The sequence below is a fragment of the Balaenoptera ricei genome, chromosome 16 (genome assembly GCF_028023285.1).
Source record: "Balaenoptera ricei isolate mBalRic1 chromosome 16, mBalRic1.hap2, whole genome shotgun sequence".
Lineage (NCBI taxonomy): Eukaryota > Metazoa > Chordata > Mammalia > Artiodactyla > Balaenopteridae > Balaenoptera > Balaenoptera ricei.
In genome coordinates this window covers 47,970,564-48,114,742 of record NC_082654.1, presented here as the reverse complement: position 1 = coordinate 48,114,742, position 144,179 = coordinate 47,970,564, and the positions used below count along the sequence as shown (strand labels likewise).

The 144,179-nt window shown below is 43.8% G+C and overlaps 2 protein-coding genes across 5 annotated transcripts in view; both read right to left on the bottom strand.

The window, feature by feature from the left end:
- DRGX (dorsal root ganglia homeobox) overlaps positions 1 to 23,010 on the bottom strand; it is a 30,479-nt gene extending 7,469 nt beyond the window's left edge. Inside the window, exons 1-5 of the mRNA XM_059900555.1 lie at positions 22,977 to 23,010; positions 18,370 to 18,467; positions 17,399 to 17,500; positions 14,270 to 14,448; positions 14,073 to 14,185 (exon numbers count right to left, since the gene is read on the bottom strand). Of these exons, the coding sequence (XP_059756538.1) occupies positions 14,073 to 14,185; positions 14,270 to 14,448; positions 17,399 to 17,500; positions 18,370 to 18,467; positions 22,977 to 23,010 (526 nt within the window). The remainder of the gene's footprint in view (positions 1 to 14,072; positions 14,186 to 14,269; positions 14,449 to 17,398; positions 17,501 to 18,369; positions 18,468 to 22,976) is intronic.
- Positions 23,011 to 47,732: 24,722 nt separating this feature from the next.
- On the bottom strand, positions 47,733 to 120,256 carry ERCC6 (ERCC excision repair 6, chromatin remodeling factor). 4 transcript variants are annotated; one of them, XM_059899793.1, is made up of 22 exons: positions 120,138 to 120,256; positions 114,293 to 114,728; positions 112,280 to 112,400; positions 110,252 to 110,363; positions 104,794 to 105,514; positions 98,092 to 98,136; positions 89,855 to 89,983; positions 84,770 to 84,928; positions 77,745 to 77,880; positions 67,159 to 67,329; positions 66,498 to 66,674; positions 62,021 to 62,137; positions 60,209 to 60,304; positions 57,739 to 57,954; positions 57,159 to 57,269; positions 56,653 to 56,772; positions 56,159 to 56,253; positions 55,394 to 55,539; positions 54,607 to 55,308; positions 52,842 to 53,046; positions 52,109 to 52,187; positions 47,733 to 50,956 (listed from the first exon to the last, which is right to left on the bottom strand). In XM_059899793.1, exons 2-22 carry the CDS (start codon positions 114,712 to 114,714, stop codon positions 50,534 to 50,536), a joined length of 4,503 nt encoding a protein of 1,500 aa, XP_059755776.1. In that variant the 5' UTR covers positions 114,715 to 114,728; positions 120,138 to 120,256; the 3' UTR covers positions 47,733 to 50,533. The 4 variants fall into 4 exon arrangements, with proteins under 4 accessions (XP_059755776.1, XP_059755777.1, XP_059755779.1 ...); XM_059899794.1 differs by having other exon boundaries at positions 114,293 to 114,724; XM_059899796.1 differs by lacking the exon at positions 56,653 to 56,772.
- Positions 120,257 to 144,179: the final 23,923 nt, after the last annotated feature.

Genomic DNA, 144,179 nt, shown 5'->3' with positions numbered 1-144,179 from the left:
AACTCACTTGCTCTGAACATCCCCGGGAGGACGCGAAGAATGAACAGTGCCTCAAGATGCGTGACTGTGCTGTGAGCGTCCTTCACCCTGCGTATCCCTACACTGTTTTCACAGCTGTGTGGGTTCATTGGTGAAGCCTTTTCCATGAGACCAGAAAGTAGAAAAATTTATTCTGCCAATAGAACCTTGAGGAGTAAGCCAAACAAACTTTAAAAGTCTCATCTTTTAATGACCAGATTTCCAGACTTGAGGCTCTAGTTCTCTCTTCTTTTCTTTTCTTTTCTTTTTTTAATCTATCAAAAAGCTACAATCACCAATGGGCTAAAAATTAAATTAGCTACAAAGGAAGTCATCCCCATGTGGCACATAGCACCAAAAAACTATGAATAACCTAGCCGCCCAATACTAGAGAGTTGACTGAATAAGTTATAATCGCCATATTGAATGCACTGAAGCTATGACAAAATTATGTTGTAGGAGGATATTTGGTGCCATAAAAAATAATAATAATAAAACATTAGGTTTAAAAAGTAGGTTAAGAAACAGTAAGTCAAAATGATCCCATTTTGGTGTATGTATATATATTTATATACATACATATACATGTATACATAATACATACATATATTTGCATAGTACATATGTATATATGCATACGTGCAGCCATATACCATATCCATATGTGGTCATAAGTATGTATAATATATAATTTTATTTAGTAACAGAAAATATTTATAAATTTAAACTTTTTAATTAAAATCTTAAAATTCTAAATAATTTCTAAAATAAATAAATTTTTTTTTTCTTTTGGCTGCGTGGGTTGCAGGATCTTAGTTCCCCGACCAGGGATTGAACCCAGGCCCCTGGCAGCGGAAGCACCGAGTCCTAACCACTGGACCACCAGGGAATTCCCTAAAAGACATAAATTTATTGGCAATATATATTTATAAATGGGAAGAAAGCAAACGTACTAGTAGCAGATATTCATAGTTGATTCTGGATTCTGGATTCTAAGATTCTGATTCTTAGCCAGCTTTCTGGCTAAGATTACAAATGATTTTTATATTTTTCTTTGGGTTTTGCTGTACTTTCCACCTTTTCTAAACTGACCAAGTATTACTCTCACAATAAGAGTGTCTTTTTTGTGACTCATGATTTCCCATCTCCTTTCATTCAAATGATGGGATAGACACTCCCCTTTAGGACAGAGTTCCACTGAGGTTTCTAAGGAATAAGAACTGTACCCTCAGCACCCAGCTGAGACTCCACGACTGCTAATGACCTCAGTCTGCACTAGAGTTACTGACTCTGAACATGGAGCTGAGGGTTGACCATGGAAGACCCACCAGGAACATTCTGTCTATCTCCCATTCGGCCGGAATCAAAGTCAGTGATCCCTGGCATGGGATGCGACCAACCATCAGCCAGCAAAGCCCCTAAAAGGCCACAATTTCTTCCCTCTCACCCTACCATGTGTGCCATCACCAAAGCCTGTACAAGAGCCTCCAAGCCCCCAAATGCAGCCTGAAAATTATTTTGTTTGAAGAACTTGCTACCTCTTGGACACTAAATTAAAACACACAGTTAGATTTCCATTAAGTTACAGCAAATTCTGCTGAATTGGTCGAATCGGCCTACATTCCTATATGACATCATGCTTTAAAGGCTTGGCCTGAACATAAATACTTAATGTAATAAATACAGTCTGAAATATTTGATCTCCTTGGCAATTTAATTGATCTACTACAGAGACTGACAGGAAAAATTAAGTCCGTTCTGTCTCCTCTCTGCCGAAAGCACATTTTCACCATAGAAAGGCACATGAATGATAATTTTGGTTACAAGTAGAGCTCTCACACATCGATTTCTTGTTGAACGTTCAGGTTAAAGGTAAGAGTATGGAGCAAGGAAATGAGTAAGTGGATTTATGAGACCTTTCACATAAATACTACAGTTCATTTCTTTTTTTTTTTTTTGCTTTATAGCAAAGTAAATAAATGAATAAACATATTCTGTGATTCCTAATACCAGTTCCTAACAGTTTACAAGGAATATTTGGGTGGCAGTGTTAGTAGACGCCTACAGTATTTAGGCAGAGATTTTTAGATGCAGTGGCTAAGTGTATTCACCAGTAATCAAATACACAACAGGGTCCAATTCACTCCTGGGTGACTACTACCACAGAACCCCCAAAGTGCTTTCTCCTGTACCTGTGTTATGGTTTTTATTGCCTCTTTACCATGAGTTGTGTTTATTTTTGTACCCACCACACCTCCCAAACATGCAGAGTAAGAGCTTTCACCTACCCTCACCCACACAGCCCTGATTCCAGAGCTAAACTTTCCAATTTGGGTACAAAGTAAGCACTTGAATATTTGGGGGAGGGAGAAAAGGAGGGAGAGTCTATCTTTCCTGACTGAGGGGGCATATTTTAATTCCTCAAAGGTTGCCAACTCCCAGGTTCTAAGCTTCCTCAATACCCCATGGAAAGAAAAACTATGGTCATCACAGAGTTACCCAATCTGATTAATGCCAAAATCCCCAGGTTAATTCAGCAGGTTACGCAGGAGGAGTGGACTCTAAATCCCTCCCTGTCTTAATTCCACGTGTGCACGCACTGTCCCAACATCTGCTTATTCACTCAGCAAATGCTCCCTGACAGGAGTCGGCTCATTCGACCGTCCCTCATGCTGTGACCCAGTCTCGGGGCCAGCGCCAATGTCCCATTTCTGCTTGGATACCTCTGAAGGGGCAAGCAAATGATGACAGCACCCAGATTCAAGGACCCTGGCACAGCCAGAGGAGCAGCAGGGACACGCGTTCTAGGTGATCCGATGCCAGTGAGCGTCACCCTCCCTCCTTCCGGCGGCTGCCAGAACTCGGGACGGGCAGCTTGCTTCCCCGCTGCCTCTGGGCACAAGCCAGGAGCCCTCCGCTCAGCTCCCTGCACTCCAGGGCCCCATTGATTAGCAGGAAGGGCAAACCCATCAGCACCCATAGGAAATGGCTTCTGGAAAGTGAGTTGCAGTTTTTAAAGCCAGAGAATGACAGCAGGGGCCTGTAAAAGGAACGGAATCAATACAGGGTGTGGGGAGCTGGCAGGTGGGACGCTTGGGTGTCTGGCTTGTCTTACCTCTGGCAGAGGCACCGTGTGACCTTGGGCAGTCCTAGCCCCTCTCTGAGCCTCAGTTTCCCCCACTGTATCCTGGAGAAGTGCTGGTAGCATATACTCATCAAGGAGATTCCTTCCAAATGTTAAGTGCTGGGGTTCTCCACCCCTGCCTTCCTGACATCGGCTAGGCACTGAGAGGCTAGGGCTGACCAAACCACCTCCCCCATGAGGACAGACCATGTCCTGGCCCTCAGGTGCCCTGTTCCCCAAACCCCTGCACCTTCAGAAACAAGCCGGGAGCCCCTGCAAGGCTGTGCTGCTTTCCTAAAGCTGCACACACTGTGGACCTCAGGCTGAGAGCCTCTCCCATTGAGGAGTGAACGCCTGCAGGAAGTGGGATCCTCTGCCCCAGAAACCCAAACGCAAACCCTAATCAGATCCCAAGTGTCCCCTTGGCCTCATCCTCATAACCCTAACAACAATCACCAGCGCCTACCGGGCACTTGGATGTGCCAGGCACAGATACACTCCCGACAGACCACAGGCAATATTGGGTATGGCCATGACGACCCTCATTTTACAGATGAGGAGACTGGGGTCTCCCCTAAGTTGGCCTTATAAAGGGAAGGAGGCAGTAAAGGGCCATGGCTGGTCTGACCCCAGAGCCTGGGCTCATCTTGAGGCCACACCATCCTCTCCAAGGACCGTGGCTCCATCCAACCTCACACTTTGCCCTTTCCTCAACCAGCCAGCCTCAGTGCCTTTGCTCATGCTCTTCTGTCAGATGCCTGGAGTGCCCACACCCACTGGTCAGCTCCTACAGCTCCTTCAAGCCCAACTCAAGCATTTCCTCTGGAAAACCTTCTTCATTCCTACAGAGAAAGAGTTCCTCCCTCCTCTGGGCTTCCCCCACACATTGCATGCCCTTGTTGGCCTGTATGAGGGCACGTGACAGTGTCACAAGTGTCTCTCTCTCCAAGCCCACGCCCAGCCTTGAGCCCCTTAGGGTAGGGTTGTATCTAATTCATCAAAGGATGCTCAGCCCCCCATTCAGAGACTGGCAAACTAGGGTGCTCAGTGGGTATTGAATGAAGAACAGAAGGGCCCAGCAGTTTCTGGGGCCCAGCAAGTGGCCCACAGTACAGGGCCAAGGCCAGTAGACTGGGGTCTCCTAAGTGAGGCCGGTCTCCCAGGCCCAGAGCAGCACGACTTTCTTTCCTTCTTTCCCCAAACATCACTACCTTTTACTCAGCACCAGACCAGACCCTGTGTAAGGGGCAGAGGTAAGGGGCTTGGAAAGATCTAGAGGTGAGTCAGATAAGGCCAGTGCCCTTAAAGTGCTTACAGTCAGGATTGGGAAGTTGGGTGGGTTCAAAAATAAACATCCCAACTCATGTCACGAGGCCAGAGTATCCTCATTACCTATAGAGTCAGTCTCTACAGAGGGCCTTCAATGAACCACCCTCCCAGTATTCACACCGGTGCGCAGTTCCCTCCACCTAAGTCTGGGCTGGCTCTGTGAGCAGCTTTAATCAATAGAATACAGCAGAAGTGACACTGTGCCTGTTCTAAGTGTAACTCTTAACAAGACCTGGCATCTTCTGCTTTTACATTCTCAGGATCCAACTGCCATCCAACTCCCACCATGGGGAGAGAGAGAGAAAGAGAGAGAGTGCTCCCAGCCTCCCAGCATCCCTGCCAAGGCACCAGGCACAGAAGTGATGCCATCTTGTATGTATCAGCCCCAGCTGCCATCTGACTGCAACCTCATGAGACGCCCCAGGCAAAAGCAGCAGCAGAACTGCCCGGCTGAGCCCAGCCAGTCCTTGGAATCAGGAGAGATAATAAAACAGCTGGGCAGTTCTGCTGCTGCTTTTATTATACTAAGTTGGGAGGTAAAGTAAAACAATACTGAAGCCTGGAATGGAGATTATAAGAAAAAAAAAATCATGAGCCAATTTCTTCATGATCGTAGATGAAAAAACCCTAAACAAAATAGCAGCCAATCCAGCTATATATAGAAAGGATAACATGTCACATCTAATTTGGGTTTATTCCAGGAATGCCCAGTTGGTTTAACATTAAACAATCAATCAGTGTAATTTACTGTATTAATATATTGAGAAAGAAAAATCATGTGATTGTCTCAACAGCAGCAGAAAAAGTATTCGATGAAATTCAACATCTACTTATATTCATGATTTTTTAAAATAATAATTAAAATACAACTCTTAGAAAACTAGGGCAAGAGAAAAATATCTTTACTTGATAAAGGGTATCTTAAAAATAAAAAGGCAGACAACAAACATGATTGTAAAACTGTGAGAGCTTCCCCCTGAGATCAAGAATAAGGGCATAAGCCAAGGATCAGTCACAAAGACCAGATATTGTAGGATTCCATTCAATGAGATATCCACAATGGCAATAGCAGAATGTCCACAATCTATAGAGACAGAAATATTAGTGGTAACCTGGGGCAGGGAGGGTTGGAGGAAATGGGGACTGACTGCTAATAGGTCTGGGGTGATGAAAATTTTCTAAGGTCGATTGTAGTGATGGTTTCCCAACTCCTGACTATACTAAAAATCACTGAGTTGTACATTTTAATGGATGAATGGTATGGTATGTGAATTGTATTTCAATAAATCTGTTATTGACAGAAAAAAAGAACAAGGCAAGGATGCCTATTATCACCACTTCTATTCAATACTGTACTAGAGGTTATGGCCAGCACAGCCAGACAAAAATAAAGAGAAATAAAAACTATAGTCTGCCCTTCTGTATCCGCAGGTTTCGCATCCCCAGATTCAACCGACCAGTTGAAATGAATCCGCCAGTTGGTTGAATCCAGGGATATGAAACCCACGGATATGGAGGGCCAACTGCATTCATTATACTACAACATTTTATATAAAGGACTCAAGGATGGGTGGGTTTTGGTATGGGGGGTCGGGGTGGTTGTCCTGGAACCAATCCCCCACGGATACCCAGGGATGACTGTATAAGGATTGGAAAGGGAGAGACAAACCGTCTTTATCTGCAGATGATCTGAGCATGTACACAGAATATCATTAAGAATTGACAGCTAAATCTAATTACATGGATAAATCTCCCAAACATAATGCCGAGTCAAAGTAGCCAGGCACGAAAAATACAACGTGTATGATTCCATTTATATGTATATACATGTACAGTTCAAAAAAGTTCAGGGCTTCCCTCGTGGCGCAGTGGTTGAGAATCTGCCTGCCAATGCAGGGGACACGGGTTCGAGCCCTGGTCTGGGAAGATCCCACATGCCGCGGAGCAACTAGGCCCGTGAGCCACAACTACTGAGCCTGCGCGTCTGGAGCCTGTGCTCCGCAACAAGAGAGACCGCGATGGTGAGAGGCCCGCGCACCGCGATGAAGAGTGGCCCCCGCTCGCCACAACTAGAGAAAGCCCTCGCACAGAAACGAAGACCCAACACAGCCAAAAATAAATAAATAAATAAATAAATAAATAAATAAATAAATAAATAAATAAAAAAGTTCAGACTAGACAGTAGCGTTTCTGAATGCCTACGCAGGTGGTCGGCAAAGCTGCATTACCATAAAAGTCAGCACAGTGGTTTCCTCTAGGGGGAAGAAAAGTGACATTAGTAGAAAGGGGCACAGGGATTCGGGGGCTTCTGGGGTGCAGGCATAGTTCCAAAGGAAGGGTAGCACATGGGTGCTTAAAATCATTCATTAAGTTCTAGATGCATGTTTTCTGAGTTTTTGATTATCATATTTCATAATAAAACAGTTTTAATAGTTTATTAAGATTGTGATTTTTTTTCTTTAATCACAGCACAGGAAAAAGTGATTAAGAGAATTAGGGGGAAAATGTTTTCAGGGGACTTGAAGGAGGAAGAGGCTGCCTCCGGCTCTGAGTTTAGCCCTGGTGGGCAAACGTTCATTGGCCAATAAAGCCCTTCCAGTCTCAGACTCTGGACACTTTACCCTGTCCTGGAAGCCCAAGGGCCCATGCCAGCGTGAAGCAGGGAAGGCACATTCTTGGGTAACTAAGGGGCCCTGCTCTCAAGAAGGACATGGCCAGACCCCTTCCCAGCACTGGACACCCTGCCCCTCGCCTGCCTGCTCGTCCTCACACACATGATGCAGGCCCAGGACTGCTACTCTGATCGCTAGCATTGACTGAGCACCCACTGCGTGTCAGGACATCTCCGTCAGTCCTCACGGCTTCCGAGGCCTGGATGGATGGAGCTCAGCTACGGAGGTGGGACCAGGTCTGTCTGCCTCCAGACTCCTCCCTGCCCGGGCCGCATGTGGGACCACAGGAGCCATCTGGCCTCGCCAGGAGCCGATGAAAGGTCAGCCGTGATGCCCCGCCCAGCCGGGGAGAGTGGCTGTGACTCCCGGGCACGAGCGCGGACTGAGTTATGAAAGCTCTCCCTTGGCAGCCGTAACGAGTTTCCACCTCACACCCAGCTCTCCGAATCACAGGTTAGAGGCAGCCGGGCTAAGTGCACCAGGGAGAAGGCCTCCACTGACTGTGGCCCGTTCTGTGGCCAGCACTTCCCCGGAACAAACCCAAGCGCTTCCCTCGGCCATTAATAACCTCCTCTGCATTAATGAATTGTGAACAGGAGGCTGGCCATTAAGACAGTGCAGGAAAGCTCTTTGTGTTGCAAAGGCTTTTTCTCTGGACACCCATTATTGTTATGCAAACCCTGACTTCACGGGGTAGGGTCCTGCTGCCTTTTTATTTTTAAGTGTCCGTGGAACACTCAATCCGGAAACACACTGACTGCGTGCCTGGCCAGGATGGGCCCTCTCTGACCACCCCAGAGTACAAAGCACATCACTGGCTGCATGAAGCCCCAGGGAGGGAATGGGTGCCCTGACCAGCAAATCCCACCAGGGACGGGAAGGAGCTCCCATCACAGCCAAAAATCAGAACAACGAGGGGTTACGAGGAAAAGGTGAATGTCAGCAGCGATACAGTTCAGAAAAATGGGAGAAGTGTGGGAGAAAAGACATTGCAGTTGGTCTTTTAAAGATGAGTGGGACCCAGTGACTTGAAGATGAGAATGGAGGAATCTGATTAATAATAACGGTGTTAACTCACACCTCCCACTGGTCCAACTCACACTCTCCCCATTTGGTCCTATAAATCCAGTCCTGTGATGGTCAAGATCCCCAATTTACAGATGAAGAAGCAGAGGTAGAGATTCCCAGTACTTAACTCAAGACTTACATGGCCAGAGAATGGAAGAATGAGGCTTCACACCAGGCAGGCCGTCCAGAGCCCTTGCTCAACGCTGCTGTGTTCGTTGACTGCTTGATAATTAAAGGATAATTAACGGAGGAAACTTCCACAAGTGCCTGGTTTTCAGTTACCTGGCTCTGTCGCTGGTGGGCAGTTTTCTGGCCCCCTCTGATGGGCACAGCCCAATGCCCATCCACATCTCCCTGCCCAGCAGAGCGTGGAGGCAAGTCTGCCACACCTTTACATAGAGACACTCTGCTTATCCAGCCACCCCGAAGGGTCCATAACCTCCTGTCCTTCAAGGGCGCCGGCCCCACCTCCCACCCTTCCCAGGCTCCCGATCGCTTGAGCAGCCTTGCTGACCTAGCCAGACCCATCCCTCTGTGAACACCCCCATCCACACGCCGCAACACTGAACCTGCTGAATAGGTGTCCCCAGGGCTCCAGCCCCAGAGCTGCATCTCAGCTACCTGCCCAAGCCTGGGGACCTGGCAGCAGAGCACAGTCCCCCAGCACAGGATGTGGCAGAGGGCGAAGCTCCGGAAGGTCTCTGCCCTCACCCCTTGGCCCGAGGCAGAACCGCCAAGCCAGCTCAGTGTGCGCTGTGGCAGCTCTGAGCTGTGCAGATTTTCCAAAGCCAGGGGTCATTTCCAGCCTCATCTTGGTTTCCCTAGCTCTCGAGCTTCTTCCGAACCCCAGGCCCCTGCCTTCAACAGGTGTCTCCAGTGAATGAAAATTAGGGCCTCTAATTTCCTAAGAAAACCATAATCTTCCACTGACTTCTCAGTCTGGGTGCTAAAGCTCAGCAAAGCGGCTGAGTGACCTGTTCCTCGTCACCTTTTCTGGGCCACTTCCCGCATAATCTAAAAATAAAAAAGCAGAGTCTAGATCCACCAGCATGTTCTGGGCCACAGTCATGGAGCTGCCAGGGCCCAGCCCACCCAGCCATTCACATTGGAGGCAAGGGCTTGACGACACCCCAGAGCTCTGTGCTCTGGGAGTCAGTTTCTTGGGCATCCCCCCTCCAGCACATTCCCTCTATAGCCAGCACCCCCATCTGCCCCTGCTTGCCCTTTTCCTCCCCCCAGTGCCACCTGCTCCAGGAGCTGATAGCCAATATTCCAAGAAGGCCCTTGTTTTCAGAGCATATTCAAAGCCAAAGTGTTTCCAGGGAAGTGAATTCAACAACTACTTAAAGGACCTAAGGACTTCAAGGACCGGTACTTAAAGGAATTCAGCAACCCCCAGGCTCCCCTACAATCATACCTGAAGGCTCTCTCAATGTTTCCCCGGAAGAGACTTCACATCTGTCACAACAACACCTAGAACCGAAAGACCAGGACCCCCAACTCAGAGTCCTTTGACTTGTAACTCTATAGAATGCTCTGCAGGCAGTTAGCTCTGGGACCACTCGCTGGGGTGCTCCATGTGTCCCCAGGGAGAACGGATCCTGCCTGGGCACTGGGAGCCCGGATTCCCCTCACACCCAGGCCGGGTGCTGGCGTAGCACAGCTCAGCCTTGGCTTGGATCGTCAAGCCCTGGTCTGGAGTCTCAGGTCTGGAGTCGGGATCGACACCGAGAGTGCTGTCTGGGGCAGGGCCAGAATAGTGGTGGCCTCTCCAGGACACCTGCTGTCTTTAGCCCAGGGCCATATGATCCCACTAGGACCACAAAGCCTGGGGAAGGAAACCTGAACACTGGTTTGAGTCCAGAAGCTGAAATTCACTTTGTTTCTTTCTTGGGGATGATTTGCAAGTCGCCTCAGGCCTGGAGAAGTGGGTTGGGATCTCTGGGCTGGAAGGGGCTGTGGTGCTCAGCTCACAATGGTTCTGGTCTCTGGGTGAGTCCAGATTCTTCCCCCAGGGCTCATGCCCAGTGGACTGCCAGCTGTCCTCACTTGCCAGGCAGAAGCAGGGTGGGGGTCATAAGCCCCTACCAACAGGTGCCCACCCAGAGGAATGAATGAATAAATCATGCCTGGAGGAAAGAGCACACCAGGATCCTGTGGAGATCAGCCTAGATCTCAAAGGGGAGACCTCGCTGATATGAGTGACCTGTAAGCAAGTGGCTTTCCCTCCAGGAACCTCAGTTTCTCGTTTGTAAAAAGAGGGATGGGCATGGAATCCCAGGTGTGTGCCTTCTAGCACACACGTGCATGAAGCTCCTCGCAGCTTGCTGAGGGGGCCCCCTTGTTGGCCAGAGGCCCCTGGAAGCAGAGCTCAGGCCACCAGCTCTGCCAGCACCTGGCCGCCCAGCCACCTCTGGGGGTGAACTCAAGAAAGGGAGGCCAGGTCACAGCCCAGAGGTCCGGGCACTGAGCCAGGCCTAGAAAATTGGGATTGCTCCTCTCTTGGGCCTAAACTGGGCCATGCACTTAACTTCTGTGGCTGGGGAACCCTGGGAGAAGAAGACATAGTCTGCAAGAGTCTGGAAGACGTAGGCCTCAAAGAACTTAACAAATGTTCCGGGAAACAATCGAGAGTTGAATCCCGGGGCATCCAGAACCTGACTTGCAGGTACACGCTTGTTACCCCAGGTTCTGAGGCAGAGGCAGGTCCCCCAAGCACATCTCCAAGGACGGCCGAGCCCACCTGGGCTGGAGCGAGGCTGTGCTGCCACCTCACAGGGTCAGGCACTCTTAGAATGCAAAGATACCCCAACCAATGCCAGCTGTTATCTCAGAGCCATCCCAGCTCCACTGACCCGCTGTGCAGCCCTGGAGCCTCCCTGATACATCGTTTGCTACGCTCCTCTACCGTGAGAATTAAACGGGACTACACGTGAGACCACCGCGCAGAGGACAGAAAAGGTTTTCAGTTATCACTCATTTCCCTCCCTTTCCAACACCACTTAGCTTGCCAGAGACTAAAAAGCCAGCTGCTCAGAGGGGCCAGAGAGCAAGGGCCTTGGTGGGTAAAGGGGTCAGGATGAGCTACAGGAGGGGACCTTTGCCGGGGGCAGGCCTGAGGAGGAGCTACGAATGCAGGGAGAAGAACACAGAAAGCAGAGATGGGAGGGGTGGAGGAGAAGTGCCCCCCACAGAAAGGCAGTTCGCAGGCTGGTCTGACCAATGATGCGCCCATTTGGCCCAAAGACTTGGAGGTCACATTTAAAAGATGGGACTATTTCAAATAAAAATCCAGATTTCCAGCTTCTCCTGAAATTTCAATAGTTCTAGCAATGTTGGGTCCACAGACCCACTTGGCCACCATCGGCTGACGTGAGCAGTAGCTGACCCTTGAGTGGGCGAATGCTCCCCAGCCCACCTCTGCCAAATCTCAGGGAGCCCCTTAGCGTTCTCCTCGCATAACTGCTTCTGATGTAGAGAAACGTGCCTTTTCCCCACGCCTTTCTCACAAGTGGGAGAATGACGTATAGACCAAGACGGCTGCGTGTCCCAGATGAGCAAGAGCTCATTTGTATCCGGGGGAGCAAAGACAAAGTCTACACATACTCGCTTCGCTCATCGCCTGCCTGGCGCTGGAACTATCAGAGTGTGTCACCTGCCCCAGCACACCTCGTGTCCCTGATCGTAGCCAGGAAGACCTTCCAGTGGGGATGTGCAAGCTTCCCGAGCAAGTGCCACCACAAGGCACAAAGATGTGCCCTGGTTTGGTGAGCACACTGTGATTTCCATCACTTCTGCCGAATCCTGACACCCCAACGCCCCATCCCTCCATCAAAGGAAAGTCTGTTTCCAGCGAAGCAGGCACAGGTCAGGCCCCAAGGGAAGTGCTGGGGTTGGGGGAGTACATAGGAGTAAAGGAAGAAGAGGAGAATGACAGATTTACCTGCCCCTCCCACCAGCCCTGCTTCGTTCTGCTCTGTCCTCTGTCTCCCTCTTATCAGTGCCTTCAGCCTCTCAGTGGCAGGCAGGCACTCCCACCCTCCCTGCCAGCAGCCTGGCCCTCTCTCCACTCTTTCAGCCACCTCAGGCCTCCACCAGGGCCTGGGCTTTGCCCCAGACCCCTCCCAGCTGCCCCAGCGAAGAGACGTGGGATTCACCTTCAACTGGTGAGGCTGGAATGGGGCAAGCAGAGAACATTGATAAAAGAGATGGTTACTCTCAGGAGCTGAGCTGGGCCTCACCGAAGCAGAGAGGATTTCATAGATGGACACAGGATTGCTCTTCTGCCCAGAGCAGCTCCTTGAATGATACCCAAGTCCCATTGGTAATCTCCTTCTGGAAGCCCCTTCCAGTTGGGACCCCATCTTCACAGTGCCCTATCAGCCTATTGTGTCTGTGAATATGTCCCAAGGCCACTCTGCGGCAGGGGGCTCTACTTGGCCCCTGGAGCACACAGACCCTGGAGCTGAAGGAAGCACTAGGAGGGCACGGGGTCCAGAGCTGGATGGAGCTGAACCTCGTCAACCCATGCCGGCCACCTGAGCACGGTGACTTGCCCAGCTGCCCGGACCGCTCAGAAGTGGCTCCAGGCCTCAGGGGCCCACCTCCTACAGCGGAAAATCCAAATGCAGGAGTGCGGCATCCAAGGCCTGCAAGCTCTGGCCCCTCCACCTTATCTCTGGGCACTCTCCTGTGGGCACCCAACATACCAGCCGTTCTCCAGACAAGCCTGGTTCTTCTCCCTGCTCCTGGCACTCTGCACGTGTTTTTCCCTGTGCGTAGAACACCCTTCTCTCCCTTCGGAGATCCCCTAGAGAGGCTCCATCATGCCCTTATTCAGGCTCCAGAAACTACATTTGCAATGCAGATTGCCCGTGTGCGTGCGCGCGTGTGTGTGTGTGTGTGTGTGTGTGTGTGCGCACGTCCGTGTGTACACGCACATGCAAGACCAACCTGCAGGAGGGGGAACCTCTTGAGGGCAGGAGACCCCAGACCCTAAAACAGAGCACACAGGAAACATCCTAGGGGGGCCTCTCCCTCTGCTTATTATGGGGAAAAAGCCTACAGCCCGCACCTGCACCCCCATCTCCCAGACCCGCTGTGACAGACAAACCCCAACACTAACACTCACTGCCCCAGACAAACTCTGGGGCCCAGCCCTGCTCCCGGCCAGCACAGCTGCTTGGTTTCCTCACAGGAAGAGTGAGTTTGGGGCCAAGAATTGAAAGACACTGGATGGACCCATTCATCCAGTGGGGTTGACCCAGAAACCCCCAAAGGACAGCCCCACCAGAGTCCTTCTCTCTGGGCCTGACAAAAATGCCCCAAATGGTTTCCATCCTTCAGACAACCACAGCCTTTGAGAAGACAGCAAATCTTAGAAAACCACAAATCCTAACCCCTGACATCAGGAGGCCCCAGGGAAGGCAGGTGGGGAGGCTGCACGTATGGGGAGGGTCCTCACGAGCTGGGACAACGGTCCATCGCAGGCCTCACCCACGAGCTGCAAGCTAGCACCTAAAACTGGTACCGACAGGAGGCAGCCGTCTGTGAACATGCAGTGGCCCCTTCTGAAATAGCCACCTCTCAACCAATTCCGCAGCTGGTGCAGTGATACGACATTCACCTACGTTCTCAGGCCATGTAGAAATCAAACAAGATAGCATGTGTGGAAACAGATGCTGTTCATGACCCTGGCTGTGATTGACAGAAGGAGAAAAGGAGCTACACCAGCCCCCGGTGCAAGGATGGGCCCGCCCAAGAAAACAGAAGAGGCCAACCATCTCCATGATGCCCTTGGAGGTGGCACAGGCAGGCAGAGCCCCTGCCCCGCACCAGCAGGCAGCAGAGCCCAAACTCACCTTTCAGGGAAGCAACGTGTGACAGGGCCTGGGCGTACGTGGCTGTATTCAGGAGGGTCCCCGGCAAGCAAGAGGGGAAGAAAGGCCCTGTGGGACCGACAGTTCGCCCCAGGCTGGCAGAGAAGGAAAATGACACACTGAGTTCCCAATCCTGGGTGCCCGCCAGCCCTCCAGGCCCTGGGTTCAGCCAGCCTCACCTCTGCTGGGCCTCCAGGACCTCCTTCTTGCTCCGGGCCTGGTCCCCAGGGGGCGGGGAGTTCATATTTCTCACAGGCGGTGGCGTCACCTCTGCCATGGGCTCCTTGGCTCCTGGCTCCTGGTCCGAGGCCCCTCTCTCCGTTTTCCTCCATTTGGCTCTTCGGTTCTGGAACCAAACCTGAGTCCCCGAAGGAAGCACACACCCAACAGTGGCAGAAAATCAGACAGAAGGAGGCAACCAGAACCTAAACCCAAGTGCCTGGTCCCCATGCCCCCGGCTCACGGTTCCCCTGCAGCAGGTGTGCGGGAGCACAGCCTCCTCTCTCTAAAGATCTAGCCAAGCAGTGCCCTCCGAACTGCAGCTTCAGACTCACGGGTGGCTCAGAAAATCAGACTCGAAGGTGTGACAGGCATTTTTTAATGAGTGTGAAATCATAGAAAGTATCCAAATGCACTGCCCACAGTAAGGGTAAAAGCACTATCTTGTGGAAATTCTCAGTGTATGCAAGTACACTTATTTGATGTGAAATGTGTTTCCTAGGGGGAGAGGGGGGATTCATCATCAAAGCAGTTTGTGAAACACTGCCCTGGGGTTTCCTCATCAAAAAATACTCATTCTCTCATCCAGCAGGTTTGGCCGGAGTGTGTCTGGCCTCATACGTGTGATTTAACACTGACACATCACGGCAAGTTCGTGACCATCAGCCTAGTGCATCCACTAGAAACACTGACTCTGGAGTGAGTCCTGGTTGAGAATTCTGGACCCCGGTGAATCTGGTTTAGAATCCACTGCAATCCTTTAAGGCAGATAGTTCTACTACCCCCACTTTACAGATGAGAAAACTAAGCACAGACAGTTTAATTAACTTGCCTGAGGTCATCCAAGTGCTAAGTGGCAGATCCACAATTTGAAGCCCAGTGGCTTGGCTGGGTACCATGATCCAAATTGTTTGAGAGTAATAATAACAGCCACCCCCAAGCATTGTTAGGAAATTTAATGGAGATGCATGCAAAATACTAAGCACAGTGCCTGGCACACAGCAATCAATCACTCGGTGAACATTAGCTAGTGTTATTATCTCCACCATCCTCAGGTTAGGAGGCGGCTTGTGATCCACCTGCTCTGAGTGCCTTCTTAGAGGCGGGTGTGGAATTCTTTAAGCCTTAGAAACCAAGATTGCATTTGCAGGACAGCCTCAGGGCAATCAGGCAGCCTGGGCCCAAGGTGTTCCCAGAGGTCAGTGAAATCCTGCTGCCCTTTACTCTGTGTGCAGCTAAACCTCTTCCCCCTCTCTCCTGGAAGATAATTCCTGGCTTTTGAAAAAAAAAAAGGGGGGGGGGGCTTGGCTAGACCTCCCTCCTATTCCCCTGGGCATCCTCTCCGCCTTGCCTGTCAGCAGACTGGCCCAGGAGAGAGCCTCGGTCTCCAGGCTCACCCCACCTCCGAATTTTCATTCTCCTTTAACTGGGTTTCTTTCTTTCTTTTTAATCTAGTTGATTTTTAATTGCACATATCAGCAACCACTGAATAATGATTTTATCTATATTCTAAATTTAGGGCAGTTAAATGCAAAGCAAAATGCAGACACTTTCTGGCGTCTTAATTGAATGAAGGTCACAGCTATAACAACATTTAATTGAGCTATTTTTCATTATCATATTTTAATGACTTTGCACTGACAGTTCGCCTGCTTCTGAGGAAAGAGCATGATGGAGTCGTTTATTTCCCTATTTAGTTATTGTTTGACAACATCAGCTTCGATTAAGATCCTGCTTTATAGAACATTAATCATATTTGAATGAGCAAGGGGTATAAATGTAAACACATCTCCCTTCCCGCCACCAAAGCCGTGTCCCCACATGGAGTCTCACTAAACAAATGCTTCACAGCCATTGTCTGTTTGCATAATAGCCAACAATAGCCCAAACAACAATTCCCAGCTTTAATTGTCACCACCCCTATCTCACCCTTGCACCTTTCAGGGAGAAGTTATGATCTTCCACTTCTGAATGCTCAATAATTGTGCCATTTATCTCAATTTGCAGTTCAGTCTTTAGGCAGCTATTGGCAAGCTGGCATTAAAAAAAGAAAGGATAAACGGCATCCTGGCCAAAGGAGATTTTCATTTCCAAATAATAATCAGTTTAATTTGCCCGCATATGACCAATGATTCATGTTCAGATTTAATAATCAGGATCACATAATCTGATTATAGGGGAAATAATTTGTTTACAACCCCCAATTTACTGTTCAGAATTCCATTATCTCTCTTCAGCCATAGGTTTTTAAGAGATACTAACATGACCCAGGGGAACCGAAAGCAAACTATTATATTTCCTACAATTAGATCTTTGCATAGTCTTAACCCCAAGCCCCTACATAAAAAAGAACAGAAACAGCATGGAGGAAACCCCATAAATAAAATGAATATATAATTGTGCTCAAAGAATAGCTCGCCCGGAGAGGCGCTGCTGCGAATCTGTTCCTCCTGCGTTCGGGCACATCTGCTGGGCTCGACGGGTTTGTGCACTTAAACGTAATCACCGTGTAGCTTCTAAAAAGAAATCCTGCTTAGAGGCAGTCATCACGGGCCACACTCGGCTCTGAGGCAGCCCTTTTGCTGCTGCCGTTTAAAGATTTTTAAATTGCCCATGTTCTTCGGACCACTTCGCTGAAAGAGTCCGCGTGCTGGGGAAAAGTTGGACATGATGCAATTTCTGGAAAGCAGATCCTACTCTGTTCCCATATGAAAACACAGTTCTCTGCAATTGACCGGCCTTACCCCAGAGCGGTCAGAGCTGCTTTGAGAATAGCATCTCAGCTCTTTTTTTTTTTTTTTTTTCCAAAGCAAGGAAATGGATGTGCATTGATGTAATTTAGTACCTTAGAGACGCGGACAAATTAGTGTAGAACATTATCACTAGTTAATTATGAATGACCGATTAATCAACCTAATCTAATATTCCACATTATGTTGATGTTATTAAAGTGCATCATGAAAATGACAGATAGTCTTCATTTGCTTTCTTTGGCCAAATGTGCACTCTGCAGTCATGATGTCAAGAAAAAAAAAAAAAGTTTGCCAGTTTTAATATTAGAGAGTTAAATAATTAAAAAGAAGGTTTACCTGCACTCTGGCTTCTGTGAGGTTGATTTTCATGGCTAGCTCTTCTCTGGTGAAGACATCAGGGTAGTGTGTTTGGGCAAAAACTGCCTCCAGAGCTTCCAGCTGGTAAAAGGAAAAAAAATATTTACTGGTGAGAGGATGTGGCTAGGTGAGAGGAAGCAGATGCATATTTCAAATTTGCTATGTGTGGTGAGGAAGTAGTTTCACAGATCAAGTAGGGGAAGAAGAGGGAGAAAAATGCTCTTTGAAAAGATCCCACAGTATTAAAATTTCAACCGCGGAAGACTTGGGAGCTAAGACTTACTAACAACCTCAGTGCTACCCCAAGAGGTAGAAATAAGAGAGGCACAAACATCTGAGTGCATTTACATTTAAAGTGCAACCCACACAGTTTTCATTATAGGGCTTGGAAGAACAGAATCAACTTGCAGAAGCCCTCACTGGGTCAGTCCTACAGAAACCTCCTAGGGTTTCTGCTCCAGCATGCTCTGGGAGACAAACGGATCTAAGGGAAGGAGACCCAACCCTGGAAACACAATATCTAGGTTCCAGTTGTAGCCCTTCCACTTATGGACGACAATACCTTCTACAAATCAGTCAACCTCTTGGGCCCCGGTTTTCTCATTTATCTACTGGGGATGAGAATACCTGACCTGCCTTCCTCAAAAGGTTATTTCAAAGTTGAAATGATGTTGCTGTATTGCTGATGTGGAAATGTTCCCCAAACTCTCAACTTGAGACAAAAGGGAGCCATCATCTTTGCCTCTTCACTGACTATCTGGGATCATAACGTCACAGTCCTCTGCCCTCTCCCCAGACAGATTCCTTGACACATAAATTGTTCAAGAAAACAGAAAGATCCAGTTAACATGATCAGTTGGCTTTATTTTAAAAGACAAAGAATTGCTGCTCAATCTCTGATTATTTTGGAGGCAGGAAGTGACTGGCTCTCAGAAGGGGAGCATCATTACCTGCTGAAGAGTGAACGTGGTCCGGTTCCGGCGCTGTTTTCTCCTCAGAAACCCATCGTCGAAATCTCCTGTAGAGTGGTTGCCAAAGGGCGCAGTGCCTGCAGGGAGCAAACTGGATCAGCCTGAGCACAGGGCCCCCCAGTCTTCACACTGAGCCCCTGCCATGCACACTCACTCAGTGACCCATCCCACCCAGACGGAGCCCTGGCTGTCCTAAAGCATCTTTCTCTGCTCCTGTAATTAAGGCTCCCTCTTTTTCACTCTCTCACGTTCTCTCTCTCTCCCAGTATCCTCTGACTTTAGGCCTAGCTATGCCTATTTCACAGGGTGAGTGGAGACCTTACTCCCCTAGACAGCCAAGTCCACCTGTGAAATTCTAGACTCTGAGCCAGGAAGGGTCACTAACTTGAGATGGAGCCTTCATCGGCCCTCTGGCTCCCAGCTGCCTGCACCTCTGTCCAATGTGCCTTCAGCTCATCCCTTCTACCTCTGATCCTTTAATAAAAGCCTCTACGTTTCCCTTTTGCTCACTTGTTATTTTACTTTCCTTTGTTTCTACAACAATAAGAATTAAAGGCTGGGGATAGGGGAGGAAAGAAATCACCAAGAGCTTTTCCCAGCACTTTTCTTCTAGAACTTCAGGACACGAGGAGGTAAGAAGTTTATAAATGAATATTAATACCATTGGTCACAGCTCATCAGCACTCTAGTGGATCTGTTATATAGATGTCAATTAACAAGAAATCTGCACCAATAGCGACTGTCCTGAATTCCAAGCAGACTTAAACAGGAGCCTCTGGCCAGGCTCATAAAAGACCCACTACTCCCACTTCTGTGCAAAGAAAGCCATCCTTTCCACAGTCCTCCCTGCCAGCCTCCAAAGCTCGGATTAAGCCACAACAGAGTTTGGCCCCAAATGTGCATTCAGATCATTTTCCAAATGTGCACCATTAACTTGACAGTCCACCATTTACTTGGCTTCTTAGGAAAACAAGTGAGCAAGTTCCCATTAGCCAGTGAACGCTGTACCTGCCATGGGCTCCGGTCTCAGAATCACTGCATGTTCGCCATTAGGAGCTGGCAAGCGACACTGCCCAGGCGTCATCCCTCCGAAGGACCTCAGTCCCAAAGAAGCAAGGTCCTTCGGCTTTTTAAAATTCTATCTACTAAAGGGAGTCCCTCCTACTTATTATTCAACTCCCCAGTGCACATCCTTTGTCACAAGACCTCCACTCTCTGGTAAAGACTTCTCCCTCCACCATCCCATCCAAATTGCTTTCTTCCTCAAAATCCTAGTTACAAATATTTCTCTCCAGCTCATTGGGAACTTCAAAGGGACAGCCTCAAAGCGGTCTTATTTCCATTATTTTGTGGGAAACCAAACAGTTTCCTTTTAAAACAAAGCACTTGACTGGTGAGGATGAAATGCAATCTCTGAGGCTCTCAAATCACAATCAGCCTCACAAACTTCTACCTGCTTGTCCCAAATTGTTTCACAAAGTGTACATATAATATCTTTAAGTGAAACACTGCATGTCAAACTGGATCCTAAAAAAAAGCTGACAGTTCATCAAATTAATAAGAACAACGATTGACAACGTAATAGAAAAGAGGAAATTTTGAGAACAGCCTTCTTACTTAAAAATAAATAGAATGGTTGATTATGTTATAAAAATGTTAAACCTTGCAATAATTAAACAAAACATTTTTGCCAAAAAAATAAGCTGCACAATTATACCCAGTACAATTAAAAGCATAATGAATTGTACACACTATTCACCATTTGTAGGAGCATGAATTTGTGCAGCCTTATTAGAAGGTAATTTGACAATATCCATCAAAAATTTTAAGTGCACATACAGGTATGTAGTCTATGAATATACTTTAAAAGTGTGCCAAAATGGAGTGAGAATATTGTTCCTGGTAACATGGTAACAGAAAAAAAAAAAAAAATGGAAACAACCAAAGTGCACAATTGTAGGCACCCTCTGAACAATATATAATGGAATACTACACAGCTATTTAAAAGAAGCCAGTCAGGCTTCCCTGGTGGCGCAGTGGTCAAGAATCCGCCTGCCAGTGCAGGGGACACGGGTTCGATCCCTGGCCCGAGGAAGATCCCACATGCCACGGAGCAACTAAGCCCACGTGTCACAACTACTGAGCCCGTGCACCAGGCTCTGCAACAAGAGAAGCCACCACAAGGAGAAGCCCGCGCACCACAACGAAGAGTAGTCCCCACTCGCCGCAACTAGAGAAAGCCCGCGCGCAGCAACAAAGACCCAACACAGCCAAAAATAAAAACAAATAAGTAAATAAATTTATTTTAAAAATAAATTTAAAAAAATAATAAAAGAAGCCAGTAGATCTGCATACATTGACATGGAAAAATCGCCAAAATCTGTATTATAAAGTGAAAAAAGGAAAGTCCTGATGTGGCACTATGATCTCAGCACAAATAAGGCATAACATATAGAGGAAAAATACACAAATGAGGGTAAACGCAGGTGATAGCATGTTTTTCTTGAAGGAATCACAAGAAACCAACAATAGGGAATATCTTTAGAAAAAGAGGTAGAGAAGGAGGATTTCACTTTTCAATATATAAGTTTCTGTTCTATTTGAATTTCCTAAGCAGGTAGATGTAATACTTTTTAATTTAATATCAGCAAAATTATCTGAGAAGTGAGATTATGAGCCATGCTTTGCTTTCTCCTATATGCCTCTCTAGATTCATAAAAAATTACAACTAAAAAGCTGGTAGGCAACAATGAGAAGTCATATTCCAAGGGTCTGTCCTCAGCCTTTCCATCGGCAGCAGGTCACCTCCCCCCCAGCTATATTAAACTAAAATAAAACACCCGATTCTGTAAAACTGCCTTTGAAACACATCTGCAGAGGAATAAAAAAGTTCTTAAAGACCCATCTCCTTTTCTTCTGGTCACAGCAATCAGAATAAGCGTTGAGGTGGGATGTGCCCCAGGTGTGGGAAGGAAAGGTGAGCTAAGCTGAGCTGAGGGCAGCAAGCAGCTCAGTGTGCTGGGGCCACGACAGGCTGGCCAGGGCTCTCCCCAGGTGACTTCTGCAGCCCACCCTGCAGACAGAGCTTTCCCCTTCAGTCACCCAGGCAGCCCACCATCTGCTAAATGCCCAAACCTCAACCTTCCCACTTTAACTGGAAGGGTGGGCTGCCGAGTATCAGTCAGTCCAAACCTGAGGTTCAGAGATGCAGAAAAGGTGTGTCCACTGCACAAGGAGAGGATCTCCCTGCAGTCCTAGGTGTCAGGGGATGAACCTCTCAGACCTTTATAAAGCCCATCCACATGGGTCATTGGAAGTAAAAGGAGGTGAAATGCAGCCAAGTGCCTGGCCTTTCCTTCTTAGGAATGCTGACCGGGCTGGCAGGGCTTGAACCCTGGTGCTCATTAGCCTCCTTTAGAAAATCCTACTGAACTCTTAAAAGCTTCCATGGGAAAAACAAAACAAACTTTCTGAAATCCCTGTGCACACTGGCCAGCTGAGGCCAGCTACTGCTCAAGGTAACCAGGGCAAGGTGAAGGAGCATGCTCTGAGGTTTCAGGTCCCCCCCAGCGTCTCACCACTTTTTGCCCTGCCCCGTGCCTTTCTCGACTTCTCCCCCTCCAAAATTCACTCACTGCCCACCCTCCCCCCAGAGGAGTAGGTCGCCAAAGCCAAGTCCCGGTACTGCTCCCAGTTATATAAGTCCCAGTAGCCCATGGCTGAGACTACTGGTCTGAGGAAGGCGCTGTTAAAGGACCAGAGTGTGTGGCTTTGCATTTGCCTGATACATAGTAATCCCCTTCTTGAGTGGAGGGCCCACCCCTGGGGAGCCCCCAAGACCAGAAATCCAAGCTATTTCCTTCTCACCAACCTACCCCCGCCTAACAACCCAGTGCAGAGACCATACCAAGGATCCTGAAGCGAAATTTCTCCTAAGAACTGGAGACCCTCAAAGACCCAAACCCTGGTCGTGGGCTGGCCCTGGGAGTGGGAAGTGGTTAGCATCTGAGGTCAGAAACCCAGTGAGTCACTGAGGAGGAGCCATGTCAGGGCCCTTCTGGCAGTGGTGAGCAGGGCCACCCTGCTCCTGAGGGCCACATTGGCCTGGCCGAGCAAGATCGCCTTGGGCAGGGAGTGAGAGCAGCCTGGCAGCGGGGGTTCCTGCTCACGTCCGGGCCAGGACCATGCGGGCTACCTAGTCCACCTCCGCTTATCGGGATGTTTGCAAAACACCGTGAAAGATTGATGCGGCCCCCTGGGCAGGGGAGCCCGGATTAGAGGCGTGACACCAGCATCTGTGCTGGGAGGATCCGCCGGTCCTGGCAGCGCTCATAGCCTGGGGGCCAACCCGCCCAGGCCCGGTCGGGGGGCGGGGGGGGGGGGGTGCGAGGTAGGAGGCAGGTGGCGACGGGGTGGAAGGCTGGAGCCGGATGTGGGGAGAGGGCCACGGGCGCCTCTACCCACCTCCGGCGGCTGCGCCCCTCGCTGAGCAGGGACCCAACCACCAACCAGCCCCAGCTGCTGCTATGGCCCTTTCTGGCCGGCGCCGGCCTTTTGGAGCAGCTCCTGGCTCGGCGCTTACTCACCCTCTAGCTGTGGCGGACAGTGGAAATAAAACATCGCCGACGGCCGGATCGACCGGACGGCCAGGACTCGGGAGGGTGACTGCGGGACCGACAAGGCACGCGTAGATCTGGCCTGGCTGCAAAGCAAACAGCGACAGAGCCTCAGTCTCCCTCTGCCTTCGCCCCCTGCCCGGCCCTGGAGCGCCTCGGGCGCTCCTTTCTTGGAAAGACCCCTCCCAACGCCTTCAGCCCACTCTGGGGACTGGAGGGGAGGTGGCAGCGCCGTCGCAAGCCGGAGACCCCGTGGGACAGCCCTTCCATTCGGGTCCACCACCCGGACAGACGTCCCCCCCACCTCGGCCCCAACACCAAGCCCACGCAGTCTGGTTCCCGGCTCTCAGGGGTCCCTGCCACAATCCTGCACCCAAGCCAACGCAGCCGAGTCCGGCGAGCGCGCCAGGCCATCTGCGCGAAAGGCAGCCCCCGCTAGGAAGGCAGCCGAGCCCCAAGGCCAGGCGCGCAGGGCTCGGTGTGTGGGTCGGGAGCCGCGCGTACCTCGGCGGGCGGCGGGCGAGGAAGGCCGGAGCGTGACCGCCTCTGGTCCGCTCGCCCGGCTCGACTGGATACGGGCGGGGCTCCGTGCGGCTGGCGCCCGCAGGACCAGAAAAGTGACTCGGGAAGTGGCCAGATGTCTTGCTGTCTGTCTACAGCGCGCGCCGCCGCTCAGCACTCGCCTTTATAATCTCACGCGTAATTGGCCTTAATCTGATTATTTCCAGCGCTGTCTACAGCGAGTAACTTGGATAGGTCTACTGGGCCTTACAAATGGCCCACGTGGTGTAAAAAAAAAAAAAAAAAAAAAAAAAAATCCGTCATTTCTCAGCAAACATCAGGAATGTTTTTCCTCTTTTCTTTTAAAAGAAGGTTGAAACAATCACCACCACCACCATCCCCCAAAAAGCATTATTTTCTGAACACTCCACCCCACCCCCACCCCAAGTTCCCTCTGACTCAAACCTTCTTTCTCGGGGAGAGCTTGGTTTTAAGCTCCCCTTGTCAGGCCTGGTGACTCCTGGGCTGCAAACTGACAAAGCGCTGCTAATTGTCACCACCGGATGGGTTTTGGGGGGACCCTTTGCACACGGCTTTCCTTTCCAAGCGACCGTACAAAAGGAAAGTTTGATTTTGTTCTCAGCAAGGGGTCCCAGAATTTATGTTCGCTTCTCCATGCAAATGATATGCAGTGGGACCCTTCGCAATTACTTTTAAAATGCATCCGAGGCAGACACTCAGCGGAGAGAGACCGCCCTTCCCTCTGCCTGGGTGAAAATTAAACTCTGAAGTACTGGGCTGAAATTTTCAAGTCAGGGGCGCGGGATTGGATCAAATCACATAAACTGCAAAAAAAGCAAGTCTAATGGCACATAATTGGTTCTGTAATAGCATTACACCAGGATAATAGCCCGTTACGGCCCCCTGCACTATTAAGTGCTTCCCTGGCGGAAAGCCTTTATGATATTAAAGGGGGAATATAATGATATTTTGGTTATTAAATGCGTGTAATTAATTTATGCACCACTGAAAATAAAGTTGGTATTATGACCCACTCAAGATGCATCAGAAGATGCAAGTCAGACAACTGTTGATAAGTTCTGGTGTCTGTGTTCCGTCTAGACTGCTGATTTTATTTTGGGACGATGGCTTCTTGGACAGACTGCATAAATTGAATATTTTATAAACATTCTAATGCTGCGTTCAGGAGCCCTGGAGAGGCGGTGGGTCGGGTCCCTGCACTGCCTGGGATCCAGCCTTGATCTTAAAGATACAGTGAGTTGGAAACAAAAGGCCTGGCGGGGCCACACGTGGACACCCGCCCCGAGCGAGGCGCATAGAGCCGGAGGGCAGATTACTGAGGCCCTGACCGGCCCGCGGACGCCCCTCCGAAAACCGCCAGGAGGAAGATGCAGCACGGCTCCTGCAGAGGCAAGTCGGGGCCGGTGCACTTCAGCGGCCCCTCCTGGGCTCAGCCCGCCCAGGCGCGGAAAGTCGACCCAGTCACGCGGAAGAAACCGCTGGAAACGCCGGCTGGGTTCAGAGCGGAGAGAGCCCGCTGCGCCAGCTCCGCCAGGGCCACCGACTCCGCGAGTCCAGGTGACCCGCCGGCGGGGAGCACGCATGCATGTCTGGGCGGCGGGCGCGGTAACAGGCAGGGCCGGCGGGCCATTTCCACTTCATCCAGAAAGGGATGGAGCCCTGAGAACCGACCCTATTTCAACCCAGGCCAGGAAGCTCGGCGCGCTCTCTCTCCCTGTCTCCCTCAGAGCACCCTTGCTCTCTGGATCTCTTTTCAAGAGCCCGAGTCTCCCCTTGCGCGCTTGGGTTTGCCAAAAGCCCCCTCAAACTCCCACCTGCCCTAGGCTGCATCCCCTCTCCTGCAAGAGCCCCGCGCGCTCCGGAGCCTAGTGCCTGTGAAGCAGGGTGAGGAAGACATCCGGGCGGGCCCGGCCAAGATGCTCCAAGGAGCACCTGAGTATCTGTACGGGAACTCAAGGCACCAGGCGCCCAGCGCCGCGTTGGCCCCAGAAACCAACGAGGTCCAAACCCCAGTTTCAGCTCCCCATCCCTGACATCCGCCGAAGCAGTTTCCTGGCAAGGCCCAGAGATGTCCCGGGGGCTGGACAGGCTTGTTCTGGGTCTGCGGGCAACGCGCTCCCAGAGCCTCCCAGTCAGTCAGGACCCTGGACAGCGGCACCTGTTCCTCCTGGGCTGCAAGGGAAGCGACCAGTCACAAGGGCCGCTCTGTGGCCCTGCGCTGCGCCGCGGCCGGACGCACCCCGCCGGATTCTGGGTGTTGGGGGCCCGATCCCAATCCTCTCCTGGTCCAAACCTGAGAAAGTTACTTGGGACGCGCGCTCAGTGCTCGCAGCAAGGACCAAACTCTCTGCTCCGCAGACCCACGCCCCGCTCCTGCCCCGCGGCTACGGCCGGGAAACTTCCCGCTGCCGGTCGCCGCCTGGTCCCGGCTTTCCCAGCGTCCCCGACGCGAGCCTGGGTGTCTCCCTGATGGGACACTTAGCCAGGCTCCCGCAAAACACCCACCTGGCGCGGGGCTCAGAGCCAGCGGGACCCTCGGCCTCGTCTCCCCCGAAGTTCCTCTCCCCCAGCAGCGAGGCCGGGCTCGTTCCTGTTGGCAAAACAGCGAATAAACAACCAACCAAGCAATCGCAGAGAGGAAAGGCTACAGCAAACTTTGATGACAACGCGGGCCCCTTTTTTTCCTCGGATTGTCTCTGACCCTCGGGGCCGGAGAGAGGCGACTAACATGTATGTATTCGCTACCATCTCCCTCCCCTCTAAAAAAGAGTGTTGGCAACGAAAAGGTTGTTTTTCCTTAATTCTTGTGCGGTAAAATGTATTTTCCAATTAACCAAATTCACCGATCTGTCCTGCTTGGACACTCTGATAATTTACAACCTAAAAATGTACTTTCTTTATCTAAAGACCAAGGTGACTGCTTTTAATTTTCTCTAACCTCTTTACACTTGATGTTCACCAGACTCATAATGTTAATTGGCTTCATATACGGATCATCAGTTTAATGAAGAAATAAATCCTGTGTTGCTTTATGTTTTAACAGTGATTGCTTTAATGAGGAATGTGACGTGTTCCAAAATCAAAGCTGCAGGAGACATTAGAGGGGGCTTCTATTAGGACGGAAATGCTTATTTAAAGTTAAAACCACGGGTCATATTTCAACAGATTCTCACACCCACCGCTGCCCTCCCTACCCCCACCTGGGTTGCTTCCAGCCTCTGGAAGGAGACAATTCTGTGGTTGGTCCTCAAAGGCTCCTTCTCTCCGTATTTAATGCAGAGCAGTCACAGTCTCCATTCCCTCTAACAATCACTTTCTGGTTACTAAACAGGCATGCTACGTTACCTCCTGTCCAGCAGAGCAGAGAGAAGCCGGAACAGAGTGGGGAGTTCAACTTTCAAGGTTGTTCACTTTAAAAGAATAATAAAACCAAGTGGGAAGAGAGTAACACACACCCTAAGATTTGTGTGTGGATGTTGCAGAGAGGCTCCCCCGTGCAGCTCATCCCTACCCCTGAAAACCCAAGCCTCCGCTTTTAGACAGACAGCTCCGGCTTGAGCCAAGTGGGCTGCTGCTGACCCAGGCTCTGGCCCCTGCGAATGTCTGCAGGGGATGCACTGGGCTCCCATCTGGGTGATGGTAGCTTTCCATCTCTGTATCAATTAATGAGAGTAAATCTGCTTTCTCTAATGGGTGTTTGATTTTTCTAATTTTAAGCTTGTTCTATGAAGGGAGAACCGTCACCTCAAAAACACTGAGAGCAACAATAAGATGCTGGAAATTGGAGCATCTATACCTGGAAGCCCTAAATTGTCTTTCAGTTGAATTATGAGTTATTTTTAATTGATTCCTGAAAAGAAACCCAAATCCTTAGAAAATGTAGAGAGCTGAGGCTCCAGGTCAGTGCCTCAAACACCACACATGGTATTTATTTCTTACCATTTGCTCTGTTTTAGGAAAACGGAGAAACATTTGGAAACACCACTGTCAACATCTTCTGAGCCTGAATGCATGAACATATGTTGGAACTGACATCTCGACTGTGCTCAGAAGAGATTTTTCCAACCTCCCTTTTAAAACTTTCTTTAGCAGAAACAGTTTTAGTAAACACGGTTTAAAACCATAACAGTGGACTAAAGCAGATAAAATACTTCCATTTTCAGGGAGAAAAAAAACACACTGAATTCCTAATTATGTGTTTTTAAAGTGTCTGGGTGTTTTGTAATATTGTTTCATTATTAAATTTTTTTTTTAATGTGTGGGTTTTTAAATTTATTTATTTATATATTTATGGCTGTGTTGGGTCTTCGTTTCTGTGCGAGGGCTTTCTCTAGTTGTGGCAAGCGGGGGCCACTCTTCATCGCGGTGCGCGGGCCTCTCACCATCGCGGCCTCTCTTGTTGCGGAGCACAAGCTCCAGACGTGCAGGCTCAGTAATTGTGCCTCACGGGCCCAGTTGCTCCGCGGCATGTGGGATCTCCCCAGACCAGGGCTCGAACCCGTGTCCCCTGCATTGGCAGGCAGACTCTCAACCACTGCGCCACCAGGGAAGCCCCATTATTAAATTTTTTAAAGCCTCTCTGGTGTAATACTCAGTGGCCACACAGCTCTCCCAAGACAGAAGGTGCAGCATATGCATGTTCAGTATGGACCCCACACATCCTCTATTTGTCTGCAAATCTATTGTCATTTTGTAGTTTTGGAAATTGCCAAGAAAGTTTACAATTGCTAAACACAATGGAATATGTGAGAGAAAAAAAAAAGCAGCGAATTGAAATTCCAGATGAACAGGGGACTATGAAAGGAAGAAAAAAAAAACATATATATATAGCAAGGGATAAATATGCATTTTATCTTGGAAATGTCCTATCATTCATTAGTTTTACTGTCATGTAAAAGTAATAGCAGCTACTTAAATACAAGCCAACTTCTAATAATCTCACCTGCAGTGGCCACAGGACAAAGTGTATTCTCATGTGGCTCTCAGGGAATCTCACAGCTGGCTCCAGTCTGCCTAATCCTCACGAGGTAAGAAAGCATTGCACCTGAGGCAGGCCCGCTTCCTGAAGAGTCTGTGCATACTCGTCTTCGCTCAAGCAGGCTCCAGCCCTCTATGAGAAAGGTGAGCTTGAGCAGGTCATGTACTCCTTCAGGACCCCCATGACTTTCTCTGTGAAGGGGGGATAAAAATGCTTACATCAAGTGCTGGTGGGCAGATTAAGAAGAGTGCTAGAGGGTTTAGGGCAGAGAAAATATTCTGTATGTTACAGTGGTGGAGACATGTCATTATACTTTTGTTAAAACCCATAGACGGTACAACACCAAGGATAAACCCTAATGTAGACTCTGGGCTCTGGCTGATTATGATGTGTCAATGTAGATTCATTGACTGTAACATCTGATGGGGGATGTTGGTGATGGGAAGACTGTGCATCAAAAACTGCTCTGAAGGGCTTCCCTGGTGGCGCAGTGGTTGAGAGTCTGCCTGCCAGTGCAGGGGACACGGGTTCGAGCCCTGGTCTGGGAGGATCCCACATGCCGCGGAGCAGCTAGGCCCATGAGCCACAGTTACTGAGCCTGCGCGTCTGGAGCCTGTGCTCTGCAACAGGAGAGGCCGCGATAGTGAGAGGCCCGCGCACCGCGATGAAGAGTGGCCCCCGCTTGCCGCAACTGGAGAAAGCCCTCGCACAGAAAGGAAGACCCAGCACAGCCAGAAATAAATACATAAATAAATAAAAATTTAAAAAAAAAAACTGCTCTAAAAAATATAGTCTATTTTCTTTTAATTAAGGGGTGGGGGGGGGGGGAAACTGAAAACAATGCCCAGCACGTAACAACCACTCATTAGCTACAACTGTTCTACTACCATTATTGTTATTATTGTCTTGTCACTACTATGGCGCACTAGGGGGCCACATTCCTGGAGAGATGCTACCCTGAGCTGCTTTGGGTACTTACAAGATGGCATCTGCCTCTTCTGGGTGTCTCCAAGATGAGCCCACCTTGGGCCAAAGCAGTACCACCATGGGGAGAGCTCCTCTGTGGCGTCTGCCAGTCTGCCATGCTTATTTCCTTACATTTTCCCCTTCATGCTTCATTGCTTGGTTTGTTGAGTTTTACACAGCACACAACTATTTGACTAGAAAACCTAAACCAAGGGCCTTTAAGCTGTATCAGAGGTATGTTATTTGGCCAACAGAAGTTTTTTAGAAATTCAAATTGAGTGCCTTTAGACTGGGCATGTCAACTCTACTTAGCCACAGGCCCCACTATTCCACACTACTTTCCTCCAGGTCACCTCTCACATCTGTGTGACACACTTGGTTCCTGCAGACATCTGACTTTCCTACCCCTGACATAAATTCTGTGTGAGTCTAGCATAATTTCCCAACTGATAATGCCTTCTTATCAAATGTTAGGACGGGAAAGGGGTGTATTGCGGGAGACTAAGTTCACAGCCCCTGGAGTTTCAGAGTCTAGTTCAGTCCACTTCTATAAACACTTATCTAGCACCCCCTCTGTGCTAGGCACAGGAGATACAGAACTGATTTCTTGGCCTCAGGAGCCAGCCACTAGAGATTCTGGCTAGGAAATGAGATTGGGTAGCAGGGAGAAGGGAAACTGACACCTCTGGTACCACACCGAAAGGCACTGGATTCACTGGGTCTTCCCTCCTCTGCCCTCGAGAGCTTTTTGGAAGGGCAGCTCTCAGAATACATCCCACCCCCAGCTGAAGGAGGGGCTCCCATACTCCTGCATCCTTATGCAGCTTCAAATGGAGAAGCGGCCTCTCTCCCCAGAGCCCACGGACCCAGTCTCCCCTCAGTCCCCAGTGTTCAGGCCATCACACCAGAATCCAAGAGTCTTGACAAGGCTCAACAACAGCCTTCAGCCTCCTGCTTCCCAGTTTCAGCTACAGTGAAAAATCTCAGGGAGCTGGACCACAGTCTGGGATATATCCTACAGGTGCACCTGCAGGATTCAGTTTCTAAGATCCCAACATCCAGGACTATTCTGCAGGATTTACTGGAGTCACTGACTTGGAGCAAAATCATTTTAGGAACATTTAGTTGTTAATTCCAGCCCGCTATTATTAAAGACGTAATAAGTTGCTGATAAGAAAACGAAGTCAATCCAAGGAAATCTCAAATAGGATCCAGCCAAAAATAGAAGAAAGATCTGTCTCCAAATCTAAATTATTTCACCAGTAAACCTTTAGGACAAATAACTTTCAAGGTCAGCTCTTTGGTGTAAAACAGTTGTCCGTAAGAATAAAATAACAGAGGTGCAGAATGTTAAGAGGAGGAGTGGGGAGATGGCAACTGGAGGAACCGGTTATCAACAGAAGCAGGACTGGAATCCATCCCCCAGCCCCAAGCCCGGTGCTCTTGGCTGTGCCCTCTTTAATGAGATGTGTTTCTCCTGAAACAAAATACACAGTCGTTTGCCCATGCTAAATGTTTAATAAATGTGCAGAATTTAATTGAAATGACTATTAAAGAAATGAAATAGGTTTACAACATGAATATTAGTAAGCACAATGAAAGCCTTCTAATTTTTAATAGACTTGAATTCTGTAAACATCTACGGTGGGAGGGGGGTAGGTTTGCAATCAAGCAGACTTGGGGTTAACTTTGGCTTCTTAAACCCCCCTTTCCTTGTCTGCAAAGCAGGATTGACAATGCCTGCCTTTCAGTATCTGGCCAGCCATCAGTACATCAGAACATCAGTACCTTATTCTCTCTCTCTCTCTCTCTCCCTCTCTCCCTCTCTCTCTTTCCCTCTCTCCCTCTCTCTCACACACACACACGCACACACGTGCACACACACACACACACACACACACAGAGTAGGCACTTTAAAACTGTGACTTCTCCGTGACACCCTTGCCAACCTGGATTTTTAGGAACCTCCCGCTCCCTCTGACCAGCCCACTCCTGTGCATGGTTACACCCTCCCCTCCTTCTCCAGGATGCTGCCCCCAGCCACACACTCAGTCCACAGCTCTGCTCATATTGTCTGGTTCTCCCTTTGTGACTCAGTTCACCATGGCCTTGCCCAGCACGGAGAGACCGTGTGTATATACAGCAGAAATTCTCAGCACACTCCAAGGGTACAGTCCTATTGCCTCCCTTCCCTCCTGCTGGCTTCAGCCTCACTCAACGGCAGACTCAGAGCACATTTAAATCCCAACATAAATATTTACTGAATGACACTGACTGGTGTCTGAGCAAGGCTGGTGCAGGCAATTCCCACCTCTCAGTCCAGTCACCAATCAGCCCACAGTGCCCCACAGGCCAGCCTGGTGATAGGCAAGGCTCAGCTTGACATGTTGATACAACTGGGGGCATCCTCCATGTACCTGCCTATCCATCCGCTTCTTCATTCATTCCCCAAGTAGCTGTGGAGTACCAGTTTCGTGCCAGCTGCATTCAGGGGATGCACTTATACACAAGATCCAGGGATAGAGAAGGTAGATGTGTCAGGAAAACCTCTCATAACCATTATAGCAGAGCTTGCTAAAGCGCAGGCTCCAGCGACAGGCTGTACCCCTGGAGAGGACCCCTGCTGCCCAAGGCTGCCCCCCAGTCCCGCAGCCATGTGGCCCAGAATCCCAGCCAGAGAGACTGAGCCCAGCTGCTGCAGGAGGACAGCTGAGGCAGGGATGGATGAGGCCTCAGCTTTGCCGGGGAGCTGGAGGGCCCCAGCAGAGCTTCCCTGATGCCATCCTGTAGCTCCAACATTCCTCTTCTCCTTCACCTCTCACTCCTCCAACAGATGCTCACAGAGGACCATGTTTGTGCCAGCCTTACACTGTGGGCAAGAGAAAAGAGATGTCTTTTCTTTCACTGTGCTTAAACCTTTTAATATCGTTTATTTGTGTGATTTTTTTTTTTACTAACATTATCTCCCCAAGTAGACTAAATGCCACGAAGTTAGAGCACAGGTCAGAGTGGGTTCATCATGATATTCTTAAGCCCTTAGCCCAAAGCCTGGCACCTAATAGACATGCAAGAAAGAACGCATAAGAATAAAATGGGATCTAGGGGCTCAAGTCCAAGAGGACATAGGCATGAACAGAGCATTTGGCAATCAACACCTCTCCCTTCAAGTGCTGGGCCGTGTCCTTCGATGCTCCCTGGGACAAGTCAGGACAAAAATAAGTACATGAATCAAGGGCCAATCAACCGTCTCCTCTCTCCTGTATCTCTTACTAAATGTTGCTGAGGGCCTTCGAACAGTTACAAGCAGTCACCTCCAAGAGGTCACAAGCAAATCAGACACTCTGTCCAGTCTTACAGGATGAAAGCACTCTCCTGGGCTGTTTTGCCTGACTCTACTCACAAACCATTCTAGAGCCTTCTCTCTGCCCACTCCACAGCCTGCAGTATAGAATGCACATGGTGTTTCATGTCCGAATTCCCTGATGCTTCTTTCCAACTCCTGGGTCCTCTCAGCTTTTTGAACATTATCTTCCCCATCTGCAACAGAGAAATGATTCCCATCTCAGAAGAAGTACCTTATGAAATGGTAAAAGACTCCGCAGATTTGGTGGTGGAGGTTAGCCTGCGTGAGCTCCCTTTCATAAAATTAAAGAGGGGTGAGGGTGGGGAATGGGTAATAGCCCTTCCACTTTCGCATTCTCTCTCTCTCTCTCTCTCTCTCTGTCCCTCTCCCTATGCTAAATTCTGTCCTATCCAAGGGATGCCTATCTCCTTCCCTCTCTGCTGTAACTCTCCCAAGAGTGTCTGTGTGGGCTCTGACCTCTCACCACCTTCACCCTTTTAACCAAGAAATAGTGTTTGGATGTGGGGAGGTATGAGTGAAGAATGGGGGAAGAGGAGGAGACCCTCATTTTTTACTTTCTGAAGGGGTGGCCACCTGGCTATTGCGGTGAAAATTTTTTGCTCAATCAGAATTGATATTGGCTTTGTTTTATTTTCTTTAAAATGTGAAAACGATTGTATGGAACACAACTGATCAAGGTCCATATCCTGCCCCTTTGTAACACTGGGCACATCACACAATGGTGATTTCTATCTGACATCTGAAGGCGTCTGAACTTACAAACCCTGGACAGATTTTTTTAAAGTGGTAGGTTTATGGCTGACGTTCCTTTTCTTCTGCTCCTCAGAAAAAGTTGTCTAAAGGAAAAATCAATCAATCAATGAATTAAATGTTAAGATATTTCTAAAAATCACACAGAGCAATGAAATTAAAAATATCCACAATCTCACAACCTAAGAGAACATGAGGATGTGCACTCTGGTATGGTGGCCCTGCTCCGTGAGGTGGCAGGGCTCCCTTCAATCTGCTTTCTCCACCATCCCTCGATGAGGCCCTGTCCTCATCGCCCAAGAGGACCCCTCTCCACGTCTGCCTTACAGCCACCAGGGAGAGTAGAGAAGGAGGGTGGGTGGCACACCCTTCACTGGAGGGCACAGCCCTTCCAGCATCTGGAAGGTGCACGTGTTACCTCTGCTCTCATCCCCTTGGCCAAGACTGTGGCTACACCCATCTGTTAGGGAGGCATCCGTGTGCCCAGATAAATATCGCAGGGTCTGTTATCATTGGAGAAAGGAGAGTGGATATTGGGAGACAACTGTCAGTATCTGTCACAGTGCTGTTTCATTTGGGGGACTCTTGTGGAACATTCATACAGCCGTTGTTATTCTCTTAAGATAAATTTTCAGTATTCTCTTATTGATCAAACAATAAGCATACTGAAGATTCCCGAGAGTCATTTGTACTTCTTCCCAATTCTGTGAAAGCCCATGCCCACGTGCATATTTTTCTTTTTGGCTTCCCTTCCACTTTGAACAACATTCAGCTCTCCATTCTTTAACAAGGGGACCAGCCTGCACGGGTAGTAGACGTCAGTGGGCATAACCCCCAAATGAAAACCACATCTGTAACGCAAATCCCACAGGCCAGCGTCAGCCCCCTCTAGTCGCGGGTGGCCACATTGGAGCCAATCAGGGTCTCAGGGACAGTCCAGAAAGTCAGATACTGCCGGTGAGAACCCACGGACCATGGGACAAAGGTCTGGATGGAAGCCCCTGATCCCCCAAACAGACCCTTGCGAGGCTGGCTGGGGAGAGAGGTCACAATCAGGAAACCCGAAGCCAGAGGACACTGGGGTGGGGACAGGAAGGCGGTGGGGGCAGGTCCTGGGACAGGCATGAGATCAGGGCTTTCTTTCCCAGGCTGAGGAGGAAGATGGTCAGGAGGTCAAACACCAGGGGAGTCAATACGCTAGGCCGCTGGCTGATTTCTCCCTAAGGCAGGGACATCTGGCAGCGGGTCCTCAGGACTCCCTGAACCCACTCACCACTCCTCCACCACCGGGGGCTGCCACCAGTAGACGGGGCACTCTGCTTACACCCCTACAGAGTGGCCATACATCCTGGTTCACAGGTCAGTACTGCAGACTCCATGAAAATGTAAGCCCAGATTAAGAGGAGAACAGAGGGAGTGGGAGGAAGGCAGGAAGGGAAAACCCTAGGCAACCCCATCTTGGGGAGCAGAAAAGGGGATGGGGGATGGCTCTGTGTGTGTCCCCAGTTCTCCCAGCCCAATTTCCTCAGACTGGGCTGGCAAAGTGTTACCAACCGACTATGCAACTTCTGAGATTGCTGCTGTTATCCTGATGTCCCATGGAGCCCCCCAACCCAGAGTCGCCCCCATTGATTTAAGCCGGAGCCAAAAACTGCCACCAGGTGGCACCAAACTGCAAAGACAGTAGCTCCTTCCTCTTCAGCTCAAAATCCTGTACAGACAGCTTCACGTGCACAACTGGAGCCCTGGCTGATTTATCTGTATGTTGCCTGCTCCCACCGAGGCCCTGGCACAGAGTGAGGGCTCAGAATATGTGAATGTCTTCTGGTTTCAGGATGGACAGGTGGATGGATGGAGCTGATTCCCACTGCAGGAGCTGGACACATCTTCTCCTTCAAGTGGGCACTGCAGATGAAGCTGGGGGTGCACCCCGGGCCTCACACGTAGCTCCAGCTCAAGAACAGGACTTCCCAGCTGCCTCTGCCTCTGGCTCCATCTGGGTCCACAGCCTGGAGAGAGGGTCTTTATTATACAAACTGGTGGTCTACCTCCATGCCAGGGGGTGAAGAGCAAGAGGTCGCTGGGGGTGTCCTAATGGGGCATCTCACCTGGGACGATCAGAGAAGCCCCTCCTGTACCCAGTCCCCACCCCAGCCTGGCCAGCCATCTTACTACCCTCTTCCTGGCTCTTCTCTCTGCCTGGGAAGCCTTTGTCAACTACAAATTGGTATTTTCCACTGACACTTGCCATCTACCTCTACAAGGATTAAATCATGCGCTGCTGCAGCTGCTGACTTTCAACACCCCCTGAAAGGAGCTCAGGTGGAGAGCAGAAATGAGGTACTCTGTGCTCTGGGAAAAACTGGCAGAACAGGTCTTCAGATAGTTAGATATTTTCAGGAGCCACTTTTATGAGCCCAATTCTTGTATCTCCTCATATCTAGAAAAGCACTAAAATCCTTCATGGTGACAACTGCTCCTTGTGACTAGCAGTAACCTTCACGAGACTAGCAGAAAATTTCACAAAAAATATGCGCTTGATTACATGTATTCCCCCTTCACCAAAATCACATATATGCTGACCTTCCCCCCTTGCCTCTTTGGAGCAGTTTCTAAGAGATATCTGGGATGCTGTCTCTGGGCTGCAGTCCTCATTTTGCCACAAATAAAACTTAACTGGCAACTCTCACGCTGTGCATTTTTTTCAAGTCGACACCTTCAAGCCTCTGGCCCTCACATCATCTATTCCCACCTCCAAGTCATCTCTTCAAGAGAAGACTCCCAGGGCTACCACAGCCCCACTCTTCCCACACCCCCAAACTCTCTGCTCTTCTCCTGCTTTAATTTCCTTTTTAGCTGTCAACACCTTCTCGCGTGTTTTATTGGTCCACCTCCCTGCTACCGTGCAAGCTCAGTGGAGCAACCCAGTGTCCAGAACAGCACCTGGAACACAGCATTCTGCTGACCCAACAAACTCCAGCTCCTCCCCTAGCTGGACCAGTTTCTGGCAGCCCCTGGTCCCCTCCCCCACCCCAGCCAGGACTCCCACCACCAGGGAGGGTTCATTACCCCTGAGAAGTGCATCTTTGCACGACAAAGGCAACTTCCCCTTAATTACTCTGCTGATTGTAAGTCTTGAAGTCCTAGATCTGCACCACCACCATTGCAAACCTCATTCCCTTATGAAGTCCAAGATAAACAAATCTAATATATTTTGTTTTAATTATCGTTGTTTAATGAGCCATAACGAAACTATGGTGAGGGTGCATGAAAGGAGATCATTTAGGGGAGGCACCAGTGCGGAGCTGCTGGTGAGTGAGAGTCTTACCTGCTCTCATCTGCTGTCAGCCGGCTGCCTCTCTGTGCCCAGAAACCCGTCACTCACTCATCCCTCCCTGCTTCTGGCTACTCTACTCTTCGTTGTGGTGCGCGGGCTTCTCACTGTGGTGGCTTCTCTTGTTGCGGAGCATGGGCTCTAGGCACGTGGGCTCAGTAGTTGTGGCTCACGGACTCTAGAGCGCAGGTTCAGTAGCTGTGGCGCACGGGCTTAGTTGCTCCACGGTATGTGGGATCTTCCCAGACCAGGGCTCGAACCCATGTCCCCTGCATTGGCAGGCGGATTCTTAACCACTGCGCCACCAGGGAAGCCCAGCAGGCAACTTTAAAAATCATTTCTGACAGTCTGATAAGCCACACACAAAAAAGGCATCTTGCTTTATCTTTTTTTTTTTTTCATTTTTATGAGGTTAAACAGTTTACTGTACATATATTGCTTCTACTGTACTGTATTTCTTTGGGGTTTTGGAGGTGGGGGCTTATTTTCCTGTTGGAAGGTTCATGATTCCTACTGGAGGATCAATGATTTGTAAGAGCTTTAAATGCAAAAAGAGTTCACTCTTCTGTTTGTCACCTGCGTTGCAAATGTTTTTCTTAGTTTATTGTGTGGCAGTGGCTGTGTGTCTACCCAGGACAATCCCACCCCCTCTGGGCTTTCGCCTGGATGAGGCGGGGTTGTCCCCCCACTGCCCTCGTGATGAGTCAGGCGGAGGCAGAGCCCTCATTCCTCAGTCGGGCGCTGGTTGTCTGGTTTCCCAGAAAGGGAAACCCCTCCTCCCCAGCCCCCAGGAGGACCCCAATCTTGCCTACATCAGCCCCATCACTTCCCCTCCATCCTGCACACCCACATGCCTGTTTTTGCAGAACTTCCTCTATTCTAGTCTTACATTTAGGATCCTGGATCCATCGAATCTTTGTTTCTGCTTAGGAGGGGACTAGAGAAGGAAAAGACAGCCCTGGGACACCCGTGAGAGAATTCAGGGGAAAGGAACTATCCAGAAAACCACACAGATGAGCCTGAAGGCTCCCTGCACGACGGCTTGTCTTCCTTGTCGTGTTCACGGAAAGCTTTCTAAACTAGGGGCCAGTCTAGGAGCAGGAAGAGTGAGCGCTGCTTTCAGCATCTGCCGTCCCTCAAAGGAGTGTTTGATGGAGGAATTTGGGGAGGCAGTGTCAGCTGCAGAGAAGGTGGGGGGACCTTGGAAACAGCCAAGGCCTCAGGCAACACTCAGCTCTGCAGAGCCACAGCCCGTCACCCACAAGCTGCCCCCGACCGTTCAGAGAGCCGGGGCGCTGGGAACAAGGCACAGCTGCCCCCTTGCACAGGATTTCCTGGCTCAGCCTGACCCTGGTCCTTGGCACACAAAAACCTGGAGGGGAACAGGGGCACGAGGGGCCTTGTCTGGTCCCCCACTACAGCCAGAGGATTACTTGCAGAAAATGAGTATTGGGGGTGCTTTCATCTATTCAATCAACAAACTGTTGCCAGGCTAGAGGGGCCCAGACACGCCCAGAGGCGTCCTGCTGTCAGGGCACCTCCACAGTAAAGCAGCAGAAGGCTCTGCAGATCTACAGAATCTGTTCCCATTTTGCTCTGCAGACAGCCAGTGTTCCCATGGACTCATGCATGCCTCTGCAGTTGGGTTTTTCCTGCGAAATGATAAGCTTCTGTCTGCGATGGGAATACTGATGGTTGGGAGCTGGGGGACCCATGGGCCAGGGTCTCTGATTGCCAAGCCACTCTGCAGGCCCCAGCCCCACAGAAGGTATGAGAGGAGGGTGAAACCACAGAGCCGTGGAGGGACTGAGCTGGGGCAGGACGAGGCAGTGTCAGTCTGCGCCAACTCCATCACGATGGACTGATGGAAAAAACAGCCAGGACGGGAACCCGGGTCCGTGGGCTCAGGAGTCATGCCATGAGTGGAGCCTGAGCAGCTTCGTGCTGGCTGGGCAGGCAGGACCCTGCGGGGAAAAGTGATTAGGAGAGAGGGGAGCGGCCGAGCCCAGGGAGGGCTGGGGAAGGACTCTGAATGCAGCTTCTACTCCCTCTGGGCCAGTGGCCAGCACACCCATGCTTTGGTCCTGTTCATTTGGGACTTTGACTATATTCTCAGCGTGCAAAGGGCTGGGACCTGACTGCTTTCCTCTCTGATGCCTCCCGTGCCCATCAGAGGGGCCCGTGACACCCAGCGCACTGTCAACCAAGCCCTCACCCACTCAGGCGGAGCGTGAAGCTGTCCTCACCATTGGGCAGGGCTGGCTAGTCCCCCGGGGGCTCCTTGCCCCTGCTGTTGGTGTAGATGACAAGCAAGGCGTTCCCGTTCTCTTTCCTGTCCGCTTTCCGTCGATCTTGCCATAGCTGTCCTTCTGCGGCGTACCCACGTTCTTTGTGGTCAGGACCAGAAAGCTCCTGGCCAAGACCTTCTTCTGGATCCAGACAGACACCCGGAGACAGCAGGTTCCCAACAGGTAGGAATCAAACAGGATGGCCCTGCGACCGCACCACCTGGGTCCAAACTCTGGGTCTTATTAGCTGAATGGTTTTTTTCCCCCAATGGTTAGCATTTAATGGGAACTTTCTATGTGCTAGGCACTTGATATTTTGCATTATCTGAAACCAATCTTCACAGTAGCTTCATGAAGTAGGCGCTATATTTATCCCCGTTTTACATATAAAGAACCTGAGACTTAGAAATAAGATGTGTTGAGATAAGTAAATTTCTTTAATATGCACCAGTTCTCCTTAAGACAAACCAGATGAGCAAGTCATGGTTTTCTGCCTAAGCAGACCCAAGCCAGTGCATGTTTTTAATGGAAAGACAATCCCAATAAACATTTTATCTTTGAATATTAGAAATGGAAGAGACCTTAAATTTCATTCACTGCCACAACCCACACCCCAGATTAAGAAAGTAGAGATCAGCATCCCTGGTCACCATCACAGACTTGAGTTACTGCAGCACAAAAGAGCCCTGCCCCACCAGATGGCCTTTTGTGCCTCAGTTTCCCCATCTGTACAATGGCAACAAGAATGGTATAAATCTCATAGGCTTGCTGAGAACATTAAATTCCTTTGACTTGATATGAATGAGCTATTTTTCTTAGCCCAAGCCAACTTCCCCACAAGCTGGGTATTCCCAGCATTCAGCGTTTTGGGGGGACGCCAATGTGCCCCTTGGTGTTCAAAACCAAGTCCAGTACAATGTGGTCTGGGGTTTTCCTGAGTTCATTCATTTATTTCCCACCTTCGCAATGTGATACAACAAATTCAGTGCATAATATTGACTTCATATTTTTCTATAAATCACATCACTTTGGTAACCCAAAATTTATTTTAAATAAACACTTTAAAGCACTATTATAAACCCAGTATCTTTGTGTTCCTGAGGATAGACTGAAAATAAATATGGAATACAAATGATATTCCAATAGCAATGAGCATATACAGTGTTTGGCTTTTCAGTACCATTGCCCACTAAAACAGGAGTCAGGCTCACAAATGCTATGTAAGTTTGAAATTGTTTCAGAATAAAAAGAGAGAGAGGTGGGGGGGGGGGGGGGGACACGACTCAGAGGAATGGCTGATTCCAACTCAAGAAGAGACAGTACACTGTGAGCCTGAAGTATCTTGCTGTGCCAGGAGGGAAGGAAGTAGCCAAAAACTATGGGAACACGTCAAAAGGCTACAAGAGCTCACTTAATGCAGCTCTGGGCCAAGACTGGGAATCTCTGAGCATCAAACTAAATGATGATACTAATGGATTATAATCTACTGAACAAAATAAAATTCCATAAGTCCATTCTGCTCTAAATAAATAAGAAGGGACAGCTCTTCTTTCCAACAAATGCCAATAATAAATATAGAAGGAATGATGAAGTTAGAAAATCCTCTGGCAACCATCATAGTAATCATGGATCCAGGCAAATCTCATCAATGAAGATTAAAAACAGTTGGCAAAAATTTGATGAGGAACAACATAGCCGTATAATCTCAAAAGCAGTTCCCCACAAAATACTTAATGAGCTTAAAGAGGGGGGTAAAGAGTAACATAGAGGGGAGGAGCCCGGGGGGAACCCACCTACCCCAGGTGGTCAAGGTCAGCATGACCAATATGGGGACGGAAGCTCATCAAGCCTGCCAAGGCCATGCCCTGAGGGGACAAGACACCACCTCTGCTAAAGATGCTTCACCAAACCCTCATCGTAAGCAAACACCCCACAGGCCCAAACTGAGAGACATTCTGCAATGTCCAAATTGTGAGGGTCATGAAGGCCAAAGAAAGGTGGGACTACCTCACTTAAAGGAGACTAAAAGAATGGATGACCAAAGGCAGTGTGTGGTCTTGGACAGGCGGGTGGCAGGAGCTGCAGAGGACGGAGTGGGGCAGCTGATAAAATCTGAACGTGGCCTTCATATCAGATCATAGTATTGCATCAAAGTTAAATTTCTTGCCTTTGATAACTGTACTGTGGGTATCTAAGAGATTGTCCTTGTTCTTAGGAAAAGCACACTGAAATATTTAGGGGTAAAGGGGCATGTATACAACTTACACTCAAATGGTCAGGAAAAAGTATGTGTGTGTGTGTGTGTGTGTGCACGCGTGCAAGCAATTGGGACAAAAATGTAAACAGTTGGTGAATCTAGGTCAAGGGAGTTCTCTGACATTCTCATAACTTTTCTGTAATGTTGAAATTATTTCAAAACAGGAAGAGTTTTAAATTAAGGATATTTAACCGTGTGCTGACCCAGATCCTCTGCCTTGGGCATCATCAAAAGAGTGAAAAGAGAATGTGGCTGACTGCTGCCCTTCAGCCCAGCACCCGTGTGTGGTGTCCAGGGACCCCAGAGCCTAACCTTGACACCTGGGAATTGGAGCCAGAGCAGCCTGGGCTTCAGGTTGGTGGGGTGGTGTTGGAGGAGGTTCATCTGAGACAATGCATGTGAAGTGGCAGCAGCAGTGCCTGGCGCATAGTAGCCACTCCGCGCTGCTTCCGTGGGCCCCCAGCCCCTCCAGCCCAGAGGGTTGAGGCCCCCTCCACCACCTACATCCAGGTGACACCAAATAGCAGCCAGCCAGGGGAGGTCAGGGGCAGGTCCCTGGCTGAAAGGAGGAGACCTCCCTCCAACTATGGGGGGATCCCAGGACCTGAGGGATTTCCACCTGGGACACAGCAACCCTGCCATGAGCTGAGCCCACATTCCCAAAAGAGGAGGAGAAAAGCTCCACATAGCACCAGTATGAAATTAGACCCAGATGCCTAGAAACGCCACGCCAGCCAGGGAACTGGCCTCTTCCTTTCCGGGGAAAGTGAAGGTCCCTGACCTGGGAATCCTTCCAGGAAACTGATTCAGAATGAGAAGGGAGAGAAAACCGTCATGCATGGAAATGTCCACCAGTATGATTTATAACAGGAGAAAATGGGAAACTGATGTTAAATTATGATATATTAAGTTAATAAAAATGGTATAAACCTCATAGGCTTATTTATTTAATAAATTAAATAAATTATGATATATCTGCATATGACAATATTATGTGACCAAAAGAATTCTTTTTTTTTTTTTTTCAAAAGAATTCTTAACATGGGAAAGTGATTAAATGAAGACACCAAATGAAAAAATATATGTAATATAATCTGTTATTAAAAGTATTCAGAAGAAAAAAAGACTGGAAGGAAATATATCTAGAAGTTAATTATCATTGCCCGTGAGTCATATGATTATGGATATTTTATTAATTCTTCTTTATACTTTATGTAATTTCCAGATTTCCTCCAGTGAGCATGTGTTCTGTGTCCTTATTACACTGTGAAATAAAATCCAGCTCCATCCTGTTATCCCAGGCCTTCTAGGATGACCTCTAACCACCCACCACCCATGTCCCAGCACGAACTGGACATTCGTGCTTCCCCTCCTGGAACGTCTTCCCTTCTCTGCCTAGCAAGGTCCATGCATCTGTCAGGGCAGCCTAGACAGCAGGTACTTTTCTGGGGATGCTGCCTGGCCTACAGTGTGCCCAATAGAGGACTGTGGTATGAATCAGTGCAATGCCGCCTTCGATACCAGCCTTCCTTGGAATCCCTGCTTCTCTTTTCTTTTCTTTTTTTTTTTTTTTGTGGCCATGCAGACAGCTTGTGGGATCTCAGTTCCCTGACCAGGGATTGAACCCAGGCCACAGCAGTGAAAGCCCAGAATCCTAACCACTAGGCCACCAGGGAACTCCAGGAATCCCTGTCTCCTGAGACCCCTACCAGGGCATGGATTCATCCTGCCTCTTGATAGTTCATTGAGAGCCTGTCTCCCCCAGGATTGGGTCTCTTTGAGAATACAGCCATTACCTTCTTTATTATTATTATTTTGGCCACGCCTCGTGGCATGAGGGATTTTAGTTCCCTGACCAGGGATCGAACCCTTGGAAGCACGGAGTCCTAACCACTGGACCACAGGGAAGTCCCTACCTTCTTTATTTACCCTTAGAGAACAGATTAATGGTGCATACTGTTGACGCATAATAAACATGACCAACTGATTGAGAGAGGGGGAGGAGGAGGAAGGGGGAATAAGGGAAGGAAGGTGCATTGGGGAACTTGATAAATTCACCCCAGAAACACACAGCACCTGCCCTCAGTGCACACTGTGCCACCTTGATGCCCCCTGCTGAGGATGCCCGCCCTGTCTCCTTCAGAAGAAGGCCTGAGGAGCTGCCCGCCATGGCATCCCTCTCCCCGTGCTCTCCGCAATTAACTTGAGAGCCAGAGCATTACCTGAGCCAGGCTTGAGACCAGACACCTAGGTCCTGCTGCCTCTGCTCCCACTGGCTGTGGGCAAACTGAGAGCTCAGGGGAAATGCATCTAGACGGGCCTAAGCCGGTTACCCCTTCCCAGACACTCTCCTTGTGGGTCATCTGCTCCCCTGGCAGGCCCAGCTCGCCCTGGGGTCATGGTGGGCCTTGTCATGGGCAGGAGTCCCGTGTGGATGATGGAGTTTAGAGCATGGCACTCAGAACTTCTGGGGTTTGCCTTCTGAGTAGATGTTGAAGAAAAAGTGGACTGGACTACAGGTGCTGCAGAAGATTGGGAAGGGGGGGTGGGGCAGGAGTCACTGCCCTTCGTTCTCTCCCTTGGGTGGGGTTGGGTAATGAGAAGGATAAGGCAGAGGGTGGCTGGGTCAGTGGAAGAGAAGTGATAGGTCTCGGGGGGGTGTTCAGTGCCCCAAAACCAGGGAGCCTGGCCTCACTCCCCTTCCCCTTTAGTATTTCTTATTAGGTAGCAACAAATTTTGTTTTTGTTTATTTGGGCAAGTTTTTATTTTGCCTTCATTTTTTAATGATAACTTTCCTGGTAAAATGATTCTAGGTTGATAGTTTTTTTCTCTGAGGACTTTTGAGTGTTATCCCTGCCTTCTGGCCTCTATTGTTTTCTGAGAAGTTAACTGTTAATCATATTGAAGTTCCCTTGTAAATGATGCATCATTTTTCATCTGCCACTTTCAAGATTTTTTCTTTGATTTCAGCAATTTTACTGATGTGTCAGTGAGAGCCTTTGCATTTAGTTCACTGAGTTTCATGGATTTTTAAAAAAATAAATTTGGGATATTTTCAGGCATTATTTCTTAAAATATTTTTTCTTCTCTTTTCTCTCTCTCCTTCCAGTACTCCCATTATGCACATATTGGTGCACTTAATGGTGTATCATGTTTCCCTTTGAGTCTGTACATTTTTCTTCATTCTTTTTTCTGTTCTTTGGATAGTATAATCTCTATCCATCTATCTGCAAATTGCCTGAATCTTTCTTCAGCCAGTTCAAGTCTAATGAATTTTTGACTTATTATGCTTTTTAACTCCATGAATTTAGCCCCTGCAACTTGGAGCTGGAGGGGATGAGAAATGCTGCCAGCATGCCTCTCCCAGTGAGATACTGTATCCCTGGATTGGGAATTGCAGGAAGGAGCCGCATTTTCTTGGCTAAACCTACCTGGATCACAGACTCTGTCATCACACTGAGATGGGGAGGAAGCAGGGAAAGAATAGGTCGTGGCTCAAGAGTCACAGACTTTTGCTGTTCTTACCAAGGTTTAGTAGATTTTCTTGACTGTCTCTTCATTTACAATATACCCTTAGGATTATTTCCAGAAATATTAAATTTTCTGGGGGAGGGAGGGGGTGTTTGTCTTCTGGAATTTTGTCCAGTTATAGTCGTTTTCTGGATTGCACTTCTGCAGGGTCCTTCACACTGCCGTTCTGGAAGTAGACGTCTAAAAGATGTTTTAATTTTGGAAAATTACTGTGTACTTTACAACACTGAGAGAGATTTAAAGGAGGAAAACTGCACAATTAAATCAATAGTGCAGAAAAAGCATTTAATAAAATTCAGCACTGGATTCAGGATCGGAAAGAGCATTTCCTTTTTTTTTTTTTTAATTTATTTACTTTATTTTTGGCTGCATTGGGTCTTCGTTGCTGTGCGTGGGCTTTCTCTAGTTGCAGCGAGCGGGGGCTACTCTTTGTTGTGGTGCACGGGCTTCTCATTGCGGTGGCTTCTCTTGTTGAGGAGCACGGGCTCTAAGCGCACGGGCTTCACTAGTTGTGGCACGTGGGCTCAGTAGTCATGGCTCGCGGACTCTAGAGTGCATGCTCAGTAGCTGTGGCGCATGGGCTTAGTTGCTCCGCGGTATGTGGGATCTTCCCGGACCAGGGCTCGAACCTGTGTCCCCTACATTGGCAGGCGGATTCTTAACCACTGTGCCACCAGGGAAGCCCAGAAAGAGCATTTCCTTAACCTGATAGAGATCATCTGCCAGAAAGCAACAGCAACTGCATATTTAATGGTAAAACTTTAGAAGTCAGGAATAAGGCAAGGATGTCAACCGTTGTCAATTGTATTCATTATCATATTGGAAATACATGGTGTAAGTATTGAAATGGAAGAAATACAATTGTCATTATTTGCAACTGACATGATTGTAACACACAGGACAATTTACAGACTTACTGGAATTAATAAGAGTTCAAGCAAGGTTGCTAAATACAAGACCAATATGTAAAATCCAACAATACTCTTATAAACTAGAAAATGTGATTTTAAAAATGTTACTTACTATAGCAACAAAAACTGTACGATAATTAGGAGTTAATGTAAGATGTGCATGACCTTATAAAAGTGAAAGACATAATGGAATTATGCCTTTATAATATGTATTATAAACAGAGTGATATGCCCTATGCATAGATGAGAAACTCAGTAAACAATCCTCCCTAAGTAATCTGTACAGTCATTACAATTTCAAAAACAACAACAAAATCCAAATGTGACAAGCTGATCCCAGACAAAGGTCCAGGAACTAAGAAATTTTTTGGAAGATGAGGGGAATCATTCTACCATATATGATTGCCAATTATAAAGCTACAATTATTAAAACAGGGTTTATTGGCAAAGTTAAGTAAGTGGACCAATTTAACAGAGTACAGAGCCCAGAAACATTCCCATAATTACATGGAAATTAGATATAGTGATAGAGGAAGGCTTACAAGTCAGGAGGGAAAGGATGAACTATTTTTTTAAAAGGTGCTAGAAAAAGCAACTATCCATATGGTGTTTACAAGAGAATTTATGAGAATGTAATCATGACTTTAGGTTAGGAAAGGGGTTCTTAAATAAGGAAACAAAATGAAACATGAAAAGCCTGAATTTGACTATATTTAAATACTCTGTATGATAAACAATATCAGAAAAAGTTCTAGTTCTCCATATTTTCATGCAAAAGTAAAAAGATCCCTCACAAAACTAAAAATCTATAAAATAGCTAGGAATAAACCTAATATGAAACGTGCAAGACCTTCATGAAGAAAGTTATTAAAATTTTATCCAAGAATATAACATACTCTAATAAAATGAGGCCTATCATGATGCTAATGGGAAAAACTACATTAATTAAAAGAAGTCTATTATCCTCAAATTAATGTATAAACTAATACAATCCCAATCAAAAGAGCAACACAATTTTAGTGGAACTTAATAAACCGATTCTAAGATTCACCTGAAACAGAAAATGCACAAGAATAAAGACAATGAAGAAGAGGGAAAAAGGAAGGGAAACATGCCTATAGATAGCAAAACAATGTACAAAGTCGGACAGGGAAGTGTGTGGTCAGTAGAATAGAATCTAGATCCACTGTCCAGAAACAGACAATTTAGCATATGATAAACTAGGCATTTCAAATGGATGGAGAAAAGATTGGACTGTTCAATAATAGTAGGAACAATTGCCTTTTCATTTTTGTTTGGGAAAGGGGGTAACCCTTAAGAGAGAAAATGATCTATAGTAGAAGTAGGCCAACATAACATGAACAAGCAATTTGTAATGGAGGATCTACAAATGGCCAAAAAACATGGAAACGTTTAGTTTTATAAGTAATCAGGGAAATTCAAGTTAAAACAAGGTATTTTCAACCACAATATTGTTTAGGAAAACAAACAACAAACTCCCGAGATTGATACGGCCTACTGTTGGCAAGGGTGTGGAGAAATGGTCCTTTTATGGAGTATGAATTGAAGGAAGCACTTTCACTACAACCGTTAAAATTAAGAATCCACCTAATTTTAATTCCAGCAATTCCATGAAGGTTGAGCTATACTTACAGGAACGAAAGGATGTGTCATATATAACGTTAAATGAAAAGTTAATAGTTGCAAAATAATAAAGATGATAATCCCATTTTTGTAAATCACATATAAAACAAAACCAGCTGCTGTAACAAAAAGACTCCAAAAGACAGTGGTTTAAACAAGTCAGGAATTTATTTTGCTCTTAAGTTAACGGGTGAAAGGGAAGCAGTTCAGGATTGGCAGGCCAACGTCTCCATCCTCAGCACACGACTTCTCCCCACCTCATGTCACTGCTTAAGCTCCCACAGGCGTCTCAGCCAGCACAAAGGGGTATGTCGAATGGAGTGGACACCCAATTCCTTATTTAAGGGCCCAGTCTGGATGTTCTCTTTGTAGCCCATTGCCTGGTCATGTGGCCACAATTAACCATAAGGGAGGCTGGCAAGTAGAGTCGTGACCTGAGCAGCCACGTGTCCAGGTAAAAAGCAGGAATCTTATCAGTAAAGGAGAAGGGGAAAACAGACATTACAGCAGCAGTCTCTGCTGCATGCATCTGTAAAGGCATGGAAAATAGCCTGGAAGAATACACACCAAATACAGTACTTATCTCTGGAACACGAACAAGAGGGGGTGGGGAGGCAGAGTATTGCTTGAAAATTTTTAAAGAATGATAGTATATTCATGTATTAACTAAGGAATTTTTTAAATTTCACAAAATTTTAAAATCCTTTATTGTAGCTTAATACCAATATAACATTTTAAATACATTAAATCTATCTATATTGTACAAAGCTTTTAAAGTTCCAAAAGTTAGATTTTATCTAAATGAATAAGTTACTCTGTGTTGTTAAAACCATGATTTAGAGCATCTTCCTCTAAGCCTCTCCACCCAGAGGCACAATGACAATGTTCACAGATATCCATAGAGACACAGGCAAGGCAGTGACTACCCAAGGTCTCAGCTGGTGGCAGAGCTGAGACAAGGCTTGGAGTGAAGGCCACCTTGCTGTGACTGCATCATAACTTTTGCTGGCATTTTCTACTTGATGAGAAGGCTACAACTTCCCTAGCTCGGTAGAGTTTAGATTTCACACAATAGAGCTAGGATGCCAAAGCACTTCACACTCGTGAACTGCATCGGTACTTGAATCCGAGAACAAAAGGGATGCAATTTTCTTATCGGTTAATGATTACAAAAATAAAAATAAAAAAAGAACCTCCCAGAAACAAAAGTCATGAATTTTGACTCCCTTCTGAGCCAAGTAGTCAAGTTTAGGATGTACTGACCTGTTTAAAAGTCTCTTCTATTATTTCTAGATAATGATGGCAGAATGAAGAAAATAATAGAATCTTCTTCCTCTAATACCGAACCACTTTAAAAACAGAATAAAATAAAAAAGCCAGAATCCAAAAAAAGAAGCAGAAAATTCTGGTGGGAATTATGACTCTGACAATGACATCTCCTAATCTAAGGGGAAGGATTCATGGCCCAAGCTATTTAACAAAATCTCAGAACAGAAAAGTAAAACCCAAGTCCACCAACCAAAAGCTGCATGCTGCCCAGCAGAGGCTCTCCCCGACCTCCAAACCCACACCCCTTCTCTCTGCGTGGCAGGGAAGAGCATACAGGAGATCTGGACCCCGCTGCCTGATGTTAGCATGAGCAAGATGTAAAGAAACAGCATGGAAGGAAGGAGAGCACCATACAGAAAAATCAGCAAGAGTGAAAACAACAGGCCAGAGGAAACAACTCTAAGAAACAAACTGCACCGTGACAGCTCTAGAAGACATTTAAGGAATCCAGTGAACTTCAGAAAACAGGACTTCAGAGCTGTGATGATAAAACAATGACAAGGAAAGAAAAACAAGGCTAAGAAAACAAACTAAGGATCAAAACAACATCATCACAAAACTCTAAACACATAAACAACAGCCAGAAACAGATGCAGCTGAAAACCAAACCTCTAAAACAGGAGAGTCACAGTGAACGGAAAGGGAAAAGAGAGATGAAAATGACTGGACAGAAGAAGAACAATGATATCTGATATAAAGTTACCAGCATCCTTAGAAAGACAGACAATGAATAAGGTAAAAAATGTTCAAAGTTCCCTCCCAGGACGTAAGCAGAGAGAGGGCTGGAATGGTGCTCACTATGTGGTGATGATGGTATATCCGGGTGTGGTCTGGAGCGATGTCCGTGTGTGTGTGCGTTGGTGGTTTTATTTGTAACTACTTTTGGTTCTGCTTGATTTTTTTTTTCTTAAGATAACATATATTTTCCTAAAACCGCTATTCACTATGCGGGGGGGAAAGGTGCCCTTTGCTTAAAATAAAGCCACTGTAAACTGAGAAAACTACAAGTTTCTGCAAATACATGTCTCATCATTTATTATCAAGCTATTCCATGCTTTACTAATAAAAATACCTGTCAATTTAACAGTACCTTAACAGAAGATCATTTAAAGGCAACTAATAGGACTCAAAAGGTAACAAGTCCGATCTCTTTTTTGAGTGGCAAGTATCGATTTAAACATTTAAAAGCTAGGTACCAAAAACAATTCTGTTATCAGATACTGATGAACTGATTTACTGAACAGGTCTAACTGAATATAAGACATGTTTTTAGCACCAATAAAAAGAATTCTTGAGAGTTCTGGTCTATAAACTTCTAAATGAGTAGTAATGTATTCCCTGACAGCATCTTCTGGGTAAAAGAACAAATGTGTTCCAAGGATTCACAGGTCCCTGATTTCATAATTAATTTTGGGGAAAAAAAAAAGAAATACAGGTATTTTTAAAACTTTTAAGTTTCAGAGAAGAATTTCTTCCTCCTTAAAGTTTTAATTATGAGGTAGCTATCATTCAAAGTAAACATCAAATGCAGCCAACTTCCATCGACAAAACATACGATTATTAATCATAAGATTAATAATCAGAAATTTCCACTAGAAAAAGTCAATTTAAAGTTCAGAAGGTAATCTTGATCAGCAGTATTCTGGCTTGAGTTTCCAAATTCCTTCACCACCTGAAGTTCTATGAAAAGTGCACAGATTTCTCAGTAGTTCTCGAAAGACACAAGACTGTGATGCTGATAACTTGGATTCAAACTCCTGCAGTATCTCCCGAGTGCTGGCCTGGCCATCAACTTGGGCCTGAAAGGCAATGAAGTTTCTCATCTCCACCAGAAGGTCGTCGTGTTCCATGCTGGAAGGCGGAGGAGCAGAAGCCTCTGGAAGGCACCCACTTTCACTTTCTAAGCGCTCTGGCAAAATTAGGTGGTTTCTAGCTCTCATTTTAGCCAACAGTGAGGACGAAGTGAGGGCCCCGGATGAAGGCTCTGCATCTTCAACTTTTCCACTAAAATGCTCCGAAACATTATCTTTTCCATCCTTTTTCATAGTGCTGTCCTGGAGAAAGAAGACCAGTGCATCGATATATTTAATCTCCAGTTTATGCTCCCACTACTTATTTCTCCAAAGGCTCTGAGGGGCCATAAGATAACACACGTGCCCAGGGCACTGAGGTTGATGGAGAATGGATGATACACCGTCTAATGCAAAGGGAAAGGAGGAGAGTCAAGTGTCTAAATGCACCCACTCTTAGAAAACATTTCCTAAAAAACCCAAAACTACACTATTTGCTTCATCACCATCCTGAGGGACGAGAGCGGAGGGAGGGCAGAGAGGGTGGGGCCAGGCTTCCAAAGAAGGCTTCTAGGGAAACTGTCTCCAGGAGGTACGAGCACTGTGGGCATTTCCTGTTCTTCCTCCCAAATCTTCCCTGATCTGAGCACCGTGGGATAAGGAACAATATCAGAGCTGTACTTCCTTCACTTTTAAATCTTTTTACTACTTTACACCTCACGTGAGTTTCCTTAGAACAGCTACATAAATCTAGTTTTTCTTCTTCGGTCCTACTGCTAAAAGAACATAACACAGGAAGTCAAAAAAAAAAAAGGTTCTCTATTCCTAAATGTGTTCATATTAATCTAAAACAGGAATCTGAACCTGGGAGTTTTCAAATTTTATAAGTAACATGACCCTTAAGCAGAAAAAAACAAAGTATTAAATGATAAGAGTATGGCCGACTATTTACTCTCAGTGAAGCACTCAAGGCCTTCGGGGTTGTAGGACAGACTAAAGGTCTAGAGGGCCTTTACTGAATGTTGTTTGTAATTTACTAGCTGCCAGAGCATTGTGCCCTGGCACAATCTGAGGGCATCCTGGGCAGTGGTCCTTGGAGCTAGTACTTCACCTCCGGATGGGGCAGGCGGTATGGGCAGCAACTCACACACCACCCATCCTTATATGAACTTTTGGAAGACAAAACAGAGATTCTACTATGGATCTTGGGTTAAAGACTTTGTCTTTTCTAGGAAGTTAGCTGGCCCTTTTAAACTCACACAAAAGTACTTCATAAATGCATGAAAGTGCGTACAATACAAGTATCAGATGCCATCATGCTAGTGATGCTCTTCACATGCGGAATCGAGTGAAATTTTCATGGCAATTCAATTAAGTAGATCTCACAAATGAAAAGTTGATAGGCTATCAGATTACCTGGCATTTCTCCTTTGGAGACGCTGAAGAGGGATGCTGCACAGAGAAGCTGGAGTTCCTTTTCTGACCAAATCTGCTCCTAAATACGGAAGGGAGTCATAGTTGATAAAATGTAACTTTGTGACTTACAGATGAGAATGCCCTTCCAACAACTAAACTCCTCTTGGAGCAGTTTGCTTCTGCACGGTTATTCTTTCACAGCCATGACGCTTCTGCTCCATCGGCCATGATGCTTCTGCTCTATCCCCTGAGATTCCTGTACTTTACCCTCCTAGTAAAGTAGTAGAAATTATTACTGCATCTCAAGTAAAAACCACTCAATATCCTTGCTCAACTTACTACCCGTTGAATTCTAGGTAGGGAAACTATTCTAAAAGAGCACACTGAATACCATAGTAATTACTGATTGCTGAAACCTAGCTAATCATCTTATTAAAGTTTAATCGTTATTCTGTACCTCTTACTATTTTTTACGACATCACCTCTTAAGCAAAACAGATTTCTCCTTTCCCTGAAAAATCAGCTTTGGAAAGGAGGGAATGAAATCAAAGAAGAAGTTAAGATGACAAAAGTCTTTCCCCAAGTCACATACATCTGGCTGACCCAATCCCTCCCTGAGAGATTTTCTACTGCTGCAGATAAACAGGATGAGGTATCCCCGCCTGCCCTGACTTTATTTCCAGCCCAGCAGGTTTGGCCTCCTCACAAGCATGGCAGGGCGGCAACCTCTTACCTTCTTCCTGCTGGTGCACCAGCCACACCCCTGTGGCCGGTCCAGGTGGGAACACCAGATGCTGCTCCCAGACACCGCTGCCGAGAGAGTCTCAGTGCTTTGAGGGCATCCTGGGCCACACGGTTGGCCTCCGCCTCCACCAGCACGTAGTCTGGACTGGCTCCGTCCATGATGGCATCATGCTTCATGATGCTGTGCACACCCACTGGCAAGAGCAAAGGAAACAGTGAACATGTTATTTCAGCTCATACACAATCACACGTTTTCTTCTGTATAGGCTAGTGTGTTGTGGGTAGAGGAAACATCACGAACGTTTTTAGCTGCTATTCACCCGTGACCACCAGGACCCAGGAACTTTTACAAATGCTGCTGCTCTTCACCTGCATCTCTACCCGATGAGGGAGGGACTATCAACTGTCACTGCTTTGTATAATCAAAGCATAATGCTTTAATAACCAAACTTCAACATAAACTCTTCCCTGTTACCTGGAAAACTTTAAAATCTTCTACTAATATATTCTCTATTGAAGGGGGAAAATATACAAATATAAAATAAAACTACAGAATTTCTAAAAAGTAATGATGATGGAAACACTACATATCAGAAGAATCCAATGCAGTCATCAGTGGAAAATGCATAGCCCTAAATATTTCTATCAATAAAAATGAAAGAACAAAAATAAATGAACTGAATTCCAAGTCAAACAGTTTTATAAAAATTAGGACCAAAAAAACTCATCAAAACAACAACAAAAACAAAAGCAACAGGAAGAAAATACTGAAGATAAAAGCATAAATTAATGAGGTAGAGAACAACCATGGATCTAATTAATAAATCAAAAACTTGGTTTATTGGGGGAAAAAAAAAATCACAAAACAGACAATCTACTAGCTTAACCTGACAAAGGAAAAGGGGGGAAAAATATACAAAATTAGAAATGACAAGGGGGAAATTATCTTGAAACAGAAGCCAATTAAAAAAAAATTATTACAAGAGTATTTTCTATGCCTCCATACAAATAAACTGGAAAACCAGACAAGATAGATAATTTTTCTTAGGAAAATAGACCAGGAACTGTAGAAAAAAACAGAGCAAGTTACCAATGAACTACCTTACAAGAAAGCATCAGGCCCAGATGGTTTCCTTCTGAGATGCCATACGTAAGCCTGCTTTCCTGAACAGAAACCCATTCAGCAATCTTTGGAAACTCAAGGCTGTCACCTTGGGAACACAATGACTGGTGAGACCTGAGTAAGACAGTCCCAGGGATGACTAATTTGTACAGGCTGGCCAGTCCCTCCAGGGTCCTGAGCAATTGTTGAGTCTGCTTTCCTAATTTTTCTCCCTTGTTATTAGCTACCAGCTTTCCTACTTCCAGAGTGCCTGCCTCTGGCCATGCCCCTGTCTCTCTCCCCCATGATCTGTCACTTTACTCTCCTGTGGTTGTTAAATCAGATAAATATAGCATGCAGAGAAATCATCTATGAATGTTCAGGTATTACAAATCTATTTTAAGCATTGTACCCCTCCTGTATGTGGTTAGAAGTCGAGTCCTATTGTTCTCCCAAGGTTCAAATTCTCCTAGGAAAGAGAGGTGAAAATGATTTTCAAAAATGTCAATACATTTCAAATCTGAGTTTTAGAAGGAAAAATACTTCCAGTTGAGCACACACTCTGCACCGTCAGGAAAGGCTGCTTCCGCTAGAAGTGGCCCCCTCATTTCTATTCCTAGCACACCTGTGGCAAGGTCAGCAAAAGGAGTACCTGATTTTCTGAAAAGCTTTTCCAGGACGTAGTCGTCATGGCTGCGTTCCTTGGGCTCGCTCTCATTTTCATTGTCTTGCCTCCGGTACTGCTTCTTCTTCACCAGGTGTGGAATTCGAGTTCCCTCAAACTTGGCGTCTCTGTGGTGCTTAGAGCTCTTAAGCTTTTGCTTCGGCCTCAGATGTTTCTCCAGGGTCTTTTCTTCTGCCACATGATGTTTCATTTTCGACTTGTGCTTATAAAAATTATTTTCTGTTTGCTCATTCTCCCAAAGAGGTTCTGTTTGAACCCGGAAGCTTTCTCTTTTATCAGAAAGACCCTCCTTTTCATCGATGCTTTCCTCACCAGACATCCTGTACATTTTGCTGATTCTTGGAGAATCTGAACCTTCCCCGTTTCCATGAATCACTGAGGAATCCTGCAGTCTGGACATTGCATCTGTCTCTTCTCCAAGCCTCTCACTGTTAGTTAGACTACAAGATGTTTGAGGGGCATCTTTCAAAGGATCACCTAGATTAGAAGTTACTGCGTTCACTTCAGGTCCTATAGCTGCAGATTTCTCTTCAGATGACGTGGCAACATTTGCAGATGTGTTAGAACCAGGGAACTTTTTACCTACTGGAATGTTCTGGTCTGTTCCAAAAGCCAGTTGAAGTTTTCTTTTTAAATGGCGTTTGGGTGTCTGAACATCTGAACCAGTTCCTGTGAAAGGGAAAAATATGCTAGTGTTATACTGCATAATTCTTACGTATTTCGTTACTTTAAGTTAAATTATTTTATGAAATACCTGCAAAAATAGCACTTGTTTCAGTGCTCTGGGATGTATCAGGACTAGTCAGAGTAAACAGCTCATAAAGATCATTGGATTTGAAAAATCGCCTTTGCTTTGGATCTTTTAGCACTCTATTTGTCAAAAACTGCTTGAAGATTTGTCTAAAAAGATAGAAATTAAGCTGGTATGAAACAATGTTTAGCTGTACCTCAGAATTCTAAACATACAGTAATTGTTTATTAATAAGGTAGAAAAACAATCAGGTTCAAAGACATTTTTAAAAAACACACAATAAGACATCTAAGCTTATTTTAATGAGAAAGAAAAATACAAAAGCAAAACAAGATAAAAAAACCAAAACACATATCGCTCAGTTACAGCAACTATTGCTCTAAGATGGAAAGACTTCCTTTTTTCTTTTTTTTAATTAATTAATTAATTTATTTGCCGTGTTGGGTCTTCGTTGCTGTGCGCAGGCTTTCTCTAGTTGCCGCGAGCGGGGGCTTCTCTTGTTGCGGAGTGCGGGCTCAGTAGTTGTGGCTCGCAGGCTTAGTTGCTCTGCAGCATGTGGGATCTTCCCAGACCAGGGCTCGAACCCATGTTCCCTGCATTGGCAGGCAGATTCTTAACCACTGCACCACCAAGGAAGTCCCAAGACTTCTTAAAGTACTATTTTTTAAAAATTCCCTGCTCCAAACCCTGGCAGCGTTCCTCTCCCTCCTGCACACCCGCAACCAGGAGAGCAGCCTCCAGTCAAGGAGCACAGCCACGTGTACTGACCGGTGGTAAATCTTCTCTTCGATGGTGCCTGCGGTCAGAAGCCTGTACACCGTCACCTGTTTCTTCTGGCCTATCCGCCAAGCTCGCTCCCGGGCCTACGGCAGAGAGATACAGCTCAACAAGGGCCCTTCTCAGCGATAAGCACTGACTAATAGCCGGTCGCTTCCTTCCACTCCCGAAATTAGAATTTTGGCTAATGAGGCTAAGTACACCCAAGGCCTATTAAGGAAGATAAACAGGCAGGTGACAAAACAGACCTAGCCAACTCTACCTGGAAAACAATGTGTGTCTATCCCCTCCCATGTTCTCTTTTTACCCATGTCTAGTGTGCCTGCTACGGGAAAACTGTGAAGACCCTTACTCCAAGCTGAAGACAAGCTACAACCAAGATGTGAGCTATATGCTGAGGGTAACGTGGCACCGAAGGACGCTCCCGAGTGCAAGCCATCAGATAGTATGTCACCAACACGCTCCTTTAAACAAAATAAACGGACCTGCACGTCTGTGCTTGGGTTCCAGTCAGGGTCATAGATGATGACTCGGTTTGCCCCTGTCAGGTTGACTCCTAGGCCACCCACCCGAGTGGTCAGAAGAAACACAAATATGGATGTGTCCTAGAGGTAAGACACACAACACTCAGTATGCACATGGAAGACCAGTTACAGCTCTTCACCTCTGCCTTTACATATTCTCCACACGGAAGCCTGTTCCCAATACAAGCAATGGGTTATGCCCCAGAAACCTTTGGTCAGTCAAGATCCCATCTCACAGCTTCTACTTTTAATATCAATTATATTAGCAATATTTAAACCTGGGTTTTCAAGAAGGAATACACATTCTCTGTTTAAACACACACACACCCCAATAATCCAGAAATGCACTGAGTTAAAAGCACCCACTGCCCAATCCCAGATGTAGGCACTGTGGGTGCAGACCTCTCCTTCTTTCCCCTCTGCATAAAGTAGCACCATGTAACTACATCGTTCTGTTCACTTGTTACCTCATTGTATCTTGTAATCAGTGGTTGTCTTGAAGCTATCGCAGTGGTACCATCCATCTTGAGATAGGAATACTTTTGGGCCCTAAGGAATACTTCAAATATGTCCAACATCTGTTTGGGAGAAGGGGTGGAGGATGTTAAGAGTTTAAAAATCAAATGTACACCTCCAGTGAGTACTCCACATTTGTGTAAAGAGTCACATCCTCCCCAAAAGGCTTATATTAAAAGCGGTTTCCTGATTCGAGGAAGATAATGTAACTACTGCAAGAATATTTTTGGTATTTCCAAACTGTTAATTCTTACAAGTTTTGTAATCAGCACGGCATTTATTTGAGTTCAGACCCAAACTCACCTGCACCCCAGAATCACGTGGTAATAAGCCTTTTTTAAAAAGCCAACTTCTGGGCACCAACTCTAGAGAAAGATCCCATCTCCCAAAGAGCTTTGCAGGCTGCCACTTCAGTGTCAATGGGTGGATTTGCCTTTGGAATCAGTATTTTAGACAATATCTCATTTTTTGAATAATGGTTGTGAGTCATAAAGAACCAACTTGTTTCTTGTATGAGGTTTGTATACTCACCTGTCTGGACTGAGAAAACAGCAATACTCGTTGGCCCTGCTTGTGCCATATTTTCAACAAGGACTCAACAACTATCATTTTCCCGGAACGTTTCCAGTGTCCAAACTGATCTTCCCCTAGTTCATCATCTGGAATACCTTTAAGATTCTTGGGGCCTCCAGAAAAGAGATCAGGGTGGTTGCAGATTTTTCTTAGGGCTACAAGTCCAGAGAAAATCTATGGTACAAAAGAATTACATGCACTCAGATTACCCCACGTAAAATACTATTCATTCCGGAAGGAAAGGAAGGAGGCTGTTTGATATGTAACACAGATTAAAAAGTAATTCTTCACCAGTTTCTTAGTTTCCTCCCTAATCACAGCGTATTAGGAGCTGGAAGAAATCAACCTTTACACATCTTCTTTTCCTGATAGGGCAAGTTCTCTAAAAACAAAAAAAATCCTTTTGGACCAAACATATCTACCAGGGTCACATTCAACTGCTGATGATTTATTTTCCCTCTAGAAAAAAAAGTATGCAGCTCACAGTATGTAAAAAACTGACGCACGTTTTAAATATAAATAAGAAACATCATGCCCATCTAAAACTTAGGGAAATCTATCATGTAACTTAACAAATGCATTTATTTTATTATTTTTTTTAACATTTTTATTGGAGTATAATTGCTTTACAGTGGTGTGTTAAGTTTCTGCTGTATAACAAAGTGAATCAGTTATACATATACATATATCCCCATATCTCTTCCCTCTTGCGTCTCCCTCCCTCCCACCCTCCCTATCCGACCCCTCTGGCTGGCCACGAAGCACCGAGCTGATCTCCCTGTGCTATGCGACTTCTTCCCACTAGCTATCTATTTTACAAACAAATGCATTTAAATATTATACTCCTAAGTACCTCACTAGAAGTTCTATATTTTAACATGTGAGTCAGAGGTTGAAATTCCCTTTACCTTTACATTAGTTTATCAGAAAACATACCCACGTGGAAAATCCACGGATGGGTATGACGGGCAGGACTTTTCACGCAGCAGAAGGGCTTGGAGACCCCAAGTGAGAGAGCCCACCCGCCCACCCCAACAAGAGGGAATCTTTCACAGGTTTCACCCCTGACTCAAGTCACACTCACCAGTATAAAAGCTCAAGTGGAAAAAGATAAATCATAAATTAAGCCAAAAATCATAGAGTATGGTAGTTTTAACTAGTAAACAGTTAAACAAATAAACAATAAACGATCTGAACAAAGCAGGAACCCCATCACCACTCCCCAGAGTCATCTGTAACTTGTCTTTCTTCCCAGAGATCTCTGCTGTCCAATACAGCAGTCACGAGCCATGTGTGGCCACTGAGCACGTGAAGTGTGGCTAGTCCAAATTGAGATGTGTTTACCAATGTAAAATATCCAATTTTGAAGACTTAGTACAAAAAAGAGTAAAATATCTCAGTTTAAAATTTTTGATTACATATTAAAATATTTTAGATACATCAGGCTAAATAAAATATATTATCAAAGTTGATTTCACCTGTTTTGCTTTTTAATCTCTTTTAATGTGAGTACTGGAAAATTTAAAATCACACATGTGGCTTGCGTTCTCTATCTACTGGACAGTGCTGATCTAGACCACCTACGGCTTCACAACTTGGAGACACGTGAAGATAAGTTAAGGGGAGATACAGGAGAGATGAATAAATGTGAATGATTTAAAAACCTCCTAGAGATGCCAATGACAGATGAAATAAATAGTAAGAGCTGGGTAAAAGAACAAAAATGCCTTAATCTGGAGGAAGAAACATGTAGATACTACGGAACACAGGCAGCCTTGTCACCCACACTCATCTCTATCTGGCTCCATGCAGGAGGCAGGAAAGTGCATCCCATGCTACTCAGCTGTACCTCCAATGAGGATGGACCAAGGACTAAGGAAGTCTTACATGTCAAATAAAAATACAATTCACACTTCAAGATACTGAAGCACAAAGAAGTTGAAGAGTTTACAGGAAGCTTTTGACTAAAGCTGATGATAAACTTACTACATGTGCTTAATGAAGAGACGTTTACCCACATATATTGCTGAATGTGGCCAATAACTAAAATGTTATTACTTATACAAAATGTATAATAATAATTCTTCCTCTGTGCACCCCAGCAGTCCGGGGCTGCTCCCGACATGCTACATAGGAACAGCAATCCCTGTAGGACCCACCATTACAGACCCTGTTGTCTAGTGCATTCTTCCACTAGACCATGCAGTGCTGGGTTCAAGTGTAACAGTGCTGCAGTACAGGTAAAAAGGGAGCATGCTCAAACTGTGTGTTCTCTTACTTCTGGAAGGGCTTCAAATGAAGTGAAGGTTCACACCCAGATATTTTCAAGAGGGTAATAATAGTGAATCCTTGACTAGTACTAGTTTCCTTTCCTCCCCCACTTTCCTTGGTCCACAATTCTTTCTCCAGCTTCTATTATTTGGCTGACCTGCATCTCTCCATTGAGAATTCTGTAAACTTCTTTGGAATCAATGAAATTTTGGTAGACTTTATGTTGCTCATCTGTAAGACGGCAAAATAAGACCTAGGGGGAGAATAAAAACAGAGCTGAAAAAACAAACTTAACAGAACAAAATAACTAAAATATTAACAAAATGTACTCATCAAAAGAGCACAATGTATGTAATTTTCACAGTGTACCTCTTATTAAAAACAAAACAAAAAAAAGCCACATCTCAGAGCTGAGCAAAGAAGAGCTCCCTCCTCTCAACAGCCCCCTCCGTTTCTGTCTTCCATCCACTTTTTGGTCCCCATGCCATTTGGTCCCCACCCCACTATCCCGGGAGTCCCTGAAGCCTGGCTTCCGGCTCATGGGGAAGTTCAGGACCAGGTGCACAGCACTTCCTCCATCCCAGCCTCCGAGTGCTCAGACCATCTCAGCTCGCAAGCCCCTCAACCCACACTTCACTTCAGCAAACCTGACCAGGGGCCTTAACCTTGCCTGGCACACCCCCTCCCTTTCCTGGAGTTCTAAGCCATCCCCAAGTTTACCAGACTCACTTCTGACAACCCCTTACCCTGCCAGCCCAACGGCACCTACTAATCCATGCCCCCACGTTCCCCTCACCCCCCAACGTTCTGCCTCTCAACCCTCCTCTCCTTCTCCAAGACCACCACCACCATTTCACAGCCTATGCTCCTCGGCTAGTCACAAACCCACGGTATTTTCCTTCAGCTACCCCTCTGCCACCCACTGCATCTGCCCAGCAAACGTCCAAAAGAAGAACTCCACTGCCTGCCTTCTCCACTCCTTTCTGGTAAGTGCTGAGTGCCGCTGGAGACAGCCCCACCAGGGAGGCGTCCTAGAGAGGACCCCCGCTCAGCACCTGCTCACACCCAGATGGCCGTGACAACACTCCTCACTCTCCCCAAGCCACCCACCCGCCACCTGTGTCTCAACCTCTACTTAAAAACATCAAAAACAAAAAAACAGAAATAGAAACTGAAGCTATCAGGCCTGATTTCCTAACGTTCACTCTGTAAAATGTATCTACTTCTTCATCTGCCACACCTGGTTGTTTTCCTTTATTCTCAGACCAGTAGGTCCCTACATGGGACCCAGGACAACCCTTTCATCTTTGCACCAGATCTGAAAACCCACTCATCTTCCTCAGATCAGTGCTCCACACCTTAGATGCTCCAAAAGCTGAGGGGGATGCTTCCCTGGTGGTGCAGCGGTTAAGAATCCGCCTGCCAATGCAGGGGACACGGGTTCGAGCCCTGGCCCGGGAAGATCCCACATGCCGCGGAGCAACTAAGACCGTGCGCCACAACTACTGAGCCTGCACTCTAGAGCCCGCGAGCCACAACTACTGAAGTCCGTGCGCCTAGAGCCCGTGCTCCGCAACAAGAGAAGCCACCGCGATGAGAAGCCCTCGCACCGCAACCAAGAGTAGCCCCTGCTCGCCGCAGCTAGAGAAAGCCTGCGCACAGCAACAAAGACCCAATGCAGCCAAAAATAATAAATTAAATAAATTAATTAAAAAAAAAAAAAAACTGAGGGGGAAAACTCCCTGAAAGGATGTGCACAATGACCACCTCCACTTCCCCGCCCTCCAGTCACTCCTGAGCCCAGCAGGCTCACCTATCGTAGGCAGGTATATACAGCTGTAGACTAGCCTGCCCCACAGCACCAGAGACCACACCTGTTAGCCTCACCTGTTCTGTGTGTGAAAAGCAGGGTGAATGACAGGTATACCTGTGCTTTAGGAATGTTTTGATAATTCCTGTATTTACAGACCTGTTCGTTTTTATCTGGCAAAGAAAGGCTCATTTTGACATCCGACTTCATTCTCCGCAGTAGGTATGGATTTATGGTATCTCGTAGAACACATGCACACTTATAAGCAGTTTTAACCTTTAATAAGAGAAAAGGGGAAACAATTACTGTATATCTAAGGAATGCATTTGTTCTTACCTCTCAATTGATTCCAATGCTTAAAAAAATTTTTTTAAAACAATGACCAATGGTCGTACAAAATTGTTGGAAACAGTAGGAAAATGGTATGTAAAAATTTAAGTTCCATATACTCCAGGATGCAGTAGCTTTCATAATAATATCATCAGTAAAAAAACAAAACAAAATGAAACTTCTCATTAACCAAAATGTACGAAAGAACAACTGGTAATTTTGTGCCCTGTTCCACCTCTATTTAATTATTATTATATAGTTAAACCCTAAAGTGGAGATTTATTCAGTGCTTGACCCCCTCTAGGGAAAAAAACTGCTTTCAAACAAATCTCAGTTTATAATCTTGTACTCTCCAATAGCCACAAAGGAACTGCTACTCCGCAAGACTTAAGATCAAACACTAACTCAGGGAAACGCTGCAGCAAGGGGAACAGCAGATAATAAGCAGAGATTACTGCCCACAGGAGACTCAGAGAGTAAGTTCAAGAAAAGCCCTATGATCCCAGAAATGAAAGGTCACTCCAGCCTAAAATGGAGCATATGGCTCTGTAATGGAGCACAGCCACATGAGATGGGTATTAACTGTCCAGAGAAAAACAAAGACCCCCAGTGCAGGAAACCACTCTCTCTGCAATTCACTTAAAGGCAAACACAGAATTCAATAAATTATTGATACTTTGAAAAAAATCTAAATAGGCTTAACAACCTAGTAAACACTATTTAATGGAACAAGAAAATTTCCAACCAAAGCTTAAATTTAAGAAAGTTATTCAGCAAAATGAATAATAAAAAGAGCCTGAATAAACACAGAAAAATTCACGTTAAAAAATTAACATGGTAAAAAAGAAAATACCTTAAAAGACCCTAAGAACACCTCACTCAAGTCTGTATACATGTATGTCATGTATGTGTGTATATCTTGTATGTCTAAACATAAAAACAGTTTTACTTGGACCAGCAAACAGTAACAAAGAAACTCCATTCATCAACGACTTTTGGTTACAGGTAACCCTGTAAATGTATCATTAAGACATTGATAAAAATTACCTGAAGATGATAATCAGGTACATTTTATGGTTTGTAATGCTGAGATAAATTTCAAAATTTAACAAGACACTGCAGTCCTACCAAGGAAGCAAGTACATTATTTAAAATCTTCCTAAAAATATATACAGCATGTGAAGGAAACTCTGCCCACATGCTCGCGTCTATCTCCATTTCTCTCCTCTCGAAGAATGAGTGAGATGCTGATGGCGCTGGAAACCCAGGGCTGGGCTGGCGAGTGGCCTGGCAGCTCGCTCTCTCCTGCTCGTCTACCCTTCTGGAAAGTCCGCCCGCCCCCAGCCCACTTGTGCTGAACTTGCAAGGGTTGGAGCTCAGAATGGCTGGGGACGGGTCTGTTTCTCACACCCCACTCTCCCCAGAGGAAGATCTTAAGCTCTAAACTGGGGTGGGGATGTGACAGCAGGGAAGACCAAGAAACCCTATTTTAGCTTTGACGTCACGCCACATTCTCCAGTCCAACTTTTGAGCCAATTCTATATTGAATTCCCTTCTGCTTCTTGTGTCTGTCTCTCTGTGAGTAAAAACGCACAGTGGGGATCTAACTGCGTTCCTCCGTCACTCCACCTCCCCACTGCTATGGAAAGTGGACACCTTGCTGAGCCCACTCACGCTTCCTTCCTATTCCTGAGGAGGCAGAGGGATAACTCCTCCCCAGTTCTGCCTCTTCCAGAGCCCAGTGACCTCAGGCAAGTCACCAAAATGCTCAGTCTCAATAACCTTGAGCATGAAATGAGGAGGCTCAACTAGATGACTCCTCGGGTTCTTTTCAGTTCTAAAATCCCCTGCACAGGCTTAATGTACAAATCCAAGAGGCAGTCCATGTTTTGGGTAGTTAATGTTCTTCCCCCTCACCCTCCTCAGCCTTTTAGGTCCTAATCATCCCTCACCCAGGAAGCCTGCCTTGACTCCCACAAGCTCTGCTATTGGCTATCTCCCCTGAGCACAGTCTTCATTACCCTATACTGTGATCATCTGTTTATTTACCACTTTCCCCCCTGCACACTCTCCACTGGACCAGGAATGCTATTCAAGGGAAGGTTCTGATTGTCAGCCGTTTCTCATCATTTTAGCCCCAGCCTGACACACAAAATATCTGCTGACAGACTATCTTCTTGGGATTCTCTATTTCATGGCAACTATGGACTTAAAACAAAAAGGAGCGAATAAAAGCAGTACCTCTGCTCCCAAGGACTTTACAGTCTAAAAAGGGAAAAAAGATAAGTGCACAAACTTCTGAAACAAGGACTTCAAGGAAGAAACAGACCATATTTGCACCGCCTCAAAGTATCCCCCCATAAATGACTTATTAATTATAAAGGAGAAGTGGTAGCTTCAAAGAGTTTAGAAATCTGACACACAACACCTTGCCCAGTAATCAGGCCACCACCGATGAAGGGACAAAGCAACAGCATGTGCCTCCAGATACGAGTAAAGCACTGAGAAAGACAGGTCACTTCTGTGATACTCCTGCCAAAAAGGTATAACCTGATTCCAATCACAAAGAATGGAAAACAAACCCAAGGTGAGGCACATTCTATGAAATAATAGGCCTGTAGTCTTCAAAAATGTCAAGTCATGAAGGCAAAAGAAAGATCAGAGGAACAGCTTCAGATTAAAGGAGACTAAAGAGACATGGAAATTACTGGAACAACTTGCACAATGTGAATGACAAATAGATTAGATAACAGAATTACATCAATGTTACATTTCCTCCTAATTTTGATGTTTATACTATGGTTATGTAAGACAACATCCCTGTTCTTAGGAAATATACACTAAAGGATTTGGAGAAAAGGGGCATCGTGTCTACAACTTACTCAGATGATTCAGAAAAAAAAAAGTATAAATTTGTGTGTGTGTGTGTGTGTGTGTGTGTGTGTGTATGGGGGGGGAGAGAGAGAGAGAGGGAGGGAGGGAAGGAAAGATAAAGCAAATATGGCAAAATGTTAGCAAAATGCTAACAATTAGGGAATCTAGGCATTCTTTTTACAATTCTTGCAACTTTCTGTTAAGCTTGAAATTATTCCAAAATAAAGAGTTAAAAAAAAAAAAAGAACAGGATACATGAAGGATAACGGGGATTCAGTGGAGGAAGAGAGCTCTCGTAAAAGTTAATTAAAAATCAAAAATCATTCAATCTCAAAATTTTAAAGGTATTAAAATGGTTTCTGACAGTCCTCTAATCTTAAAGGTCTAAAATTCTTTTTCTAGTTACGTATTTTATTTCTGGCTCAGTCATAACCTGGCAGGTACAGGCCCCCACCTGAGAGCTGTGCAGAGACCCAGCCTCTCATGGAGGCTGGAGCCTGCCCCCAAATGCCATGAACCACCCTCCAGTTGGCCTCACCTCCTAACGTTCCTGTCTGTGACAACCGCACTCTACCAGTCACCAGGCCTGAAACCTCAAGGGTCTGCTGCAGCAAGCTCACCACCCCCCCACCAATTTCCTTTATCTTATCAACCTCCACATCTTGTTTGTTCTGCCTAGAAAACGCCACTTGGAAGTCTTGCTCTGGACCTGCTTTCTCAGGACCATCACCCATATCTAGATCCAGGCTCTCATCACCCTCACCCCCAACGATTCCTGCAGGTCCCTCAATGCCAACCTCCCTCCCACAACTACCTGCAGCCTGAGTAACCCTCCAAGAACAGCCTGCTCCCAGCCTCCTGCTCAAAAACCTTCAATGGCTCTTCCCTGCCTAAGCGCTCCTGCCTCCCTTCAAGGCCCCCACTGCCGGCATCCACAGCTTTCCTGCAACTCCCCCAAAAGCATCTCCAGTCCAGTCAAGTGTGTCTCTTCACTGCTCGTGGTCACACAGAGTGGCTGTGTTCATACTGTTGCTCTAACCTAGAATGTCCCACTTTTCCCAGCCTGTTTTCCCAGCATCAGGTTAAAGGGTATAGGTCTTGTTAAGTCTTCCCTGGTGTCCCCTTTTCTAAGCTTGTAAAGTACTTTATAAGATGGACTACCCAATTTGCACTATTATATGCTGTCCAGAAGTGACTCACTCTTATCTCATAATTTCTGACTGCTCTTGAATATTTTACATGATTTTTTAAAAACTCATCTGGAAAATTATGCGCTATCAAGCAAAAATAATTTTGTGGTTTTTATCAGATACCAATTTATAAGCTTGGTCATTTCCCTTACATTCTGAATGACTTGGCTACAAAGTATAGTATTTAGTAGGAACGTTTTAAATATTAAAATACCAGAAGTGTCACCTGCCTGATACATTACCTGTACTGGGGAGGCATTTGAATACCCCCCCATGGTGATGGGGACTGAGAACTGCTCCATAAACACAGGCAACGTGCCCAACTTTCCCGGGAAGATGAAATCAAAGAGTGACCACAGCTCACGGAGGTTATTCTGCATCGGTGAGCCAGACAGGATGATGCGATGAGGGGTGCGGAACTGTTCGGGGAAAGCAAGGACTTTTCTGTTAAATTCACCTTGTAGCAGATGATCACCAACCCTACCCCAAAACACTCCCACGCAATCTTATTATTTAACACAATTACGTATTATTTTAGTCTCCTCTAAAACGTAGACATTTTATGCAACTTTAATTCTTCAATTACACATAGATTAAAAAATATATATATAGGGGAGAATTTTTTTACTGTTCAAGCTGAAGACTATGGACTAGAGTTGGATTTGGTTACATTCTAACAACTGATCCCTACAAGAGACATTAAGTAATGTGAACAATTAGAATTTTAGAAAACATGATTAAGTGCAAGAATGAAAAGTGTTCTGCATTAAGGCAAAATGTGTATTTCAAATTCCTTATGCAAAAGCACAAGGAAAGACTCAATAAGTCTGTTACTAAAAGCAGAGTTTATTCTCAATTAAATATTATCCACCTGGAAACCCTCCTTGTTATAAGAGGTCACACCTGTTTGCAAGCAAGAGTGCTGGCAGCATTTGGATTCCGAATTTTGTGTCCTTCATCCAAGATCACATAGTGCCAGTCATGCCTGCTAATATCATCTTGCATCAGTCGAACGTAGGAGTAAGAAGTGATCAAAATCCCATGACAATGAGCAATATCTTGAATTAGTTTCTCCTAAAATGATGACAAAATGGTAAAGCCAGTTTTAAATAAGAAGTTAAATGAGTATGACTCTTAAAATCAACCTTTTAAGGACTTCCCTGGCGGTCCAGTGGTTAAGACTCCCCGCTTCCAATGCAAGGAGCACGGGTATAATCCCTGGTCGGGAAACTAAAATCCCACATGCCACGTGGCATGGCCAAAAAAATAAATAAATAAAATCAACCTTTCATGTGGAGAAAAGGGAACCCTCCTGCACTGTTGGTGGGAATGTAAATTGATACAGCCACTATGGAGAACAGTATGGAGGTTCCTTAAAAAACGAAAAATAGAACTACCATATGACCCAGCAATCCCACTACTGGGCATATACCCTGAGAAAACCATAATTCAAAAAGAGTCATGTACCACAATGTTCATTGCAGCTCTGTTTACGATAGCCAGGACATGGAAGTGACCTAAGTGTTCATCGACAGATGAATGGATAAAGAAGCTGTGGCACATATATACAATGGAATATTACTCAACCATAAAAAGAAACAAAATTGAGTTATTTGTAGTGAGGTGGATGGACCAAGAGTCTGTCATACAGAGTGAAGTCAGTCAGAAAGAGAAAAACAAATACCATATGCTAACACATATATATGGAATCTAAAAAAAAATGGTTCTGAAGAACCTCGGGGCAGGACAGGGATAAACACGCAGACGTAGAGAATGGACTTGAGGACACGGGGAGTGGTAAGGGTAAGCTAGGACAAAGTGAGAGAGTGGCATGGACATATACACACTACCAAATGTAAAATAGAGAGCTAGTGGGAAGCAGCCACATAGCACAGGGAGATCTGCTCGGTGCTTTGTGACCACCTAGAGGGGTGGGATAGGGAAGGTGGGAGGGAGACGCAAGAGGGATGAGATATGGGGATATATGTATATGTATAGCTGATTCACTCTGTTATACAGCAGAAACTAACACACCATTGTAAAGCAATTATACTCCAATAAAGATGTTAAAAAAAAAAAAAAGAAAAGAATGAAGTAGCCATAGATACCAGGAACAAACAGGGGATGGGCAGGGAAGAAATAGGTGAGGGAGATTAAGCGGTACAAACTTCCAGTTGCAAAATAAATGAGTCAAGGGTGAAATGTACAGTGCGGGGGAATGTAGTCAATAACTATGCAATATCTTTGTATGGTAACATATAATAATTAGACTTATCATGAAGATCATTTTGAAACCTATAGAAATACTGAATTACTATGTTGTGTAACAGTAATTAACATAGTGTTATAGGTCAATTATACTTCAAAAACAAACTCATAGAAAAAGAGATCATAGTTGCGGTTACCAGAGGTGGAAGATGGGGGGGAGGAGGAATTGGATGAAGGCAATCAAAAGGTACAAACTTCCAGTTATAAGCTAAGTACTAGGGATGTAATGTACAACGTGATAAATATAATTAACACTCCTGTATGTTAGGTATGAAAGTTAAGAGAGTAAACTCTAGAGTTTTCATCACAAGGAAATTTTTTTCTATTCCTTTAATTTTGTATCTATATGAGAGGATGAATGTTCGCTAAGTTTACTGTGATAATTATTTCATGTGTATGTATCTCAAATCATTATGCTGTACACCTCAAACTTCTACAGTGCTGTATGTCAATTATATCTCAATAAAACTGAAAGCAAAAATAAATATAATAAAATGTTTAAAAATTTTTTAAAAAATCAACCTTTCAATCATGATGCAATCTAAGGCACTTTATAAATATGTACACAAACATAATACATACAACAGAATTATACATTATCAGCAGTGAAGTTTATGTTTCATTAATCTGTAAGTCGTAAACACTGACTAGTATGTCCACTACTGTGGGGGAGGAGGGCTCATAAGAAGACCAGAAAAACGTATAACATGTAAACACTTACCCAATTTTTATTTTTCCAAAACATCCTTTGTGTCAATCCTTGTTAAACTGAAAACAACACGGTAGATGGAAAACGTTTTTTTTATAAAACGAAAGAAAATGAGAGAAAAGCCAAGGAGACAAGAAAGACAAATCCAGGAGCTCTAATGATGTATAACATGAATTCAAGAAGGACAGAGTACAAAGGATATAAAAGAAGTGATTTTAAAAATGATAGAAAAAACTTCTGAGGAGAGACTAGAGTGTATAGAACAAAACACCGAAACGGCCATACACCTGCGTACAAACCTGTTAGATGTCTGAATCCCAAAAACAAGGGAAAATGAGAAAATGCTGTAGCTTCTAGCCAGAACAAAACAGACTGTAAAAAGATTCCCTGCCAAGGAAAAAGACTACCTGCATTGGATATCTTTTCTGTAACACTAAATATGCCAGAAAACGAAGGGCAAATCTTTCCATAATTCTAGGGGGAAAGCAAAGACCCTGGAATTCTGCATTGATCCAAATTAGCAGTCATGCTTGACAGAAAAAAATAACAAATTCCACCTTTAGCTCGGCAAGGACAGAAAATAAACCAGCAAGAGATGGCCTAAGAACAGCATGCTACCTCCAGCCGGCGCAGGGGTGCGGTCACTAAAAGAATGCAGCTCCTTTCCCTGGCGGGAGAAGAAAGGTGCTCAGGACCCCGCACTCTGCACAAGAGCAGGCAGCAGAGCTCCCCGCCCCGTGCTCATCACAGACTGAGTGCTCACAGCAACTGTGAGAGAGGACAGAGGTCCTTACCCCCAGTTTACAGAGGGGAAAACTGTGGCTTAGAGACAGTAAATAATGTTATCAGGTCACATAGCTGGTAAAGTGGTGCTAGGATTTGAGCATAGAAAAGCAGCCAACTCCAAAGCTAATATTAACTAAATATTAGGCAACACTGCCTCTTACTTTACTATAAAAGAAAATATTTTTAAGGGAAGATTACGTGTAATATACCTACCATTCTTAAATTATTAAAACAATAATTAATATTAAAACATTGTTTTAAGTACTAATGAAACTGTTATGAAATTATCTAAAATATAAAAAGGGATGTGTTTTTACATGATTATAATTCCAGTTTAATTTAACAAAACCTAGAGTGAGAACAGGGGAAATTAAGAGTGTACTAAAAATCCCACCTTATCAATCGTAGAATGGGGCACAGGTGATGAATACTGTTCAATTCTTTATCAGGACAGAAAAACAGATTGAAATACATTCATAAAAAATTTAAGCCCATTTATTGATTAATAGTTGCTACTTCAGCATAAATACCAGAAAAGTGATAGACTGTAGAACTATCAGGAAAAAAACAGATATAGGAATAGAAAATTTTCTAATAGGAAATAGAAAAAGAATTAAGAAAATAGAAAAAGCAGAAAATACAATAAACAGAAAATAAGATAGCTGGTTTCAGACCTAACATTTATGTCAGGGTCTCCACGTGACTGTGGGCTGTCAGCAGTGACCCTTTCCACTAGTAAAGTACAGCCAAAACCTGGCCTTGTGTTTAAGAGATGCGACCCAAACTAGACTGGTGCTGAGAGTTAAGAGTATGGGAACTATTAAAGATATTATCCCAAGGAAATGCAAACAAAAACAGGGCAGGATCAGAAATACAAACATCCGACAACAAGAAGTGAACAGGAAAAGGAGTGCTTCTTTTGTATTTTAAGGAGACGACACACTAGAGAGAAGAGCCAGGCCTTTACCTGCCTGCCCGGAGCACTGCACCAGAACCCAAGGCACAGCCCTTAGAGTTGTGCTGGCAAAGTGGCACATCCACAGCCGGCAGGGGACACGGCCACAGCTTCTCAGAGTTTGACAGTCAGAAGAGACAGAGGAAGACTAAAGGCAACTAAAAGTTTATAGTTAGGATCCAAAGGATCTGAGTCTCTCCATCAGTGAGCTCCTTTTAATAGCTCTCAGCAGAGTCTTAACCCACACAAAGATACTCATTCCCCACACCCTACTGAGGCTGAAATCAAACCAAGCAGCCAATACAATTGGCTAAATAAAGACAGTGAGACAGTAAGATAAAAACAAAAATTAGTGAAGCTTAAGGACAAAACCTGGTAGAATTGATAAAAAAAAAAAAAACTAAGTAACTCTTTGAAAAGACCAAAAAACAGACAGACCTCTGGAAAGTCAGCCCGAAGAAAAGACTCAGATGGGCAGCATGAAAGACATTAAAGGAGTCACCACAGAGGCAGAGAACACAAAATGTTAGCCAATGCCACGTGCAATCCAATGCCAAAGAATCTGAACTTTGACAGAGAATCTGAACATTACCAAAATGGACCCAAGAAAAATGAGACAAACCAATCAGACCAATACTGAAGGACTTGAAAAGGATGTTATGGTTTTCCCACCAGAAGTCTACTAGACCCAAAGGGTTTTACGAGTGAAGTAGGAATCAATCCTGTTATTTAAACGGTTCCAAAATACAGAAAAAGATAGAAGGCTAGCAAAACCCTGTTTTTCAAAACTGACAGAAGCAACATACTCACACAGTGTGTGTACTCCCCAACTAGAGATTCATTACTTTATAAATAAAATCTAGCACTATATGAAGCTAACAAGGCATCACAGAAATAGAAGAATAGCTAAATATTAGGAAAACGAATACAATAATTCATGTAATCATAGTCATACAAATTTCATAAAATTCAACATCTTAAAAAATATTATCTTAATAAACAAGGGTTAAAATATTTTTTAATTCAATAGAATATAAAAGGGTGTAACAATGGCCAAGAAAATTTTGAAAGAGGAAAAGAGGAACTTTTCTCATGTCATAATATTGTTTTGCCATCTTCCTATTCATGATCTTCCATGCCTACGCAATACTACATCGAGGGCCACACCTGATTTAACCATTTCCTGACTTTTTTTTTTTTTTTTTTTTAACCTTATGATGAATGCAGCACTAAATACCTCAAGGCTCACAGCCTTACAAACACACGTATAGACTCTCCCATGCCTCACCTTACCCACTTCTCCCTGACTACACTGCTATTCCACTGCCACCGGCTCTGCCACGGTGGCTAGTGTCCAGTGTCCAGTGAAGAAAAGCAGGCTGTCCAGAGACGCACTGCTCCACCTCGAACGCATCCCACCAGTCCTGAGACTTTTAGAAGCCAGAGCTGATTTCAACAGCTCCTGCACATCTGAATTTTCCACTGAGATTCTGGGCAGGCAGCTATCCCAACTCTATCCCCATCTCTTCCTCCTCCTGGGACAGCAGTGGCTGCCAGAAGTCATGAAGCAGGTAGGGAGTGGAACGACAGCAAACTGACACACAGGAATGCCCCGTGCCCTGTGCTACTCCAGGCACAGAGCTATGTGCCCAGAGAGAAATGGGAGTAAAACAACGACAACTGTTTGGGGCCTGAAATACAGCAGAAGTGAAATTACCACTCACATTTATAAAATGTCTGCTGGATCACAGCCAAACCCTGCCCATGTGGATCTACTTGCTCATGACCCTGGAACTCCTAACTGCTAGATGCAGTGACTCACCACAGCCATTCCACTACCCTCCAAGGAACGCCACCCTGGATTTTGGACATCACTTTACCACAGTTAAACAAACGAGATGCCATGCCTCTCAAATACATACCACCAGAGTGATGTTTAGCTTCTTTGACATGTCTAAGAATTGAAGTTTATTTGGAAAATTCTGTAATGTTAACTATAGAAATACAAAATTTCTACCATATTCAAAAAGATGTATGATGATAAGAATCAAAGATGTTTTTATAAAAAGAGTAAGAAATTTTTTTAATGTCCACGTTGAAAACATAACCTCCACTTAACAGCCACTGGGTAAAAACACATCTATTTGTTTTTACCTGATTCTATCTCAGAATTCTATAACTGCCTAGACCGGAGTTTCAATAATGGTGAATTGTTGAATATTATGGACGTCTCTATCCAAACACTTAAGACAAATCATCTCGGGCGGTTTCAAATTAAAAGCTTGTAAAATATGTAACCTCTCCTAGTTTTTGCAATTAATAGGGTACATCTGCAATTAGCCTGCCTTACTGAATGCAGTGCTGTTGTCATTAAAAGATGTCTGTGAAAGTGCTGCTGTTATTATGGAGGCTCAGGAGACCAATCCCTCCTAGAGGGCAAACAGTGGACTGGTAGAAAACAACAGCCATAAATCACACTGTCAGGCAGCAGGCAGAGCAGAGTGGAGCACAGGCACATGAAGGCCATTCACGGTAAACACAGCTCGGCAGCTTCCCAGGCAGGATTTACTGCACCTGTAATTAATTAAAATTTCCTTCAAGCTAAATCTTTAATAAACAAGGATTTGTGCTGACAATGAAGAAAAAAGGGCTCCAGCAACATAATTTTACAATATCCCTCAAAGGCCAAGCATAGCATCTATCATTTCTTGTATCAGGTGTATACACCATCTCGAAAGTTAATGGGAACTACATCACATTGTGTTGTAATTTGTGTACCTGGAGTGGGTCTGAAATATTTAGGATGCTTGAGGGACCATGTGGCCCTTTTCTACTTTTGTTATGTTTTTACTTGCCTCCCTTCCAGCTTTTTAAAAAGCCAAGTCTTTTTATGCTAGTGTTTCAGAAAACGGGCCTTTTTAAAGAACATATGATGGTAGTTGCATCAGATGGCCATGTTTTCCTGTGGTCTGTTCTTTAGTCACACCTTGCATTCCCAAAAAGAATTTTAAAATTGTATTTCACTGTATCATTTTGGGGCCAATGAATCTAGACACGAAGGAGAAAGGTCTAGACGTGAATGACTATGAATATTTTTGATAAAGCAGGTGTGAACCTTCTATCTCCAATATATTTATATTGAATCAATCAGAAATGTCAGAGCATCTTTTCTCAAGTACTGAGATGAAGATGTCCACCATATTCTTCGTTTCTAATTGTAGGAATTACCTGAGTAAACATTGTATGCTGGGGACCATACTAAGTTTATTGTGCACACATATTAACCCAACAAATCCTCAAAAAATTACCAAAAATAACCCATTTTCAGGAGATCAAACTAGGCTCAGAAAAGCTAAGTGACTTGTGCCAGGTCACAAAGCTATAAGATGGCAGATCCAAGATTCCAACCCTGGTTTGGTAATTATAAAATCTATGCCTTTATGCCATTGTCGCATTTCCTAATCCTATGCCTCTAAATACCATGAATGGATCAAAATGATAATCTCTTTGAATTACCAAAACTATTCCACAGAATTACTATACCCTACAAGGCAGGGAAAGGTGGGAGAGCTATAAAGTGACAACTGTTTCAGAACATGAGCAAGAAATTTCTCATTACACATCTTCCAACAAATTGAAAAAAGGGTCCTTAATAATTAAATAAACTTTACAACACAGTGCTAAAGTTGCCACCCCCTGCTGTGAGTTATGGGATAAGAATTACAAAACTGCCTTCTTTTATTATCTTTTCATATATTTTCTTTCCCCAACAAAATGATTAGCTTTTCAAGATCAGTTAAAAACATCATATCCATTTTTTGGAATCCTAATAGGATTTGGAATCCTAATCCTGCAATGTTATGTTTATAGTTATTCAACAAATAAATATTAATCAACTTACATATCAAGTTTCTCTCCATTAGAAAAAAGAGATCATAAAACATGAGAAAAGGATAATCTTAGATTCCCAGTAAATGAGATTTTGACTGACCATTAAAGGAGATTCAGAGCCTGAAAATGTCTTTATCTGATTTGATCATTTGGTTGAAAATATTAGCCACATATTTTTTTGCAAGGTTGCTGGGTGTGCATTTGATAATTCAAAATTATGCTGTCAACCAAAGAGAATATTAACAAAGATAATATAGGGTCACCTGGTGAGAGAGGTGGGAAGCTAAAAGGCAACTTAGGGAAGAAAAATGATAGATGATCTCCATTTAGAAATTGTTTGATCATTTGATAGCTCTTCTCTAAATGAAAAACTTCCAAAATTTCAAAGTTTTACATCTTACCAGCTTCAACAAATCATTAGAAAAATAAAAATAATCTATTTGAATGATAAGCAGAATAATTCTGGCGTTATTACTTTTTTAAGTTTTCCAAAGAGAAATTCTCTTCTCTCCCCTATTTTCTCCAGCACTGAATAACCCTATACCAGAGTGCTGCTACTATCAGTACATTTAGACAGGACAGCTGGTGGGCACAGAAAGTCCCCCCATGGAAAAAAGAAATTTCAGCCTATAAGGATGGAAAGGAAGTTAGACATTAGATGCTGGCTTAAAGGACAGACCAGCACTGACAGAATATTTGAAATGTGATTAAGAAATGTAAACTCTATTGCAATCTAACACACACCTATAAGCCAACAGGTGTGCATGGAGTGGTAAAAAAGATCTGTACACACAAATATAAAAGGAAGGAGCAAAGGGATCAAATGCCACTCAGTCTTTTAATCCAGAAGCCAGAGTTCTGATCTTGGAAGTGTTATAACAAGGCCTGTGCAGAGGAACTAACACGTTTTCAATATGTCATCATCACAAATAATAAACTGATATTAATATTAATAATAAACTGATTGTGTCTCTAAGTGAAGAGTATGGTTTGAAAGATGCGAAAGAACATCTTTTTGATCTTTTGCATAACAGCTTACATCTTTAGAGATCTGAGATACTTTATAATGAAAAAGGAACCGTCCAAAGAGTTAAGAGTCAGAGTAAAAACAAAAGTCTACTGCTTTTCCTCAAAAGTTAAGTAAGAAACTTCAAGTTAAAGTTCTTGGTAAACCATTAAGTACTAAAAAAATTATGAACAATCATATATATGCATGTGTCTGTGCATAACCAGACACCTCAAAAGGTGCAAATCACTGTAAACAAAAGTGAAATAATTGGTTGCCCTCTAAGCAAGTTAAGGAAGCAAATCTCACCAACAGAGACACTGACCAATGTCAATTCTATTTTCATTCATGAGTCAATGTATTTCATTTACATGAAGGTTGTTCTTCAGGCTATAATAACAGAAGAAACTCAAGTGAGCCATGATATGGTAAAGGTGTAAAAGAAAAAGCACAAAAGAAAATAAAAGGATAAGAAGGAACATGTGAAAAATTTGCCTTTTGAAGACATTCATCAACTAATGAATCCTAGTACAAGACTTTGCAATACAAAATATTAAGAAATGTCAATAGACAATGGAAGTGAAAAAAGGAATCAAAAATGTTTTACAAGAATGATGACAGGATAGTTACAACAATTTAATTTGACTAGAAAAACAATCTGTTATTTTCATGCTGCTGAAAAAAAAATCACTTTTTTTTGTTTTGATTGCGGCGTTTATCCCACTTCATTAATTATTTCAACTCATTTGTTTTCTATTTATCATTTAAAATTCAGGGCAAAGTATGCTGTTTTTAACAATAGCTAGTAAAAGCAAGATTCCATCTCACCAAAGTTGAGCCACCAAATTATAGATACTCCTGATTCAATTTTATCAAAAGTTCTGCTTACTCATGACCATGAACAAAATGGGAATTTGGAGGAAAGGGGGTACTGGCAGAATAATAAAGACACTGGAGTTTAGTGGCTCACACATATTTAACTGAGCGAGGCAAACATTCAACAGCTCTCTCAGCTGGCACTGCTTTCATGGGGGCACAGAGACCTCACTCAAGACCTGTGAAACTCAGAACAGAAAGAACTCATAACAAACTGCCACTTCTTGTCTACAGAGTAAAACCTGCAAACCCACAGTGAAAATGTGTAATTATTATCTATTGTCTATAGGGCCCTTGGGATACAAAAATGATGAAGACATAGTCTCCACCCTGCAGAGCTTACAGTCTAGATGGTAGACAGACATGAGAATTAAAAAAGCATAATACAACCTATCTATGCTACCCAGAGGAGAACAGATGATAAACCTCCTTTTTGATAATGTGGGTAAAACTACAAGTAAGTGAGAAAATGCAACTTTCAAAGAACAGTGATCAGACTTAAATGGTAATCAACGATTCAGAGAACAAAAAACAACTAAACTAAAAGGCAACAGTACAAATTACAAAATGGCAGGCTGTTCTTTTGCTCATTTAAAACACATTTTAAAAGCATGTTAACAAATTCATTTATCAATTAAGAGTTATTTCATTACATTTTGTACCTACTTTCCTAAAACCGTTTAAAGCCACTAATGCCCCAAATCCAGCCAGTTAACTGCTGCATAAGCCCCCTGATTTCTGGTCCCACTCAGCATATCAGGCTGTGTTTCACTGGACAAGAACATGTCACCACCATGGACTGTTAGAATGATAAAGCCTGCATTCATAATTGTTTTAAAAAAACAGAGCTCTAAATTAAATCAATAACAGTAAGTTTAAATGCAAGAAAGAAACACAGGAACATACACTTAATAAATAAATGGATCAAAGCAAAAACAATTATGTAAAATAGAGGGCTTTAAAACAAGCAAAAAGATTCTGAAGTACTGTAATGTTACCTTTTTGTGGGTAAAGGACCCGGTTTCGTGCAGAACTGCCACTCTGAATGGAGGCCACCACGTGTGAAATTCCTTCACCCACTGATGCATCACTGTCGTCGGACAGACAATTATAGTCGGACCCAACCCCTCGAACCTGCACCCAAAATGTCCAAGAAGAAAAGACAACCATGAAGGACATGGATGATCAACTGCCAAAAAAACAAAAAAGAACAAACAAAAACTTAACAGCTCAAAAAAGAAAATCCTAGCTTTGGAAATTTACTGATATTTTCTTTAAAGAAAAAGCTATTGAGGATGAAACCCACCAAGTGAAATCCCTACAACCCCATCCATCAGTTAGTGAGTGCAGGTATTAAGAGGAAACACCAGCTACTATACATCAAAAGATAATGTGTATAGTAAAGTAAAAAAAAAAAAAAAAAAATCAAACAAAAATTACCTAACAAAAATACTTTTCTCTCTTCTTCCAGATTAGTGAAGGCATTATACAGTATATCTTAACCTAAGTGAACATAAGAGTTTCTTCAATTGGTGTGAAGCTTTATAGTCTACCAAGAGTTTTCACCCACAAGATTTCAACCAATCTCACAGCCTCGGGAAGCAAGCAGGACAGAAATCCCGCAGTGTTCAGGGCCACTGAAGGCTGGTGTGCCCGAGGCCCCATGGTTACCAGGAGATGGAGCAACGCCTCACGTCGGTCTTCTGACTGCTGCAGCCTGCTCTTCCACTACGTGGTGCTGCTCTCTTCTCCGCGTGATAAAAAACAAGTGGCTGAGCATCCCAGTGACCGTTTCTCCCGGAAAGCCCAGGCCAACGGAAGGCAAGCTGCTCAGTCCTTGTGTAGAGCAGCTGAGCACTACGTAGCAAGAGCTTTAACAAGAGTCGCATGTTGACCACGCGATCCCAAGACAAACATTTGTGTACCGCGATACATACTGCAGCATTATTTATACTGTGGAAAACGTGGGCGCTGCCTGAACGTCTGTAAGTAAGAGAAGGGCTGAATAAACCATCTTTACTACAGCACAGGCTGGTGGTTAGGAGCACTGCCTGGGTCTGAATCCCAGCTCTGCACACCCTAACGGAACCTCAGCTTTTCATAAAATAAGAATAATAACAGTAGTGATCATACCATTTATATGAAGATGAAATCAACATCTATAAAGTGCTTAGAACAGAATACAGTAAATACTATTAGGGTTTGTTAAATAAGATGGAATATAATATAACCATTAAAATCGTCTTTGAAGAATATTTAAAATCTGGAAGATGCCCGTAAGTCTTTTAAAAAACCAAATTACTTATGGAATCACCCCAATTCACTTACATATAGGGAGCCAGTAAACTGGTCATGGCCCCCTCTCTCAACATCCACACCTCCCCGCTCTCCTTCCGAACAGAACCACAGTTTTGTGCAGGTATCCCCTCTTCCTTCCCAGACATGTACTCGATGGGACTCTGACCACCGTCTGGCTAGGGCGAAGAGGGGACAAGCCGGAATCATAGTTTGTCTGCGCCTGTCAGCACACAGTGTTCCCCTGGCGACAATCGCCAGTCCACTGAGGGGCGTGGGAAGACTGGCTTGCTCACGGTTCAGGAAGGACTTACACTCTAGGTCCGGGAGAGTTTCCTCTCTTGGTCTCTCCTGCTGCATGTGAACAAGGAAATACAGTGCAAGGAGATCTTATGACCACAAGAAGAATTGGCATCAGGAGAACCCGGGCCCCTGATGACATCATTGGGCTGCTTCTGATCATGCTGTGTCTACAACCTACCCCCTCTGTAGGTATGTGAACATTTAACCCAATTTGAGGCCAGGATTTTTTTTACCTGAAGTCAAAATATCCTGATCCACTGTATACCGTAGGCACCTGACTGAATCAGTACCATCCAGCCTTCCTTCCCTCCTGTTACCACGGAACAGGTGTCCCTTTTCTTGTCTGAGCCCATATCCCCGCTACATCAATGCTCCTACTACTGGAGCTGCTTCATCCTCAGTCCTGCTAAGGAGATGGGTATCAATGAAATGAAAACTAAGCAAAAGTCAAACTAACTATGGGAATCTCTTCAACACTAGACTCACACTCAGCTCATGCCACCAGAGGCAACTGGGAGCCAAGACTGACAGAGGACACTGGAGCCCCACATGGCCTACCTCTCACTCATCCTGGAGCAGAGTCACTGGCACCTTTTAAACTGTCATTCTCCGCCCCCTACCTTTTTCTGCCCAACGAGGATACTGAATATCTGAAGCTAGATCCACTGCACACACTTTCCCCATGCTATCTCATTAACTCCCAGTTTCAATTGCTGTCTCTGCACTGATGATGCACATCTAGGTCTCCAGCCCCAATCTCCTTCCTGAACTCCAAAGTACCATATGCCTGGATGTCCAACTGCCGGCTGATCTCTCCACTCAGATGTTCCCACGGCACCACACGTCATCCTCTCCCCACCTGGCCCTCCTACCATGCTTCCTAATCCAATGGAAAGAACTGTCACCCATTCTCCAGGTACCCCAATTGGAAATCCGGGCCTCTGTCCCTCTCCTGTTCTCCACTGTATCCAGCCTGTACTGAGTTCATGTCACATCTACCTCCTAAATCCCTCTCAAAGTTACCCTGTCTCTCCATCTACACGGTTAACACTCCACTTCTGGCCATTATCATCTCTTACCTGGGTTACTGCACTTTCTAGGACGATCATTTCAAGAAAGCAAACTCTGAACACCTCATCCCTTTGCTTAAGAGCCTTTTCATGTTTGTCCCCTGCTCTCGAACCAGTCCAAACACCTCACCCTGGCATATGAGAGCAGGAGGATCTGACCTCGGCCCACCTCTTCAGCCTCTCCTCTCTCAGGGCCCCTACCCCGACACTGGCCCGGTGGTTCAGCACTCCCCCACCAGCACCGTCTTCAGTTCCTACAAAGTGCATCCTCCTCTGACCTCTTAGCCTTCACCTTGTCCCTTCTTGCCCTCTTCTCCTAGCCACCTGTCCATCAGCCCGCAGCTTCTTCCCTTCCCGTCCCTTTCTCTCCAGGTAGGTCAAGGACCCTTCCTTGGTGTGTCCACACTAGTTAGGATCCCACATTAACCCTGTCATAACGCATATCACCCTTATTGTAATTGTTTGCTAGATCCTTCCTAAGGTCCTTCAGGGTACAGGGACAGCCTCTTCTTCAAATGATCTCAATGTCTAGACCACAGGAGGTAATGAACAAATACTGGCTTTATTAAATGAAAACTTTTTTTTAAAGGTTGGAAGAAGTTGTATTGAAACGTTAAAAGAGATTATTTCTGAGTTAGGGGATCCTGGGTGATTTTTATTTTCTTGTTACAGTTCAATAAATGATTCCTGAACTTAAAATTTTTTGTAAACTAGAGTAAATCACACAGTACTTGAAATATTAAAAATAATCTGCACAACTGAAAAATACCTTGTAGTTCTAGTAGAAAAACAAGCCACAGCCTAAATGAGGCTTACCCTTATAATACTCCAATGTAACAAAATGCCTCCACCTACTCTAAATCCTCCCAACGTCCAGCTACAGTCACTGCCCCTGCCCCCCAGCATGGGCTCAGATTGCAAGAAGCCAGGTGCTGACACTTCCTGAAGAATTCCCAAGCCATGCTCTGCCCCTCCCCAAGGGCAGGGTCCATGCAAGAGCCCCCTCAAGCTCCCTGGGGAGAGCATGACTCTGCCCTGGCCCCTTCCTTGACAATATTCCTTTCTAAAAGGATTAAACGCACCAACTTCTTTATATCCTCCGAGGGGAATTAAAGAGAGTTATCATCAATATGCACTTAGCAGGGATTAGGAAACAACCAATCAAAACCTATCTAAAATATTTTAAAACAAATTCACTTTCAAATAAACATAAATACGTACATATGCTTTTGTAAGTTATAAAGTATTTTTGCTCTTTTTATAACACGCTCTCTGCCAACTGCTACAATGTCATTTAAGGCCAATATTTTATTTTGGCTGAACATCCATCTGGCATTATTATGCCCTTTAATTTCTGCCACTCTGTCTATTAGAAGATTACAGAGGTTTTCACACAGAGTGGGAATCTAGGAGCAGACCTAGATCATCCCTGAACCACAGAAGGGGCAATCAAACCCATTAACAGTCACTTCAACTGCACCACCCTTCCCCAACCCTCAATCCCGTGAGATGAGTGTAAGAAAAGGCTAAATGTACTAGAGTGATTAGCATCAATTACCAAACTGGCTACAATTCTTTTCATCTCTGATTATCACTGATTACCTAATGAGTTTACAACAAGCCAATGGCTCCATGGTCAAATATTTCAACCTGCAGGATGGAAATCTGCCATTCACAGCCTTGAACTTACCAGGAATTACAAAGTAAAAACATTTACCTTTGAAAGTTTATTAACTTTTTCAGGCCATTTATTTGTAACTAGGAATTTCCTAAATGATATCCAAGACTTCAAAGTATTAACTGAAGTTTGAAAGGTAAATAATTTCCTCTCCATCACAAAATTCAGGGGGCCTATCATTATAATATGAATGGCAAAGTGAAAAGAAGGTAGTGTATACAATATGAACTGGGAACACAACTAGTATAGATGTTTATTAACCACATGTAAATGTAAATATGCTTTTCCCTCTTTTTAAAAAACACACATATGAAACACATTAAAGAAACAAAAATTAAAAACTTCTTTTACCAGCAAATTCCTTCCTGGTATCCCAGAGACTTCCATGGTTTCAGGGATCGTTGACCTTAAAATTACAACACTAAGACCATCTCAAATTAGGGCCCCAAAATCTACAGCTTGCAAGAGTTCAGAGGAAATGTACATAGCCCATGAAGCAATGCTGGCTCATGCAGAACTTCGTTTGACTATTCATCTGGCTATTTTTCTTTCGGACATAAACACAGAGGAGGACTCCGAGTTCATCTAGTTTCAGAGGAGGACATATTACGAAATTGTGAGAAAACTGTCATACAATTTGCTCTGGCACGTGCATGTGGAAGGGACCAAGCTCCTCCGTACACCTCTATTCATAAAGAGCTCAGTTGTTTGGCTGATATATAACTGCATTCTGGAAAGCCACTTCTACCAATACTATTTTAATAAAGACGATCTGGGCTATAATCCAACATGCCACACTATTTCATTATGGAAAAGAGGAGATGCGCATTGATAGTTAATTGATTACAGCTGCTGCTCATTATTAGCCCTCACTTCACTCCTAGTAGGATTGTCATCACTCGAGAGAGCACGTTTTAATTTTTTGACCAAAACTACACTGCAGGGATGACTTTAGGTTTCCTAGGCCCAGCATATTAGACTCCACACAAGTTTCATGGTAATAGGAAGGGAAGAAAAGAGATGGGAGATAAGAAAATCCCAGAAATCATTTAAGGAAAGAAAGACAGTCTTAGAAACTATCCAGGGCAGCTTAGGGCATTCTAGTTAACAAAAACAAAAACAAAACAAAACAAAAAAAAACAAGAGGTGCAGAGCCAAGCCGACCAAAAAGCTTATTTAGAACAGAGAAAGCATTTTTTAAATGGTGAACTAATGACATACATAGATAAGAAAACATTAATAAACATTAATAAATGCCCATTTTCAACTCTGACTTTTCCACTGGGATGGAATGTTTTCACATGAAATGTAATAGAATTCCAATATCTGAAGGAAAAACTCTGCTTCAACACAACTTCCGTGTAATAACAATGGAACATTTAGTATTTAAAAATCTCCAAATACATTTTTCCCTTCCTACAGCTATATAAGTATTTCTAAAATATTCTAAAACTTCAAGTACTGCTCCCGGTAAGTGTTGATCTGCTAAATTAATGAAAAGAGTACGGAATAAAAGCAAAGCAATAGACTTTGAAGATTTAAAAAAAAGTTCTTTACTCAATAGTTTACGGTTCGTATCTGGCTCTCCTGTAAACATTTCTCTGACGATGAACCAGCGTGTGGGGCAGTAACTCTCTGCTGTTGCTGCCTGCAGGCACACTGACACTCTTTTAAAGGGATCGCCAAATCACATCTTGTGAGTGCCTGAGGTTTCCAGGACACAAGCACCTGGTAAGTATCTTGCTGGTACTCATTAGGTCAGCCTGTTGGAATCCAAGGAGATCTTGGATCACCTGGGCTCAAGATTAAAGATCCCACATAATTTACCTAGCATTATTTTTACCAATACTGATTGACATAAAAAGTCAATTTACAGCTTAAATACGGAAAAGCTCACTGGATTTCAAGATAAACTATTTCAGTCCTACCACACAGAACAAACGCAGTTTAAATGCTTATTCTTTCAGAATATTAAAGTTTTAATAGTTTATTTAAATTCCTAAAGAGAATAAAGATTACAACCTAAAAATATTTTTGTACCATTTTACAGTCACTTAGGCTTTGGCTTTAGAATTTATATAAAATTATTAAAGACTAGGAGAGGAAGTAGAAAGCATAGTGAGCAAATATGTAGCTTCATTAGAAAAAAAAAGCACTATCTATAAAAGCTATCACGCGTAATGATTATAAAGGAAATTCTCCAAAGCTTCAACTTTCCCCATGAATAGACTTTGTACTTACTGTAATGCTCCCCCGGTCTCCTGCCAGAACAAATATTTTAATGTAAAATTTAATAAGTGGAACTAAAGGTATTATGTCTAATTTAAAATTCCATATTGTGTAAACTACTGATATTAACATAATTGAGTTTGTAAACAATCCATTTGTAGAAGCTAACCTTAGACACTGTATTGACCCAAAATATCTAGTGGGGCTCATCTGCAAAATGAAGCATCAATGCCTGGAATTCATTAAAAGTGTTACATGTTTAATTTCTCCTGCCCTACAGCTCCATTGTCTCGTAAAAATTTTCCTTTGATGTCCCCCACTAAAAGAATTAAAGGAATATTGTAATTGAAATGTCATCAATAATTCACAAGACCCTCCTCCACAGCAATACATCTGATGAAATATTAATTGAGCTCCACAGACTGACAGTCTGCAGAGGAGCACTTGCCTGTAATTTGAACCACGAGTCCTGATCTTGCTGTAGCTCAGACCTGCCAAGAAGGCAATTATCTGGATGGTCTTGCCCAATCCCATTTCGTCTCCCAGAATTCCTCCTGCCTGCTGGCAGTGCAATTCCCACAGCCACCTAACACCTGTCTGCTGGTACCTACAACAACAAACACCAACAAGAAAAAGAAAATGGCAAATGGTGGATAATACAGATCATAACAGAAAGTACTCATGAATTAATCATTTAGCGAGGTTCTAGTACCAGTCAGAGAAACATGCCGGATGTGTGTTTTACATGAGTGTTATATTTATAAGGTCATACATTTTTGATTACCTAGGCATAAAAATCACAAATTTTTCTTTACAGAACATTAACACATTTCTAATTAAACTGATAGATAGGGTAATTAGGGACTATTTCATTTCTTTTTCAACATTAGAAATAGCTTGGTAAACCAGCATAAACTTATTATCTTTTATTCAATATCCTTCTGGAAAAAACTGCAAATATTTTTAGTTATACAAAGTTCCAATAATTTTTCTATGAAAAGATGCATTAACATTTACTTTTTCCATCTGAACAGCTTCAAAAAGCAGGACAGAGAACACTACAATTTACAGTATACACTGTTGAAAAGTCACTTGGTAATCATATTATCTTTTTACAGGAAAAATTAAATTAAATTTTAAGGCCATAAACAAGTCTGAATAATAGGGCTGCTCACAAAATTAGTACATAACATATGATTCTGTCATATTACTAGCAGATGCAAAAAAAAAAAAAACAGTTTAAAGACTCAACAATACAAAAGGTCTTTTAATATTTTAAAGTAGAACTTGATTCAGGGACTTTATCATAGACACAAAAAGGTCAGAGCTATTAAAATCTTAAATAAGGAGTACAGGTCAAAGAGCAATAATATATTCCCCTCTAAAAACAAAAAAAGAGTTGGTATTTGCCCTTCTCCATCAATGGTATGTCTAATTCAATAATCTAAAAATGAAGTTAAAAAAGGAATAATGCAAAAAGCATTTTTGAGAGTGAAAGATTTAACACTATGGAATGGTATGAAGATCATATGCCAAGTAAAAAAAATCTAAAGCAAAAATCACTTAAAAGACAATGAAAGCTAAAGAATTTTTTTTTTTGAAAGAAAATACCAAGGCTAGTGAGCTGCCTATCTTAAAAGAAGGTGGTTTTGTTGTTGTTTTACTGCCCAAATTTTTTTACTCTTTGGTATGTGATATGTCTACCTAAAATCTCATTGTGGATTTCAGTCCCTGTTAAACTAGTTGTATCTACTCTTCTCTTAGAAAGTATGTCATAATTAACTTTCCCCCAGTATTCTGCAAATCAATTCCAAAAGTTTGACTCTAGCTGTTGCCATTATTATCTATCATATAAGGAAAATTTTGAATGAGAATTTTGCTGCTTAAGTTTGCTAATTATAATATACACACACAGTAGGTACCCTGGAAGAGAGGATTTAAAATCCAAACACAGTGAAGTCTACTATGGATAAAAGATCATTTAATTTGGGATGAAGGACAAATTCTATTTAACACGTGGTATATAATCAGAAAATAAAGGCTGCCAACCATTTACGGGGCCTGCTGCTGGGGAGGCACCTGGCCAGGTGAGGTTTGGATACAACCTCACAACCAGCCCACACAAAGAGGATCAGCCCATTTTATAGTTAGGAAATGAAGGCACAGAGAGGTTAAGTAACTTGCTAAAGGTCACACTGCTAGGAAAAAAATGAGCAAGTCAGAACTGAAATCCAGAACCTCTGATTCCAAAGCGATTCCACTTTGGAGATAATCTTGACCAGCAGTTCTCAACCAGGAATGGGGGTAAATGGGGGGTAAAGAGGGTATTTTGCTCCCTAGGGGACACTGGACAATACCTAGAGACATTTTTGGTTGTTACAACTGGGAAAGTGCAAATGTAATCTAGTGGGTAGAGGCCAGAGATGCTGCTAAACATCCTACAATGCACAGAACAGTCCCTACAACAAAGAATTATTCAGCCCAAAATGTCAGTTGTGTTGAGAATGAAAAATCCTCATGTAAAAATAAAAGTTGGTCGTGAACTACTTACATTGGACTAATCTCAGCTATGGAAAAAGATGTAGTCCAAAAAGCTCCCCAAAAAACTGATGTACGTTCAGAATCACTAAATTCCAGTCAATCAGCCTCCTTTTACTGAGGTACAGAACAATTATGGGACCAGCTCCTCCGGACAGAGTAGGGGCCAAAATCTCCCAGTTGCCATTCCAGTGTTTTCCCATTATACAACACTGCCTCCACCCAACACAGGTCCAACCCCTCTCTCTCTTTGGGGCCAATTAACTTAAGGAATCAAGAGAGGGACAATCGAGAAATCATCAAAGGATAAAAAATGGTGACCAGCATGGTATCCCAGAGGGAGTTAGGACATCTGGATTCTAGGTGACCCACGAGAGGCAGAGACACTGTGCTAGATGTTTCCTCATCTACAGATGTAATTTCCAAGGGCGTTCAAACAGTGTATGATTGTGCATATAAGATGATGAACAACACTAAAGAAATGGCTTCAGGAAAAATATCTACCAGGCAGCCCTGTAAGTCACATCACTACATGGAAATCCCCAACCACAGCTGGGGACGTTGTACAAAGATGGTGAAGAGCGGCTCTCTCTTTCCATGAAGGCCCTCAGGCTGCACAAGCACACTGATTGGTAGGCATGTATCACTGGATGAGGAGTTAGGGGGTCTGGGTTCTGGTTCTAGCAGTGTCACTAACTGACTCAGGTTTTGTTGCTTTAATTTCCTAATAATAAACACTGTAAAACAATTACATACTTTAAATGAAAGCAGGCTACGGAATTCAGTTTTCAGAACCTTTGAAGACATAAAAATTACTCTTTAGGAAAAGTTAAAAGATTTTTACAAACTACTGTATAAGAGTAAAGAAATTACTGTACTCTGCTTCCCCCATGAGACTGAAGCATCACAAAATAACCACAGATAAGTGGTATATCTTGGCATTGTCACATTAACCCAAGATTGCATTTACTAGTGTGGCTAAAAGTAAAGTTGAAAGATTGAATTTTGTCATCTGATTGCTAAATCACAGAGTCAAATACATTTTCCGGGCAAACTTTCAAAACAGAATTTTAAAAGTTAACCATGATCTTGCAGAAAACAGCAAACAGTTAAATAGATACCTGTACCTGCTGACTCCCTTGCGTACAAATATACCCTGTTAATTTAATTCCACAGAGTGCGGTAAGTACAGTAAAAATAGATCTACAGCTTAAAATTAAATTGGCCTGGCTAAAACCTAATCATAAAAGAAAAATGGAGACTCTACCAATCCTATTACTTTTATTTCATGTAGCAGAATAAAAGAAACAGAAGTTTCATAACATTTATGAAGTATTTAAAATCCTGTTTTTGAGAGATGAAAAATGAAAACAACAAAATACTTTCCAGGAATGTGCAATTAAGACAAATTTTTTTTAAAAAACGTGCATTTACGTTAACTACAATAGGGTTAATAGTCAATACACTAAATCCTATATACTCCTACTAAGCCAAGTTTGGTTCTATTAACTGTGAAATTCCTTTGCTAGAAAATACCACATTTATACAAAAATGCACATTCAACTTGATTCTTGAGGATATTTGCCAAATGACTTAATACTCATGTAGAAGTATCCTGTCTTTGTTAAACCAATTTAATCTATAATCTGGGTATTCCTTTTGCTAATATAACAGTGATACTATTTGGCGTGTTTCTTAATAAGCAATCACTTTAGAGAAGATGAAAAGAGTTGCCAATAAACATTATCTTTATTTACCTTTCCATAGTTAAATTTTCATTTGGGAGAAGCAATAAACACAGTAGCCACCTCCCCAGGCTATAAAACATCTACAAAAATTACTAGAGATTCAGGTTTGAACTTCTTTACAGTTCTTCTGTCCAGTATGGTAACCCAACCAAGATAGTTCACATATTTAGGATTCAGCCATCCTATTATGTTTAGCGGGATAAAATAACCACTCCCTTTGTCCCCTCCAACCCAGGAGAAAAATTAAAACTATAATAAAAGCTCTTCGAGAGGAAATATAAAAAGCATGCTCTTTTTAAGGAGACATCTTGCACAAGGTTAGGGCATGGCTGACAGCTGAATCTATGAAGGAGATTAAACATAACCGTCTCAAAGAAAGAAGTTTACATCCTGCACCCAACTACCAAGTGATGATACAAGAGACAGAAAGAAGCTATTTAATGTTTTAACTTCCTATATGCATCGAGGAAGCCTTCCTAAAGCACCTTGTTTAGTAAATCCCAGGACACCTTGTTTAGTAAATCCCAGGAGGACTGAGATTGAAAACGTGGCTCAGTATTTACATTCATCACGGAGACTCGCCTGGACCTTATAGGCTATAGGCACGCATCTATCACAGGGCATCCAGTTATCTGCAACCCTGGGCCACTTCACATATGAAACATAGTCAGTTTCAAATAGCAACTCAACCCTGAAGGTGTTTGCCTACATCTTCTCTTTTGATATCAGAATAACATCTACAGGAAATATTTAGATACACATTTGGTCAGCTCAAAAGTATTATGCCCTTAGGTACAGTATAGGACACTCAGAAAAATAATCTCTACACAGTTTTTTATTTCAATATAGAAGTAAAAACCTCCCCAATATTGATTTTAATAAGCAACTCTTCTTAATTAATCTGATTTAGAGTTAGAGGTTTGGCCCCTTAAAATTGCTAAGAACAGCAACAAAAAAAGAACTCGATGTAGATAGCTTTTAAATGTGTAGCTTTTAGTCTGCTGAGACAGGTCCACATAGATTCATCACTTTATAAACATACCCAATGCGCACTTTAGTCAATTTATTACCATCTAATTTTAATTAACAGCATGTGGCTAAAATTTCATTTGACAGTATCTGTGTTTGCAATAAATTGTTGCAAGTACCTTAAGGGCCCACAGGTAAGTACTATGTAGTTCCTAAAATATTAATTTGTACACAATGGCTTGATAACAGATGTAAAGGAAGGAACACATGGCACATACTTAAAAAGCTTTTTGAACAGAAAACCCGGCACTTTAAAACCTTCGTCAAATTCGGCATCACTTTCCTCAGAATCATCTTCAAGCCTCAAACTCTTCTCTTTGTCCTGCAGTCTCAGTTTATTCCATCTCCTACCGTGAAAACAAAAATCATATTTCCATTATTTTGGTTCCAAACCAGGTTAAAATAGATAGTTCTAAGTAATACATAGGAAAAAACAGACAAAATAAAAGTCTTTTAGCTTTCTGCTGCCATCATTACCCAAAACACTGATATTCAAAGGAAAAAAAAAAAAAAAACCAACTGATTCTCTTTTCCTTCCTCCTCAATTCAATTCTCATTTGAATTATTATAGCTGCTCTAGAAATATTCCTGTAAGGTCTCATTTCATTATCAAAACTACTTGCTCCTCTCCTGGCATACCCTAAAGGGAAAATTTCTCTGCTAGTTCCTAAGATATATGAACTTAATTCTAGAAAAGAGTCAGTGAAATTTTCAATGTAACTAAATTTATAGATACTAAACGTCATAGCTCCAAAATGACAATGTAAGAAAAAATAAATTTTATTTATAATTACTATTTCTGTGCTAAAGATATGATGCTCATAGCATAAAACAGCACAACATCTTGAACATAAAGCAAATTTTTGGTCAAAATTACTATATATCAGATTCACATATTGATTACTTAATTAGGGGGAGGCATCAACAATATAAAGTACTGATAATTATACCACTGAGAAAAAAATGTGTCCACTAAATAAAACCTGAGTTATAAATTTAGTTATATGCTGCTTTTCAGATATGAAATAAGATGAACATTTATATTTCAGAAGGGTGACAGCATGTATGCATAACAAAAGAAAAGTCTAAAGATCTGAAAGTATTAGCAATACAGCAAGGCTGTTGGGAAGGTGCAGCCATTTAGCCAGATTAATTTTGCACCTATATAACTATAATGGACACTGGGGTCACAAGTGGAAAAAAAAAAAGTCAACAGCCTCATATTCTAGTCACTTCCATAATGAAAGGATGGCTTTTTTCAGTATGCATGCAACTGACACTTTGAATTTCACAAAATGGTGGAAATGAAATAAAACAATAACACAGATAAATGCCTTCCAAGTAGAAAGCTCACAGGAAGGGAATGAGAACAGCAACACAATAAGAAGGCATTTCTCTGCCACTGACTACGCAGGAGTAATAGAGAAAGTGTGAGGGAAGGTAAAGGAGAACATGGAAGGATAATACTGCACACGCTGCCCAGTTGGAGGAATGGTATGTTTGCCAGCACCAACTACCAAATCAGCACAGAGGCCAAACACAACCCCGTGCACTAGATGCTGGAGGACCTTTAAAGCACGTCCTCCAATAAATTCTGGTCTTGTTGAAAATTTCAGCTCTTCAGAGTAAGGAAAGGAAGGGCTAGCTGAGGATTAGTAAGGAAGAATTGGTTGGTGATTTGAAACTGCTTCGCAGGGCACTAAGAGAACCTATAAATAAGCAGTGCTGGTGACTTCCAGAGAACAGCCAACGAAAGAGACAGTATATGGCCAAGTCTAAGGAAACAGCTATCACATAACCATAAGATTTAATATGTGACAGTCTTTTTACGGGAAAAATTTAATGGCCTTTTTGTGCTTAACTTCTAAAGGTGATCTCTTTCTCCCTTTTATTTGTATTTTTCTTCCTTAAAATCACCATGCAATTGATGAAATGAAGTACCTCTAAGTGGCTATAATAGTCTCTGCTACTCTTCTGAGTTTCACATTATCTACAAATTTAGGTAAGTGCAGTGGTATACCATAGTGGTTCTCAACAGGGGGCAATCTGGCCATCCTCCAAGGGCAACCCCCTCACCCCCACCCCAGGGTAACTTGACAATGTCTGGAGACATAACTGGTTGTTACAACTGCTGGGGGGAGGGGAGAAACACTACTAGCATCTAGCAGGTAGAGGCCAGGATGCTGCTAAACATCCTACAACATCCAAGACAGTCCTCCACAAGAAAATGCTATCTGGTCTCAAACATCAAGAGTGTCAAAGTTGAGAAACCCTGGTATAAAGGTAACCCTTACCATTGGAACTTAGAAACCAAAATGATGTATAAACATTTTCCTAATGTATATATCTGAATTCCTGTTTCTCACTATCTGAAATTTAGCAAGCAGGCAATTTCAGATAATGAGACAGTCCTCAGTACCCAAATTCTTACTATCAGAGCTCAGAACCAAACACCTGCATATTAAAAGATAATTGTTTTCAGCGAATTTGTGGATAATACAAATTTTGTGGAAAAAATCACAAAACCTATCACAGCCACTTAAGAATACTTCATTGTGCAACTACTCAAAAATAATTTTACAGGACGAAAAAGAAAAACAGAAGATCCTGGCTTAGCAAGTTTGACACAACGAGGTCGTGAAATATCTTGCATACAAGAGTACCACACATTATCCTTCATTGATAAATGATAGCTATTGCCTTAGACTTAGCCAGTTAGTCTTTGTGGCTGTTAAACTTCCCACCGCATCACTCTGTTTCAACAGATTTTCAGCTTCCTCCTCCTCCCTCCCTTCTAAAACATACAGGCATCATGTCGCCACAGAACACACAGCACCTAGGAAACCACATAAGCCACTACAGAAATGACTGCATTCCAGTGCCTTCCGCTTTGTAAAGAAAGATGAAAAGAGACAAATGTTTATTCAGTTTGGCTAACAGATGACTAAAGGTGGTGGGGAAAAATCATTATTGCCTACAAGTATTTGTATCATTGTAAAGACAAATCGCCCCAGTAGAATCATATACACATATTAAAGACAGAGAGTACCAGGGTTATAAAACCACATGCATGTGTGGCTCAGGCTAAGAGATTCTCCTGGTATATAAAGCAGTAATTCCTCATGTGGTTTACAGCCATGAGACCTGACCGTCTAACCCGCGCACGCTGAAGCAGGGCAGCACCAAGCGCTGGTAGACAAGAAGTACCACGTGGCACACTACGGGGGTGGAGGAGGGCCAGATTCACCTGAACTCTGAGAGAAACAGATGCCTTTCCCATCCCAGATGCTACCAGGGTCTAAAACTGCCCTCTTTAGTGTGCTTAACTTGCTGGTCCTACAGCCTGGCAGGCCAAGTGACCTGTCCAGCCAGCAGGTGTAAAGGGGGATGAATAAAGCGGGTCTGACATATACAATGAGCATGGGCCCAAACCCTCAGACTCAGACAGTCTAGAATCAAATTCTACTGCCATGTATTAGCACTTCAGCCCTCAGCAAGCAACTTAACCTCTTTAGCATCTAAGTTTCCTCGACCCTGAGATGGGGGAACAGCGGCATCTACTTCACTGGATTTAGGGGAGAATTAAATGAGGTGCCACATATAAAGCACTTAGTACGAGCCCAGAATATAATAGGTGCTTAATGAATTACTATGTTATTATATATAATCATATCTACTTAATGAAATCCCCACACAACCCTGAGTGAACTATAATGTTCACTTACAGAGGAAGAAACAGAGGCAATGTATAGTCCAATACAATCTGCATGTGATAACGCAACGCACCACAAATGCTTGACAGAACTCCTGAACGTGTATATTTGCACAAAAACTATGACAGTCTGTCAAATGGATGTTCAGTAAATGACTGTGAATAGCATGATCACCATGAGTAAAGACACCTAGTCATCAGAAGGTACCTGCTGGAATATCTCAATTTGAAAGTTCTAGAACAGATTTGTAAACAGTTAATTGTCATGAAGTATGGCCACGTTTAATACAACAGTAACAAAAAGATAACTACAGAATGACCTAAAACTGGTTGGGGGCAGGTCAAAATTAAGATCTGGACCCCAGTGATCTGAAATCTTAAAAATCTGAAATGGCCTCAAAATGTCTAAATCCTGTTGTTTCGACAAATAAGCTAGATAACAGATTTTTAAAGTGGGGGGGGAGGGTAAGTAGTCCAATATTTACATTTTTGGAAAAGAAATAACTTTTTCATGTTTTCTTTCCTCTCGTTTTAAAAGAGCCACACATGTAAGAGTCACAGCTGCAGCCGCATAAAACCAAGCGGGCCTGGTGTTCTCTGGCAGGGTTTCCAACTCCCCACACGACTGCCGTAGTCAGCCCGCTGCCGACTCCACTGGCAGCTACTCAGAAGAGAACCCAGTAATAAACATAAACTTACAACTCCAATCAGATGCAGGCAGGGCAAATGCTCCTTGGCTTCGCCACACTCACGCAGGAATGAGAAATCAGCCCAGGCTGTGGGACCTGGGGCTGATACGGCAATAATGATCTGTCAGAAGCAACTCGGACCCAGGGCCAGATTGCTAGCAACGCCGCACAGTCAGCTGAACTGCACCAGAAACATACGCCCTTCAGTTGTAACCTACTGGCACGCCTTGTCGATGGAACCCTTAGGATACACCTGAGAAGTTAATTTATTTTCGAAGGAGAATTTCCAGCATTTCAAGGATGTTCAAAATGCCGGGGCAGAAAAACACAGCTAGCTGCCCCTGGGCTGAACTTCAGAGCCTCCTCTCTGCGCACGTGCATGCCCCGTGCTGCCCCCAACCTCCCTCCCCCACACACCTGGGGACCCTTCAGAGCTCCGCCCGAGTAGCACCTCTGGAAGAAGTCGTCCCTGACCGGCCAGTTAGGCATCCCATCCTCCAGGTAGGTGCCTTCCCAACACCACGGTACCTGGGCACACCTGACGTCTCCACTAGAACGCTAGCATCTACCAGAGTGTTAGCATCTTTTGAAATCCGTATCTGTCTCCCCCATTAGGCTGGGAGCCACTTGAGGTCAGAGACTGTCTCAGTCATTTTCGTATCTTTAGAGACTAGTATAATGCCCACCTCACAAGACACTCAATAAATGCCGAGGGAATGAATGAACGAGGTTCTGAATTGGGCTAGGGATGAGGAAGACACCAGGGGTAGAGAAGCATGGCTTGAAAACGGTCAATGTGGGTACCTCAGAAATGGGTTCAAGAAACGTCCCGTTCTACCTCCTTTATGGCCTGCCTCCTGCTGCATTTCCTACCCCTTCTACATACGTGACTTTAAAGTACTTCTCCGAGCTGTAGCCACTGCCTAAACGTGGCTGGGCCCACTGCAAAGAATGAGGCCTGGCAAAGGGTGACTGCAAAGCCAGGTGTTTAATTTAGAATTTTATAAGGAGGAAAAAAAAGGAGAGGAGGGTAAGCTCATTACGTTGAATGACAAAAATTTTGTAAGTTATTTTCAAGCCCTGATGTCTGTTTTTGGGGGTTTCCCAGGGGATTCACTTTGCAACAAGACTGGTTTTTGCACACCAGCTGACTGGAAGAAATCAGGAGTCCTCAGTTTGGGTCCAAGCCTCCCTAGGACCAGGTGGGAAAGGCTGAGCAAAAGGTTCAACTTTTTATGAAAGACTTCATCTTCTAGCAGAGGAAAAAAGAAGTTTAACTAGCCTTATATTTACATTACTAGAAAGGAAATAATGTTTCTAGTGTTCCCACTTTCATCTTTTTCTTTAATCCATACATATAACAGCACAGCTGCAACCAAATAAAACGAGGTGAGTGTGTTATTCACTGGGAGGTTTTCTAACTCCTATAGTCCCTCAGACTCCAGGGGCAGCCATTAGAGCAGAACCCAGCAAAAAACACAGATTTCAGATACCCACTGAGAAGGGAAAACCAGATGCAGGTCCATAACTAGTAAGGGGAGGTCCGAACTTTAGAAACATCATTTAAGTTTAGAAACATCATTTAACCACTGCATTTGTCCCCTCGACCACACAGTCGAGGAGAGCCAAATAATAGATCCTTATAGGACTAAGTGAGATAATATGTATACTATACCCTTTGGAAACTATTTTTTAATACTACATACATGTTAGATACTATAATTATTGGCAGGAGATCACACAAAAAAGTAACTGAGAAATTTTAGTTAATTGTAGGTTAAATGTGAATAAATAGTAACAAATGTCAAGACACTTGGAATCGCAATCTTGGGCAGGCAGGAGTTAAGTGCAGCCCCCAAGTCTAGAAGGCCATCATGCTACTGCACCTGTACTATCAGCCAAGATCAAGATTATCACGGTCACTCTAGGCACAATGTCCTACACACCTAGTACAGCAAGGAATGTGGAAACTAAGCCTTAAAAGGCACAAGAGAAGCATCTGGAACACTGACCTCAGAACAGAGAAAACTGTGAGGAACCAAAGTGTAATCTTGACCTATCCACACTCAGAACCAATAAGCAGGCTGTGAGGTTGGAAGAATGCCCCCTGGGCAGATGTCTAGTGACCCCTAGTATGTTCAAAGGAGAAATAATTTTTTATTTCTCCCCAAACAATTACTGATAACGTACTTATAGTCATACAGATATTTTATCACTAAGTGGACCTTAATCATACTAATAAAAAATATATGAGAGGTAAGAAAAGCCTAGCATCAAACAAAACTAAGTCTATAACAGCTAATGAGTTGCCTATGCATATTACATACAATTGTTAAAGTGCTTTTTACCTTGGAAGAACGTCACGTCTTCATACATATCAATATTTATATAAGCTCTTCCTCATGATTCTCACAGACCCTCTTACTGGCTTGATGGAATCTTTATAGTAAATGTTTTACCTAGTGGGCATGCAAATAACAAGAGTAGCTAATATTTGTTGAGTGTCTGACATTTGCCAAATATCTTAGATGTATTACCTTTTGTAATCCTCATATCACCCTTGAAGAAGGTACTGCTAAGATCCCCATATACAAATGGGGAAATATACAAGACCTCATAGTTATTAGGGGCGACTGTGGCATTCTGACGCCATGGCCTGTGATTTCTACCCCTTATGCCATATATTACCTCCTTAAGTAACACTGGCTAGCTCTGGACAAGCTGTGTTTTGAAATTATATATACATACATATTATGTAAACATTTTTTAAATTTAGAGGCAGAAAACAAACTCTAAGTAATAATAACAACTAATAGCTACCGATGCTCACTGTGTGCTGGGCACTGTTTTAAGTATTTATACGTATTCAATAAGTTAATCCTTACAACCCTATGAGACAGGTACTATTCTTAATCCCTTTTTCACAATTAAAGAAAGGTAGGCAGGGACAGGTAAAGCAGCCTGCTCAAGATCACCAATGTGAAGATTCTAACCCGGAGTCTGTGCTCCTAACTCTTGCATAATCTTGCCTCTCAAAAAGTATTTTCAAACTTCCGAAATTCACCCCTTTTCTCATAGCACCAGCCAAAAGGTCAATAATCACCTCTTTAAATGCTACACAATGAAAACAACTGTACAAGAGCAAATGAAATTCTAAAACTTCAATTCAAATTTGTCTCAAAAAACATCAGTGCTATAAGTTTGAGGAGAGGAAAGACGGCCTTCGTTTTTGTACGATAACATGATTCCTTCCCCACCTTGCTACTGTGCAGAGTGGGTCAAAACTGGTCAGGGTTGACACCTGCCAACTTTTCCAAGTAACAGTAAAATCAGCTTAGTAATTCTTTTGACTACAGGTAATCTGGGCTGAACAAACACGTTAAGATACACTTAATACCAGACAAACCGATATACAGGCATACCTTGGAGATATCACAAGTTCAGTTCCAGACCACCGCAACAAAGCGAATATTGCAATAAAGCTAGTCACATGAATTTTGTGGTTTCTCAGTACATATAAAAGTTGTGTTTACACTATACTGTAGTCTATTAAGTGTGCGACAGCATTATGTCTAAAAGAACAATGTACAGACCTTAATTAAAAGATGGTTAGCCAAAAAAACGCTAACCACCATCTGAGCCTTCAGTGAGTCACAGCAGTAACGTCAAAGATCACTGATCACAGATCACCATAACAAATATAATAATGAAAAAGTCTGAACTACTGTGAGAATTACAAATGTGACACAGAGATATGAAGTGAGCAAACGCTATTGGAAAAATGGCAACGATAGACTTGCTTAAGGCAGGGTGTCACACACCTTCGATTTGTAGAAAGCGCAGTTATCTGTAAGCACGATAAAACGAAAGGCAACAAAAGGAGGTATCGCCTATACTCAAATGCCTACACCAACCTACAAAAAAGGCAAAATATACCTATTAATGGGAATTATCAAATATTAGTAGCCCGAGATTATATATTAATAAAATGAACACGCCCTCTCCAAAATTTCAAGGAAGTCACGTATTTTGCTGCTTGAAATTTACAACTGACCTTATTGCTCTGTTTTCATTTTTACGTTGCAAGAGCCACCAAGATCTGTAGTGATTGTGAGGGAAAAGTCACACATCATACAGTTAAATCATTTCTAATATAGGGTGAAATGTCAATCTCAGGATCATTCTCCACTTATTGCAACATCCATGAAAAAATTCTACAACAGAAGCACAGTGAGTACAATTTGATTTTTTAAAAATATACTCAAGGCACCTAGCTGGGTATTTAATATAGTTTGCATTTCTGTAGTGCAATAGGTTTTCTATTTCAGACAGATAAGAATTCCTTACAGATTAGTCTAATTTGCTAAATTGAGATACTCAGTGTTTTACTTTTCTTATCTGCCTTTTTATGGTCTATCTGGTGGACTTAATTGGCACATCTGAGCAGATGAAATACTCTCAGTTAGGAGTCCAGATCTCACAGAGTAAATTAAGACTGATGTAGACAATTATGCACTGGAGCTGAGGATGAGAGGTGTGTGCAGAGCACGGAGCAGAATTAGTCTTCATTTGTGTCTTAGCTTCGTCATTTAAAAGAAGCCAGGATGCTCTCTAAGAAAAGTCCTTAAGGGAGTTAACTTTTTCTTCTCTCTTTAAAATATAGAGTCCTAGAAGAAAAAAAGAACACAAGTTTATTTCTTGAGAAAGAAATCAACTCCCAGAAACTGATGACAAGAACAATCTTCAAATATTTATACTTAGTTTCTGGATCAAATCTAGATTAAATTTTTACCAAATTCAGATTTTTAGAGATCAAATGATCTGCGTTTTTTTTTTTTTTTAAGGTACAAGCAAATCAAGCTCTACACTGTATCAATAATTTGGCCTTTGCCTAAGTGTGACCTGAATCTGTGTGCAGCACAAAGAAAGATGCAACTGAAGGATAAACATGGGACAATCACAGTGCAAAGGGATTGGCTCTAGGCAAAAGAAGAGGAAGAGGCTCGGTGAAGACAATAAAATGGAGACAGAGCAGCTGAGACTGTGGTTCTAGGAGGCATGGCCTTTAGTGCCGTTTCAAGCAAAGGAATGGGGCCTGCAAAAGTGTGGGCTTGGTCCTCATCAAGCAACGGGAGAAAGTGATCACTGAGGCCATGCTTTCTGAGCCCAGTGCACCAGTCCACACTGACAGACCACTCCCTCCTGACCCAAACCACCGGCTTCTCCACTTGCTGCTATCCTGGGCTAATGACTTCAGCTTTCTCGGCTCAGGTTCCTATCTCCTAGGGCGCTGTGAGGACTAAGCCAACAGATCCACATAAAGTGAAGCACTGCCAAGTGGTAAGCGTTCACTAATGTCAGCTATCTTAGTCCTCATAACAACCTCCTCCCTCCCCCACGGATACCACCCTTGCTCAGGCCTCCAAATTTCAAATCCAAGAGACTTTTTTCAACATTTATCCTCCTCAGCTTTACTCATCTCGGCATCTGAAAATACCGACAGCCTTCCCCTCCTAGAACTATGCATGTATACAGCTAAACCCTCCAAACCAGGATCCAACTCGCCCCTGGCCACAGAAGCCACAGTGCTCAAGGGAGAGGGTGATGAAGATACCATTTTCCCAGATGATTAAGCCTTACGGAGGCTTAGAAGATACTCTGTAAGATTTACACAATGAATGGAGCCATCTGACCTTTTTTAACTCAAAGTTGTTCACGGTAAATAAAGTTCAAAATGGGGCAAAAGAAAAGAAAAACCTCTAACGACAAAACTGTATTAGAAGCCAGTTACATCAACCGGTGTCATGACTACAGACGCGGGTTACACCACACCATGAGGCAAATGCTATGCCCATCCACACCAGACCTGTCAAGTTTTCTAAAGTCCCTAGCAATCTCCCCAAATCTTCACCCAGCTGACTTGGGTCTGGGGTTTGGTCTCCAGCCCAGGGAGGCAGGGGCAGCTATGTCCTGATTCTTGGCACCACCATGTGGCCAAACATAGGTACTGCCCATTCCACCCCATTCCACAAATGAAAGGAAACCGCCGTTTACACAACCCGGTCCTGGCTTCAAATCCCAGCTCTTAACCAGTGAGATCATGGGCAAACTGATCACCCTGAAAGGGCCAAGCTAAAGTGTTTGTGCAGCCTACTATAATTAGAACAACTGAAAGATATATATGCATAGGATCAAAGGCTGGAATGAAATATAGAAAAATAAAAAATAGAGGTGTAGGTAGTTTTTTCTATCTTAATATTACCACAATTTCACTATAAAAAAACAAGGAATTATCAAAAGTGAAAGGTCAGGGGCAGGGTACGGGAAGCCTTCAAACTATCTGGAAGTACCAATTCAAATCCATTTCAGGCTGTGATCTCAGCAGCTTGGCCCAAAGTACCAGGTAATCCGAGGAGACTCAGGCACCACCTACTGCAGAGTCTGTTTCTAAATTCTACTGTTCCCCTGACTGAGGATGGGGCGGGGCGGTGATTTACCCCAGCAGCAATACCAAGCTAACCGGGCTAGAGTTGAGCATTACATCCTCAAACCCCAACATCCTTACCAACTATTCTTTCCAACCTCCTCAAAGGTTTCCTAAATGGGAACATCGTAAGGGCCTCTGATGATGAGGAATGCTAGCTACCAACCTCACCTCAGAATTAGTGGGAGCTCAAAGCCCAAGCACAGTGCCCAGCTCCTGCTGCTCCAGGCTAAGCCCTAAAGGTGCTCCCCACGTGATTCTCAAGCACACACCCTGATAAGAACCCGATGAACTGTTATATACAGCACTGAGCTGAATAAAGTGACCCCAAAGCTCCTCCTCAGGCCCTCTCCTATGTAAACACAATTGTGCAGGGTACATAAAAGAGAAGTTTACAGAAAATGACATACAAACTCAATCTGCCAAAAGTCACAGCCTCAGAAAGGAAAAGAATATATAAAGTCCACTTATATATATCAAAGTAGTTCCCAAACTTGCCAGTGCATCAGAATCACCTGGGAAAGCCTTTTTAAATTACCACCTGGTAGTCCCACGTACACTTCTTGAATCAGCACCTCCAGTGGTGGAGCTCCCAGTGATTCTGCAGGATCAGCCCACGGGCTGGGAATCTTTGCCTTAGTCTATGCTCGTTGCCAAGGAAATACAGCTGTTAGGTTAGCAACTTAAACAATGGCTGGCAAATGGATATAGAAAGGAGAGATTCAGAGTATAGGTTTAAGTCAAATTATAAATGTTCTCCCTAGTCGTGCCAGCAGGAGACAGACCTTATCTGGAAGTGCATCCTCTCACTCGGGGTGTCAACGGACCTACACTCCAAGTTTGACCCAAGCAGTACGTCCACTGCTGGGAAAAGAGGCAAGAGTTGGTGACATTTTTTGTTTGTTATATCTCACTGTTGGCAAACAGCTGGCATGTTGCTTGCTTCCCCCTGTTGTCCCCGTGCCAAGGTAGACATCACCAACGGATTGCGGCACTCTTTCCCAGGGAAGCCAAACAGGCCTCAGTCTCCCCCGAACAGATTACCACTGCCAAAGGTGGGAGCTGGCGGGCAAAGGCAAGGGCTTGTGCCTTCCCTGTCCTGAAGTGGCAGCTTAGCAACTGGACTTCTCTGCAGACCACGGCCACCACGCCAATACCCAAAGCAATCCAAACGAGACCCTTGAGGAAACAACGTGCCCCCAAAGCAATGCAAGTATTTTTCTGTCCAGTGATGCACCTGAAGTTCGGGGGTAAATGTGGCAAGTTTTTAACCTGCATCCTCAGGTCCATATCAACATATTTGAATGACCCAACAGACCAGGCCCAGTGCTGGGATGAACCTCCTCCACAAAATCTTCCCCAAATACCTCAGTCCGATTTCATTATGCCCTGCACACTGGTTAGGTCCCGTCTGTGCCCACGTCCCCTAAAAGACTGCAGATTCCTCACAGGAACCCCTACACGCCAGTCCTAGAATGGAGATGTGCATTCATGCAGTGAGAGCAAAGATGAAGCAATGGAGTTGACCTCACAGCTCAACTGGAAAATGAACCAACTACACTGAGGGAACCAGGATTGCAGATCTCTGATCACCTGGTGGGGAAAGGTGCACGTATGAAATGTTTGGTCTTCTAGGCCACTCTGGGCTCACCAGGGACACATATCACCCAACACTGAATGTGTGTTATTTCTGTTAAGTGTTTGGCACCTGGAGCTCCCAGACCCTAGCTTTCTAAAGCAGCAATAGATTTTAAGGAAGACCTCACAACTGAGAGCCATACCCTAATGGAAACGTGAGTACCCCAAAATTAAAATAAAAAATAATGGATGCTTTGTAAGATCTGTTAGCATTGACATGAATAAGAAACGACAGAATATTTGCTTCTAAGAAGTGGCCCATCCATCACGGTACATTATCAAAGGTATGAAAATCAGGGAACACCATTGAGGAGACAGCCTCCAAATGCAACAGAACAGAGAAGAAAGCAGGATAAAAATGTTGGAAAGGCAAAATACACAGGCATTTTATAAGATGGTTAAAACTCCCAAGACTGAGCTGAGGTCTTGGCTAAGTCAGAGAAAGCAGGATCATCTACTATCCAGATCCAGAAAAGGTTAAGCTGTAGAAAAGGCCTGACAGGAAATTCCCACTGAGCGCCAGCTAAAACTAAAGACACCTAGTTAGGACTAATCTAGAGCTAATGAAAGACCTAAGACTCTCCAAGTTGAGAGAATAAAGGGGGTGAGATGTCTAGGAGTCACCCACTTTCACTTCTAAGGGTTCAAAACAGCATTATAATTAACAGGGCTATAACCAACACATATTTAAGTCCAAAAGGTACCTACCTTGGGTACATACTCCTAAATTCTAACCATTAGGAGAAACTCATTTTCTATGTTGTAAACTATATGGGGCTTTAGTCTTCTTACCCATCAACAAACCACTGCTAAGATAAGAAATCCTAAAGTCTTTTTCTTCACTCAAGGGGATACCATTACAATTTCATTCTGTCTACAAAGATCAACAACAAGAAATAACAAAGTATAGAGTGACTGGCAGTTTTAAAATATTCTTAATATGCTTCTCAATCCTGAGCATTTTCTTTTCTTTTAACATCCCCCAATCCAAAGGGTACCAAAGGAGATGCAGTATAAACATTTAAATGTGGATATCTGCAGTTTAACAATTATCTACCTTAATAACTGTAGCTATAAAATTTTAAGAGCTATAGTATTTTGGTGGCAATTAAGAGTTATTGATATTTCTGAAATTCATTTGAGATTTTACTATAACTTGAGCAAAAAACTGGCTTCTAATATGGCTTTGGAAATAACAGTTTTACAATCTTAATGTTATTAAGAAAAACTTATTGCCGTGAATTTAAACTAAACCCGTATTTAAAATTCAATCAAAATAATTGCTCTTGATCAAAATACTGATATACTTAAAGTATATTTAATATTGACTCAATTTAATGGGAAGAATATTCACTCCACTTATAATCAATATGTTGAGATTAACACTTTTATTAATTCTCTACAATAGTTAAGAAAAAGACTGATGCCACTCACTGTTCAGACAACTTTACAGATATCGAATGTGCAAGTTACAATGAGAAATGACAAACATTAAGCCACTCCTCAACTCTGTCTTGCTGCATAACGTACTACCACAGTGAGAGTGTAACAGCTCTCTTAAAGACCTGGACTTAGGTTGCAGGTACTCAAATCACTGGTGAAAAGAACTATGCTCATCTGCTTCTAAAAGGATGTATGTGGCAGTCTGGATGTAGGGCATCAGCAGCTCTAAATAACAGAAGAAAAGAATATCAGGTCAATCTTCATTCGCAAAGGCCCGTGGAAAGCTACAAGAATTATAATAAACTAGGTCTCCCTACACTGAGAAACAAGAAAAAACTGTTGAGGACTGGGGAAAAAAGCCACCCTGGGCGCAGGTATTAAAAAAGTAATCTGTTAAGCAGATTCCCACATCCCTTTGAGTCTCGCGGCACTCTTAATAAGCTAAGGCGTGAGACCTGAGTCGCACAACGTCATGCTCCGTGGGACATGGTGGAGACTGCAGCATACACACTGGTTTTCTTGACTCAGAAAACGTGTGGCAACATGCAGTGCGGACCCCACAAACAAACGTGTTCACCTTCCTTTTACTTACTTACATCAGATACTGAAAAATTCACGGAAATAAGAAGCCAAAGTTAGTCTCTAGCATAAAAAAACAAAGGGCACAGGAAGGGTATGCTGGGTATAGGAAGCACGGTATTGTTGAAATTCTGTAGAGAACTACTTTTTCAAGACAAGGAAGGAGGGATTTAGGAAAGCAAGGTTATTCTTTCATACACTAAAACTTAAATTTCAGCTCTTTTTTGAAGGAAAGTCTCCTAAAATTACTTTCCCCCAACACACACTACACAAGCCAACCTCCTCCTGCTCCTGCCCCTTGTGGCAGGGAACCCACTCTCCATGTGAAGCCACACAGCTCCTGCTTTAGTCCTAGGCATGACTCTCGCCCCAGCCCTCCCCCTAAGCTTTTCTTCTTAGACTTGCCCTCAAATCTCAATGAAGACCCCGAAGTAGAAGCATCTTGGGTCAGCTCCATCGAGGACTCAGGGGCTCTGATGGTTCTAGCAGGCTAAGGTTGCAGGAAGTCCAACCTTTGGATGAATGGAGGTCTAATATATTACGCTAGACTAGAACTCATTAATAAACCTACCACCTACGATAAAGCAAGCAGTACAATCCCTGGAGACTGACCTTAACCGCTGCTTATAATAATCTTCATCTCCATCATCTCGGCATCTCACTACTTTCCGACCTCCTCCTCCTCCTCCTGCGGCTTCAGCTTCTTCCCCAGAACTTGGAAAAAAGTCATCATCAGTCTCCTGCACTGTGACTTTCTTCTGCCGTTTCTGGCGACGGAGCACCAGTCTCCGATCACAGTCGGTGCCTTCCCCGGACAGGTCAGCCCCTGCCGCCTCCTCCAGCTCCTCCTCCGTGGGCAGGTACTCGGACTCTTCACCCTCAGAGTCTCCCTCTGCCTTTGGCCTCACATCACACTCCAAGGGTTTCTTTCCCTTTAGCAATCCCACCTGCCCCTGGAACTGAAGAGCCCTCTTCTGGAGTTTCTTGATGTGTTTTTTCAAGCGCTTATCTGTTTTCGAGAGAACTCTGCCTCTCTTGTCTGGTTTGTTTTCATTGAGTGTTGAGCTCAGCTCAGAAGTGACCGAGGCCGGGGCTTTTTTAGTTGCTCTTTTATTACAAGCTTGCTTCTTTCTTTCAAAGGACAGTTTTGCTTGATCTGCCAAATACTTTTCAAAATCTGATGTTTCGTTGAGCATTAGTTTTCTGGGCTTTTTCTCCTGCTTCTGAGGGATCTGGGTACCAAAAGGTGTCATCTGACCAGTGCGGACGAGCTCTTCCCAAGCAGTCTCCTGAGCAGGCATGAGCATGCTGCCGAGGCAGGACGGCCCTGCTTCTGAAAGAGGGATGACAACACGTTGGGCACTAGCACAAAACTTTCCAGGAGAACAGTGGATATGTGCACTACTCAATACATAAATTAAAAAAAAAAAAAAAATCACTGACGTACTAAAGTAGATGACGCACTAAAGTATAGTGTGTATGAAGAACAGAGTGAAATTTACTGTAGCATTCATGCCGCATTTAGTATACTCCTGTTCAAAAAGGTAACTTCTCAATAACTTTTCCCAAAACACTGCATTATCAATATACTTTCTGTGCATCCAAAGACAGACCCAGTCGTATGTAACATACAGAGGGAGAAATTTTACCATGTTTCCTTATCAACTGCCCTTGAGGAAGCAATCTCCCAAGTTTCCACGTCACTGCTAATACCAGCATTCAGATGGACTTAAATACAAGAGACAGCAGAACTGAAAATAGACATCTAAAGAATCAGCATGTACCTAAATAGGTAAAACATAAATGCTGCCTCCGCACTGTCCAATAGGAGAGTCACCATATGGCTACTTAAATTTACATTGAAAATTCATTCTCTCAGTGGTACTGGCCACATTTCAAGCGCTCAGTAGCCACATGTGGCTAAAGGCTACCATAATGGACAACACAGACAGTATTTCCGCTACTGCAAAAAGGTCCACTAAACAGCACTGTTAGATGTGTGAAGTTAACTGACTGAAGGGATGAACTAAAGTTGGAAGTTATGCCATAATAATAGAAAGCCACCCAGAAATCATCCCTCTTTCATTAGTTGAAATTAATCTCCAGCAAAATTACTTGACCCATAGCCAAAATACCAAAAGAAGCAAAGGCTTAATAGGAAGGAATCCATATTCTAAAATCTGTATTTCTTGTAGGCCATAATAGCACAGTGCAGTTTTTCATTAAATGTGCACTGAAGAAAAACATACATCAGAAAGTGCACAAATCCTAAGCGTACAGCTCAGTGAATTTTCAGAAAAAAAACAAACCCATAACACCAGCATCCAGATCAGGAAGCATAAATTACTAGGACCCCCAGATATGCCCTTCATGGTGCCTCCCAGTTTCTACCCCACAAGATACTGACTGACCTATTAACACTGTAGACAAGTTGTACCTGGCTTTCAACTTAATGGAAATGGGAATGTCTGTACTTGTATCTGGTTTCTTTTGTTCAACATTATGCTTGTGTGAGTCACACTTACTACTGAATATAATTGCAGTCTGTTGATTCTCATTGCTGTTAGTATTCTATTATATAACTCTACTACAATTTTTCCATTCTAGTGTTACTGGACATTTGGGTAGTTTCCAGGTTTGGGCTACTAGGAATAATGTTGCTATGGGTATTCCAGTACACATTCTTTGGTAATGTATGTATATAATTCTTTGGGTATATTAAGCTTTAGCAGGCACCACCAAACAGATTTCCAAAGTGGTCCTATCAATTTTAAGTTCCACCAACAGTGTTTGAGAGTTACAACTGGTCCACATTCTTGCCATTCCACTTTAGCTATGCTGGTAGGCATGTAGTAGTACCACTTTGTGGCTGTAATTTGTGTTTCCCTAGTGACTAGTGAACTAGGGAATCTTTACGTAAGATCTGTTGATCTTTTGGGTAGCCTATTGTGAAGAAAATGTTCAAATCTTTTGCCCATTTTTCTCATATGTGGTCTGTCTTTAAAAGAAAAAAAAAAAAGATTTCTAGGAGTTCTTCATACGTTCTGGACTCAAGTCCCTGGATTGATACAGATATTGCAAACATCTTTTCCCATTCCTCAGCTTGCCTTTTCACTCTCCTAAATGCTATCTTTCAGCAAACATTAAGACCTTAGTTGTAAAATAGTTCATTTATAAAATCTTTTCCTTTACAGTGAGCATTTTTGTGCCTTGTTAAATCTTTGCCCCAAGATCATGAAAATGTTTTCCTATGTTATATTCTAAAAGCTTTGTTTTATCCTTAACGTTGAAATCTACAATCCATTTGGAATTTATTTTTGTACACTGTATAATGGGCCAATATTCACTTTATCTTCATGTGGATTAACCCAGCACACTTAGTGAAAAGACGATTCTTCTCCACAGCACTGTACTGCCACATCTGTCATAAATCAAGTAACCACATATGGGTGGGTCTGTTTGCTGGACCCTCTACTCTGTCCCATTGGTGTATTTGTCTATCCTTATGCCACTACAGTGTCTTAATTACTATAGGTTAGTAATAGGTCTGGATATTTTGTTCTTCTTCAAGATTGCCTTGGCCATTCTTGACCCAATGCGAGTTTATATAAATTTTAGAATCAGTTTGTCAGTGCCACCCACCCTCAGCCTACTCTTCCTACTCTACACCCTCTCCCTCAAAAAACTCCCTGAAGTTTATATGGGGGTTACACTGAAACTGTAAGTGGATAGAACTGACATCATTACAATACTGTATCTTCCAATCTATGACCATGGTGTATCTCCCCATTTATTTGCCTTCTTTAATTTTTCAATGACATTTTGTAGTTTTTAACGTAGAGAGCACTGAAGAAAACTACCTTTTTTACTAAGAGTTATTTCCAGGTATTTGATTTTGATTGTAATTGCCATCTTTATTAAATTTTATTTTTTGCTTTTGCTCGTATGTAGAAATATGACTGATTTTTATATATTGACCTTGTATCCAATGACACTGCTAAATTCACATAGTAATTCCAATAGACTGCCCATTGATTCTTTCGGATTTTTGATATGACCAATCACATATGCTGTAAATAATGATGGTTTTATTTCTCTTCTTACATTACTACACTATCCAGTACAATGCTGAACAGGAAAGGTGATAGCAAGCACCTCATCTCATCCCAATCAGAGGAGCAAAGCCAACTGTTGCAAAGTTTATCCCACCTAATTCCAGGAAAGGATTCTTTAATCAGATAATCCTCACAACAATTAGGAAACGGATCACTATGTGGAGACTAGGGGAAAGGAAACCTCAGGGAAGCATGTGAGCAAAGAAATGAAGGTCTACTATGCTTATGCCCATCTCAAAGCAAACTTGGAAAGGGTAAAGAGTGTAGCCAAGGTCTATACCTGGGCAATACAGAGCTGGGGTATACAAAGCCTAGACGCTCTGTTCTCCTGCCCCGCCAAACAGGGCATAGAGCACCAGGGAGAAGGAAGGTATCCCAGAAGGGATGGAGGAGGAATGGTTATAAGAGAGACCAGGAGTCTGAAGTGTTAGCTGGAGCCCCACTGGAGAGGGATAATAGGGACCAGGAGTTCAGAAAAAGGGAGAGGCCATAGGTCTACAGATTTATAAGATACTAGAACCTAGGTGGCCACAAAAGCCATAGGGAATGGATGAGATTATTTGGGGAGAGGTAGTATGAGAAGGCAGCGGCTCAGGGCTTCCCTGGTGGCGCAGTGGTTAAGAATCTGCCTGCCAATGCAAGGGACACGGGTTCAGTCTGTGGTCCAGGAAGATCCCACATGCTGCGGAGCAACTAAGCCTGTGCTCCACAACTACTGAAGCCCGCACGCCCTACAGCCCGTGCTCTGCAACAAGAGAAGCCACCACAATGAGAAGCCCACGTACCACAACGAAGACTCGACGCAGCCAAAAATAAATAAATAAATAAATAAATTTATAAAAAAGATGAAGAAGAGGGCTCAGCAAGAAATTCTGAGAATAATCAACATTTAAGATAAGCCTAGAAAAGCTGGTCAAAAAAAACTAAACAGAAATGGTCAGAAGGCTAAAAGGAAAACCAGAAGAGAGACATGGATCCTGGAAGGCAGGGAAGTATCAGCTGCTACAGACAGGCCAAGTGGAGTTTCTGGATGGGGAAAGTAACAATTAACCCTGGGCCAAGTTTTACCAACCAAATAATAGGTAGCAAAAGACAGCAGCAAGTTCTAGTCAGCCAGACCAGGACAATAGTTTTTTTTACCAATGAGAAATATGGCATTTCGGCAGCAGAAAGCACTCCTCATAGGCCCAATGGATTCTGCGAGATGTTAATAGCACATCTAATATTTATTTTTTTCCAATGCCTCAATTAATTCTCACAATTCTCTTGTTTTACTGAATAGACTTCTGGAATTAGTAGAAAGTATTTGCCTGAAGGGTTTAAATCTGTATTTCAACTAGTAAATAACTGAACAGCTACCAACAATTTCTAAACACACATTCACACACACTGACTACAAAGATATTTCGTTTCAGAGCTTATGCATCTTCCCGAAACGTTTTCCAAAAGATGCCCATCCAGGTCAGTGATACAAACAAAATCATGGCCATGGATTAAATAACCTGAATTAAGATGCCCTTTCTTGAACAACAGAATTGATGCTTGGAAAGCCTGCCAAATATGTCCCCAAAAGATATTTAAAAGCAATTCTATGAATGTTGATGGATGATGCTTGGTCAACAAAACGTAACTCAATCAAGATGTTAGGTGTCTATGAAATCAATTATACAAGCATGTTAAGATTTCTAATTTATTAGACGTAATACTAAATGCGCACCAGGAGCCTCCATTAGACTGAGTTAAAAATTTACTTTCTTTCTCTGAAACCCCATAAGACTTAAAATAGATTTAGTTCTACAGGTGTGGAGAATAAAATTTTCCTGTATCTCTTTTGTCACTAAGTAAACAAATGTATTTTTCCCAACACCCAGGCCAGAACTGAAGAGACACCCTCCACTGATGAGAGGCATCAGGCATCAATCCGAGAACAGAGACACTGTCCCCAGTATCCTCACCTGCATCCTCCTCCTCCAGACTGGCATGATCTAGTTCAACTTTCACCTCTGTTCCCCCAAGGATAGCCTGGAGACGTTTTTGTTTTGCTGTGATCTTCTTCAGCTGTTGTTCCTTAATTGGTAGATATTGAATACAAAAAACAGCAATGAAGTGATTAAATGTTAAATACAGAAGACAGCATTACAAAATTTTAAAAACTTTAATCAAGAGCAAAATAAAAATAAAACAGAACTATCACATATTACTATTACTACAGGAAACCTTACTTGAGTAACTGCCACTTTCCTAGCAGGAAGGAGCCCTCAAAGCACGTCCGTCGGGCAGCATCCCTGACCCCACCCACCCTCCTGACTGGGTGGCACAGCTCTCTACCTGCCTGAGCAGCTAAGTTCACGTGCACTGACTCTCCACTGACTTGGGAGGTGCAACTGCTCTACATGGTTTCCCCATTACACACTGGGTAAATCACTGAATTTCTCTGTTTCTGACCTTAGCAGCCAATGGGCTATGAGGTCAATAGGCTGTAGGGATAAGAAACAAACACAAATGTTCAAACAGTTGAAAAAGTCAGTCGCCTCTGATAATCTACCATATTTATGACTGTCCTTTATAGTATCCTACCCAATCGCAAAATTTTAAAGGGAAAATCTATTTTGATATACCCTTTTATTCTGTCCTCCCCGGGCCCCTCTTTGTCTTGTCTCCCTCTACATCACCAGAGCTTGGATATGCGGCCATTCCTAGGGACTCCCTAATTAACTAGGCCTGTGGTAGGTGGTTCTTCTTCCCAAGGTCAAGAATGCTTGAACGCCAGACATGAGTGTGGGGCAAGGGGACATCCTGATTATAACACCATGTTGTAATAACTTGTAATTCCTTTTACTGTATCTCACCGTTTTTCTCTCAGCAAACTCTCATGCAAAACAGCCTCTCTCTCTGAATAGTCTCTCTCTAAACAGCAAAAAGCTGCTAAGAAAGATAGGAACGTATAACCAAGTTAGACCAGTACCTAAAGGGGCCTAAGACTGGTCCTCTCTGCTCTTTGAAATGCCAGCCCACCAGAAGCCCACTATTCACATGCTCCACGAGAAGCCAGGCGGTCTCCTCTCTGCTTTGGGGAGACCCCGGGTGCCTCAAGCCACTGTGAGCTCTGACCTTTGGGCTGCTGCTGTAGAGTTAAGTGAGAGAGACAGTGTGGGGAAGATCAAGAACCGCTGAGTGGAGAGCAAAAGGAGGAACCAAGGTTAGCCACACCCCACAAGTAGAGCCTGAATAAGAGCTGTGAGGACTCTACTCAGTGCACTGAATCAACTGCAAGTACAAGGCCATCTGCTAGTCACTTCGGATGGCAGCAATGAAGTGATCAAAACTAGTCACTTCTACCTCCTGCAATATATTGTCATGAAGTGTACATAAATTCTAAAAAATGTTTCAAACCTCATAAAAACAATGTCATAAGTAACAGACATTCCCTACCCTTAAGTCTTCCAACCCTAAGTGCAGACCCGGTCAGTGTGGCTGGGTGATGACTGAACACCGAAGGCCAGCCTCTCAGAACAGTGATCACGAGTGTGTGAGGGGCAAGGGCTGGGTCGATGGGAAACATCTGCAGACAATCAGTGCAAGCAGGAGCTGAGCAGGAAAAAGAGCAAGTCCACACAAGAAGACAAGGAGACTGCATGAGAAGCCAGCATGCCAAACAAGAACCTAAGCTGGGGACAGAAAGTGGTGCCGCAGGGAGACTATGAAAGTACCCGAGTGAGGAGGCACGCAAAGCCAAGAGGAACTTTTTCTCAGTTACGTATGTATGCGCACATATGTGTATTTTTAGAAACACCCTTTAAGCAGAGGATGTTAAAGGGAAACAGCCAAAAAATTAAACGTATAAAAGGAACTCAAAAGTTTCTGTTATAAATTTGCTTCACATCTTACCAGTACTTTTCAGAATAGCTATTTCCTAAATATTAAATAAGCCTAAATAATGACTTTTGCAAAAATGCAAGACTTGGTGTGTTATTTGGAGTCACCTTGTTGTACTTCTGTCGTTTTACAGAATCTAGTTTCCTGTTGATGTCTTTGTTGGTGGCAGCTTGAGGGCTAAGTTGTTCAATAATTTTATTGATTTGCCTTAGGGATGTCGTACATGACCTGAAAAAGAAGATAAAATGTCCATTTTCCACTCTGGTAACATCTTTTATAGAATAACATGAAGAGAGAAATGCTAAAAACATATCCCTTTTACCTCTTATTAACTAAAAGACAAAAGAAACTAAACCAGAATACATATTCTTTTTGGCCACTAATAGAACTTGAAGGGTTATTAGAAGTCTAAGATGACTGCTCATGTTTTTCTTTAATCTGGCCAATTTTAATCAGTTCATTCCCATTTGCAAGCAGATTCATTCATTCTACAAGCATTTTAAGGGTCCACTCTATTCAAGAGACTGTGCAAAAATAATAGGCAATAAGTAGTCCCTTTATATGAAAAACTGCATACACTTTTTTTTTGAGAGTTAATTTTTTAGAGCAGTTTTAGGTTCACGGCAAAACTGAGAGGAAGGTAAAGATTTCCCATATACTCCCTGCCTCAAATACACACAGCCTACCCCATTACCAACAACTCATACATGGGTGTTTAAAGGCCATTATGGAAGTCTCCCAAAGCTTGGAAAAGTACTAAAAATATTTAAACATCTTCTTATATAGGTCAGGCAACTGTGACAATATTTTTCTTTTGCATGACTAGAAGACTTATTTGCTGTCGTTTTACACTTTGTAGTGCAAAGAAAAAAAATCAATTTATAATACATTCCTCCTAAAACAGACATCATAGAATTGTAACTCCCAATTTTCAAAACACAAATTCAATCTTGACACTTGTGTAATTTGCTGTTTGTACCCTTTGTGGATTTCAGGAGAAAAGATGTTATCAATGCAAGTTACTGGCAGTCTCAGTATGTGTCACCATCTGTCTAGTGTTAGGCGGCCTCTAGTGTTAGGTGACTCTGCAGCACCCTGCTCTGTCACCTCTGCAAGCAGTGGACACATTTCCCAGGTCAAATGTAAAAGGTGTGTTCATTACATGGCATCGAGGTCCTCACACCTGAAGGTCAGACTACAACTATTGGAGAATACCTGCTGCTCAAGAGGCCCAAAGAACACACCAGAAAACTGTTAGCAGAAAACATGCCCTTAAAGTGCCAACAGCTGCCTGTACCACAGCGCCCCCCCGGGGTAGCCAAAAGCTCTACGTGCCTCCCTCGCCCTCCCCCAGCCGCTCCCACCTGAGACCACACCATCCCTCCACCCAGTCCTCCCCTTCCCCTTCCTGTTTCCCAGACACAGCCGAGAACACTGGCCAAGGAAGGGCAGACTGGCAACGGAGAGCGAGCTCAACTCAATCCTCCTCCCCGTCTTCCAACCCAGGTCCAGGGCACCCCCTTCCCCACCAGTGTGCTGTGCTCAACACGGCCCAGGTCTGTTTCTCCTCTAAAGCACAAGTGAAGTCTCCATGGGACTTCACCTTTCTTTATAGAGTCAAAAGTACAACAGAAGAAAGGAAAAGCAGGGAGTTGTTTCTCACTGTTTCTAGAAATGCAAATCTGAAAAGGTACCAAAAGACTGGCCCTAAGTTTAGGGACAGGAAACTGGAAAGAAATTTCCAGTTTTGGGGGTGGGGGCGGATACGTTCCTTGTATCTGGAGTAGGACATATCAGAACTTTAGGAACACTTCTCCTGAGAACCATGCTGTGCACAAGCTTGCAAAATATGGGGCACTTTGAACAGTGCTTCTCTCCAGGACATCATGCGTAAACAATCTGCTGTGAACTGAACTGAGCCCCTAACTACTGTGTACAACGCTTCTGAGCGAAAGGGCTGGGGTTTAGACACAAGGTCAAGGACCACCTTTACTGACCCCATCCTCCAATTAAAGGTGCTATAAATCTCCTAAATTTCTGGACTATCACAGCTATTGTCTTAATTTCTCCGTCATATGTAAATACAAACTCTATAATCAGAGAGAAAGTGGTCCACTCACGTGAGGTCGTCCAGCACTGACCGATACTCCTTCTCCACGTCGGCAAGCTGGGCCACGCAGCTGGCCTCGTGGATGGCGCTGTCCACCTGCTGAAGCACCCCCTGCTCCAGCACGTCCTGGTCATAGACGTCCACACCCAAACCCTGCAGCTCCAGGGCCTGTGCACTGGGCTCCACCGCCTGGATCTGATGTCTGTCGATGTGCAGCAGGGCTGGCCCTCTCCTCGGAAGTTCCGAGGGATACCCCTTGGCGGAAGTGGAGGGTCCATTAGCAGGGAAACAAGAGGGGAGGCTCTCCCCCAGCTCCACGTAGCCATCGTTTTCCTGCTTGATTGTCCCCTCTGCACTCTCACTGATATCCTGACTCTGTGAACAGTCTTGCTCCTGAGTTTGACTTGAGTGGGGGATTCTCTCATTTGGCATCCTCTACAGACTATCTAAAAGGAAAACAATTTTTCAGTAAGCCCTTCAGTTATATAGAATTGATATTTATATAGTTTCTTAAGTATCTTATAATTAAAGCAGATCAATTTCTCAAAAAATCAAGAAATAATCCTCCAATTATACATAAATTTAAGTTCCCAAGTATTTTTCTTAAAAGGGCACAAGCTATGGATCTTCTTGAGTTCTGATAATTGAGAAAAATTAACCAAAAAAAAAAAAAAGCAGAAAAAAGCAGAAAAAATGCAGTATCACCAACAAACGACACTGGGGTAGCCAGCTAAGAAAGCTGGCAACCAGAATCCTGAATGATGCCCACAGAGTCTTCTCCAAATCAACTGAAGTCATTTCACTGCTGCTTTCCAAGTTAGCCTCTTCACTGCATTATGGCACAAGTGACCTACATCATAGTGGCAAGATCAACTGTAAAGTACAGATTTAGTGACTTGAGAGAGATTCTCTACAAATCTAACACTAAAAACTTTTAGGTTGAACTCCAAAAAACAGAAACTCTGAACAAGAGGTAATAAATAGCACCACTCAAATCAGAATCTGAGGAAGATTAATTAAAATATTCTCAAAAATAACTCCATTTCAATGCATGATATAATTTCTCACCATCAGGCTGGCAAAAACATGATGACTGATAATCCAGGATAGGCAAGAAAAATCCACTTTCACATAATGCTGGTGGGAACATAAGTTAGTAAAATTCTTTTGGAAGGCAATTTAGCAATATCTATCAAGGTTTAAAATTCACATTACTAGGCACTTATTCCAGAGAAATACTCATATATACATAAGGATATTTATTGTAGCATGTTTTTAAATAGTTTTTAAAAGGCATTAAGTATTTTCAATGGTAGTGATATAAAAGCCAAGTAAGACGAAAAATGTCACATCGTATGAAGACATTTATATTGGAAAACAATGTGTATCCACATCTGTGTGTATGGAATGCATTCAAAATGATCTGGAGATACAAACTAAACCTGCGACAATTGGGAGGGGGAAGCAGAAAGAACAGGTAGGAATAAAGGGGAACTCTCACATTTTACTCCAAGAAATCAAGAACTCCTTGAATGAAAATGTGTTCGCTATATTGCCTGTATAACTCCATCGAATAAATACTTTTATATACATTAAAAAAAAAGTGACAGCTTTTCTTTTTATTTAACTGTGAATAAACTAAGGTTTCTTTAAGCACTGAAACTTTATTTCTATGAAATGACGACAAATTCCCCAACAAGCCCCACTCATTCCTCATTAAATAAAATGATCCCAGTGGCCAAGCACTAGGATACAAAGATGCCAGGAACTTAAGTGTCACCTTGCCCTGAGCAGCTCACTCTCTACTGGAGGAGAAGCATGCCAGTAACAACACAGAGGGGCAGGTCTGTAAAAGAGACACAGGCAAGAGCCCAGGTGGGGGACTTCCCTGGTGACAGTGGTTAAGAATCCGCCTGCCAATGCTGGGGACATGGGTTCAAGCCCTGGTCCGGGAAGATCCCACATGCTGCGGAGCAACTAAGCCCATGCGCCACAACTACTGAGCCTGCACTCTAGAGCCGGCGAGCCACAACTAGTGAGCCCGCACGCCACAACTACTGAAGCCCACGTGCCTAGAGCCCACGCTCCACAACAAGAGAAGCCACAGCAATGAGAAACCTGCGCACCGCAACGAAGAGTAGCCCCCGCTCGCCGCAACTAGACAAAGCCCACACGCAGCAAGACCCAACGCAGCCAAAAAAATAATTTTTGAAAGTTATCTTAGCAACTCAATAAATTCTTTAATTCAAATGAAAATCTCTGATCAATGTAGTCTTCAAAATTAACATTACCTACAGTATTTGGAGCAAGTCACTTTGGAATATACACTGAGATATTTTTCTAACAGTAAAGATACAGAATCTATTTCCCTTTTTTCCTTCTGTTTCCCTGTGACCAAGGGCATATATGATTTTTTTCTGTAAATTCTTTTTTTTTTTTGAATTTTTGAATTTTATTTATTTTTTATACAGCAGGTTCTTATTAGTTATCCCTTTTGTACATATTAGTGTATATATGTCAATCCCAATCTCCCAATTCATCACACCACCACCACCCCCCGCCATTTTCCCCCCTTGGTGTCCATACATTTGTTCTCTACACCTGTGTCTTAATTTCTGCCCTGCAAACCGGTTCATCTGTACCATTTTTCTAGGTTCCACACATACACATTAATATATGATATCTGTTTTTCTCTTTCTGAGAGAAAAAAAAGGCCAGGTGGGCATAGAGGAAAGGACAGTGCACTGGGTCTGGAGTTCAAAAAACACATACAAACTGAGATTTGAACATGTGACCCAGGATCTGATATACAGGAGGTGTTCATACACGCTGAAAGGAAGTAAGGTTCAGAGAGGAATCTAAAATAACAAGTCTGGTCTGGACAACTGAGTCACTCGTGAATTCAGTCACAAAAATATGAATCAGAAAAGCAGCAGATGGGAAGCAGGGAGAGCTGGCAGTAACGTGTCCAGCTGGCACGCAGGCAGAAATGCAAATCTAGGCGCTAGAGAAAATCTGGACAAGATGCGGATGCACTGGCAGAGTAAACAGCCCCAGGGATTCCAAGGCTGTGACAGGTACCAAAGATCCTTTTAGAGGGTAAGAAGAGGCTAACATTGAAAAGGTTAAAAGAGAACAGCAGAGTAAGAAAGTTCCTCCATTTGGGGCCGTTCTGATTATTTTCAGGAGAAAGGATAAGATTGGAACTCTATCATTTTCAACAGAGAGAGCAGGATTCTGGCTCAGAGTCTTCATACTAGCTGGAATTTAACAATTCTGTTTTCATTGTTCTTATTTGTATGTATACAAAGATTTCCTTTTCAGGTTAAAAAAAAGACATTAAATCCATCAAAATATTAAGTAATAACACTGTAATACAAAGAAAAGGTTAAAATAATAATGTTTGGAGAAAACTTCCAATAACAGAAAAAGAGTAAGAGGGGTGGGCTTCCCTGGTGGCGCAGTGGTTGAGAATCTGCCTGCTAATACAGCGGACACGGGTTCAAGCCCTGGTCTGGGAAGATCCCACGTGCCGCGGAGCAACTAGGCCCGTGAGCCACAACTACTGAGCGTGCGCGTCTGGAGCCTGTGCTCCGCAACGAGAGGCCGTGATAGTGAGAGGCCCGCGCACCGCGATGAAGAGTGGCCCCCGCTTGCCGCAACTAGAGAAAGCCCTCGCACAGAAACGAAGACCCAACACAGCCAAAAATAAATTAATTAATTAATTAAAAAAAAAAAAAAAAGTAAGGAGGAATGGTTAAAAATGGAAGATAATAGGTCAAGTTCCAGAAACCAGAAAGGGTCCAGTGGATTTGGAAAGCAGGTCACTAGTTACCTTAGTAAAAGAAACCTTAGTGGAGCAAAGGGGACAAAGCCAGACTGCAGTGGGATAAGAAGTGAGTAGAGAAGGAAACAGAGGCCTTATCCCCTTAAGGATATGCCATGGCAGGGAGATCACTGGAATAATAAAGTAATCAGAGGATGGGGTAAAGATGCTGAGTAATTGACCTTGGGGTCCAAGCTGGGTAGATTTTTAAAAAAACAAGCCAGAAGGGACTGGAAGAGGGTGGGAAGGAGGGAGAAAGGGAAGGGAAGGGAAGGGAAAAGGGAAAAGGGAAAAAAGAAATAAGGAGGCAGTCAAGAAGCCACTTGGAGAATGGACCAAAGGGCAAGTCTCCTGGGAATAAGAGATAAAACCAAGGAAGCTCTCCTCAGAAGGTAAAGAGTTTCCAAAGTGAAATAAATTATATGACATTCAATAAATATTTATGGAGGGACTTCCCTGGTGGTCCAGTGGTTAAGACTCCATGCTCCCAATGCAACGGGCCGGGGTTCGATCCCTGGTCAGGGAACTAGATCCTGCACGCCGCAACTAAGAGCCCGTGTGCTGGAGCAGACAAATAAATAAATATATATTTTTTTAATAATTAAAAAAAAAAAATTATTGAAAGTCAATTACACCAGGCAATGTACTAGGTTAACTAGTTTCCGTCCCCATAGAGCTTAGAGGCTCTTGCGGATGACACACATTTTAAGAATTTTATATATACATATACATATTTACGTATAAGTATGTATTTATACATAAATTACACACACACACACAAATGTAACTGTGGTAACTGCTGTAAGAAGTACAGGATTCTTTATGACAAAACAACAGAGGAGCCTAATTGACATTGCAGAGGTAGGTGTGAGGTCAGGGAGGTCTCTCTGATAAAGTGATATTTGAACCAGCATCTGAAGGATGAATGGGAGTTAACAGGCCAAAAGTGAACATTTTGCAAAGAAACAGCATGTGTAATTCCCAAGGCTGGAAAGAGCTGGTGCGGTTGGAAAAATGGAAGAAGGCTGGAGCATTGTGAGAAATCTTTATTTTATTTTACATGAATAACAGAGTTAAAGGAGCTGATAATGACTCCATTTATTGTGTAAATTCTACAAAACATCTTCTAACACTCTGCAAGGCTTAATCATCTGAGAAAACAATATCTTCATTGTCTTTTTTTAAGCACTGGGGCTTCTGTGGGATGAGCTGGATTCTAGTTGGGAGGTTTGGTTGAATGCATGCAGAGCTGGGGAGGGGAATGGGCATAAGTGAAGACTAAGGGGCAGGCAAGGGCCCTGAGGAAACAAAAAGGGCCTGAGGAAACATGAACTTGGATTTTTCTCCAAGTGTAAATGGAGTGACTTCGAAGAGTTTTAAACAGGGTGACGATGGTATGACCCAATTTATGTCTGTAAAAGACCAGTTGGACTACTGTACGGATAATGGATTGGAGGAAACACTGCAACATGGACATGTTGGGACACGTACGGGTGACAAGTGACAGAAGCCTGGAACAGGGAGACAGCACTGAAGATGGATGCTACGTGGGAAATCTTTCTGTTACGGAACTTATATGCGGACTGCTCAATCCTCCTTCACATACTCCCACTTTTACTGTATCAATGCCTAAAGTGCCTGACTTGTACTTACCCCGATTCCCTCTTTCAAATAACAACTCCAGTGTTTTAATCGAGATCAAACAGGGCCGGGCTGCCCCTGCGCGGGGGGGCCGAACACAAAGCCGAAAAGTTGATGCTTACATGACGGCCCGCCTGCCCGCGGCGCAACCAGAAGCTGGGACACCCCGCGGCCCCCCCAGGTGAGCGCCCCGTAGCGTCACTTCCGGCCGCAGGTGGGCTGGCGCGTTAGGCTAGCGCCTGGCCCGAGGGCCGGCTCCCGGCCGCCCGCGCGGATGGGCTCGTTCCCGGCTGCCAGGGGTCCAGGCGGGGCCGCGGCCGCCTGGACAGCCCGAGCGGGCCCCAGACATCTCCCGCCCGACGTTCAACCCAGCCGCCATAACACTCACCCCAGGGCCGCGCGGCCAGCCGTACGGAAACGTAGACGCAGACGCCTTCACCAACAGCCTTGCAACCGTGACTGGGACCGGCCGCGGCGCGTGCGTCCTCTGCCCGCCGTAAGCGCCGCCCCCAACAATGACCTGACGGGCTTGCGCGTGTGGGGCCTACGGCGCATGCGCCGACTCTAGAGTTTATTTTGAACTGCGGGCGAGACCACGTGGTTTGAGCGAAGAATGCAGCCCCGCCTTTCTACCTGTGAACCGGGTGCGAAAGTGGCGTAGGCTGCTGACCTGTGGCTTGTGACCAGCGCTTCACTCGTGGTGAAAAATGCCTCTGTAGTAAGGCGGTTATAAGAATTAAAAGACATGTTTCCAGAAAAAGAGAGAGAGGTACGTATACTAGTGTGCCGTGCGAATGTAAGTGCTTACAATTAACCATGAACTCCAAAAAGAAATTGAGCTTGGGGAAGGGAGCTGGCTTGAGCACTGCACATTTCAGTAGCCGCGCGCAGTAGGCGTAGTGACCTCTCTTGGTCAAACGGCACGGCTGTTAGCACGTAATAGGGCTTATTTATCTCTGTTCCCCCCTTCGCTGTTCCCCCCTTCGCTCTACACACACGCGCACACACACACACACACGCACACCCCACCCCCCAAGCAGGGGTGTGTGTGTGTGCATAGTGGGCCTACGTCAATGCCTTGATTGCATTAGTGAGCCAGTCATTTAATATTTGTCCTCAGATCAAAGAGGTAAGGAGAATTTTGAGCCAGGTGAGAATTTAGCTAGGAACATTTGCAGAAACGAAATGTTCATACACGGGTTCAGAACAAAGGAAGGAAATTGAGCTACACCTGAGGAAGGAGTAGCCCATGATGGGTGGCAGCTGTACCATACAGCAGCTTCTTAGCCCAGGGATTCCTGCTCTGAGAGAGGGTGGATTTTCCAGGGGCCAGAGCCAGAAAGCCCTCTGGGAGCGGCAGTGACTGTGGGAAGGATCTTTGGGGCCTAGGTAGAGAAGTGCCTTACTCATTTTGAAGCCTGAAGTTGGAAGGTAGGAAAAGGGGGTGGGAAGTGTACTTGATAACGCTCAGTAATACCACTGTATCTCTCCTGTTGGCAGTGCCAATCTACGTATGCCTAGAGCCATCCCACATCAAAGTATAACTTGTTTTTTTAAAAAGGAATAAAGAATTCTAGTCATCTCTTGAATAAAATATTGATAAGATATTAGTTTTAATGCTTGAATGTGAGAGCAGTTTCTCCCAGATATATAGTGGTTACCAACCATTCTGAGAATGAGGTCCGCTTTTTAATGTGTATTATTTTGGTGAGCCCCTATGTATCATTCAGAATTTGGACAGGAAGCAGATGGTACACTCAGACTAGGTAGTTGAGAAGAATTAATAACAGTGTTTACAGAGGTGTGGGCAGGGTTTAGGAAAACAACTCAGGATGGCAAAGTAACCCTGGGGCTAGCAAGAGGCCAGGAGCCTCTGTTCCCATCTGTTATGGGCTAGATTGCATCCCCCCAAATTCATTTGAAATTCTAACCCCCAGTACCTCAGAATGTGTATTTGGAGATCTGGTCTTTAAAGACCCTAAAAACGTTTAAGTTAAGATGAGGTCATTAGGGTGGGCCCTAATCCAATATAACTGGTGTCCTTATAAGAAGAGGAAGTTAGGACAGACACCGAGGAAAGACCATGTGAAGACACAGGGAGAAGATAGCCATCTACAGGCCAAGAAGAGAGAACTCAGAAGAAAACCCTGCAGACACCTTGGTCTCAGACTTCTGGCCTCCAGAACTGTGAGAAAATTAACTTCTGTAGTTTAAGCCACCTAGTCTGTAGTACTTTGTATAGCAGCCCTGCCAAGCTAATACACCATCCCTGGGCCTGAAGGGATAATGGGAGGATACAGGTTCAGAAGAGAGTAGCTGAGTGGAGAAGACCACTTGACCAGAGAAATGCATAAACCTGTGGTCACTCAGCAGGAGGGAACTAAGGAGATAAATACCCGGACCTCACTATCCTCCATTATTTCATCTGCTGGTGCATCCCATTGGACAAAATCACTGAAGCCAGAGGGCAAGGGAGCCTGTTGATGCCCATCTATATAGATCAGTATCTTAGAGCACAGGGAAGGGTAGAGAGAGATGGGGAGTGGATCTGGAACATCAAACAAGATATGCATCAAACCCCACACAATTGTAATTATCCTTTTCATATCCCTTTAATTTAGAAAATGCATAATGATTTAGAGTCACTATTAATTCAGGAAAGCTTTTCACATGAATTTGTATTTAACTAAAGGATCTATGTATACTTTCCCTAAGCCAACTTTCCTCTGACCTCTCTAGACTGAAAGTAGTAATAAGGTCATGTTAGCAGCAGAATTTGAAGATTCCTGTGCCCACCTGAATATTCAGGACCCTTCTTTTCCCCCATGCCCTTACAAATGAAACTAATACACTATAAAAGGGAGATTCCCTTAGCCCTTCCACCGTGTGAGGACACAACGACAAAATGGTGGCCCTGGAAGTGGGCTCTCACCGGACACCGAACCTGCTGGCATCTTAATCTCGAACTTCCCAGCCTCCAGAACAGTGAGAAATTTCTGTTGTTTATAAGCCACCCAGTCTATATTTTTGTTAGCAGCCTAAGTGGACATAGAATATAATAGTGGGATTTTCAGTAACTTATTTGTAATGCTCATTTATAAACTGAGACATCTAGATATCAGCCAAGACCTCTCCTTTCCTCCCTACTCACTCAGTCCCCATTGGTTCTGCCTCAGTAGCTTACACACCTACCCAACCTTCTCCATCCCCTCTGTTGGAACCAGTCTTCTCACTCCAGTCTTGTTCCCTACCCATGCATTTGCATGCATTTGCCAGAGGGATTTAAGACGCTGCTCTGATCATGTTCTCCTCTGCCTCAGACCCACTCTTGTACGATAAAATCCAAGCTCTTTAACATGTTATCCAAGCCATTTTATTATCCTGCCCAATCAGATTTTTCTGCATCATTTCTCTCCTTCTCTCCCGGGGTATGCTCAAAATTTAAGGAACTACATACTACTCTATTTGTAGTGTGCTGCTGTTGGCTCCTACTGGCTAGCAAGTCTAATGTGTGCATCTATTCTCAATTGTTTTAGACTTCTTGGGCTGCCATAACAAAACATGAATGGCTTAAACAACATACTTATTTTCTCACAGTTCTGGAGGCTGGGAAGTCCAAGATTAAGGTGCCAGCTGATTCAGTGCTGATGAGGACTCTTCCTGGTTTGCAGACAGCCACCTTCTTAGTGGAGAGAGAGTTCTGGTATCTCTTCCTTTTCTTATAAGGGCATCAGGCCCATCAGATTAGGACCCACCACTCTTAAGGCCTCATTTAACCTTAAGTATCAATACGTCCCAAAGGCCCTACATACATTCACATACATTCACAGTGAGGGGTTAGGACTTCAACATGTGAGGGTGGTCACGGGAGACACAATTCAGTCCATAACCCACTCTGCGTTCAGTGACTTCGCATTGGTAGCTTGAAATTGGTCGTGTAGGAGTATTTACACTGCAGAAATGGATAAACTCTATGAGCCAGGGCTTTTGGTGGGAGGGGAGCAGTTAATCTTTCCCTAGCATACCTCCACTTCTTATTTTCAGGCCCATGTGACTTTGCACATGGGTCTCTCACCTGGAATTCTCTCACCTATTCCAAGCTCAGCCTAAACTTTCGTCTTCTGAAGCTTTCCTTGACCCTCTCAGCAGAATTAGGCCCTTGCATCTCCTCTACACCCCAAAACCAGTATTTCAAAAATCCCTAGTATAAGCACTTACTGTTTTCGATTTTAATGCATTTTACTTAACAAGCACTTATATAGCCCTGACTGTGGGCCAGGTTTTGTCCTAAGTGCTTTACAAATATTAACTCATTTAAATATGACCAGAATTGTCCTCGTACCTTGACGTTCTATTTAGCGTTCAGTGTAAGAAACTCTCCCCCTACCCTTACAAAGCAGAAGGACTATGTTGACTCTCACTTTTAAAAACTTCTGGGTAACGACAATGCATCAGTTTGGTTCTCCATTCCCCGTAAACATGAGGGGGAAATGTATATTGGAAGTGCATTGAAAACTGTGCAGATTTGATAAATCAAAAAATAAAGGGAAAAGCATATTGTTTAGAACTATCTTGGCAACCACTGGAAAAATGAATGTTAAATATATGTTGAATAAATGAGCAAATAATTTTAAGAGCAATGGCCATATAAAACCATATGATTCCACTGAAAAATGTAGCTATATGTATATATGTGTGCATGTACACGGGTGTGTACAGTGGGGGAGTATAATGTAGGAATGAGGAACAGTCTCCTTACTTTTTGGGCACACCTCTGTAACAGCATTCTGTGCCTCTATCTCTCTTAATCTCATTGTTTCATATATTCTGTCAAACATTGTTGTTGCCCTGATTTTTCACAAATCCCTCCCTGATTAATTTTGGGCGTTGCTTGCTTTTTTCCTAATCTTTTAGGGGCATTTTGGTAATCTTCAGCAAACTCCTTGCTCTCCAAAGCTGGTATAGAAAGAAGAGAGCAAATATGTATAAGCAAATCTCCTACGCAAACTTTAGAAGGTACCAGTTAATCTCAGTGTGCCCTGATTTTAGCAGGTTCCACTATTTCAGTGTAATTTTATTGTTAGTAACCAGCATTATAACTAATCTCTGCAGTTATACATTAAGGAGACTTCTAAGGGACTTGTGATGATTCTGAACACATGAGAAGAAAAGTTATCATCGATCTATTCATATCAATGGAAACTGATTAAGAGTATGAATATAAAGAAGAATTTAGCAATTGTAAGAATAACCTGAGGACATGGACGTGTTTACAGGATATCTAATTGCAGCTTAAATTCGTAGAAAGAAAGTAGATTCACATGATCTTAGTGTGCTGTACGCTGTGGGGCAATTTCACTTGTTTGTTCATTGTCAGTGCAGCTCCCTTTGAGCAGCCAACTCTCAGAGAATGCTATTACACCAATGGCCACTAGAGGAAGCAGAGCATCAACCAGTGGGTTTGAGTAATTTCAACAGATGCCTTTGATTGAGTGGCTACTATTGTAACCAATAGTGGAGGTGCGGCTGCCCCCTACTCAAAAGCTATTTAACAGCCAAGGTTGGTGGAAAGGAAAGTTTGCTTTATTTTGGATGCCGGCAACCTGGGGCCGGGGGGTGAGGCACGCCAAGGGCGGACTCCTGGCCAAAGGCCGACTCTCCCCCCTCCAATGACAATCAGTGGCCAAGAGCTTTTATAGACAGAGGAAGGGGGCTACGTGCAGAAACAGCACAGTCAGCTCTGACAGTCACCTTGAAATTGGTCATGCGGTGGTCTGATCAGCATCATTTTGATTGTTTTAAGTTCAGTTAATCTTCAGTTCCAGGGTCGGTTTGTTCCCGTTTCTTTGAGGCCAGTTCTCAGAATTGTGGCAGCTTATGTCATGGTTACAGTCTGGTCCTCATGTAGTTAACTTCTTCCACCTGGTGGAGGTTTCAGCATCTACAGGACAGCTCACAGGATACGGCTCAGAATATTATCTGTAGCCCTTGAGAAGGAACTGAAGGTCCTTGACTTTGCTTACTGACTAAACTATTACTGTCTTGTCCCGGTTGACTGCTTTTCCTTGCTTCTGCATTTTCTCACTTCTCTGATTAAGCGTAGTCTTTGGCTAAAGTTTTTCCGCAGGCAAAAGGCAGGCACAGGACATGGGAGGGGAAGGACCATAGGGTCCTGCTCCGTTTCACTAGGAGTCAGGTGCTCCACTGAATGTGGGGGACACAGAGGGGAACAAGGCAGAGTCCCTGCTCTCATGGGACTTATATCAGGGAGAGAAACCACAAACGCTTTAAACAAAAATGTGAAGTAACAGATGCTATTAAGGAAAGTAAAATAGGGTAACATCTTAGAAACTGACTGGGGCGCCCCTCTAGTGAGTGTGAAGTAGTATCTGAATAGGAGACATTTCAGCTGCAATCTGAATGATAGGAAGAAGATCACCATGTGGGGATTAGGCAGAAGAGGATTCTTGATGAGAAACAGTAGTGCAGAGAGGACAAGTATATGGTCAGGCTACTCAAGATGGCTCTTCTCTTGGTCTCTCTACATCCCCTGCTTGACCAGTGCCTGCTTCACCTATACCCTACTCACTGACTGACCTTCCTACCTACTTGCCCCAGGCCCAAGCTGGTGATAGTTCTTATCAAAGGGGCAGTGAGGGGCATGCTAGTTTCCCCGGTAACCAATGAGCCAACCTGATGTCAGTTCCCCCTGTAACTGCCAATCTCCCCTTCCCGGAGCGAAAACTGCTGCCACGTCCTACACAGTGGGATGTTGCTCCAGGACCTTGCTTCAGACCTGTACACTCCCCCTATCCATTAAACCATTGATGTCCCTGTTGCTGATTCCAGGCTCTTTCTTTTGTCTTGAAGCTGGGCAAGTACAAGCCTTGTAGGTCTGCAGGGTGCAGCCCAACAGCAAGGCAATGCAAACTTGGCAAATTTAAACACTAGAAATTGGGCCACTGTGGCTAAAGCCAAGGTAGGCAGGCGCCAGTTACCTAGAACTCTGTAAACTAGGTATGGAATTTAGATTTTATTCCAAATGCAAATCGAATCCATCAGATGGTTTAAAGTAAGGAAGTTACATAATAAATTTATATTTTAAAAATATTTTTGCATAAGGATAGTCATAGATGAACGAAATAAAATTGAGAGTCCAGAAATAAACCCACATATCTATGGTCAATTGATTTTCTTTTTTTTTTTTTTAAATATTTATTTATTTATTTATCTTTGGCTGCATTGGGTCTTAGTTGCAGCACACAGGATCTTTCATTGCGACATGCAGACTCTCCAGTTGTGGCACATGGGCTCAGTAGTTGTGGCTCAGTAGTTGTGGCACGTGGGGTTAGTTGCCCTGCGGCATGTGGGATCTTAGTTCCCCAACCGGGGTCAAACCTGTATCCCCTGCATTGGAAGGCGGATTCTTAACGACTGGACCACCAGGGAATCCCAGTGGTCAATTGATTTTCAACACTAGTGCCAAGATCATTCAATGGGGAAAAAAATAGTCTCTTCAACAAATGGTGCTGGGAAACTGGATATTCACATGTAAAAGAATAAAGTTGGAATCTACTTCTTACCACAAAGAAAAATCAACTCAAAATGGATCGTAGACCTAAATGTAAGTGCTAAAACTAAAGCTCTTAGAGGAATACTTAGAGGTAAATCTTCATAACCTTGGATTTGGCAATGGATTCTTAGATATGACACCAAAAGCACAGCAATAAAAGAAAAAAATAGATCAATTGTACTTTATCAAAATTAGAAACTTTTGTGCATCAAAGGACACTCTCTAGAAAGGGAAAAGACAACCCACAGAATGGGAGGAAATACTTGCGAGTCATGTATCTGAGAAGTGTCTAGTATCCAGAATGGATAAAGAACTCTGCTGACTCAACAACAAAAAGAAGAAAAAAACCAATTAAAATAAGCAAAGTACGTGAATAAACATTTCTCAAAAAAATATTGGCTAAACTTATCAGATGTGACCTGGGTAATATTGTCTGGCAGGAGACCCAGTTTTCTTTCCTCCCCATGTTAAGGAACAGAAGAAGGACCTAAAACAGCAATGTTGATAGTAGTGGTTTTAGAGGGGGGAAAATCATACACGCACATTGCAAGATTAACCTCCCACTTCAGCCTGTTAACATCCTCCTTCATTTTTCTCTCCCTCATATTTGGAGCTAGCAATGCGTCTGACCCTTGGAAAGTGGAGGAATAAATACCTGAGTCTTGGTTCATGTCCTTCTTCTCTCTGGGTTGTCAATACGGTGATACTGTGTGAGTACCCCATTATTTACCTCAAATTCCAGTCCTTTCATAAAGCTTTCCCACCACCACCTTCAGGCTGCAGGAAGTCCTCTTTGCTCTCTGAGTCCAGCACAGCACTCCCCAGACTATTTTGCAATTGGCTGGGTCAACGTCCATTTCCCCCACTGATGGGGAACTGGCACCTCTGCTGCCCCACCACCTTACCCTCTCCCTCCACAGACACAGAATGCCACCCCTAGCCCTGTCCCCTCTCCCAGAGCTACAAGGACTGTCAAGCACTTCAGATAAAGAGGTCCAGCCGCTGCCTCTCAAAGCACCAGCCCCTTGGGGACCGCAGATCTCAGAGCCATCAGCAGTTCCAAGGTTGTACCAAGTGGTGAAGCTTTAAAAACTTGCCTCCTCCAGCCTGGCATGAGCATCTACCCACAACCCACATCATTTCTGCGAGGGCTGTGCTTAGAGACTCACAGATTCCTCAAGATGCTTTTTAAGACTTCCTGCTCTTTGCTGGCAAATTGTTAATCAGTTTGTGGCAGCATAAATAAAATTAGAGGGTTTAATTAAAACTAATGAATGAGTGAGTGGAGACCAGCCTGGCCACTTTGCTCTCTGAGCCTCAGAGCAGTAAATAATGAAAATGTCACACAGCAAGTGATGTGTTTTAGCAGAAGTGAAGGGCCGGCAGAAACAAGGCCACAGAGAGCTCCTCCACTGGGATGCAATTTTGAAGTAGGTGGAATCCCCATTTTGGTGTATCTTATTAACTAATTCCACAGGAACTGTTCCAGTGTTCTGGCCCTTCCAAAAAGAAAAAAAGAGTAGCACACAGGAAGTCCATTCTCTGTGTAGCCTTGGCGTGCTTTAATGTCCTGGTCCTCATGGAAGGGAGCAGTGGACACAATGGTAGGGCCATACTGTAGGCAGTTAGTGGGCAGGAGTCTGGAATTCTGACTTTCTCAATGTGGAGGATACAAAAGGGAGAAGTGTTCTATATCCCACTTGCCTTTCAAATGCTTTCCCAGAAGTTCATGTAGGTAAAAACCTGCCCATGATCGTTTGGGCTTAGGCCTGAACGCCATTTAATCATAAAATCCTTTTTGCACAGTTTTACTAAGGCATTTTCCAGATACGCAACGACCATGCAAGTGAGAGAAGCATTTTAAAAGTCACATCCCCAATGCAGCCCTCCTCCCAGTGTCCACTTCTCTGGTATAAGACCTGCATCAGCCTGCACTGTAGCTTGTCACTTTCAAGGTGATTCTACACACAGATACAGGCATCTTATGATTCATTTTGTCCCTGAGTGGAGGCCTGCCCAAGCATTTACATGTTGAAATGAATATTACTTTATTATGAATTGCTTCCCTTTTATTTTAGTTAGCTAGGGCATTATACTGATTTCAGAAAACTGTGTGCATGTGTGCAGGGAGTGTTAAGAAATATTTATTACAGAAATGGGTGCCTCAGACGTGATTCTGTTTGTGTTTATGAAACGGGTGGGAGGCTGGCTCGTGAGGTCCTGGAATGGTCTGCTGGGGAGTTTCCTTCTGCCTTCCTGGGTCTAGCACCCTCTTCTTAGCTTGGAACAGTGCTTCTCCAAGTATGGTCCGAGGCATACCTACATCAGCATCAGGTGCTTATTAAACAGAGATTCCCAGGCCCCCTTCAGACCACAGAATTGGAATCCCCAGGAGTAGGCTGGGAACAGGACTGTCTCCCCAGCTCCATGGGACCTGACACGTGGTGAGAAGAGGCCTCCAGGACTTCCAGACCAGGGGAGGCACTTCTGACTCCTCCCCCTCAGGGGATCTCCTCTCCTCCTCCGTCCTCATCCACATGCACCCACCCCACCCCCAGGTTTAGCCAACATTTCCTTTCCTTACATTTACCTCCACCTCCTGTTATCTCCCTCTGTCAGCTTGGCCTATTTTGCACACCAGAGTAACTTGTGGAGTCCAGTGGGAATATTTTCCATAAAGTTACACTTTCATATTTCCCACTCAAAAAATGTATCTCAGGCACCCCTATGTTTATAGCAGCACTATGCACAGTAGCCAAGACATGGAAACAATCTAAATGTCCATCGACAAATGCATGGATAAAGAAGATGTGTTACATCTATACAATGGAATACTACTCAGCCATAAAAAAGAATGAAATCATGCCCTTTGCAGCAACATGGATGGACCTAGAGATTATCACCTAAGCAAAGTAAGTCAGAAAGAGAATGACAGATATCATATGATATCACTTATATGTGGAATCTAAAATATGACACAAATGAGCTTACCTACAAAACAGAAACAAACTCACAGACATAGAGAACAGACTTGCCTTTGCCAAGGGGAAGGGGCGGTGGGGAAGGGATGGATTGAGAGTTTGGGGTTAGCATATGCAAACTATTATATATAGAATGGATAAACAACAAGGTCCTACTGTATAGCACAGGGAAATATATTCAATATTCTGTGATAAACCGTAATGGAAAAGAATATGAAAAAGAATGTGTATATATATGTATAACTGAATCACTTTGCTGTACAGCAGAAATTAACACAACACTGTAAATCAATTATACTTCAATAAAATAAATTTTTTTAAAAAAGAAATGTGGTACTTTATTTGTAGTTGGCTGTTCTAGCCTAAGTCAATACAGAAGTGATACAGGAAGGGACTGAGGAAAAAAATCAGCAAAGGTCCCAGGAAAAATCCTAATTTAACAAAACAATATTCAAGAAAAGTATGCAAAACCCTCTCAAACAATTAATGGCTTGGGATCACAGCTTTAATTTAAAAATTTTAAAATCCATATTGGGGATGAGGGTTGGGAATCGTAGCCAGTGTGGTGTGTGTTGTTTTCTGACTGATAACAGTTGAGGCCTTTGGTCCAGGAGAGAAAATGTCAGGCTCAGCAAGATTCCAAAGTGGAAGCAATTTGAAAAAAGGTTTGGAGGAGATCAATTCCCTGCCCAAAAGGTCTGAACAAACCCAAACCAGAGCTTTTTACACAAATGATTAGAAAGAAAAATTTCATCAAAGCAAAGGTGTGTGTGCGCAACATATTGGCCCCCTGGTGTCATTTGAAGGAAATTAATGTGGAGGGCCAAAGAGATGGAGTCTGCATTATGCAATGCTCCGGAGACCTGCCTGCGATTTTGTTCCTAGTGTAACAGAAATAAATGCTCCCAGCAAGCCTTCAGGGAGAAATAAGACATGTGCATAAGTAAGATTAATCAGTGAAGCTAGCGTCGACCTAATGAGTCATCTTTGACAGCATAAAACTTGAGAACTACAAGGTTGTGTCCTGTCAGATCTGTGCATTCTCACAAGAAGTGAAACGGGGCTGCCCAAGTGCACAGTGTGAGCGGCTCTTCTGCACGTTAGGCCCAGCAGAGAGAAAGTGATAGAAAAATGGCTGCAGTGGGGTTTATTGACCTACCATGGGACTGGTTCTGTAGAGACTTGGGGTGGGATGCTGGGGTGGAGAAAAATGAAGGTTTGGGGGGCTCGTGCACCTTCTCCCCTCAGGAACCCCCATCCTTCTTGTCAAATGAAGCTCCCAGGGAGGCTGTGTTTCCAGCCAAACAAACAATCCACCAGGATTTCCTGAGGTGCAGCAAAAGCTTCTGAGAGATTGGGAAATGGGGGGCACAGAGAATGGCCAGGTCAGGACGTCCATGGGGCAGAACCTCCAGAAGTTTCCAGGCCTGGTGAACAGAGTTTGGAGTGGGCTTGTGTCCACCCGTGCTGCCAATTCTCTGCCCCCATTTGTCACCAGCTCCTGCGGTCCAGCCCTCACCTAGAATTAGCCCCTCTTTCTGCTATACATCAACACCTGCTCACACACAGCCTTTACTTTCTTCGAGCCTGAAAACTTCTTCATGTCCCTCTCTTCCCAGCCCTGATTATCCTCAGACTCAATCAAGGACAGGCTGAGGACCTGCTGTCCTCATAAGTCACAGTCCCTTTTAGAAAGTGGGGACATCCGTGTCTCAGATGTCCCCACCCTTGTTACCCTTAGCTGTCAAAATGCCAAACCTCTTCCTCAGGGAAGCATGGTCACCTGGCAAGCCAGACCCTGCCACTCCCCAGATACGCCCCAGCTTTGAGGGATTTCTTTAAACACCCGAAAAGTTGAACCCCACCTTCCTTCTGTTGACCAATTCCATTTAGATGGTGGACAGCATGCCCCAAAGGGCCCTAGAGAGTTCCTCTGTGCTTAGAGCCTCCTGAACGAATAGCCAGGCCCCTCCACACGCCCACAGCCAGGTTCTGTGGGAGCAGCGTCCTCCCTGCAGAGACAGCAGCACGGCACACTGGTGCTGGCACCCGACCCACCCTAGCCCATTGCATGCACCACCAGCCCTGCTACCTGGCTTATTCCACAAGGCTCAGCTGCAGCATCCGGCATCCTGGGCACACAACCCCCCTCCTCCCCTGAGCAGCTGATCCCGGAAGTCCTCAGCAAGGGCATCAGACCTGGCCCTCTTTCTTGAGCCATGGGCACGCTCCCTGTCTATGCATGCAACTAGAGGAAAGGTTTCTGGGACTCTTGCTCATGGTAGCCATTGAGTGCACAAGAGGGCACAAGCTTTGGAGCAATGTGGCAACCTGCCTGGCCTGGTGTCCTGGCTCAGTCACTGATGTGCATCCTGGCACGTGAGTTAATGTCTTGGAGCCTCGGTTTCCTCATCTATCACTCACTCAATGATTATTTACTGTGCCTGCTATGTGCCTGCACTGTTCTAGGCACTGAGGATACAGCAGCAAATAGCAAAGATATAATCTCTGCTGTCCTGGAGCTGACACTTCAGTGGAAAAAGAAAGACAAACAATAAATGAGTAACCAAATAAATAAATGCAGTAACATCAGCCAGTGGTAAATGCCATGCAGGAAATCCATGTGACAGAGGGACTGTGGCTGGACAGATGGGAAGGGACTTGGATAGTGCGGTCAGCGAGGACCACTCTGAGGAGATGATCTTTGAGATGAGGCCTGATGACCCAGTGGAAGCCAGCTGTGGGAAGATCTAGAGCAAGGTGAAAGGAGAGAAGAAAGGTGGCTGAGGTCAGAGTGAATTCCACATATTCAAGGAGCAGAAGGGCAGTGAATGGAGAGAGTGAAGGGGAGCACGGGTGATGTGAGTCCAAGACGTGGCTGGATCATGTAGGGTCTTGGGAGCTACAGGGTCCTCTCTGTTTGATTTTTATTCTAATTGTAACAGAAAACCACTGGATGATTTTCCACAAGAGGAGGATACAAAATTTCAGTTTTCAGAACTTTACTGTCTGCCTGCATGCGATGAATAGATGGTGGTAGTGGGGTGGGGGTGGGTGGAAAAGAAGCAGGTGACTATTACTGTCCAAGAAAGGTTAGGATGGAAATAGTGGAGTAGAGCTGGGACAGATTTGGAATATGCCTTGGAAAAAACCCGATAGATCTTGCCACTGGATTTGATATGAGGGTTGAGGAAATTCAGGATGAGTCTAAGAATTTTTGCTGGAGCCACTAGTTGGCTGGTGGTGCCACTTGCTGAGATGGGGACATCTGGGAGAGAAGCAGATACAGTATATGCAGGTGGGGAGGAAGCAGGAGGAATGTTTTGGCTGGGGTACGTTTGAGAGACCTCTTAGACATGTGAGTGGAAATTCCAAGTATGCAGTTGGTTATATGAGCCTCGAGTTGAGGAGAGAGGTCCGAGGTAGTACCTGGATGGAATGTGAAGTCGTGAGATCAGATGAGAGCACCTCAAGGCAATGTGTAAGTGGGAAAGATGGACCAAGCTCTGGAGACCCCAACCTTTAGAAGTCAAGCATGAGAAATCAGTGAAGGAGACTGAGAAAATGAGGTGGGAGCAAAATTGGGAAAGAGAGAACATCATGAAAGCCAAGAGAGGAGACTACTTCAAGAAGCAGGGAGTAGTCTGCTGTGGTTTTTTTTCAATTTTATTGAAGTATAGTTGATGTAAAATATTATATATTACAGGTGTATGACATAGTGAGTCACAATTTTTAAAGGTTATATACATCATTTATAGTTATTATAAAATATTGGCTATACTCCCCGTGTTGTACAATATATCCTTGTAGCTTATTTTTTACCTAATAATTTGTACTTCTTAATCCCTTACCCCTATCTTGCCCCTCCCCTCTTCCCTCTCCCCACTGGTAACCACTAGTTTGTTCTCTATATCTGTGAGTCTGCTTCTTTTTTGTTATATTACTAGTTTGTTCTATGTTTTAGATTCTACATATAAGTGATATCATACAGTATTTGTCTTTCTCTGTCTGACTTATTTCATTTAGCGTAATGCCCTCCAAGTCCATCCATGTTGCTGCAAATGGCAAAATTTCAATTTTTTTAATGGCTGAGCAGTATTCCACTGTATATATATACAACAGCTTCTTAACCTGTTGATAGACACTTAAGTTGCTTCCATATCTTTGCAATTGTAAATAATGCTGCTTTGAACATTGGGGGTGCATGTGTCTTTTCAAGTTAGTGATTTTGGTTTTTTTATGTACACCCAGGAGTGGAATTGCTGGGTTATACGGTAATTCTATTTTTAGTGTTTTGAGAAACCCCCATGCTGTCTGTTTTCCACAGTGGCTGCACCAACCATGTACAAGGGTTCCATTTTCTCCCATCCTTACCAACATTTGTTATTTATGTTCTTTTTGATGATAGCTGATCCTGGCACCTCAGTTGGACTATGTTCTGCCTTTAGTCATCCAATTATTCACGAGCCTATATAAAATACGCCATTCATCCACCCACCTGCCCATCCAGTAAGCATTCATTGATCACTTGCTCTATTCCAGGTTCTGCGCTTGATGCTAATAAGTCAGAAATAATGAGAAATTCAGAATAAAACAAAACCAGATTTTGAGAGGGAATAATAAGGACCATAAATACCCTCCCACATGGAACAATCAAAAATGCAGTCAAAATATATGAAATAATGAATTTCAACACATTGGATACCAGGCAAGGAAATACAGGGATTCCTGAGAAATAGAAAAAAAAAAAAAAAAATGGGATGAGGCCTACAATTGCTCAGTACACAGTACACAGAGAACCCAAACTGAACCAGAAGACTCTCTGATTTGAGAACATGGAGCTGAGAGTCTGGGGCAACCAGACAGCTAGAGTTCTAAGGACAGAGTACCAGAGAGGAGAGAGAACTACAGAGACTTACAGCAAGTCCCTCTTGAGTATTTAGCAGAGTACTGACCAGCACGTTTGTGTAAGGAGATTACCCAGGTCTGGGAAAGGAGCCATCCAAGACTATTAGGGGGAACAATGCCCAGTGCTCACACAGTGATTGGAATAGTGCCTGCTCCTACCAGGCAGACTGGAATACCTCATAATTCACAATAGAAATACTCAGGAAAATCTTGTCTCAATAATGCAAAATAATTAACCCGAGACTGGGCACTGCTCCAAACTCACCATACAAATCATAAATCAAAACTTAAAGGATCAAACTGTCTCCTAGTAAATTAACTTCATCCCAGAACAAAACTCAAGAAGATTTATAATAATAAAAAATATTTAGCATCTAACAAGGTAAACTCACAATGTCTGACATCCAATCAAAGTTTACCAGGCATTCAAAGAGGCAGGAAAACATGGTCTACAATGAGGATAAGGCAGTTATTTTTAAAAAGACCCAAGTTAAATTTCTGAGGTGAAAACTACCACATATGAAATGAAATCTACCCTGGATGGGATTAATGGAGGAATAGACATTGTGTAAAAGATTAATGAATTTGTAAACATTGTAATAAAAATTATACAAAATGAAACACAGAGAGAAAAATAAATTTTAAAAAGAAAAGAGCATCAGTGAGGTGCAGAACAACTTTAAGCAGCCTAATATATGTGTGATTGGAGTCCCTGAAGGAGCAGGAGAGAATATTTGAGAAATAATGGCTAAAATTTTTCCCAACTTGATGGAAGCTATGAACCCACAGATCTATGAAACTTAGTAAACCCAAAGCACAAGAAACATGAAGAAAAGTACACCAAAGCATATCATTATCAAATTGCTCAAAACCAGTGATAAAGAGAAGATCTAAAAAGCAGCCAGAGGAAAAAGGCATGTTATATACAGAGAAACAAAGATAAGGATGACTGTAGATTTCTCTTTGGAAACAGTGCAACAAGGAACACAGTGGAGCCACATCTTTAAAGTACAGATAGAAAAAAATCTATCTAGATTTCTATACCCAACAAAAACATCTTTCAAAAACAAAGGTGAAATAAATACTTTTTCTGACATATGAAAGCTGAAACAATTTATCATGAGCAGACCAGCAATACAAGAAATGTTACAGGAAATCCTTCATCGAGAAGTAAAATAATACCATATAGAAATCTGGATCTATCCAAAGAAACAAAGACTACCAGAAATGGTAACTCTATGGGTAAGTGTATAAGATTTTTTATTATTTAAGTTAATTTAAAAGATAACAGTTTAAACAAGAATGATGATAATATGTTATAATATTTATAACATATGTAAAGATAAAATGTTTGGCAACAGTCGCATAAAGGTTAGGAGAGAAAGTATACTATTATAAGGTTCTTATACCATATGTCAGTGTTTCTCAACCACTATTACCATTTTGGACTGGATAATTTTTCATTGTGAGGGACTATTCTGTGCATTGTAGGATTTTTAGCAGCCTCCCTGTCCTTTATTGATTAGAAGCCCCTAGTCTCTAGATCATGCCAACTGTCTTCTGAAGGACAAAATTGCCCCCAGTTGAAAACCACTTCTGTATGTGAAAAGGTTTTAATATCACTTGAAGGTAGACTGTGATAAGTTAAACATATATACCTTAAACCCTAGAGCAACTACTAAAATAACAAAACAAAGAGCTAATAGGCCAACAGAGGGGATAAAATTGAATATTAGAAAACATTCAATCCAAAGAAGGCATGAAAAGAGTTAAAAGGGAACAAAGAACAGACGGGATACGTAGAAAACAAATAGGATGATAGACTTGAACTTAACCATATCAAAAAATCATATTAAATGTACATGATTTAAACATCCAATAAAAGGCAGGGATTGTCAGACTGGATTTAAAAAGCAATACCAAAACTACATGCTGCCTAAAAGAAATCCACCTTACATATAAAGACAGAAATAGATTAAACATCAGAGTGGAAAAAAAACATATGCCACGCTAACACTAGTCAAAAGAAAGCTGCAGTGGCTATATCAACATCAGACAAAGAAGATTTCAGAGCAAAAAATAATATCAGGGATGAAAAAGGTCATTTCATAAAGATAAAGGGGTCAATCTATCAAGAGGACATAACAGTCATAAACATTTGTGACCCTCAATAAGAGAACTTAATAATATATGAAGTAAAACTGACATAACTGTAATGAAAAATAGACAAATCCACCATATGCAGAAATTTCAATACTCCTCTCTCGATAATTGATAAAACAAGAGCACAGAAAATCAGCAAAGATATAGCAGATATGAACATTCTCAACCAACTTGACCTGTTTGCCATCTATAGAATGCTCCACAGAAAAGTACTCATTCTTCCCAAGTGCACATAGAACATTTACCAAGATACTCCAGGCTATAAAATAAGTCTCAATAAATTAAAAAATATTCCAGTCATACAAAGTATGTTCTGTGACACAATGGAATTAAATTAGGAGTCAATAACAGAAAGATATCTGGAAAATACCCAAATATTTGGAAATTAAATAATATACTTCTAAATGATCCATGGGTCAAAGAACAAATCCAAAAAGAAGTCAAATTATCTTGACTTGAATAAAAATTAAAACACAATATAGGGCTTCCCTGGTGGCACAGTGGTTAAGAATCCGCCTGCCAATGCAGGGGACATGGGTTCGAGCCCTGGTCCGGGAAGATCCCACATGCTGCGGAGCAACTAAACCTCTGCGCCACAGCTACTGAGCCTGCGCTCTAGAGCCCGTGAGCCACAACTACTGAGCCCACACACCACAACTACTGAAGCCCACGTGCCTAGAGCCCGCGTTCTGCAACAAGAGAAGCCACCGCAATGAGAAGCCCGCGCACTGCAACCAAGAGTAGCCCCCACTCGGCGCAGCTAGAGAAAGCCCATGTGCAACAATGAAGACCCAACGCAGCCAAAAATAAATAAATTAATTAAATAAATTTTAAAAATAAAATAAATAATAAAATAAAATAAAAATGAAGGAATCATTATTTAAATATATATACATATCCAGATTTGTGGGATGCCACTAAAGCAGTACTGAGGGGGGAACATTATAGCACTAAACATTAGAAAAGAACAAAGGTCTCAAATCAGTGACCTCAGTTTCCACCTTAAGAAACTAGAAAAAGAAGATCATATTAAAGCCAAAGCAGAAAAAAGGAAATAAGATCAATGAAGAAATCAATGACTGAAAAAAAAAAAAAGAAAATCAATGAAATCAAAATCTGGTTCCCTGAGAAGACCAACAAACTTGATAATCTTCTAGCCAAACTGATCAGAAAAAAAATAAAGACACAAATTGCCAATGTCAGAAATTAGACAGGTGATACCACTAAAAATTCTACACATATTAAAAGGACAATAAGAGAATATTATGAACAACTTTATGCCAATAAATTCACAACTTAGGTGAAATTGACAAATTCTAGACAAATTTTGGTTGCATTTTTGCTGTCTCCTACCCTCTTTTGACTTCTAAATGTTGGAGCGCACAAGAGTCCCATCTTGGCAATCTTCTCTTTTCAGTCTACTTTCATTTTCAATATGATCTCATCTAATCCTGTCTCTTTAAACACCATCTAAATGCTGATGACTCCCTGATTTTTTCCTCCAGGCTGACCTGTCCCCTGAGCCCCAAACATGTATATTCACTTTCTACTCAACAGCACCACGATAATATCCTATCTGCATTTCAAATTTAAAAGTTCAAAACAAATGCAACGACACTTCTTCCAATGTCTTGGGCTAAAACCCAAGGAATCATCTTTAATTCCAATCCAACAACAAGTACTCTCTACTTTCAAAACATATATTGAATCTAATCTCCTCTCTGTCTCCACCACTACTGCCCTGGTACAAGTCACCATATCTTCTCTGGACTTCTGCAGTAGCCCCCTAATTAAAATCCCTGCCTACACTCTCGCTCAGCCCCTACCATTTATCCTAATGGCGTAAATATTGAGTATTCACAGATTATCTGTGTGCTCCCTCACACTTTCCAGCACCCTTGTAGTTCAGCCTATCTGACCCACCTCAGCCACCATGGGAAGGGCTTCAAACTAAGGGAGCAATTGGAAGAAAAGGGAAGGGTACCGGTCTAAGTGAATGAAAAGCAGATGAAACAAGAAGGGAAAAGGTGAGCCCAAGTAACTGGAGTTCCTGGTCAGAGAGTGGGAGCGGGGGTTATAGTGGGATAGCACCAGTTCGAGAGAGCTCATAGCAACAGCCGTGAGTTTGAGCACCACCAGCTGGTGTAGGTGGGAGCCCCTGGGGCCTAGGAAGTCAGGTGTTGTGAGGCCGTAAGGAGGATTACATTCTTCCCTGACTATTCCTGCCTCCCCTTGCCCAGCCCTTTCTCACTGTGTGCTGTAGCCTCACAGAAGGAGGGACGGCCACAGACAGATTATAAAAAGGGACCCTCTCCTGGCTTTGAATTTCAAAGCTAAGAAGGCCCTTCGGTGGCATAGACCATGGATTTGGGAGAAAAACATGATGAATGAGAATAGGGATACCACCCACCTTGCTCTGCCACCTGTCTCCCACCAACTGGAAAACCATTCCCTAGGCTATCAGGAGAGGGGATTTGGGGGTGGGGGGTTGGAGGGACAATGAGAGTGTAAATTTGGGTGGGTCTCAAAGAGACTGGTCATGCAGGTTGTCCCCAGGCTGATCCTGAAGTACGCATCCGAATCCAGATGAGTCTGTGGGATCTACGAGAAGAAGCAAGCTATGCCTGCCTCCTGGGTGAGACCTGGGAGAAGCAGCAGGGGTAGTCCTAGAGGGACAGGCTGTCGGTCAGTAATGACAGTGCTTCCTGTCATATCTCCAAGGACCAGTGGAGAGTAGGGTTTGCACTATCACCTCCCATCACAGCCCTTCTGCATACGAACAACCCCAGCTCAGTAGCTTACAGCAAAAAGTATTTATTTCTCTCTCTGCACGGTGAGCAACTCAGCTGGGATTGGCGGAGGGTGGCTCCAGGCTGGGACCAGCACGACTGGGGCACGACTTTCTCGAGGCATAGGGCAGAAGCACAAGATTCTAAATCGCATCACACAAGTACACCAGAGCCTCTGATCACAGTTCCACCGGCCAAAGCAAGTCACACGGCCAAACCCCACTCCAGCGGGGCAGAGAGGTTCACTCTGCCCATGGCGAACCATGGCAAGAACGGACGGAGGGAAGATGGTGCGTCAACAGTACCATCCATCTTGTCGATCCCACTAACTGGCGGGACTGTGTGACGAGACAGTGTATCACACTTGTGTTGATACAAGCACGTGGCTCAGTGCCTGGCTCACAGTGTGTTAGTGAAGGTAAAAGATACTTTCAGGCAAAGACAAAAAAGCCCTGTTTCCTTGCCCCAATCTGACCGCCACATTTGGGAGACTCACTTCCCCACGGCCCCTTGTGATGGTTAATTTTATGTGTCAACTTGGCTACACTGTGGTGCCCAGATGTGTGGTCAAACCACTGTCTAGATGTTGCTTTGAAGGTATTTTTCAGATGAGCTTAGCATCCAGATCAGTAGACTTTTGAGTAAAGAAGATTACCCTCCATTCCGTGGGTGGGTCTCATCAGCGGATTGAAGGTCTTCAGAGAAAAAGATCAAGGTCCCCCAGGGAAGAAGGAATTCTGCCTCCAGTCTTTGGACTCAAGCTGCAACATCAACTCTCCACTTGGTCTCCAGTCTGCCAGCCTGCCCTGTAGATTTTGGACATGCCAGTTGACCTTCTCAAGGCAGAAGGCAGGGGCAGGAGACTCTAAGCCACACCACCACAATCACATGAGCCAATTCCTTAAAATTAATCTCTCGTTCCCTCTCTGTATATATACACATCCTACTGGTTCTATCTTTCTGAAGAACCCTGACTAATACATCCATCAAGTAATTTGTCCATTGAGGCCCAACCTCTGACCTCCCACAGGGTCACAATTTTCCCAGGGACCTGAAGCCTGGGCAGGGAATGATCTATACATGGTCATGGGTCAAAGAGGAAAAGGTCAGGTTCCAGAAACCTCGGAGCACAGAAGTGTCCCAGACCAAATCCTCACTGAGATGGTTGGCTTGCTGGCTGCTTTGATCCCAAGCCATTTTTTAAACACACCAGCACTTCTTCAACTTTAATCCCTTAAAATGATCCTCAGGAGGAGTAAAAAGGCTGAGTGATAAAAGTTTGGAAGACATTGGATAAGCTCATGAAAATTTCCAAGAAGTTCTGCAGTAAAATACAAAACTATTATTACAGTAATAATAACAAAACCCCCCAAAGCCAAACCTGTTTTACTTTGTTTAATGTAGCCCAGGATGCTGCCCTTTGTCCTCAATCTGAAATACCTGCAGAAAATGATGTGCCCACTGCCAGAAATCAAAGAGCTTGGGGGAATTAGAAGTTAGGCAAACCAAGGTCAAATTTCAATCACTAAATAGTTTGGTATTGGACGTCAGCATTTCCCCAAGCCCGAATGAAAGAACGATCCTTCTTGCTATGAGAGATCCCAGGGAAATGCCTTGGATGTGGCCGGTACTGCTGAACATAGTTGGGAAGTTATTATCCCTCTCCTGGGGACAGAGGAACTGTCTCCTTGTCCCTCAGCAAGTACACCGAGACCTCTATGTGTCTTCCAAAAGAAAAGTGGTCTAGGAATCTGCTCTGAGAGAGGAGGACATCTATCTTCTGTCTCAAGCAGGTGTTTGAAAGCCTCTTTCTTTTTTTAATTGAAGTATAGTTGATTTACAATGTTGTGTATATTTCAGATGTACAGCAAAATGATTCAGTTATGCATACATACATATATATAATATATATATTCTTTTTCCTTATAGGTTATTACAAAATATTGAATATAGTTCCCTCTGCTATACAGTATGTCCTTGTTGGTTACCTATATATATATATAAAACTCCTAATTTATCCCCCGCTTTCCCCTTTGGTAACCATAAGTTCGTTTTCTATGTCTGTGGGTCTATTTCTGTTTTGTATATAAATTCATTTGTATCATGTTTTTAAGATTCCACATATAATGAAATCCTTTTTCTTTAAAAAATCCTGCTTGTTTTGTTTATGGACCAGTTTGAGTCAATTATATATAATAAAGACACGCATAAGTCATTTTTTAAAATCCTGCCTGCTTAATCTTTTGATATATGCCTTAATAAATAAATTGGGGGGAGGGGTGGAATTTGTCTCTTTATACCCCAAATAGGACTAAGGAAGTGTTTTATACCTGTCACAGTAGACACACAATGTTGCCCCAGAGAAGGTGATAGAGGTCAGAACGTTCCCATCTTCTGTTGAAACCTTTTGTTGCCCAAAACTGAATGTTGATGCCGTCAGAGGGAGAACATGTCATTCTCAAAAGTGACCAGACAGTGGCAGCAAAGACCAGTAATGGAATCATCCAGGCCAGTGCAGTCTCTCGACCAGCAACCTGTTTAGCAAACATATAAGATAATTTCAGGCCAGAGCAAAGCCCTGCTGAGATCTTGTTAGAAATACAAATCCCAAACCCACTGAATCAGAAATTGCTGGTGATGGGGTCCAGGACTCTGCATTTTACCAAGCCTTCCAGATGATTCTTGTACCTGCTCAGGACACCCCGCAGCCAAGCCCCGGTCAGTTTTCTCTGAAATTAGCAGGCACTACTGTAGGAATTGATTACATGTTTCTTTATTTCACCAAACAGCTTCTGCCTAGCCAATAAACGGCTTATTTTTGAAAGAAATAAAATGTGTCTGACTCTATGTCAGACTTGGAAGCCTGCCGCTTTAAACCTTGTCTCCAGCTCTGGCACACGGATGGGTGGGTCACAGCCCTGTGTCTACAAGAATAGCTCCCAGGCCGGCCACTCTCATCCCCTTGTCCTCCTGGCCTGGGCACTGCGGCTGCCCAGCTTAACCTCCGTCTCCTGCCTCAATGCTTCTCACACTGATTACCTGCAGGTAGCATCTTCCCCGTTTGTCTTGGTTCTTCTCTTGGAAAAGAACCCTGTGATCAACCCCAGGAAGCAGGATCTGCATTCCTGGGTCCCACCCTCCCCCCCACCCCCGGCCCAAGTGCTGGAGTTCAGATGTTGTACCTCCTGGAACTCCCTCTTTCCGTAGTTTCCCAGTCGGTAAATTAGAGGGAACACCCAGACCTGGCCCTCTTCTTTCACCAGGTCAGCCCTGGTTTCTCCTATGAAAGCCTGGGCAGCACTCACAGTCACACCCCATGAGGGTATTGCACGAGCAATGAGTGGAGGGAGGTGATGAGATGGAGATGATATTGCCCACAGAGCCTTGGAACAAGGTCTGGGTGCAGCAGCTGAAAGAGCAGGGACTCCGGAAGAAGACAGACCCGTTCCAGGCTCGGCACCCCCGCTTTCTGCAGGGTCTGCACAGATCACCAAGTCTTGCCGAGCCTCAATTTCTAATCTGTGAAATGGAGCTAAAATTGCATTCCTCACAGGTTCACTGTACTATCAAGCAGTGCCTAGTATGGTATGTAATACCTACTAGGCTCTCTGCATATGGAGATAGTCTTCCTTTCCCACAGGAAGTAATGAGCTTCCTGTGCCGGGAGGTATGTAAACAAAGATCGATGCCCATTTTGTCAGAGACATTTGTTAGGAGCAAAGACGACAAGCTCAAATGCTTACAGGATGCCGGAGACTAATAGAAGTTTGTAGAGTAGCCAGATGGGGCCTGTGAGAGGCTGGGGACCGCATGGCCTGTCTGTACGGGAACGCTGCTACTTGGCTCAGTGGGCTGCTGCCCGTGGAAAAGAGGGCGCTGAGTCATCAGACTTTCTGGTTTTTTGAGAGAAATTGGAAATACAGATGTATACATGAAGCCCAGGCTATGGCCTTCACACTTGAGGGCTACAGCAAAGGGGCTTCATGCCCTGGGGCACTCACAGCTGTGCCAAGCTG

What these genes read in the sequence shown, in the direction of transcription:
- ERCC6 (XM_059899793.1), bottom strand. Translation starts at nt 114,714, where the DNA reads ATGCCAAATGAGAGAATCCCCCACTCAAGTCAAACTCAGGAGCAAGAC. An exon ending in CTGTTCAAAAAGCTTTTTAA is followed by an intron (nt 84,929 to 89,854) that starts GTATGTGCCATG and finishes TTGTTGTTGTAG; the next exon opens with GTACCAGCAGACAGGTGTTA. An exon ending in ACTCGTGGTTCAAATTACAG is followed by an intron (nt 77,881 to 84,769) that starts GCAAGTGCTCCT and finishes TTTTGGGTGCAG; the next exon opens with GTTCGAGGGGTTGGGTCCGA.